A 144179-nucleotide genomic window follows, 5' to 3' on the forward strand; every position below is an offset into this window, starting at 1 on the left:
GTTTATGTTCTCGTGCCAGTGAAGATGTAGTTATGGAATGCTTTAGTAAGCTGTATTAACAAAAGGTAAGCAATCAAGAAAGAGAGATATTCCTAAGAGTAGGAAGGGTTCTCAAGAGGGAAAAAAAGTAAACCATCGAGCCTCTTTGTCTGTGGCTTTTTACAGGGTCATGTCAAAAGCTGCTCCAAGTTTGGAGTAATTGCTTTAGGATTGCTTAGTTTTCTTGGCTCTCCTGGGTCAGTCAGTGGAGGCTTACATGCCCTAAGCATGCCCCTCTGGCTGAACCCAGGGAAATTATCATGAGGTCTGTCTATAACACACCAATCCGGGGTGTCTCTGACTTCAGAGCTTTTGGCTTTTGACCTTTACCGGCAGCCGTTCATCACTAGTTGGTGTTGCTACCTCTGACCTTGAAGGTGTCTCAGTGCTACCTCTGACCTTGAAGGTGTCTCAAGTGCTGCTAATTATACACAAAACTCTTTTCTTCATAGTTACCAAGAAGCAGTGCCAGGTCTTCTTCATTATCTTCTTGTCTACAGAGTGGCCTGAAATAGGGCAGGACTTTCTTGCCACCTCTCTTCTGTTATCTGCTATACTTATCTGCATCTCGCCACAATATACAGAAGAACAGTAGTGTCTTATGTGTTCTTCAAAGGCTTGAGGGAAGGAGACAGCTGGCCTCTGTCGCTGGCCCAGAGCTCCGTCCTTCCTTTATCTATTCAGCTTGGTTATCTCATCCTCAGCTGTGCGGCCTCTGTGTTATCATCTTCATTGCTTCTGGCTTTGCCATTTTAATTATTAATCTGCCTTTTAATCCCAGAATGAATTCTACTACAACAATTTGCAGTTTTACCAAGGGCCATTTTCCCTTACTACCTACAGAGAGCTAGCTCCTGCCCTGGTTTGATGACTTCGGGTACACAGAAGACAATTCAGGTAGCCTTCCTGCAGGTGGGATGTCCCCGCTGGTCCTCTCTGGCTACGAGTAGCCCTTGACAAGAGTTTCCTCTGATGGGAGATGGGAGGGTGCTTAAAAAACACTGCATTGGGAGACAGCCTTGATGATGACCACCACCTCTCCCATTAATTAATTATTGTAAGTGTACCAAGGCAGCTAAATACAGTCTCCTTTTAAATAGGAGTCATACCAGTCAATGGCAGCCCAGACATTTGGTTGGTTTTCTTTCCTACCCATGCCTTTGTAGATGTGTGCCTTGCCTTGTCCAAAAAGTAAGGTGGATTTTAGATTTCTCTGTGTTGATTTCACAGTGTTACGTTTGGCTTATGACTCCATCCTTTTGGAATTCTGATTACTCAGGGACTTGCATGTGACCGTTCCGTGACTTTGCCATTATGCACCCAGTTCCACACAATGCACTAAGATTGGCAGGGCTGTCTGTGTACTGTAAGAATCAGTGCTATGCTCCCCATCTCCCTCCTTTGCTTTGAGAAACTACCCCTTCTTCATCCGTGGCCTCGGTACTCTACCATCTGGCTTCTTTAAATTGAACTTCAACCTTACAACTCTGCAAACATCTGTTTCCTATTGCTGTAACAGAATGCCAGAGGCTAGGCACTTTGAGACAAAAGACGTCATGCTCTGGAGGCTTCCAATTCCAAAGGCTTGACTCTGACTTGGTTGATGGGCCCTTGACTGTGTCACATGATGGGTGACATCATCATGGTGGTTGCACCTGTATGAGGGAGTGATCACAAGGGGGAGAAAGGAAGTCCGGGACGGGAGGGGCCAGATTTGCTCTTCCCTAATAACTCTCATTTGGGAACTAAAAACATCACTCCATTTTGAGGATGGTGACTCAACCACCTTGCATTAAATTCCACCTCTTAAAGATCCTGTCACTCCCTGCCCCCCACTTACTTCTTTAAATTGCTCCCTGGGGCAACCAGGCTTCTGATGCAGGTACCTTCAGAGACTAATTACATCAAACCATAGCACTTTGAGAAAAATGTCTCTTTTCACTTATTCTCTCTTTCTGTGTCCCTTGGCTCTGACAACTGAAGAGTGCCCTGAGCATGTATGTCCCGCTCAGCGGCTTCCTTCCTGGGAGGAGAGTGTCTGCCGTGCATGAGAGAGTCAGGAAGGGATCAATTGTAGAACTTGGAGTCTGTTGCTAGATCCCACTCTCCCAGGTGACCCATTTATGGACATCTTTTGTATCCAGCCCAACTAGCCACCTTGTATACAAGAAGCCTTCTTTCACTAACTCCTGTTTAGTTTAATCTCCGCCAGGAAAGTCTCACGGAGCAAAAGGTTGAATGAGCTTCGTTCTACTTGCTTAGTTCTTGGTCAATTCATCATTTCTCTCGGCAGCCTGTCTTCTGTAAGCACCAGAAGACAAGCCCAGTGATAATTTACTTGAAAATGTGCCTGCTCCTTCAAAGATCTGGGCTTCAAAAATCCCAGGAGCTCAGGAGAGAAAAAGTTATTAGCTGCAGGTATAGAGGATCAAGGATACACATTCTCCTGAGGGGTCTGGTAGATTGGCAGAGGCACAGGATGGTCTGACTTGTTTGGGCCGTTGCCTAGGACAAGAGTAAAGTCTGCAGGCAAACAGTTAAGCCTAACTCCCCCAGGCTGACCACAAAGGTTGCCAAGGGCTATTGGGCAAGGCACAGCAGCTGGCCCTGCGTAGGAGGACAAAGCTTAAACTAACCGAGTATGTCACTGGAAGGGTCTGTAAAGAGCAGCTGATTTCCAGACTCAGAGAAAGAGAAACCTATTGTTTTTTTCTAGATGACCCATAGAGCCAAGGTTAGACTCCTGGCAACAGAGTTGCACACGCATGTAAACATATGTTCATGCATCATCATACATATCACATTGTCCATGCTTCTTCAACCCCCTTTCTCATGGAGGAAACACATGGATTTTAGTTTCAATAAACATATTTATAAATGCACATTACTTCTGAGTTGCTCATTTTTCCAAGGAACTCTGGGAGTTATTTGTGACCTTTCGTGCACTAATATATGAATACAGGCAATTTAGAGTCCTTCCAAGGACACGTTTTCTGGTGACGCTATGTTATAACCACATTGCCTGACACCTTTAACACTAAATTCTTTAGAGCTGGCTCAGAGTGTCATGGACTCTAGCACTCAGAAAGAAACCCAGAGTCCGGGAAATTTTCCATTTGCTTCTGGTGTTGAATTTTTATTGGCATCTATTACTGTTTGTTTCCCCTGAACTCTGGGGGTGACTAGGAGTCAGCTGAGAGAGTCCAGACAGGAGTGTACGTATGGGTTTCCTATCTGCTAACTGACTGTCTATATTCCTAATATGTCCTTGCTCAGTGTGGGAGAAGAATCTGCAGTAAAAAAAAATGATGACCAGAAACTTCCTTCATATGGAACCTCTCCTCTTGGCTGCTCAATAAGATCAGACTGAACTGGCTAGAGGGAGAAGTGTGGGTAACAGTCTCTTACTTGGAAGAATGCTTAGTGGCTTGGGTGGGTTAGTGTCCTGCTATTGTCTTTCTTCTTTTCTCTTCTTCTTCTTCTTCTTCTTCTTATTCTTTAGGAGTCGGCTGAGGATAGGTTAGGAGGAGGAGGAGGAAGGGAAGAGAATGAGACAAGAGAAGAAGAAGACTGAGTAGATTCTTGCTCCTAGTCCTCCTCCTCCTCCTCCTTCTCATTCTCCTCTCTCTTCTTGCTCCTCCTTCTTCCTCTCCTCCTTTGTTCTTCCTCATCTCTTTCCCTCTTCTTCCTCTTTCTCCTCCTCCCCTCCTTCTATTCCTCCTCTTCCTCCTCCTTTTTTTCTCCCTTCTGTGCCCTTCTACACCCCACTCTCTGCTTTACCTACCCTATGAAGTCAGAAGCATCTCTGGAATGAAGCACTGCTCACCCTCTAAGTCAGTGGCTCCCAGAAGACACTGTGTTTCTGAATGTTTTAGCTTCACTGTAAGCGCATCAGCAGGCTGTAAGCCGCCGCCCCCCCCCCCCCCAGGAGGCAACTTCTCCTTTGTCTGATGGTTTCTGGTCCACTCAGAGCCTCCCTACCTATCTTGTATCTTCATACGAGGAAAACCAAAAGAGGGAGAAGAAAATAGGAAGAGAAACAGGAAGAGAGAGAAGGGTCAGGGCTGTGGAGGGCTGTGGCGAGGGACCAGGGGGGAAAATGAGAGAGGAGGAGGGAGCAGAAGTGAAAGAACATGGAAGATAAGGAAGAATATAGAGAAAGGACTGGAGGAGAGGAAGGGGCCTGGAGGAAGGGAGGAGAAGGAAGGGTGGAGGAGAGAGAAGCAGATGCCAGGGAGGAGCCAGTGACTGGAATGGGCAAGCTGTTTGTGCTGAGGAAAGGCAGGGAGGGCTCCTTCTCCACAGTCTACTCCCTCTTGCCCTTCCTCTATCACTGCTCTCTGCTGTGGTTGTCAGGACAGTCGGGGTTCAGATCACTGAAACCCTGGTTCACCTGCTACAGCTTAAAATGCCAGAAAGATGCACCAGCTCCATCTCTTAAAGTCCAGAGAAAGTCTGGGTCAGATTGGTGAAGGGTACTTCCTCTATTTTCCCTGGAAGGTTCTCCCTGAGTGTGTGGACTCCTCGAGATTAGATCCGTGCTTGTCTTAGGAAAGGCTTGACAAAGGAAGGAAAACTAGTAGCTGGGAGGTGGGTAGAGGATAGAGGAGAGTTGAGGTGAGGGAATGGGTGCTGAATTTTATCAGAATGCATAATAAGAATGCATGACATTCTAAAAAAAAAAAGGCACCAATAGTGACTGTCATCAGGATAAGCTTTCCATTATTGCCCAGAATTAGGCTTATCTCCCTTGGCTGGATTAGCCCCAAAGACATACCCCAGGCCAAGGATGATCTGCCCGTGAGTCTGTCCCTGGGCCTCCTTCCTTCAGACCTGTGGCTGAACCCAGTGTTGGAACAGGTCAGTACTTCCCAAACCAGCTCCACACTGGAGCCAGGGTGGAAAGACACCTTTCGCTGTCTTGCAAGGCTAGGTCTTAGTGTCCATGGATTCACCGTGTGGCCCCGACTTGTCTCCCCATTGTAGGGAGCCTTGAAATTGACACAAGAACACCCCAAGTTTACCTAGCCCTCCCATCCCATGGCAGTCACTCAGGGTTGCCGTCATTCCTGTCTGTGCCTAACTGGGTCTTTTGCTTTTGTTAATTACCAGCTCATCATAGCTGCCTGGTGGCTGCCTGGCACGAGGCCTTCCAGGAAAGGGCACCCAGAAGGGTGAGGTAGACTCTTAGGAAACCGCACAGTTCCTGACTGGACAAACCCTGTTCCCAAACCATTCGTCTGGATCACGGTTAAAACTCAAAGAGCTACAGCAGATGAGGCTCCACCGCTGCCCTGCTAAGGCATCTTGGGAAAGGAACTTAATATAGCAGGCTCATCTTTGAAACAGGTCGAAAACCGTTTCCCAGAAGAAAGCCCGACCCAGATCCCTGCAAGCTCTTCCAGAGAGAAGGCAAAGTCTAAAGAGGGGGCATCACCCCAGAATGCCCAAGGGGGCTGTTCTCCAGGGAAGAGTGGAAAATACCGGATGAAGAGATGGAAAAAGAAGAGGGGAGAGATTCTGTGTGGGGTCCCATGGAAGGAAAGCGACAGCAAAGGGGTTCAAGCACGCACGTCAATAACAAAGGTCAGCCACTGTCTTTCTGCAGTTAGTGTGACAGACATTCTGAGTTGCATAAAGACATCTAGGAAAGGGTAATGACAGTGACCAGGATGCCCATCACGGCCTGTTGACAGGGTTTTCAGTCCTAGAGTAGGCAGTTAGCAGACTCGCTTGCTGCGCTGGCAGAGTCAAGATCAACGCAGTTAGCAGACTCGCTTGCTGCGCTGGCAGAGTCAAGATCAGCGTGGTGACAGGCCAGGCTCTTGTGACATTGACAGCATTCTCTTGAGTGCAGGGCCCAGGAGGGCAGTACGTGAGAAAACCCTGCCCTATCCTCTCTCTCAGAATGCACTAGGCTGGCAGTTGTGATGCTCTGGGTCCCATCCCTCTGTCGAACTGAATGACGTCTTGTGATATTGCCTGGGGACTTGTCTCAGTGGACATTGCTCTGCAGTGTGTGTGTGTGTGTGTGTGTGTGTGTGTGTGTGTGTGTAGGTGTGTGTAGGGGGATGGGATGGGATGGGATGGGATGGGATCCCAGGCCAGGCTCTGCCTGTGAAGAACTCAGAGCAGGTCAGCAACTCTAGACCGGGTGTAGGTAGTGGCCTCATCTAGATTTAATGTGAGGTTAGACAAGGAGAGAAAGCCTGCCTTGTGAAACGTGGGAGACTTATGTGCAGTCACGGTACTAACATTTCATAAGGGCTTGGCACGTTTGCTGAATGCTTCTGGCTGACTGCCTAGCTCTGCGTTTCCTGTTCATAGTTCCCCAGATGTGTCACGGCAGGATTAAAGCCCCAAGAGGGTTCTGACACAGGCGTCATCAGGAACCCACTTTCTCTGGGTCGTCTGACAAGACGTGAGCTGTCACTCCTGTGCTGCCCCCCCTCCCCCAAGACCCGGCCCAGTGCTCTCTTAGAAGGAGAGAAACAAGTAACGCTGTCCAGGACTGACCGCAAAAGGGAGTTTTGTTTTGAATAGCCAGCATCAGGTCAGCAGACTTCATCCCGGGAAGAACCACTGCTGGAGGGTCGTCAGAGTTCCTGGTGCCCCGAACCATGAACCACACTGACGGTAAGATGGCTCGCTTCACTTTAGGGTTTTCTGTCTCAGTATTTTTCCTTCTTTTGGGGGTGTATAGAGAGGTTTACTTACACGCCGATGAGCTAGTTGGGAGGGACAAATGGAACCAGAGTTAAGATAACATTGTTCTGTTCACTGAAAGGAGACGTGGGGTTTCTTGATATTCTGCGTCTCTGTGGGCACACTTACCATAAAGATGCGTGTGTGAGCATGCTAAGATCGCCTGTGATTAGGTTTCATTATGTGGGAGGTTCACTATGAAATACACGGAAACTGTACGGTATAAGTGCATCTAGGGCTTATGCGCACACTTACCAGTTGACATCACTTACGCTATGCTACTTTTATGTTATCATAGTCTTGGCTTTGCGTCCGCGGCGATGGTTATAAGGGGAAGGGCATTTTGTGAGGTCGTTTGAAACGCCTTAGTGGCCACTGTTTAGAGAGTTTATTGAGCACCCTGCATTGTTATCCCCAGAGCTGCTGGTTCCCTATGAAGTCATTATGTACTCTATAGACAACACTTGCGCACACTTCCCTCAACGAGGTTTAAAACACAGCCTTAAAACCACGTGCACGCCTCTTCCTCTTTGTTTCGTTGTGGAGACAGAGTCTCACTATCTAGCTCCCTGTTGGGAAGTGGTGTATATGGCGACGGAGAAGACTGTGTATGTATTCTCAATGAGGAGTATCAGCTTTGCCCTGATTTCTTCCTGGACACCTTAACCTTGTACCTCACCAGTTATATCTCTGATCACGACAGCAACAACAAAAATGGGGCAGAGCCAGAAAAAATAAAGACAGGAAATAAGAAAACAAAGGGAGGGAGGGGAAACAAAATGAAGTGTACTGTCTTCAGTTTGATTGAGATCCACAGATCCCAAGTTATTTTGTGAACGATGCTAGTTTTGTGCTGTGTTGGTGAGCTTTTGGATTGCTAGCATGCGGGGAGGAATTCTCCCAAAAGTGAAGACAGTCAAGGACCAAAGTGTTTGGTACGTGCCAGCATTTACGAACTGGCCACCTGTGGTTTGTGTGTTCAGCGCCAATCCTCCACGTTCACTATAAACAAGATGTTCTGTTGGGAAGTGAGGAAACGAGAATTGTCCAGAAGGTTGGGGAATACTTTCTGAGATTAGCATGCTCCTTCTAGTAGCGTAAGTCATTTTTTGAAAGATTCATAAAGTCATTCTCAACCACACATGCACATAACAGTCTGGGCCCACAGACCTTATTGGCAGAAGCCTGACAGTCAAATTAGAAACCTTGACTGCCGTTATCAAGGAATGGTGAAGGTCTATTTCTAGAAGATGCCTTTCAAAAACCGGCAGACAGTACTTGTTCATTGTTACACAGGTAAGTATATACAGATAATAAAAGATAGGCAAGAACGATGCATGCTTGCAAGAGGAACATGTGAGTGAGCCGTTGTGCATCCTTTGTCTGAAAAGTCTGGTCTGAATGTTTCAGTCTGGAATCAGTGTTGTGGATCATGAAGACCCAATAATAGAAGACTATAAATATTTCCAAACCAAAAAATTTCTGACATTCAAACCATTCTGGTCCCAAACATTTCAGATATGGGAGATTTAACCTGTACTGCTAGTGAGTATCTTGCTTTCTGAATATGTCTGCATTTTTAAGAAATAAACTCATACTACTTATATTTTATTACCCTAATTTACCTTCCAGCAACATAGTGTGAGCAACTTTTTATAGTAATGGATTTCTTTATATTAGAGCTATAGGGGTTGGGGAGACGGCTCAGTGGGGAGAGAGAGAGCTCACGGTGCAAGGACAAGGAACTGCGTTTAGTTATCCAGCGAAAGCTGGTGTACCAGCGAGTGTCAATGACTCCAGCACCAGGGAGACAGACAGGCAGGGCCTGGGAGCTCACAGGTCAGCCGGTCTAGCCAACTGAAGAGTTCCAGGTTCGGTGAGAAACCCTGTCTCAGAATTGGAGGTGGAATAAAAAGGTAGCGAAATGGTTGAGGAAGACACCAGAGGACACCCTCTGGCCTCCGCACGTGCCCACGTGTGTCACTGCACACACGCTGTGCCTCACACTTTAAAACATGCTGCAAATCTTATTTGGTCTATTTGGTCGATGAGACATTGTTTTCTTCTCTATTATCAGCACTGTGATGAAGAACATCATTGCGGTTGAATCTTTTTGCATCTCCTCATGAATATCGCTTTGGGATAAGTCCCTAGAGGTAGAGCCCATTTATCCTAGGAGTGCTCCATGGAAGTCCCCTTCCATTATGTATGAATACAATCTGCCAACATTGTCACTAGCCCTGATTTTATCTATCTTCTGTCTATCTATCTATCTGTCTCTATCTATCTATCTATCTATCTATCTATCTATCTATCTATCTATCTATCTATCTGTCTGTCTATCTGAATTGTGCTAGCCTGAACAATTGGCAAAGGGCATTTTCATCGTGTTGATTGACTTTGGGAAAGAAAACCTTTCTGGAAACTGGCTTCTCTGTCCTTTGAATTCAGTTTATCTTTTTTTTCTTCTTCTTCTGGTTATTTAACATCAAAGTAGTGACCTTTTACGGTAACTTCTGCCAACCCAGTTTCGGAGGTCTGTGACCTCCTTTGAAAGTGTGCCGAGGGGGTGGGGCCTGCTTCTTTTGCTCTGACTTTTACCTATGGTGGTGGTGGTGGGGGGGACCACCTCATTTTTGTGGTTTTATCTCGTCTTTAAAGTTGACTTAGATTCAGCAGCAACCTTTGCTCTGCTCCAACCGCATGTGGAATGCTGGAGATGAACAGTCTCTAACTTGTCCTTTTGTTGTCCATGTGCATTTAGGACACTATGCCATCCCCCTTACAGGCATTGCCACTGTCTGCATGCTTTGTTTTTGTTTTTAAATCATCCCAGATAGGGCTTTTCTGGGGTGGCCAGATTGATTTTTTTTTTTATTGCTTGTGCCTGTGAAGTTCTTAACGGGTGTTTCTAAGCAAGGAAATGTGGACTTGACCAGAGCATGACTTGAGGGGGAGGAGAACAGAGAGGTTGACTCTCTCCCCAGCCCTCCTGTGCCGGTCAGGACCTAGCAGATGTTTGTCCTGGGGATGAGAGCTTCTGCTGGCCAAAGCACTTGCAGACCTGAGACCCAGCCTCCATCCCTTTTACAACCACACAGGGAGGCACCATTATTGCTAGCTTGTTTTGAAGATTAGGAAGCTGAGGCATAGAGAAATGACTTGGATGAAATCTCATCTGCAGTTGGCACCGAGGTAGGATTCTTGGTGCAGACAGCCTTACTCTGGAGCCCAGTGGACTCAGGAAAAATGTCATGTCATGTGGTCCTGGGCTACTGCAGTCCGTGTGGTTCACTTAGGTGTGTGTGCACATCATGGGTTTTTTCTTTTGTTCTTTTTTTTTTTTTTTAAAAAAATACATGTTATCCCATATTTCTCACATGAACTTAAGCATCACCAAAGATGAATCCCAAAGCTGAAACTTTATGAGCCACATTTGCACGATGCCACAAATGGAAAATTCCACTCAGGAAACTTTGCTTCCTACAAAAGATTACTCAAAACGTTCTGCCAGATAGTGTGCGGGAGATGCAGGTCAAACAAGTGGGTCTTGTGTCTATCCTTAGATCTTGCCTTCAAGGTGTCTCTTCATCTTCATGCACATAGTCCAAGGTGTAAAGAGAAAAAAAATCCCACATTCTCAGACACTTTTGTCCCAGGTCAGGTAAAGGATACTCGTTAGTTTCCTCCTCTTGAGCCAGATGAGCAAGCCAAGACCCAGAATGTCAGTAAGTAGAACCTCCATGCAACCCATCAACCTCTATCAGATGTGCTTAGCTTCAAACCCATGGACCACGGGTTCTGGACAGCTGAGCCCTGATGTTCGTGCTTCTTCCGTCAAAAGTCCTGAGATCATGGCTCTGCTGCCTTGGGAGGCGTTGAGGCAGCAATCTCAGGCAAGTCGGTCTTCCCGTGGAGGTGAGGGGGAGCTCATGCTTAATCTCTCGGAGTCGACAGGGGTTCGCTTTATCTCCTCAACATAAAAATGATAGGTGCTTAAAATAGGCGGGAACCTGTTTTCTGCTTCCATCCGCAGAGCCTCCACGCCATCACCAAGGAAGTTCAGAGACTCCCCGAGAAGGCTAGGATAAGGTGCAGGCTTAGGAGTGGAGCCAGTTATAGTTTCTCAGGAGCGATTTCTCTGTCTTCCCTCTGCTTAGCTGTTCTGGTTATGATATGGGCACGAACACAATTATAGTGGATTTCTGTTTACTTTTGGTTAAACGTTTCCATGAACTGCTGGAGTTTTGAATATAAATAACTTGCTAGCAGTGTTGTGGATTGGATGCATGGCCTTCTGCAGTCTAGGCAAGCAGCGGTAACCCTGAGTTACATCTCCAGCCCGAACGAAACCTTGTAATTTCAAAGTAGGATACATAAATACGAACAGCGGATGGTTTATTGGTCTTTATACATCTCCTTCATAAATGTAACTTCTGGGATCATCTAGATGGAAAGAATATCGTGTTGCTACTGATTTTTTTTTAAGTAGTAGGTGACACACAGTTTACCTACTTCTGCGGTTTAAGAGCCTGTTCGGCAAAGTGTCCCTCACCTCTCTCCTTTCTGCGGCCCCTTCTTTCTCTGGTCTTTTGTGGCAGCTGCTCTCCTGGGGGCTGTTTTATGGGTGCCCACTACTTCCTCGCGTACAGGGCACGCCATTCTGTACCTTGTCTCTGTGTCTAACAAGCTGTGTTTTAACTCCCTGGAGGTCACTGAAGTTGTTTGTAACCCTTTGCTGTCCTCATTAGGATTGCAATCAACAACAGCTTGCCCCTGTCACTTTGCACAAGTTCAAGCACACAGTCCTATAGGCCAAATGCAACTCAGATATGCGTGTTTCCCATCCACTCCTTGCCAGCTGATACCTATGAGCAGCCTTATTAGAAATATCTGAAAGTGATGCTCTATGTACATTATGCTTGCCTAGGAAGCATGTGTGCGTGTGTGCGCGCGTGTGCGTGTGCGTGTGTGTGCATGTGTGTGCGTGTGCTCACTCTTACGTGCATGTGTGGAGGCCAGATGTTGATGTCAGGTGACTTTTTCCATTGCTCTTCTTCTCATTTTTTTTTTTTTTTTGAGACAGGGTCTTCCCTTCTACCCGGAGTTTGCTGTTTTGGCTAGAGTGCCTTGCCAGAGGTCCCCAGGATCCACCTGTCTCTGCCCGACTCAGTTCTGGGGGTTACAGGTTCATGCTGCCCAACCTAGTTTTTATGCAGCCCTGGGACATTTGAACCCATGTCCTCATGCTTATGCAGCGAGTGCTTTTCTCACGGGGCCATCTCCTAGGTCCTTTAAACTAGATTTTGTTGAAGGGAAAAAAGGTGAATTCGATGTGTTTTATTAGTTTTTTCAAAAGTCCAGCGTGTTTTAAAACTGTCCCAGAATATGAATGAAGCTGAACATCCATTCTCTTGGCTGCAAAAAATTCTTCATCATGACTTCTAGTCACTTAGCAATTAGTTTTTGAGGACTTACTGTGTGTGTAGCCATAGGACGCCAAGGTAGGTGAAGGGGATCTGGCCACTGCTGGGCAGATGTGTGAGCTGGAGGACCATGTGGTAATTACCATGAAAGACTCAAGGGCTGTTTAGACAACTAATGGCTGAGAGCTGCCTTAGTCTAATAACTGAGACTTCTTGAGGGGAAAGGATGGGGCATCAGGCAAGAGATGGAACGTAGAGGGAGGGTGTAACATTGTAAAAGTTCTGGCTGAAGAATCAGGCACACACCCACATTCGAGTTCTCAGAAGTCCGCGGCAGAAAGATCCCAAACAAATTTGAGACCAATGTGTCCTACATAGTGAGAGGAGATCCTGTTTCAAATTCAACAATCAAGTAACGTCTATTTGAGGATCATCTCTGATCCTCAAATGGTAGTGAAGGGCCGGGGGTAGGGTACCAGATGAGCTGGGTACAGAGACCAAGGGAAGATCATGGTGGGCATTGGGACAGAGATAGGAGTCTGGATTTTATTGGGAACTTCAGGTGGATTTAGGTTGTAGGATAGGATGATGGAGTGGGAGCCTCCACACTTAAACCTTGGGGACTGCATTTGTTCCCTCGGGTGATACTGGGGACCAGTGGACCCTATGCACCAGTACCTGCTGTTTTTACCTCAAGAGGTCATGACTGGAGTGGCATTGGGTGAAGGAACTGTGCTTTACCAAGCCCTGACCTCGGCATGGGATAAATGATAAAAAGCTTTGTCTAAAATGGCCATAGAGGCGTTTTTATTAAAATAAATTTTATGTTTCCTAGAAGCAAAGCTTCTCTTAACAAACAGCGTTCTCATCTATTGCTAAACTGACTGACCATTTGACATATGGTCATTGTCAGCTTTGTCTTCTGGTCCAGGGACAGGGACAGGAGTTATTTCTGAGAAGTGACTCCCTGGGCGAATTGCCAGTTCTCGACTCCACTGTGCCAGGCTTCACAGGTGGGAGAGGAGTGGGAGCATAGAAAAAAAAAAACAGGAAATTGCGAGCAGTTGTCAATCTACCCTGAGCCTGAACTGGCTGCTGATTACCAACATGAATGCAGAGAGGAGGTAGTGAGGAGGGTCCTGCCACCTTGAGGGTACCAGATAAAAACTTAGACCTAGTGTTCTTGGCTGGTGATCTCACTGAGATTCTGCTTGGTGTTGTAGTATCCTCAGCATCTCAAGACCTGGAGACAGCTGTGTGTGTCGTCCTTTAGATCCTTGTCTATAGCTGGGGGGGGGGGTTATGATCACCTCTTTCTCAGCACCACTGCATGGACAAGTGGGGAGGCCAAGACTTCCCGACTTTGATAAACAATGAGCATGAACAATTATCCTTTAGAGCTGAACAAAATTTCTAGGAAGTCCTGCCGACCATAGAGAGAGTGAGCTGGAATTCTCTTACAAGTTATCCCTCCCGCTGGACCATTACTGTGGGCTGATTTACTTATGAGTCTACAGTGCCGGTTGGGTGTGAGCTGGACCAGGGCTTACATTCCTAGTGACTCTAAGCCCAGAGATGTTTCGTGTTATGAAAGAGACAGCATGGTTTTGATCAGACACCTAGACCCAGCTCTAAGGCGAAACTGTCCTAGGTGATCATTTGTGGCCAGGGAAGGGTATAGTTAATGTGTCTGTGTGTGGGAGTGGGGATGTTTGGGATACGGCTTTCAGTCAATGTGACCCTGGGGAAGCAGTGATGGGGCAGGTTTCTGTGGACCCAGGTGGACCTGGGCAGCATGTGGGTAGCTGTCAGGACAGCTAACATTGTAGCAGCTTTGTCTTCTGGTCCAAGGAGGAGGACCAGGGTTATTTCCGAGAAGTGACCTCGTAAGCGAATTCCAAACGTATGACCCAGAGAGAACTGCTCCAGGCAGACTCAACAGAGGCCTCAAGGTGTCATGGACAGCTCTGAGTGAAGAGGTGTAGGGGCATTTCAATGGTATTTTAATAAATAAAGACTGCCTGAAGATCTGAGAGTAAAACAGCCCCACTGGTCAGCCTTACAGACCAGGTTATGGTAACACACACCTTTAATCTCAGTAGCCACAATGACACACATCTTTAATCCCAGTGCTGCTTGCCTTTAATCCCAGCCCTAGAGAGGAATATAAGACGGGGGAAGACAGCTCTCAGACACAGTCTCATTCTGAGATTCCGGGAGGCAGGATCGCCCTTTCAGACTAGGTCGAGGTAAGAGCTAGTGACTGACGATTTTGCTTTTTCAGATCTTCAGACTGAACCCCAATTTCTGACCCTGGGTTTTTATTAATCGTGCATCAAAGAGGTAAGAGGAGTGTAGTCGCCTCTGGTTGTCTGCAGGGGACTGGTTCCTGAGGCACCAAAGTTCAAGAATGATCAGCCTATTATACAAACTATATCTCCAGATAGACAGTCCTCTGTATTCTCTACACTGTTTCTACATAGTCTAATATCTATACAGTGTAAATGCTACACATACGTTATTATGCTAGACTGTTTACAGAATAGTGACAAGATAAAACATCCATGCATGGTGAGCACAGACATATTTGTTTCAGATATTTCCTACCCGTGGTTGACTGAACACATGAAGGTAGAATATATGGCTATGAAAAGCCAATACTTTACAAAACGAGAGTCCAGAAAACTATAAAGCTTGGCATGTATCTGTAGAAACTGTAATCAAAACACATACTTTAGGATTTAGGGATTCTTGGTGTTTGGTTTCCCTCTATCCACCTATGATGTTTATTTAGCCTTTGATCCCCGTGTGTTGATATTCGAAGGCAGGGTCTCCTGGAGATACTTACGTTCTGAGCTTGAGGCCCTCATACATTCGATTAGCACAGAAGCTAATTAGAAGCTGCCTAGCTTTCATTTGGCCATGTGCATACACAACAAGAAGCCAGGCAGGCGCTGGTAAGCCTGGAGCCGAGCTGTCACTGGATAGAGGATCTGCAGGTAACTAGACCTTGTACTTCCAGCCTCCAGAACTGTGGGAAATATTCATTTGTTGTTTAAACCACTCTGTCCATGGTCACTTGTTACAGCAGTCACAACAAACTGAGACACCGTGCCTCATCAATTCACAACGATGATGTGAACAGATTTAAATAATAATAATAATAATAATAATAATAATAATAATAATAAAATCTCAGCAGGGATTTCTGCCGAGGTTTGTCTGAACACTACCAGAAGCAGCCAAAGAAAAAGCAATAACATTGTTCTAGTGCTATGGGACATTGTTCTAGTGCTATGGCAGCACGTTTACGTCCTTTGTGGGTGCCTGGCTCGTTTACCATTGGGGAAGAGGGTTGTTAGACTTGGACATGGCTTTTCTGTAGGGACACTGAACTTCTTGGCACTAGGTTGGTTACTCTTGTCTGAGGCTAGCAGTGGGGCTGCTCAGGCATTGCTATGCAGAGCATAGCCCAACGTAACCACAAAGCCAACACATTCCAGAGTCATAATTATGCCCCCAGAGGTTGATGTTGCCTCTATAATTGTAGAACTTGACTGGAAATCATGAGTCAACCACTCTTAAATTCTTTCTGGCCTACAGCTTTATTTGCTGGCCTGTTGACCTCGCTGGCTGCTCTGGAGATGGATGAGTGGCCATCTAGGCTTGGAAGCTGCATCTTCTGGCCTAGCCTCTTGGTCTAGGGACTGCTTCACCAGGAAGCCCCAGAACAAAGGGTTAGCAGACATCCAGTTTCTCCATGTGACATCTGGGAGCTCTTAAGGCATTGCTTACATTTCTCCCATGGGTTTTGTAATTTTCTGTTTCTTCCTAGGGAAACTGGGATTTGGGGATAGGAGTCATGTTTCTTGGGAAAATCAACAGAAGACTTTGGATTTGAAAACTGGTGTTTTGGATTCTCAAACTTTGCGGAAGTGACAAAGTGACCCAAGGAAAATAAACAGTAGTTTGTGAATGTATTTTTAAAATATTTTATATGTTTTTTATATATTTTGTTTTATGGGTCTGCATGTGTGTCTGATGAATATATGTGCTCCTGGAAGTGACTAGAAGGTGTGTTGACTCCTTTCATAATTACAGATAGCTGTGAGTCACCACCACATGGGTGCTGGGAACTGAATCGGGACTTCTGCAAGAGTAGCAGGTACTCTTAACCGCCAAGTCCCTATAAAGTTTATTTTTTTAAGAGAGGTATTGAAGCTTTTGAATTTGTGATGGGGTTACATCTTGAGAAACAGAACATAAATTGGAACTGTTACTAGACAGTGCACACAATCCGCTGGCCTTGCCAAACACCGCTGCTCAGAGCACAGCGAGTGTCTGTTGATTGACGACCTGGCTGATTGGGAATCTTGCTTCAGCTGCCCAACATTGGTTAAGTATGACATTGCAAACCAGCATCCCAGCAAGAAATCCAAATTCACAACACAAAGTACAATGCCTATTGAAAGAGCATCGGAAGGTGTAAATTGCCAGCTGAGACCCAGTGATTCTGAGTCAGTCTACAGGAGAACAGTGTCTGGGCCATAAGTTTTCCAGCTTGTTAACACCGAGCAGATTCAGGCTTCCTTCTACCAACCCTGGTGGATATTACTGGCACCTGTAAATAAGCTATCTCTTTAAAAAGGTATCACATAAAAGTCTTATTTTTCAGTCCCAGAAAGGATCAGCAGAAAGCCTCTGAGAAGTTTGACAACAGTTTATGCTCACACCAGTGTGCACTTTATTTAATAACAAGGTATACATCCAGGTATCATGGGAAACCCACTAGCAATTTCTGTGGAATACTTAAACAGATTCTACTGGGGGGAGGGTGGCAGAAATTGGGTCTCACCATTAGCATCCCCTTTGTCTTAGCTAGTTACGAAAGGACATTCATTTCTCAGGATTTCTTCCCCAGAGAGGGAAAAAAATATGATTCTACTCTGATTGCACTCAGCAGCGACAGGACGTATATCGAAACTTCTTTGACTTCAAATCTCATGTGAACCTGCGATAACTACCTGTTTGAATCAATTTCCCTCAAGGTTTAAGTGCTTTTCTATATGAGTTCCTGGGCTGACTCATACAGAAGAAGAAAGGCTACAGTTTTTGCTATTGTAGGCCTGAGGGGAATCACAGGCAGTGGGGATCATCAGCCTTGCATTGCACTGAGACTTCCCCCAAGGTGATACTTTTTAACAATTTGGCAGAGTCCTCTGTCCTAGATGCAGAAACTAGGTTGTGTGCCCTAGCATACAGAAACTAGGTTCACAGGACCGTATAACATGGCAGAAAGTCAGACAGAGGAGGCAGACGCTTCTTGTAGGGCGGGATTCACACCTAATTGTGCCAGCGAAACCTGAACTCTCTTCCCGATGTGGCCTTGGTTTGCAGCAATGGATAGGAAACAGTTGGGATCAGATCCAGGCAACATCACTCACTCTCACTTGGCCATTTGCAGCTAGTCCTGGCTGCGTGTGGAAATCAGCTGAAGAGCCTTGAAAACACTAAGGCCTGGATCTCACCCACCCCCAGGGGTTTGTGCACTACGGGCCGAGTGCGGCCAGGGCCTTCAGGACTCTGTGGTTATACTGTGCGGCCCTCACTGCACAATATGGTTTGGGAATCACTGACCCGGGAGTCGACAGCTATTAAGCCAGTCAATTACCCAAGTAAACAAGGAACAGGCTAAATCAAGCGTGTCTAGAGGGATTGCCAAATACTGCCTGCTGGGGGATATTTAAGTCCATTTCTCAGAAGACCTTGGCCCTGGAAGTTCTGGAAAGCTAGGGCCTGCTGAGTGTGCTCCTCACTTCCTCAGGAACTGCGAGCTTTAGGCATGTAAACAGGGTGGCTTGGGTTCATTTGGCAAACAAACATATGATTTCCTTAGCTGGATAGAAAATATCTTTAAGTGTCTTTAGCAAGCAGCAGGGAAGAGAAGACACACAGGCAGGGCAAAGCAGGGATGCAGAGGGCTGCAGGCAGGGTGGGGCTGGGGGTGGTGAGCTCTGCGTTGTTCCAGGGACAGAATTTGGGAGTGTCCTAAAATCTACTTTGGGAGTCTCAGGGGTGAGGAGATAGAGGAGACTTGGGAGGAAAGAGGAGGATGGGGGGGGGAGGAAGAAAAGGGGGAAGGAGGAGGAGGGGGAGGAGGGACAGGGGAAGGAAGAGGAGGAGGACAGTATTCTAAGAGGAAATTGCAAAGGCAGGCCAAACGCTGGATGCTGGGGGAGGTCACAAGGACACTTAATAACCATAGCCACCTCAAGGACAAACTAAGAGACTTGTTTGAAACAGAAGGCCCCAGGGCTGAGAGAAGGCTCAGTAGGTAACATGCTTGCCATACAAGGACATGAGTTTCCATCCTCAGAACTCACGTAAAGCCAGATGCAGTAGTGTACTTCCATAATCTCAGTGCCCTACAGCAAGATGGGAGACAGATGGGGAACTCCACAGAAGGCCTCTGGCCAGCTAGCGTGGACTGTGCATCCAGGATCAGCAAGAGACCCTTTTCACAAGTAAGCTGAAGAAAAGACTGGAATTTGAGGTTATTGTGGTGCCTCCATACGGAGAGAGGGGAGTGGCCTCAGCTTGGCATTGCCTAGGCAGGCAGGTAGTCTGGTTTCTCCTAGTACTAGGCAACCCCGTCATGCTTCCTCTCTCCTTCCCTCTAGCTTCTAACACCTCCTCTTCTCTTAACCCCACGCCTAAGAAGCAGAGGGCCCTTCTTCTGCCCCTGCATCATCTTGGTGCTGCTAGTAGTGGCAGCAAAGACCTGAGGATAGAAAGGAAAAGTGATATTGGAGGTTGGGTGGTGTGTGCCACAAGGATTGTACAGTGCTGGGCTATACTGACTCTTTGGGAAATATGTCCATGACTGTTTTATTTTCCAAATATAAGAAAAAAAGTGTGAGAATCAGCCAGATTTGAGTATGATCAGAAAATATTTTTTTTTGCTTTTGAATGTTTATCAATATATACTGTGATAATTTTAATTATAAGAAGGTGCTTGAGAGGTAAAGGGGAATGGGGGGGTAAGAAGTGGAGGGAGGGAGAGACTGATTTTTCTGTAGCTGAGATCTCTCTCTCTCTAGCTAGATCTGGTTATTTAGTGCCTGACATTGTGTTAGAAGTGTTGAAGGACACAAAGGAAGAAAAGGGTGGTTCTGGACTCCTCTCTCCTGCCTGGGTTTTCTGCTTTTCATTGGTGAAAGGGGTGAAATCATGTTAGCCGGTCTGACTTGACCCTCGGAATTATGACATTTTCCATGTCAAAATCTGCATGTTTGTAGTTTCTCGATGCCACTTCCCCATGCTCTGCTGTCGATACATAATCCCCCTTGGGATAAGCATTTGGCTGGATTTGAAAGACTCTTACATAAATAAGGAATAAAAAGAAATCACACATAGAAGGTGCTGTTTCACCACACAAAGAAGGGTAGAAACCCAATTGCGGAAGGGAGCAATGTAGTGAAAGGTCTTGGGTATCTCTCTTCTCTTGGAAGGCCTGGAAGTTTTCATGAGTTGGTTTCAAATAATGGGTAATACTGTTCCAAAACTCCTTGAGCTAGGCTAGTGGGCCAGTGAGCTTCTAGCTGGCTACTTTTTCCCAGGGCTGGGGATTCCCACCACTGTGCCCAGTTTTATTTGCATAGGGGCTAGGGTTGGAACTTAAGAGCTTGTGCTTGTACGGCAAACACTGCCCACTGAGCTGCCCCAGTCCCCATTAGCTGCTTTTTTCCCCCTCAAGCTCCATGCCCAGTTTTAAATAAACAATCACTTCTTTCCTATTTAGAGCGCACCTAAAATCGTGACACCTTCCCTGCCAGCCTGTGGGGTAAGCAAAAGATAACCACAGCAAAGTGTTTACTCTGTGACAGGTACCAGTAGGCACAGGAAGCACACTGGGCAGTGCTGGCCGCCTCCTTAGGCTGCTCCAACCCAACTTCCAGGCAGCTGAAGGGATCCTCCCCCAGGGGCATTTAGCACTTGGCTGCTTTGTGGACATCACAAAGTATAATAAAGGAAAACATCACTGTTTAGTTTCTTTGGATTTCCTGAATCACGAAACTGTTGCCACAATGGGTCTTCAGTTACTTATAATTCAAAGAGGCGCTTTGGGACTGTCTTCCTGGCCATTTTTTCTGCGTGTTCCCCGATCTTTAGTTGATGTAGATGAATGTAGGCAGATGTATTTCAGGCCTGGGAAGTCTCCTTAGGGAAAAGTTAAATGGATTTCTCCGAAAGGGTCTTTGAGTGTGGAAATTGCTGGGTAGAAAACATTTGCTCAGTCCCATGTTTCAAGCAAGTGCTTGTTTCCAGAGTCAATCTCTTTTATTAAGACCTTGGAAAAGTATCAGAGTGTTTACCTCCTGGAGTCAGACCTCTGGTGGGACAGAATGTGTGTGTCCTTTCCTGCAAAGAATCCCTTTATGTCTCTACATAGTCACCTATAGATACACAGTAACTCACTTTCTCCCTGGTCACAGAACCCAGTTGAAATTCCAGTGCCTTAAACTTTCCTGATTGGAAGAAGTACCTTTACATTAGGAGACACAAGCAGACATTCTCATTCTATTTAAGCGTGGTGGGCTGGGCACCAGGAAGATCAAACCAGGTTGAGAAGCTCAGAGCATTCTGCCTGCTCCCTAGCTTTAGCGAGGGGAGACTGATTGCTTGATCATCCCCAAGTGGTGAAGATTCTGCATGAACTGGGAGTTGAGAGAGTTTCTGGCTGTTGAACACGTCATGAGAAGCCTGCCTGGCATGGACTCGTGAGCCCCTTCCCACATACCTTGCCTTCTGTTTCTCATCATCTGGCTGCACATCTGTACTCTTTGTCATTGTCATAATTGTATGAGAAATACCTGAACTGGTTTCCTATGTTCTGAAGCTATCCCAGACTGCGAGGAGGTATAGGGACCTTGACTCAGGTCAGCCGAGGGTGGCAACCTAGCCCTGGCAATCGGTATTTGCAGCATCAGAGGTTGCCTTTTGTGACCAAGCTCTCTGCTTCTGGAGTCTTCATGAACAATTGTCAGTATCAGAATTGAACTGAATTGCAGAACACCCAACTGGTGCCAGAGAATTCCTTGCAGGGCGATGGACATCTCCATGCATCTGGTCACAGACCTGTGCTGACTATGAGTCCACATAAGCACAAGTGTTTCAAAAAACAAGAAGAAGACTTTATTTTACATATGCATTTAGCTTTATCAAAATAACACAGAGCCAGCTCTGCAAGTAGCAATTTAGGTATTTAAGGCATGGCCAGGATAAAATCTTCGTGCTAGCATTATTATAGATGATACCTTTCTTTGGCGAATTTAAACACAGTTTAAACGTAAGCTCCTACCGCACTTTCCAAACACGCCTTTGTCTGTGGAGGGTTTTACTTTTAAAACATTCTGTGCTGCCTGGGAAAGCCTGGCTGTTCACCATGGTAACGAAATCACACAGCTCTTTGTCCACCAAAAGTCAGAGAAGATGTGTAGTCTGTAGGTTATTGTTTTGAACTTAAGTACATGAGATTAATTTCTGGATCGAGACTCAGAGACAGTCTCAGAAAGATTTCAAACTCATCTGTTATATTGGGAAATATGTGGTGAGCCTGGTGCCAGGTGGCTTTCTCTACCCAACAGGGATTTCATTTGAAGGGACTTCACGGAAATTACATGATGAGCCCAGGCTCTTAGCAGTTGGTTGAACAGATAGATTTTATTTCTTTTAATTTCCTAGCTACATTGAGTTTGATTGGCAAACAAAAGCTGCAGCTTTTTAAGGTGCATATTATGGCGCCCCGACGAATTTATTTATTGTAAAATGAGCCCAGAAAACCAAGCCACTTGGCACATCATCTTATATGAGCAATCATTTTTTTCCTGTAAGCAGAACATTTATGACCAATAAATGCACAAGACAATGTCACTTATGACTTAAATCTCAACTGTCACCCACAGCTCAAGCTTTAAGACTTCACTTTGTGGGACTATTTTTCTAATTATCATTTTTTATTTATTTTTATTTTTGGTTTTTTTTTTGAGAAAGATCTTCTCTTTGTAACAGTCTGAGCTGTCCTAGAACTCTTGTAGACTAGGCTGGCCTCAAACTCACAGAGATCTTCCTGCCTCAGCCTCCCAAGTGCTGGAATTGAAGGTATGTGCCACTATACCTGGCTCTAATTATCATTTTTTAATATTTAGTGTGAGTATGTGTGTGTGTGTGTGTGGTGAATATGTGTGGTGCATACGTGTGCACGTGTGTGGGGGTGAATGTATGCACCCATGCATGCACAGTTAGAAGCCAGAGGTGGAAGCTGGGCATCTGCGCCTACCACTCTATGCTTTAGTCTCTGAGACATGGTTTTTCACTGAACTGAGAGCTTCCCATTTGGGGTAGACAAGTTGGCTAACACTTTGTTTTAGCCCTGTCTTCATACTCCTGCCCACAAACACTGCAGTTACAGACGTATGACTCCATACCTGGATTTCACTTGTGTGCTGGGGATTTGAACCCAGCTACTCGCTCATACATGTCCAACAAGTACCTTACCCACGGAGCCATCCCCTCGGCACTGGCAGTGCTAATCTGAAGATAGAGAAGCCTTTGCAGGGCCTGGCTGGCTGAAGTAGGTTATTAAAGGCTTGCCTTTGAAGTTTATGACTGCACAGACTGTATTCTCTCCGTTTGGGCAGTTCAAAGAAACAGCAGTTTGGTTTCCATGGCAAAAAGCTCAACTGAACAAGGAAACAGACAGACAGGTGTAACCCTTGCTTCTGGGCCTGTTCTCTCTCCTCGTCCACATGGCCCTGCATTTCCCATCATGATGAGCTGAACTCTCTCTGGAACCATCACCCACACAGAGTTCCTTAATTGGTTGCTATTGGGTATTTTGTCACAGCTGTGAGAAAAGTAATTCATCCAGTTGCTGAGTTTGTATCATCAGATCATCATCAGTGCGAGTTTGTACCCTTTGACCCACATGTCCCATTGCCTCCCCCTGCCCAGCCCTAATTCCCATTCTTCTTTCTATAAATCATCCCTGTGCTCATTACTCTGCATGGGAGTTCTGTGGCAGCCCGTGTGAACAGCTCAACCCCAAAGCCTCCCCCGACTATCATCAGGTCTTTCCTTTACTGCCCTGTGCATTTGACCAAATAATTTCAGCGTTCATCTGGCTACAGCAGCCCACACTCCTCCGTGGTGTTCAAAGTGAAAGTATTTTCATATACAGCCTTTGAGGGATGTGCTGTATGAATATGTGTGAGTGTGTGGGTGTTGCGGTTATGGTGTGTACTTTTTATGCATTGTGTTAATGTATAGGTGGTGTGTATATTTCTTGTGTGTGTTGCGGAAGTTGTCTATTGTATGCTGTTTTCAAAGCATGTGTTCTGTGTTTATTTCTTGTACTCAAATGAAAATATTGTGTATTCTGTATGTATGTCTGCTGTATGTCTTTTGAGTATATAAAATAAATGTTCTGTGTGTTTTATATATGTAATATGAGTCTGTTGTGTAAATGAGTATGTTGTGTACAGTGGTATGGTGTGTGCAGTAGATATTCTATATCTGATGAGTGTATGTAATCTAAAGTATGGGTTCTGTGAAGTCTGTAAGTTGCAAGTATAGTATATGTTTGGTGAGTGTATATAGTATATGTTTCGTGTATAGTGTGTTTTGTATGTTGTGTGTGGTATATGTTTTGTGAGTGTATAGTGTGTGATGCATGTGTTATGTATATAGTGCCTGGTAATGGACTATTTGACTAGATGTTTGATAGATACTTGGTGGATGGGAGAGAGGATGTCATCCTGCCTGTGGGAGGCCCATAGTGTACATTCCCAGTGAACTGTCAGTTTCTTGAAGACCTGCTTAGTGTTTATTTGTCCAGCCTTCAGCATCACACAGAGGGAGGCTGCAGTGGTGGGAAAGAGAGGTGGGATTAGATCCGTTACGACTAGATACCTGCCCTCAAGGTTGGAGTTCCCAGGCACACTCTTGCTTTCTGTTATTTGTCCGCACCTTGCACGAAGTGGGGATTTTGTCTGATTTGTTTCCAAATACAGTTCAAAGACAAGCACACTGCTTCATACGAACCATGGCCACAGGAAAATATTTAATGGCAAATATATCTTGTTTGAGGATAAGAATAAATGAGTTCCAGAGTGTCTAGCTCAAGCCAAGGGTTTTCGCCAAATGCAGGGGTTCTCAAATCTTGGTATGTCTTGCTCAACAGCTTCCCAGGGTTACCCCTCCTGGGGCTCTCTTGCTAAGTATCCATCTAGTTTCACAGGGATTGTGGAGTTGGCTTTAGTGAAATATTGCCTACATCCTACTTGGTCCATGGTGATTCAAAAGCCACATTTCTCTTCCATTAGGTATATGACCTGACACATCTGGTGTCTCTAGGAGTTTGGGTCTCCAGCTAACCATGGGCCTTCCTAAGCCCTGGCCTCAAGTCTCCTGACCTCTCTCCAGGCCTCTTGAGGTTCTCTTGGCAGTTTCAGGCCCTGCTGGTGGTCCAGAAGCATTGGCAGCATCTCTTCTTGCTGACAGCAGCTCTCGCAGTTGTGTGGCTGCTGTTGCAAGCCAGTGGTAGCAGGTCTCAGTGAGTCTGTCTTCTCTGAGGGGTGGATTCTCTCAGGCTCCTTTGGGAGAGGTGGAATCTGGAGGTGGGGATCTACTTTGAGATTTGAGCACTTGCCTTCCTTTTCTATCTCTCCCTCTGTGAGTCTTTCCTTAGACTTGGGAGGGACCTTCCTGGATAGCTCTGTGGTAGGCAGACCTCCTGGCCCACTTTGTGCTCTGTTAACCTAACCTTTTTCCATAGCTGTTGAGGTGTAAAGTCCAATTTGGGATGCTTAAAAGCATACTTGGGAGGGGGAGTTAGAGGCGTTAGTTAATCAATAAAGTGCCTGCCTTGCAGGCACAGGGACCTGAGTTCAGATCTCCAGAATCCACTTTAAAACTTTGGGCATGGCAGTCCATGACTGTAAGCCTAGCCTTGGTTGGGGGAGGGAGGTATCAACAGAAGGATCCCCAAATCTGATTGATGAGTCAGTCTAGTTGAATTGATAAGCTTCAGATTCAGTGAGAGACGCTGTCTCAACAGGTAAAGTTGGAGAGTGATCAAGGAGAGACTCAAAATCAACCTCAGACTCTGCACTCACGTGCAACAAGCATGCCGGCCCGAATGCAACACTCGTCTTTTAGCAAAGACCCACCTATTTTAGTGCCTCATATCAACCCATTTAGGACTTCCTTTTAATTGATACAATTTTAAAGTTAGGCTGCTTCTTAAAATAGATATGTTCTAGGCACGCAAGGGTGGTCTTAGTCCTCTTTTCCAACTGTTCGTGCTACAGCTGTTGACCTATTGTGGACTTGAACTCTGCCCTGGGCTTCAGAGTGGAAGAACATCTGTTCTATTCAGTTTCAAGTGCACGTGACGCTGTGTTTTTATTTGCTGTAAAAGTAGTATGACATATGAGTTATCTTATAAATGCTTCGCTTGTCAACATAAAATTCTCCTGGAGGTCCACGCTTAAGACATTTGGGTAAATCAAAATATTAGTAAGATATTAACATTAAGAACAGGCTTTATTACTAGATCTGTAGAAGAAAGGGCTAAGGAAAATAATTCTGAACAAGGTTAATATAATACTCTAAAAATGTAGAAAATGTAACATGGCCGTTTAAAAGGCTGCCTGTGAATGAAGTCTTGAGAACATATGGGAATCTCTCCCAATGGAGGTCTTTCTCCGTTGACAGAAAGCAAAGACTGAGTCTTGGAGGACTTTGTAGTAGTTGATGGAGCTATGAGAGAAAGGGAAGGAAGAGGAAGGAATTGAAAGGGGTAAGAGGGAAATAAGAAGGGCTCCACTGGGCGAGGTCATTCAAATAAATGCTCACGTGCCACTACACTGTTCCCCAAGCTGGGGAAAGTCTCCCTTGTGTCTCTCAATGCTGGCGACTGGGTGACACTCCTGGAGGCTCTTCTTAACTACCACACATCCATCTAGAACTCCCAGATTGTTTGCCATAGTGTTTCTTCTCCCTGGAACAATGTGTTAGTGGGAAAAGCACATCTTCCTTCATAATTTCTGCACTGGCAGGTACTCTTAGCAGGATTTGTTTTGGCACACACACACACACACACACACACACACACACACACACACACAAAATGTTCTCATGATAACCTTGGTGGTTCTGTGATTGTTTCTTGAGTTTCCAAGGGAGTAAAGAGAAAATTTTCTAGCATGGGTCATGGGCAGTATTGAAGATTTGTTCAGAGTGATGTCACACTCGTCAGTGGGAATACCCGTTGTGGCATGAACAGGGAAAGATAAGAAGGGGAATAGAGACAGGAGCACAAAATACCAGGTCTTCCCAACCCCACTGTGGCCCTTGCTGTTGATGTCAGGCGATGTGGTTGGGTTAATTCCTACTATGGTTTGGGAAGTAGTAATGAACAACAGCAGCACAAAAATAAGACCTCATGGGGGAAGTGCTACTTATCTGTTCTTCAAAAGAAAAATGAATGAAACTTAAGAGGGTCTGTGGTATGCTATCTCCCAAGGGCTCCACCTATGCTAAAATGCCCTTTTTCTAGAGTCTGAAGGACCATTCTCAGTGGACAGTACTCAGTGTACTCTTCCCAGGCCCTGGCAATACAGTGGCTCTCTTGCTAGGCTGCATGCAGCCATGCACTGATGTGATTGTTCCTAAAAGCTTTAGAAGCTGTATTTGCATTGATGTAATCATTCTTAGGAGCTGTGCCCACCTCAGGAGCTCTGTTCTAGTATTGGTCCTAGACTTTGATTGACAACCTAGACTTCAGGATATCTCTTTCTCGTCTGCACACTGTCATGCCCAGGGGCCCTCTTAGCCAGGCCTGAGAAGCACCTTGTTCCATTTTCCAAAACTCTGAAGAGCTCTTGGCTAAGTTTGCTCCCACCCACTTCAAAGGCAGGTGAGAAGCCTACTATTCACCCTTAAGTGTTCATGAACACAAAGGGAGAGGAAAAGACGGCGGAAGAACCGTAAGTGGTCAGAGGAAAGACCTGAGAGGGAGCAAAAGAAAACACTGGGGTTGAGAAACACTGAAGCCAGGCTTAGGGCCTTTTAATGGATAGAATTAAGCAGTCAATTCATCCAGTCAACCAGTGTGGAATATGCTTTCAGGTTTTATTTAATATAATGCTAATACAACAATGGATGAAAAGACCCGAAGTCTACCCTCGTGGGACTTATGGCCTAGTCGGGAAAGCTAGGTCACGTGAAGTGGTGACATGCGTTGGTAAGCATTCATAGGGACTTCAGTAATACAGTCTGTGTCTGTGTGCAAGCATGTTCATGCTCATTCATATGTGTAACTTTTAACAACAGCAGACATCTAATATTTTGGGATGTGAGTTTGGCAACAAGCAAGGGGGATTTCTTCAGCAGTAGTGATTTGGACATTTAACAATGTAGGAGGAACAAGAAAGACATATTGCTCTTGTTAAGACAGGAAGTGATTCAAGTTTGGCTAAAAACTTTTGAACAATGAAAAACTGGGGAATAAGAGAACCACTTTGGCCCAGCCATAACTAAATGTCTAAGTTTGCATAAAGAATGTTGTGAAATCTCTTGTTACAGGCTGCCCTTTGCTTTTTAATCTTGTATTAGTCTTGAAGAGAATTCAGGTTTCAGTTCCCATTGGCTTTCGCCTTCATATTATGGACCAAGATCACGGCCCTTATCTCCCAGAGGCGGAGTTATTCTCACCTATCAGATATGATTATTTCAGATGAGAGTGTTTATGGACAAGTGCCCTGCTTTTGAAATGTGGTTTGGGTTGATGTTTGGCGAATGAGGAATTTGTCAGTTGTAGTGACTGGCTTCTAGCCTTCCAGCTAGCAACACTGGCCACTTCTTTCCCCTACCAGAAAACTCCCTGTTCCAAAAAGACATCACACTCTGAGTTCATACCCAAGAAAGTCCCAGCAGTAGTGGCTTATTTGCATAGCCATTATTCGGGAAAACTCTTTCAGGAACACTAAGACCCTATAGTCATCTCAGTAAGTCTTTAGCATAAGTGGGTAGATAAGATTGTTTCTATTTGCTAAAGTCAAAAAGCCCGAGTCAGTACAACTTCTGTAAGGCCTATAAAAGCACTGTAAGGAAGATCAAGAGTGTCTCTGCTACCTGGTGACCACCTGACAATGCCAACTCTTTCACAAGTTAACTTTCTTAGTCCTTACAGCATTTGAGGAAGGCTGCTAATCTTGCCACCACGCTTGCTCGTTTCTTAGTGATGGAGATGCGTTCTGAGAAATATGTTCTTAGAAAGTTTTTGTCATTGGTGAACAACATAGACTTAAGCAACTGAGATGGCTATCATGCCGCTAGGTCCTATGATTTCATGGAACTATCTTTGTATGCATGGTCTGCCAGGAACTGAAATGCCATTAAGTACCACACGATTGCTACATGACTTTATCGCCTATCTCTGAGATACAAGAGACATTAAGTGACTTGATTCCTACCCACAGCTAGTCCTGGTAGAACTGGGATGTGAGTGGGGTACCATCTGAGGCTGTTGGGCTCCATTGTCTATGCCAGTAACCGCCATGCTATGCTTCCTCTGAATCTAGCAAGCAATCCCCCAGTCCCCCTCAAATCTTAACACATTTCTACTGTGCAGTGATCAACAGTGGGCCAGTAAAATACAGCAGTATGGAGGGGAGGCATCAACTTTAGACAGTCAGTTGAAACCTCATTCCTGGAGTCTATTCACCAGGTAATCCTTGGACAAGTTCCTGCTCCCATTTGGGACATTGGTTGCTGTTGATAAAGCCTTGGTCATAGTGCTGCTGTCCTATGACAGTGCCTCCCTTGTGGTTAGACACACGTGCTTTGTTCTTACACATCCTCTTCCTACATATGCAATTGATTACTGAGCATGGACCAGATGGATGTGTAAGAAAGCTGTTCCGGTTTGGACATGAACGTTTCCCCATAGGTGCATGAGTCTGGAGATCAGCTGATGGTGATGATGTATTAGAAGGTTGGGGGAACCTATCTTCCGAGAGAGAGTTATCTATCCTCAGGGTAGACCTTGAGGATGGCATCTGCTTCTGGTTGGGTCATGAGTGTTCTGCCTCCTACTCGGCACCATATTAGCAGTCCCCTTCTGCCACCATAAATCAAGCCACATCAGCCACCCTGCCTTTCCCGCCATGGTGGGCTATTTCCTCTGAAACTGCGATCCCAAATAGGTCTGTGCCCCCTCCACACACAGAAGTGCTTCTGTGTGGTGTTTGGTCCCAGCAGTGAGGAAAGTAACTCGCACAAAAGACATGTCAAGTAAAGTGCAGATGACAGAGTGACTCCGCGTACCTTTCAGGAGAGAATTGAGCAGGGGACGTTTTCTACCCAATGACATTAAAATCTCAGTAAAACGGTGACACCATGTCCCTATGGAAGAGGCTTGTTAAGGATGGTGTTCTTCAAGATATTATTCCAAAGCCAGGGGAACAAGTGGGGCAGTTGGTTCCCAGGGGGATTCCCTCTGCATTTCTTTGTCCTTTTCCTCAGACATTTCTTCCAGATCTCCCCAGTGACCTCTTTCCAGAGACGTTAGCAAATTTTTGTCTGAGGTTCTTTACACTCTTAAAATTATTGGCAATGTTAAAAGACTTCTGTCTGCGTGATTGATTCTACTTATGTTAACTGTATCAAACACCAAAACTATGCCATTTTAAAAGTAAATTTTGTGGACCATTAAAAATATCAATAAACTAACCGCCCGTTAATGTAAGTAATGTGGTATCTCCTACAAAGTAATTGTGAATTTAAAACAAATTGAAACTGACAATAGTAGCATTGCTTTACAATATATACCTTGTTCTGGGAAATTCTTGCATGCTTAGCTTAATACAAGAGAGCAAAAAATTTAAAAATATGCACCTGTATTTTATCTTTAAGCTATATGCCATATAGCTTGTGGGAAGTTCTACTGAATGCCATGAGAGAGCATGTATGTAAAAAGTCTTCTTTGAACTGCTAAGAAAGTACTTGTGATCTTTAGGAACCCTCTGAGTGGCTCTTGGGACCTTGTGAGAATCACTAAAATAGAAAATATCCTTTTCTCTTTGCTAATCTAAAATTGACTTTTAGTCAACATCTGACAATTGTCCTTACTTAGGGGTAAGAATGCAACGTGTCTCTCACCTCAGGCCTTCATCGTTTCTTCTGGAAATGTTCACAGTTCTCTTGGCTAGCTCTTTTGGGTTGTACAATTAGTTATCATTGATCATAGTGACCTCCACATGCTAGAGATTATTAGAGCCCATTCTTCTTACCTGTTTCCTTATACTCATTAAACAGCATTTCTACACCACCGTCCTCCCCACCCTTCCTTACGCATTCTGTTCTCTACTAATAGGAAATCAAGTATTCCTATCTAAGTGAGATCCTATGGTGTTTGTCTTTCTGTTCTTGCTGTTCTCACTTTACAGTGCCCTCTAGTTCCATCCACGCACGATGCGGTAATGGCAGGACTTCCTTCTTTTTAGGGCTGAATAGGATCTCATTGTGTATAAACATGCACACTCATTATGTTCTTTTTCTTTATCTGTTCATCTGTCACAGGACCCATGGATTGATTTCCTATCACGTTCTGACTTTTAGTGATTTAGCCATCACCTCAGAATCCCCTCTCAGCTTCTTCCTTTGTCATCTGCTTCCAAATGGCAATTGTTAATGATTGTCTTTCAAAAGTTTTAGATTTGCCAGATCAAAAGAGTAGATTGGAGTCTGTTCCCATCTTTTCTCTCCTTCTTCTTCTGATTGCTTCCTTACAGTCTTCCTTTCTTTTTCGATCTCCGCTGGCAATCTTGGGAGACTTTCCTCCCTGGCTGGGGCCTCACAACTTGTCTCTCTGCCTCTTGGATTCAAAATCAGCCAGGATGTTTGTCTGTGGCATGCACAGTTAACTTCTTTCCTCAAAAATCTTGGTCTTGGCCAGAATCAATCAATTCTGCATTATGATTTATGTTTTATGAAGAGTTCAAGTTCCCTTTTCAAATATTTTGCCAGGAGTGAAGAATCCAGTCAGTTTCACTGATGAACTTAGAAGTTGTTGGCATGTCTCTACTTCCAGTCTGGATTGAGTAAGAGAGCCAGAGAGCCTGGAGCAACTTCCTTACCAGAAACAACCAAGTAACAAGAGAGAGCACATGAAGCCAGGGTTCTAAGATAATAGATGTCAGTGGTGAAGGTCCATCATCCTAGGAGTCAAGAAACAACTGAGTGAGCCCTTGACTGTTTCTGCTTACCAACATGAGTCATAGTACAGGGAAAGAAACTTAGTCAGAGATCAGCAAACCTCTGGATTGATGAGATAGAGCTTAGGGAGGCCGTGATAGGAAACACAAAGGAACTAATACAGAGACTAGGCATCTTAGAGACCATCAGAGTCCTGTGTAGGAACTCAGCAGAGCACTGACCCATACCCACATGAGAAAGCTACCCCATCCAGGAAAAGAACATTTGATAAAACAGTACACAAGACCAGGAATGATCATTACTGCCGCAAGATGACAATAAAATGTCTGGATTCAAAGGCATTTTATAGAGGACTCAGAAGCAGCAAGAAATGGGGAAACTGTCTTAGACCAAATGATGCTTGTTATGTTCCCACCCAATTTCTTAAAAGCAAGACCCCAAAGAAACAATGTTCAAGAAATCAACTGTATCCTGAAGGCCAAAGAATTCAAAGTCCAGAATATTCATGAAGTTGGGTGTCTACCTAAAAATGTTCAGATATGCAAACCAGAGGGAACAATCAATAAGAGACAGTCAAAGATCAATACAAATGTTATAATTAGAGTGCATGAGCATTAAAGTTAACTATAACTGTATTACACATTCTCTAAGAGATAAGCAGAGAAATGCAAGGTTTGAAATGTATTTATACCAACCCATCCCACACAAAACCTTACCCGGTAAGCCACAGCCTTGTGGCGATACACAGATTAATAGAAATTGGTTCATTTAAGATATATGGGCTAGCTAGGAATATGCCTAAGCTATTGGCCAAACAGTGTTGTAATAATACAGTTTTTGTGTGATTATTTGGTCTGAACAGTTGGGAAACGAAAGAGCAGTCTCTGTCTACATATCCCTGATAAAAATGCCATGCAAATTAGAAGAGAGGCTCCCTCAGCCTAATAAAAATGTATGTAGAGAAGACCTACATCCAGCATCAGACTCAATGGAGACCAGCGAGACAAGAATGCTTGCTTCCTCACTTCTATTCAGTATTGTATTTAGGGTTTAGCTGGGGCATAATGAAAAATTAAAGGAAGTGAAATATAGAGATGTCTTAGAAAGAAAACTATCTACAGACAACATAGGTCTCTAGATAGGCATCCACACACACAAAAATTAATGTAACTAATCTAGTTAGTTTTGAGGGTTACAATGTACAAAAAAATTACTATGCATCAGCAGTGGAACATGCAGGAAGTAATATGTAAAATAATATTTTCTACAAGAATGTCAGCAATATGAAAAGTTAAATATAAATCTGACAAAATGTGTAAGTTCTATATGTAAGGTGGCAGCAATGGCAGACAGGCCTGTGCCCCTAAGCGCACAGGGTACCTGACAGTGTCCCTGTTGGCATTGTCTGCCCCATCACACCTGGTTTAGATCCTCTCTAGCAGTCTGTTTCAAGGTCATCCACAACTCACTGTCTTTTGCTGGGTCTTTCAGGTACCAGTCTTACGACTTCCATAGACAGGGAAGGAAGAAAAACATGATATACTCCTTTTTCCCTCTTTTCTTTTTTTCCTCTTTCCTTCCCCATCCTTCCTCCTCATTCCCTCTTATCCTTTCCCCTTCTTTCTCCTTCATTTCCCTTCTCTCTCTTTTCCTTCCCATTCTCCCTCTCCTCCTCTTCCTCTCCTTTCCCTCCAACACTCTTTCCTTCCCTCCTTCCCTTCCCTCCTTCCCTTCCCTCCATTTGGCTTTGCTGTGAAGTTCAAGAAGGCTGATGTGCAGCTTACTACATAGCCTCGGACTCCCGATCTTCCTGCCTCTGACTGCACAGGGGTACAGAGGGTACCCTGTGGTACAGAGGTTCGCCACTACTCCACGCCATACCTTCTCTAACACTAGTTAAATTACTTTATTTGATGGACCTCAGAAGTCATTTCCACTTCCTTCCTTTTATTGGCTGAGTAACTCACTAAAGCCAATCCAGATTCAAGGGAAGGTAAGTAAATATCACATTTACATGTTCAGTGGGGAGCAATTCAGTACGGCTCCTCAAGGTTAAAGAGTTGTCTTTAACTGACTGCAATGATCAAGTTAAAGAAAGACCACTTAGAGAAATCACATTTTAGTTGTGTTTAGACAATATCAGCAAGTTGAAAGACTCCAACATGGAAGTGTGGGCTTGACAGACGCCTATAGAGAAAAGGAACATAGATATAACTTAAAGACTGTTTATAGGAACAAAGATGGTGGGGCCTTTTAGAATCTCACTTTCACAGTAAGTTTGGAGTCCAAGGAGAGAGTCAGTCAGTGCGGTGTCTATCTGACAAGCACAAGGGCTAAGTTCGACCCTCAGAACCCAAGTGAAAAATGCCATACATGGGCACACTTGTAATATCCACTCTGGGGAGGCAGAGACTAAAAAGCAGAGCTTGAGAAATGACACTCGAGGTTGTCCTCTGACCCTAACATGCATGCACACACATGTACAGAAACCATCCCTCCCTGTATTTGCACACATGGATATATACACCTCCATTTGGTATAAACACATAAAAAGTAAATAAAAGGGGACTTAAGTGGGCGGGGGGGGGGGGACACGCTCTTGTTGTCTGGATGTGACTGAGTCCAACAGCTTCAATAGGTGTTTCCCGGGCAACAGGGAGAATCACGGGAAACAGCCTACTGGGCCACAAAATTTCAGTTATTGGTGCTGTGAGTTTCTCAGGTTTGAGCAATCATGGAACAGATGCATGTTGAACAGAGAAGCGGGGGTGGGGAGGAGAGGGTAAAGAAGAAAAGGGCAGGGAGAGGAGGGTGACAGGAAGCTGGGAGGAGAGCGCCCTCCGCCTATCTGGTTCTGCTAGGTGCATCAGTACGTGGACGTGCGTCTCCGTTAATATATGACACACGCCGGGCCCCAAAGCTCTTTCAGTTATTTGTCTTCATTGAGCAAGATCCAACTGCAATGAAGCAAATAATTGGCTTGTCACAGCTGTCCCTTTCCCCCTCTACTTATGAAGGAAGTTAAAAAGAAATGGCTCATTGCCCCGATGTCTGCTACGCAGTCACATCGGCTTTCACCTCCAGTTTGCCTGTGGCTTTCTGCTTGGTAAAGGGCTGAAAGAAAAAAAAAATCTCAGTGCGTTGACTAGAAAGGCAATCTCAGGAGTCTGTGAAAAACTGCTTAGAGAAAGGGGGGGGGCACTGAACTGCTTCAGACTGAGATGTTTCAGGGCTGAGACACGGGTTCAGACGTGCCTGTTTGGATGTTGGTCGATGGAAAATTTGTGACAGGAGCAGCAAGACCGGGCTGTTCAAGGACATGTGAGACAGCGGTTTCAGGTCTGTGTTGTGGATCTGTGAGAGGTTCCTGGAAGTTCCACAAGCAGCAAAAATAGGTGTAGCAAGTTCAGAGCCACAGAGGCCCTGCCTGTCAAAACACCATTGTCTATAAATGCATGTGCATTTCTCTATGTTTCTTATGAATTCTCATTCTTCATGGTGAGTGAAAAAAAAAATGACTGCTTCAGAGCTGTTTCGCGTTTACTGGTCCAAGACCCAGAGTCCTTGCCAGTAACAACACACTCTTCATAATTCTTCCCCTCATGGTGTTCTAACTGGAAGTGGTTGGGGGCAGTGAAGGAGATTAAGGGTTGCTTGATCTCCAGGGAGGGTTTCTGACCCACAAGTCAGCCTGTGTTTTCTACAGACTGTAGCCAAGCCCATGATTATCCTTCCAGCCTCATTTTCTATAGCTTTAAAAAACAAAGAAAAAAACCAACAACAACAGGTTTTGGCTCTTCAGGCCTGGCCCCTTAGGAAGGTCTGGAGACCCGTGGATGCTTTACTGAACACTGGGGTATAATAGAATGCACTATTTGACTCAGGCCATGTTGGACGCCAGACTTTGTTATGACGCTTGATGAACCCTAGGGCTGTCAATAGTGTGCAAAAGCAGAGCTAGTGGTGTGTCTTATGCTGACACACGTGAGCATGCTCAAGGACTGAGAGGGGTAAGGTGAAAGTGGCTGTCTGTGTTTACACAGATCCCAGTTGAAGGGTTGAGTAAAGTGGCCACACATAAGCTGTCTGGAGAAAGGGAGACAAAGGCGGCCAAAGGTCAGAGGGAAAGCATCCAACATGTCTGAGGGAGGAGGCGGCACCAAGGTCTTGGGAAAAACCTTTGAGACCATAAGGTGAAGAGTGGAGGTGTGTAAACCCGTCACTTGGAATGTGCATTGGAGAGCTGTGCCTTCATGGACGTGTGTGTCTCCAGGACATGTAGGGCACAGGTAGGGGGAACGGGTCGCTACGCAAAAAAAAGAAGAAATTTCTGTGGTACACGCCCTACTACTTGGGAGATTGAGGAGGATGGCTCTCAAGTCCACTCAGGATTTCAAGGTCACCCTAGATAACACAGTGAGACTGTCCCAGGTGCGAATGAAGTTTGAATTTCATCTCTACATTAGCACACAAATCAATTTTACTACTTGTAAGTTGCTGTAAGATCTTTCAGTATATTAATGCCTAAACATTAAGGCAAGTTTACGTTTAGCAACATAAAGCTTTTATATTGCTGGCTCATATATTTATTTGTTTTGTGTGTGATAGTCAGGATAAAACCCAGGGCCTGGCACGTGCTAGGCCAGTGCTCCACCACCAAGTGACATCCCAGCCTACCGTTTCAAGTTAGACACACCTATTTTTAGCATTCATTAAACTACCACTTATAATAGGACTACCATGTGATCCTCCTTAACTGCTCCTGGATCCGGCCCTTGAAGAGTCTAAGTCAGCATGCAGATACTGACATGAATACCCACTTTTGATGTTGCGCTATTCACCACAATCAAATCATGAATCGGCCTGGGACCTTTTTAATAGATAAATGGATAAAGAAAGTGCCTATACAGAAAATTAAGTATTATTCAGATATAAAGAATTAAATGGAGTCAGGATGAAATCAGACATTTTTAGGAAAATGCATGGAATTGTTGATCATCATGTTAAGCAATCTAAAGTAGACTAAACAAGATAAACATCATGTTTCCTCTCATAAATGAGATATGAAAGAGAAATAAAGGACATGGCCATAGAAGGGAGACTATAAGATACTGGGGATAGACATGATCAAACTGTTATGTATGTGTGAATTGTCACGTTTAACCTATAATTACCGTGCATTGTTAAAACGTAGTTTAAAAAAAAAAAAAGAAATGGGGTGGAGACTACCACAGGACACATCTGTTGAAACAGCCTTGAGGTAGAAAACTCGGTTTGTCTGCGTCATGATGGGGGCTGCGCAATGGAGTCAGTCACCTGGAAGTTGTAAAAAATACTGACACCGGTAGCCTTCAGTAATTGCGCCATGACATTTCTGACCACGGGAGGGGTCAAATCTGGTTACAGTTGTGAATGTAACCAAGGCTGTCAGAACCACCTCTGTGGAATACTGACCAGCGGGACAGTTACTGAGTTTACACAGTACCATGTCACTGGCAGACCGGAGCCCGCTTCTCTCAGAAAAGGGAACAGATCAAACCTCCGGAAACAGATAAATGAGAAACTCCGAGGCCACAGGGAGCGTCTATGATAAACTGTTGCTGCTTCATTCCTTTATGGTGTCTCCTGTTTCAGAACTGCCCCAGGTGACTTCAACCTTGAGTTTCGAAAGCTGCTTATGGGAGTACGGCAGGGAATCCAGGGCCTGTCCAGCCTGGAAGACCAGCAGAAAATGGCCCTGTGCTCTAGAAGGAGAAATCAATCAATCATTGTTTATTTGCTGTTGCATTGCAGCGTGGCCCATTATGACCAGGAAAGAAGCAATCAGTCGTACTACCTTGGCTATTATTGATTTTTTTTTTCTTCTGGGCATAATTTTCCTTTGCCTAGTTTAGTGCTAGAATTAACAGGGTTATGGTAAGACAAGTCAAAGTGTTGTTCAGCTTGGTGTATAGCGGTAATGCAGCAAAGTATAAAGTCTTTACAGTATCACATCTGTGCCGGCGCTCACTCAATCTCTACCCGTCCACAAAATAGCGCTGCACGCCTCTATAACCAAAGAGGAAATCGAGGTATCACAAACTTAGTGATTTGGCCAAGTTCTCAAAGCCAGATGGAGGCACCCAGCGCCAGGCTCCAGAATTTGTGCTGGGTACAGAACTGTTTGTTGTTTCTCTCAGGATCTCCTGCTCAGATCCTATTTAAGTGGTCCAAGCTGGTTGCTACATAGAGGTCAGTTGTTCCAGCTAATTTTGTTAAGAACACCGAGGCTGCTCAGAGGAGCCAAGAGGTTTGGGAACCGGAGTCATTCTTCCCCGGACCTGGAACACCTGGCAGGGACGCAAGGGTTTTAGGAAGCCCGGCAGGGATACAAAGACCCTTGATCGCTCGGCAGGGACGGGAGAACCTGGGGTGGAATGCCCCGGGTTGGAAGTGGGGGGAGATGTAGAGACTCTGGGATGCTTGGCTGGGGTGTTGAGACTTTGTGATGCCTGTCAGGGATATGAACGCCCAACCTCTCCGGCTCCCAGGGCGGGGCATGGGCACCGGGCCAGCTCGTTCGCGCCTGCGGCTTAACTGGGCCGGCCATCAGTCTCCGCCCGCAGCACGCCCCCGCGGGCCGGGCTAGGAGTGGGAGCAGCGTGCGGCTCAGGCGGACACAGCTGGTGCCCCTCGCCCGGGAGCAGCCTGGGAGCGCGCGGCTCTGATCAAGAGGGGCGGGAAACCAGCGGGTGCCCGCCTGCCCCCGAGAGTGGCAGGAATGTAACCCACGAGTGCCGGCGCCGGAGCACCCATCGCACGGCTCCCAGGGCTCCGGTTGCTCCGGGTCTGGGCGGATTTGGCTCGGAGCTGCTAGATTCCCTGCTCACCCACACAGGGGCACCCGGGCAAGCCCAGGTAGGAGAAAACTGGAGAGCTGGGGAGATGGGGTGGCCAGGCAAATGTCCTTCTTAAGTTACTCGGTCAGCGTTGTCTGTGGATGAAGGATAAAGGTGATGGCAGTTCAGTCTTCTTTGGGGGGAGAGGAAGAGAGGGAAGGGGGAGGAGGAGAAAAAGGAGGAGGAGTGAGGAGAGAGAGAGATGATAGCGAGAGAGAGAGTAGAGATATATAGCAGGAGATAGAGCGAGAGAGAGAGAGAGAGAGAGAGAGAGAGAGAGAGAGAGAGAGAGAGACAGAGACAGATCACATGCAGGAGTAAAGGTCATTTAAATCATTTAAATTGCCCAACTTCAGGTTTGTTCGCGGTACCCCTAGTCTCCCTGTGTAAATTGCTCCCAGGCATTGAGATCTGGCCAAGTGTAACTAACTTGTAACTAACTAACAAACCCTCTTAGAGGTGTGTGTTAAGTTGGGAGCGGAGGCCCCAGCCCCTGGCATCCATCCCAGCCTCCCTGGCCTGGGAGGTGCTTTGGTCTGGACTCCAAATCCCAGCTTGCCAGGTCCTGACCGCTCCCTGGGGGCGTCAGGACCACTCCCACAGGGTATTTAAGTGTGCTCCCAGAGGAGAAACACGTGGTTTGGTTTTCGGGTCTGCATGGGCTCCCTGCTGTCCTGTCTCCCCACCATGCGGCTCTGCCACCTGAGAGCATCATTCTTAATAAAACGATGGGCATTTTGATTTGGTTTGATTTGACCTAATTGGATTTCTTGCGCCGCAGGAGCTGCCCTTTTCTTATGATTTTTACTTAACATAGTGGGCTTAGAAAAGAAGTCTTAACTAGACAAGAGGTGAATTCCGAATCCACGTTGTGGGATGGATCCTCTCTCGAGACAGGTTGATCCTGGGGAATGTAGATCATTGTTTACAAACATGCCCAGAGCCTGACAGTTTATAGGGCCCCATCCCCTTACTGCCCTTTATCCTCCCAGCAGTTCTGTGGGTGAGCTGCCAGGATCACGTCGTTTTATAGCAGAAGCTTAGGTGGAGGCTGTTTTGTTTAAGAACTGGTGCCCTTGGGTCTTCAAACCCCTATGTCTAAAGTCTTGGGGTGGGAGGGGAGTGAGAGAGGATGCCCAGGAAGACAGTAGGGACTCCTCTTCCTACCAAGGCTAGCTCTTTGCACTGTTTGGGACGTTCACCAGATGGGCATATCCTGTAATTTTTGGCCCTGAGGAACAGAATCTAATCAGCTGGGCTACTCAAGCCACGATGAAGAGGAGCCGAAGTCCATCTGTCATTGGAATGGGTGCCTGAGTCACTCTGGCTTGGTGCCAGTCTTCCTGGGAGGTGGATATACCTTATGGAACCCCATGGCTGTGAGCTATAGGAATCAGCCTGGTGCTGGGGACAAGTGCTACCTCTTCTCCCACTTTGCAAGCAGCTGCTGCTCTTTCTCTCTCTCTCTTCTTTGATTCCTTCTAGTTTCTTAATCTTCTACACATTGTATTCTATTTAATATTATACATCCACATCCTCAACTAATTCCCAAGCTAGGTGGAAACATGATGTCCATTGAGATGGGGAAAGGTACCTGGAATCTGGCTTATTTTTAGTCTGAGCTGTCTGCCATTCTGGTGCACATAAGTACTTACTCGTAGGCTCACCGTTGGGTGGCCAGTGCGCAGTTCAATAAAGGACATTTGCTCTAAATTCTTGCACAGCCTTGGCAAGGAAGGAGCAGACTTCCCATTTCTCATAGGCTTTGCTGAACCCCTGTGGTAATGAGGCATGAAAGTACTCTTGATTCTCCCGAGGCTTGTCACATCTTCTGGCAAATCCTCTGTCCCAGGTGAGACACTGCTTAATATTACTTTTACTCATTTATCAAACAAATACTTATGGGAGGCTACTAATGTGCCAGGCACTGGGAGAAGTACCAGGGAAGATGAAGTAAATAAGATAAATGACGATCACTGTCTCCTCACGTACATGGGTTCACTTGGCAAGTTAGAAATTACTGGAAGGCTCCTTTTTTCCTCTTCTAAGACAGTGCTTTGAAATTCGCTACTTTGCAAAGAGTATGGGCCTGGATAGCCTGTAGGATAGTGAGCATCACCAATAGAGAGGGTACAGAGACAGCGGTCGTACATACAGCCCAGTGATCCTCCAAGGAATAGCAAGGGTGCTAAGATAAACTTGTGCGCCAGCCATGCAAGAGAACCCGAGTAGATGGTAAAACCTGCCAGTGGGAGGTGCGATCAGGGAGTGTCTGTTCACCTGCACAGAGATTGATTCTAGAGGGAACACCTTGTTAAGGAGCTGGCAAAGCCAGACCATTACAGTGAGACAGCCATGGCCTAGGGTCTGGCAGAGGGAAGAGCACAGGCCGTCAGAGTCTTGCTCTGTGTGATGGATCTGTAGTGAACCTGCCACTTCAAAGGAGAGAAGTTGTCGGGAGCCCTGACTCATTGGCCATGACCTGCCCCACAAAGCTACCCACGTGTCATTAAAAGCCAGCCTTTGGTTTGCGTTCGCCTCTCCGTGTGGTTGTGAAGTGGTTAGTGCTGGAGCAGAAGGATCTGCAGCGTTAGCAACTTCGCTTGCCTCTGCTTGCCTGCTGGGGCCTCCGGAAGTGCCAGATTCCTGGTCACACCTAGTACATGAGAGTGGGCAGAGGGGCCCTGCCAGAGAGAGTTGTCATCAGGTGTTGAAAGCCCCTGAGGATCTTCAAGTCCCTGGTCACTCACTACCTTTGCATTCTATGCTGTCTCCTTGTGTGTGTTCATTGAGACGTTTTTCTATCTCATCCGTTTGGGAAAGGGTTTATAAGATATCATTAATTAAAAGAGAATGAGAGGGCATCAGACATGGAACCTACTATGGCTAGAAATGTTTAAAATGACCCGGGAAGCCGCAGCTCTTAGTGTCTTCAAGATAAATGTGTAATATTTGGGGGAATAAAAGGATTCTTGGTGTAAAGTTGGGTTGAAACATTCATCTGGTTCTCACTAAAGGGATAGGAAGGCGAGGTTAAAGCCTCTGGAAGTTACCCATTCCACACGTGCGGGTTGGCAACCCCAGTGCAGCTTGGCGCTGAGCTGACAGGAAGGGTCTAGAGGGCCCAGCTCTCTGCTCATCTGGCCTCCTCATGGTCACCTGAAAGTACAGCCATGACTCCTAGCGGGAGAGAAGGGAAAATGTCCTGCTGTCACTTTCAGTCAGGGCTTCTTACCTCATCCATTACCCGGCACTTCTTCTATGCCCAATTACTTTTACTGTTTGCAATGCCAGATGATATAATAAAGTTTAGCTGACGACAGTTTTCAAAACAGTGATATAATGTCTAAATGGAAAGAAGAAATAAAAGCAGTTTGTAATAAACTTATACATTTCAGTATGCCGATGCTTGGGGTGTAGTTGGTTGTTTTTCTTCTCTTGGCTCTTTGGGGGCCTGCCCCCCAGCTCCTAAATAAATACACACGGAGATTTAGTATTACTTATAAACGCCTGGCCTTAGCTTGGCTTATTTCTAGCCAGCTTTTCTTAACTTAAATTATCCTGTCTACCTTTTGCCTCTGGGCTTTTATCTTTATCCTATATACCTTTCTTTACTTCTTACTCCGCAGCTAGCTGTGCAGCTGGGTGGCTGGCCCCTGGAGTCCTTCTCCTTCTCTTGCTCCTGGATCTCCTCTCTCAGATTCCTTCTTCTATTTATTCTCTCTGCCTGCCAGCCCTGCCCATCCTTTCTCCTGGCTCACTATTGGCTCTTAAGCTCTTTATTAGACCAATCAGGTGTTTTAAACAGGCAAAGTTAACACAGCTTTGTTAAGCTTTTGTTGTTAAGTGTATGTTAAGCAAATGTAACATAAAAGAATGCAACATATGCATTATTAAGCAAATATTCCACAGCATAAACAGATGTCACACATCTTAAAATAATATCCCAAAACGTTAGGGTAAAACTATGCAGCACTTTGTGAAAGCTGACCACAGAACAGCGTGGGGGCAAACTCAAGTCTTTAGAGGAACAGGTGAGCTGGTGGCCACATGAACCCTTTTAGCAAGTTCTCAACTCTTAGTCAAGGCCTTGGTGTAGTCAGAGGCGAGTCCTCTCAGTCATTACAGCAGTTATTAACATCCCCAAGCCTTTCAGTATGTATGGAAATTATGCCAACTCCGCATTTTCTCTAAGTGTGGGATGCAGTCAGGGTTAAGCCGAAAACATCAAGTACATTGTCTGTAGCTGTATCTGGGGGGCACCTGGTGGTCATGAAGGACCAGAGTCAAGTCTTCATGAACTGTCGCCTTGTACTGTTCCAGATTCTAGTATTCGATGGTCATCCAAAGTGTCCCCTGCCACACATCCTGCGTGTCTCCAGGGACTTGACCTGACTGGATGAGGTGCTGGAGAAAGGACAGACACATACAGAGAGAAAAAACTGGAACTGGGTGGACTGAGCTCTCTGATAATGGAGAAGCCCATTGCCTTGGAAGTGCAGAGTGTTTATTATATATGTAGTGGAACCAAGGGGTGGAGTTATTGGATACAGCTAGACATGGAGGCGGGTTTATTGTATATGAATAAACAAGGAAGTGGGGTTATTATCTATAACTGAGCAAGGAAGCAGGTTCCATTGATCTTGGTAAGATCGGTCTCTAAAGGGGAGCAGTCTTCAGGCTGTAAACACCCAGAGGGAGAAAGCTATGATGGGCATTTTCTGCACACACTGTCAACATTCACTCTTGGGCCCAGGAGGGAAGACTTTGCTTTCCCGTGGATCTCAGACATGGGGATGCTTGGCATACCTGTGCCAATGTGAACCACACATAGTCACTCAGGACTTCACTGGCTCCCCGAGTTTCCTTCAGTATAGCTTCTGGGATGCTCTCCCAGGGGTCCTGCTGTGTTGAGAACCACGGCCTTCTCTGTCTGACTGGGTCGTGTAGTCGTGACTAAGGCACCTGTGAGGGTGTGGAGCCTGGCATGGCCCGTGTACCAGCAGGGAAACTGTAGGAGTTGATGGTATAGAAGCTGACCATCTAGGATGCATTTAGCATAAACTGTCAGGATCACGTGTAAAGGTGGCCATGGACATCAGAATAATGGGCGTCGTGTACGTGGGGGTGACGGCTGAGGAGCACAAAGGACTTTGGGGATTAATGATGGTGGGAAATAAAGGATGTGTTCCTAGTCTCTACAGTTGTTCCAGCTTGTGGAATTGAGCACCTAAGGCATCCGTGTTAGCGCAGCAAAACCGTATATAAGAGAAAACACTGACAATTCTGAGGGAGAATGCTGCACCTTTGGGCTGTCTGTAGATCCTCAACTAAGAGCCAGAGTTAGTCTCACCCCCACTCCCCCAGTCTTGAGTGTTTTTTCTTGTGGCCGTATCCATGTCAATGCCTCACTTTCCCCTTTTGTCCTTAAACCCATGTGCCTTAGTTGAGATAGGCCATCTGGTGGCTTTGAGCCTTCCGCAGCTGAGTATTGGCGTTTTATCCCAGCACGTGAAACCTGTTTGGCCATTTTTACCTTGTCTTCATCTTTAAGCATCTCTGCTCTGTGATTAGAAAGATATTTCTTCTGTGATTAGAAAGAAGATATTCCCTCCCCCTCTTTGTGTGGGTAAAGAAGCCAAATCCATTTACTGTGATTGAAAACTGCAGGTCTTGATGTTCTTTGGTGTTTCCAAGAAGTCAATTTCTTTGGCCACTTCTTGTGTGGAAGGCTTTGCTTGTTTGTAGTTTTGTAAAGTTAATTTCTCCAGTGGTTCCAGTGGTTCCCACAGTTCGAGTGTCCGTCTGTGACTCCATGTTACTGATCTCTGAAGAATGAAACCGTCTAGAGCACACCACGGAGGTCCCCAGGTGCCTCTGAGATCACCCCCACCCTCTCCTTTCTCAGCCTGAGTCTGGGCACTCCTACATAGATGGACTTTTGAGAAGTTAGTGGGAGGTGCTCTATCTTGTCCTGAGGGTTTGAGCCTGTGGGCCTCAATGCTTCCATTTCTCACGAGTGGGAAAGACCAAGATGATAAGGGAATATTTACTTAAGATAGTGCTGCTTAGACTTTCAACACAAAGAAAGAACTGGAGAAATCAAAATTGAATGCCTACTCTGGCCCTACGGAGTGGCTTACCTTATGGAATGTTTCTCTGATGCCTCCTGATTTTTCCTTGGGAGATCTTGGAGGCTTCTTTTGTTTCCACTCAGTGCACACTCACCTCTGCTTCAGTTCAAAACTAACACACACCCCTAACCTAGATCTCCTTGGGTAAAAGGCTGACCCCAATAGGATAGACTCGGGTCCTTTGCATGGCTGTAGAGTTTGTTGGAAATGTACCCATTCTGGTTTCAGAATCAAGGGCTCCTGTGAGTACAGAATTGGAGTTTCTGTAGTTGTATAGTTTGTGGCTTTGTGCATTCCTTTTAGCCTTCTTTACCACACTGACCTTTTAGGTCTGGAGGTTGGCAGCTATTGAGAATCTGGTTGAATACTTATAACAAAATGTCATCCTGTGGACTTAGTTCAATACTAAAACCCACTGTTAACCAGTTTTTTAGTAGATACAGAGGTATTGACACTTCAGAAACTGGGAAGCATGCATAAACTCTTGCTTTTCCTCAATTATGACCAAGTTAAGGAGAGCTGAGTTGTCTAAATATGTCTCTGTATATTAAATCTACAGATACATTCACATGTCAGGTGCAAGAGGTCACAAATGTGTTACAACTGCTGTCACTCTATGAGGCATTGCTTGGAATAGTAGGCATGTAGGGAGGAAGGCAGAAATGTGGAATGCGTGTGTGTGCTGTGGTTTGAGTGTGGTCATCGAAGCTCACAGGTGAGAAATATACTCGCCAGTGCAACCAGGTGAGGCAAGACTCATTAGGAAACAATTAGTTCTCGAAGGCCCTGTGCTCATAAATGGACTGGTGCCAGTGCCAGGGAAGTGAGTTCATTATGGCAGGACTGAGGTTGTCATAAAAGTGAGTGTAGCCCTCCCTTGCTTGCTCACTCTCGCCCTTTCTTGCCCTTCCCCTGTTCTGCCTTCTGCCATGGGTGACGTAGCACAAATTCTGGCTCCATGTTCCCAGACTCCAGAACTATGAGCCAAATAGTTCTTCCGTTTGTTTTAAGTTGCTTGGGGCTAGGCATCTTGTCACAGTAGCCAAACAAACAAAACAGAAAACATACAAACAACAGAGAGAGACTCAAATGGTTAAGATTTCCTTCATAAATTTCAGATTTGGAGGTTGGCTCCGTCAGGTCCCTAGGAGAAGCCAAGAACTTATTCTTGCTTTATACTCGTGCTCCTGGCTTTCTATTGAGGTTTGACTTCCTTAGAATTTCCTCTAGAATTCCCCCAAAGTCCAGTGATTTGTACAGAACTTCTCTGCAACTCACCAGCCACGTCCCTTGTCATAGTGAAGAGTCTAGAAGGCCAAAAGGGTAGGCCCACTAGAGACCTGACCATCACACTTGCCTCTCCGTCACGCTTCAGGTTCTAGAGAACCCTGGAATTCTTTCCCCAACTGTCTAGAGTCCAATTCCGTGGCTGCCATAGGCTGTCCTGAGTGGTCTTGGGAGACTCCACTGTCAATATGCCTGCCTTGGGGGCCCGGGCAGGGTTGTATAGAAGGGAATATACCCACATGTATAGAGTAGGGGGTCAAATTGTGCATATGTTCAGAGCCCCTCATAATGTGGAAAGAGCCGGCTGGAGAGAGGGCTTGGGAGTAACTAAATACAGTAGGGACCATTGTTAGGCCTGCTTTGGGAAGATCCCACTATAAATACAGCCTGTTTTTGCACACTGAGTCCCAGGACACACTTCCTCCGGCAGCAGTTAGGAGTTTCCTCTGCGGTGGACCCACACAATGTGTGGCCTCAATACATCTGATGGAACCTGTGCCTAGCTAGCTTCTGTCCTGGAAGGCGAGATTCACAGGGTGGGGGAATTCCTCAGGAAGAGGAGGAGAATTCAAGTTCGTGGGAAATTTCTCATTCATAAGAAAGTATCTAATAGATTCGGTATGGCCACTTACAGGAAAAATGCCCTCTTCAGGCCTGCACTTGCCTTGCGGAACATGCCAGGGCCCACAGCTGCCACTTTTCTTGTGTCTGCTTTGGACAAAGGAGATCTTGTAGAATGAAAGTCCCTTTCCCTTCTGACCCCTGGGATGAGGGACGGCACACTCCCACGTGCTGCTAGCACATCTGTCCTTCACCGCTCTTGTCCTGGCCGCTCGCCTTCTTGGAAAGGGATCTTTTGCTGGGAATCAGCATTGGTCATACTGATTCTTGTACTTATTTTCTATTTTTCATAATTTAGTTCACATTTATGCTCAGAGTCTGAGTCCGGCACTGACTGTGTTTTAAGGCCGCATCTGTGGCTGTCACAGACTACTGGACCCGGGATCATCTGTAGACAATAGTTTATGTAGGTTGAAGGGCCAGGTGGCGGCGTCTGCTGGGGGCCCTGTGACGACTCCTAGCCTGGCAGATACGGGCAAAGACAAGTGAGTGCTTGTGGAGGAGACCGAGTAAGAAACGGACTGCTTCTGTCACAGCCTGCTCATGGAGACATCAAAGATGGCGGGTCGGGGATTCCTTCCTCCGTCCTCTCTTCTACTAATAGCTACCATACACCTGGCATATGGAAGTTATGAAGGATGGGGCCCTACTCACAGGAATATGAGGGAATGGTTTGTCCTGTCCTGCTTTCTCCCATCTCAAGTAGAGAAGTCTCATTGCTGGGGCGCTAGCTGGGCTGCCTCAGCTCTCTGAGGCCCCTGTGTGTTGCACCATGAAGAGGCTGTGTGACTGGTCCCTAACTGTGGAGAAGGGGGTTATCTTTGAGGGCTCAAGGTCAGTTTCTGATGAGAATCAGTTCAAAACTGTTTAAGTCCCTTAGCTGCTGCTGAGGAGAACTAAAAAGAAGCATGGGGGGAGGGAGGGGACAGAATGGTACACGTTCTTAGGGCCAGCGCCAAGATAGCAGCTGTGAAGGAAGAGCAGGTTGACATCATCCCCGGAGTCAAGATAGACGGGGTGACCTGAGCTAGAGATGGAAGGGTCCCTTGCCTGGAGAAATAAGGAGAGCCTTCGGCTTGGGCAGTGTCTCCCAGCAGTAGGGCTATCTTGATTGCGGTGCTGGCGTTTCAGTCATGGGGAGGAAGTGGGGAGAGTGTGTGTGTGTGTGTGAAGAAGGCACAGGCGTACAGAGGAAGGTGAGGAGTGGAACAGGTCGGAGTGAATGGTTAAGCATCTTTGCACAAGGTCCCTAGATTTACCCAATTGTCCGTCTTTCCCTGCCCCCTTCTTCCGCTTTGACGAGCCTCCCGGTGATACTTTCTCCATGGTTCCCATCAGCTATAGTCATTTTTGAGGCTCCTAGGGATTAGGGCGCAGAGGCCTCTGGCTGGAACAGGAAGACCTTGAGTGTGCTCTTTGATTTCATGCTGTAACAGGACCCACAATGAGGTGCCACTGTGCCTCTGACAGCTGAACGTGGTGCCGTGTTCTGTCACCTCCCAAGGCGTGACTAATAGTTTGGGATTTCGTGTATTTAGTCTGTGCAAATGTTTAGCATCAATCTGGTCGGTCTGTGCCAGTGGAGGACTTTAAAAGGTCCCACTAGCTTTTTATAGGCATAAGGAAATGACTCAGAGGTTGAAAAAAAAAATAAGACTCCAAAATACTAGAGGAAACTGCAGAGTTGAATAATGAGCGGCGAGATACTAGAAAGGCAATGGCAAACAGCTTTGGAGGAATTATTTTAAATTCTGTAATATGGTGGGTGGATAGGCATATGATGTGATTGGTTTAAGGGAAAAATACATATTTTTTGTTTTTAAAGCTATTGTGCCTGCTCTTAAAAGGGACTTTTCCACATTTTTTTTTCCTCCAGGCATGTGGCAAGTCTTTTAGCCCTGCTTTCCATCAGTACTGAGGGATTTCTTTCTTTATCAATTTGAGTCTTTCTGACTAATAGAATGCATGGTGCATACCCTTAACCCTTCGTGTGTCTAGCTCTGTATTCCTGACTCCTTTGACTTATTTTCCTAAAAGCATTCTGTCCTAGAGGGCCTCTGGACACAGACTCTTTGACTTTTTCATGAGGATGTAATACCTTTAGACTTATCTTGGTTTGTGGGTGGCTCTGGGGCTCTTGCCACCTACCTGTCTATTCAATATACCTATGTTCCTCTTCTCTAGGTAGACACGCCCCTTAAAGATGCTCACTTTCTCCTGAGAAGCAGGACCACTCATATAGGAAGCAGCCTTCTTCAAGGTAACAGGCTGGGTCACCTCAAGATCCGTTTGTCTTTTCTTCTAAGCAATGGAAGCCTTCTTTCCTCAGCTGTAGGCAGCCTTGGGACAGCTCCCCCTGTATGCAAAAAATGTTTGCTGGCACGTTTTTCTTGGGGGACAGTGTGTGTCTTTATCAGATACATTCTTATTTTTGTCTTTTTTTTTTTTTTTTGGTTTTTCGAGACAGGGTTTCTCTGCAGCTTTTTTAGAGCCTGTCCTGGACCTAGCTCTTGTAGACCAGGCTGGCCTCGAACTCACAGAGATCCGCCTGCCTCTGCCTCCCGAGTGCTGGGATTAAAGGCTTGCGCTACCACCGCCCGGCTTATTTTTGTCTTTATATGGATGCACAGCATTTGTTATGCATACAATGTGCTGCTGGCATGTATGCCTACAGGCCAGAAGAGGGCACCAGATCTCGTTATAAATCATTGTGAGCCACCATGTGGTTGCTGGGAATTGAACTAAGGTCCTCTGGAAGAGCAACCAGTGCTTTTAACCACTGAAAAGCCATCTCTTTAGGCCTGATGCACAGCATTTGGACACAGGGAGGTGACAAGGAAGGTACTGGAGGACATGGTGTTTGGCAGAATAAGACAAGGACATGTCTTATTCTGTGTGTGTGGAAGGAAGTTCAAACAGTTGAAGGCAGAGAAGACAAGACAGGGCAGTGGATGCTGGAGGCTGGGGAGGGGAGAAGGGAAGGCTAGACAGAGGTGCTATCAGGTTTTTGAGGGAGTCTGTGGCCCTAGGTCCTGCTGCCCTCCAGCCATGTGGTCATTGCTGACTTCCTTCCTCAGCCATCTGATTGAAGTGAGTTCCCAGGGCAGGTGGGTGGTCCGGGAGCAGAGCCCTCTCAGAATGTTCAGGGCCTCTTTCATCCCACCCTCAAATCTCAAATCTCAGTTGGAAAGAACACGCCAGGCCTCCTCCCCAGGGGCCCAGGGCTGGTTGGTGCAGGAAGCCTATTCCAGTCAAGTCAGAGCAGTCCCTACCTGTGATGTCATCCTCCTCGTCCCCCTCTTCAGGGAATCTGGCCACCAGCTACCCTCAGTCTATCTTCCCTGCCCACTCCCCTGCTGCTCATTTGGGCCTCCAAGAAGTCTGTTCTCCACATTGTTCTTCTCGTCTCCAAATTATTTTACACACCGTGGTTAAAGCATCTGTAGAAAAATCAAAATCTAGCCAAACCCCACTCCTTTGTGTAAAAATTTTAAGAGCCTTTCCGCCATCTGCAAATGAAAGGCCAGCCCCTCAGTGTGCCCCTTGTTGGAGCCACTGGCAGCCCCACCTTTCCTGATGTACTTCTTGGCACCTGTCTTCAGAGTATGTTCCAGAATGGAGACATTTCTTAATATCCTCCTTCCCGCCCACAGGCAAGTTAGGGCCCCATCCTCGTTCAGCTTGTGTGGGGGGCGGGTCTCATCCTGCAGGTACACACATGATCTGCAGGGATGAATAGGGATGCACTCACTTCCCCTGTAGCCCAGGAACTCCACCAGCCCATCTGTGGGCCGTTATTCCCGTTTCTTTGTCCAGAACCAAGTGTGGACATGGGCTTTTATAAACAATTGTTCAGCAGGGCAGTGGGTAGAAAAGACGTCAGTGGACACTGAAGATCTATCAGAACTTGTCATCACAGTGTGGGTGCTCGTGAGAATGGCAGAGGGGACCTTGCCTACCCATGGTTTCCATGTGGCAGCTCCTTTCATCCTCATCAAGGCCCTCAGTGACAGATACTGTTATCAGCTCTGAAGGTCACATGGGGCGCTGAGCACAGAAGTTGAGCTTATCCAACTCTGTGGGGAAGCTTGACTTGGACAGGCTTTCAACTGCTGGCCGTGGAGTGTCTAGTCTAGTCATCTCCGCCTTAGGGCTTACATCATTGTTGGTGGACATCAGGGGTCAGTGCTGATTTGGGGAGGCGTCTGTTTGCTTGTTTGGTGTTTTGTTTTGCCCATTTGTTTTAGAGGGACAGTTGCTCTGTGTCATTCAGCTTGACCGCAGACTCAGACTCATGACTCTCCTGCTTAGCTTGCCTAGGGGTGGGATTATAGGTAGGGATCAACATCCAGGTTTTGTTGGTTTTTCTTGGGAGCACAGTTGGTACCATCTCAGGTGCTGGTTTATAGTCCTCCCTTCGTTGGTGCCCAATCCAGTTTGGTGTGGAACCCTCCACCCCTAGGTCCTGCTGATAGATAAGGACTCAGACAAGTTGCTGCTGGGGGCAAAGGGTTTTCCTACATCCGGCTTTGGTTTTTATTTTTCCCTAGAGCAGGGTAGGGGTAGATGGAAAACTTTTCCCTCTGTCCCTCTGCCACTTAGTAAATAAATCACTGGGGAAGAAACTGGTCTTAGGTCATTGGCCCTGGACTTGAAATAGTTAAGGATCGTTCATCTGAAGGTAACCTAGAATTCCAACTTGCCAGCCACACACTATAAAAAGGCAGCCTGGCATATTTTTCTTCTTCTGCCTAATAATCAAACAAGCCCGAACTCGTACCTGAGCGAACTGGCAGCCAACAGCGTCCACGTGATTTATTTATAAATATGCTTGTTGATCCTAAGATCCTAGCCAGAACTTGGTACCAGGGAGCCCGTCAACCTTTTCTTTTCTAAGACTTGACACACACTTCCATATGCTCCAAGAAGGAGGGAAGAAGCCGGGCCGCAAGCTTCAAGGCCTCCTGTCTTATGTCATCATCTGAGCCTAGTGTCAAGTAGATACAGCAGTAGCACTGTTAACTGATATTGCGGTAGATGACCAGTATTCATGGTGAAGGATCAGAGTTACAGGATATGTCAGGAATGTTGTCTTACTGCTCCAGGGTAGATCTCAAAGCTTAAGCCGGGCCCAAGAATCAACATCCTCATGCTGGGGTTACAGTACCAAGAACTGAATGGGTGTGTCTCCTAGGTTCAGATAAAACCTGCCCCCCCCATCATTGTTAAACACTTTGTTTAACAAGTATGTCATAACGTTTGTATACTTTCTAATGCAATTCCTCACGTAGAACATTTTCCAGTCAATCTTTAAGTCAGATGGCTAGTCTCCAGGAGTGTCATCTCAGTTAAAGGACTTTGTGTTTCACCCTTGCTTACAGTTACAGGTAAGGGTATAGACATTTAGTGTCTCGTATAATTAAGGGCAGGTTTTTGTTGCTGTTGTTGTTGTTTTGTTTTGTTTTCCCACCCAAGAGTTCCATAGTGTGCTCTGTACACTGCTCAGTGTGCATTGAGGAATCAGTTGTTTATTTTGCTCATTTTTTCTCATTTATTCCTTGAGACTTTAAGGACTTCTGGGTTTCAAGTACAGTGTTGTTCTATGCTTTGGGGACAGAGATGAGCCATGTTCCTGCCTTCAGGGGGCTCCCCACCCTAGGTTAAGTGGAAGATTATATTCAGGGCATAGCAGGCATGCAGGTTGCTGGGAAGGCCCAGAGAAGCCAAGCTGGAGCTCTGGGAGGCCCCTCACCCTAGGGTGCGGAGATCTGATGGAGTAGGAGTGAGCGAGTTAAAGGGTAGAGGAAGCAGTTAAGAAGCCTAAGAGGCTGGGGCACATGGGGAAGGCTGCTGTGAGGTGATCTGGGGGAGGGATGGAGGTTTGGTGGAGCTAAAAGAGCCAGGAACAGAGTAGCCCTGTGCTTGGGATTCTTCTCCATGCACTGGGAGCCTAAGGAGAGTTATTGAATAGTTGATAGGATTCAAAAATATAAATCCACAGGCAGAGAGACAAATAAGGAGACTGGTATTATAATAAAACCAGGCAGGGGCTTGAGTATATGACAGGAGTTATGGGTAAACTGGGGTGTTGTGATGAAGAACACCGATTGTCACGTCTTGGGGAGAGGGTGTCCTGGGGGCAGCTGCTTCAGGATCACAGGCCTCAGGTCCCTTTTAAGGGCATGCTCAGTAGGTTGGGATCCCTGTATGGCTGTCAGCTAAGCGGGAGTTCCAGGGGAGGGTAAATTGGTGGGGCATGAACACTTGCTGTATTGTTGGGATTGGGGTTCTCAGGGGCCCCTGAGTGAATTTGTAGAAAAGCTCGATGGAGTCACGAGGCTGGAGCTTAACTGAATCTCATCCTGAGGCACCTGTTGAGGAGAACAAAATGAGCAGAGCAGAGGGACTATGGTGTGCGTGTTTACTTCCTTTGGGACTTGAGAGGTAGCAGGCAAAACTGCGAGTCTGGTGTTTTTCTTTTTATTAATTTGATATTTGTTTTAGGGACTTTGTTTTGTCTATGAGGTGCTGGGCATGCCCCGAAGGAGGCTAAGCAAATACTTGCTCTGGTTACACTTCCTGCCATACAGATGGACAAAGGGCCACACAATTAAAATAGCCAAGGTATGAAATCAGCCTAGGTGTCACATGCCACATGTGGTACATCCACACAATTGGAACATCATTCAGTCATGAGAAAGAAGCAAGTTACATAATTCGCAGAAAGATGGATGGAACCGGAGAATGTCGTACTATCAGAAAGAAAGGCAAATGTTTTTTTATTTCATATGGAAAACCTAGCAAAAACCCATATATGACTTGGCAGGAGAAGGTGAGGTTTGAGGGGTAGATGGCATGGGAGGGAGACAGGTGAGCGTAATAAAGGCTGCAAGGACCAACGTACATCATACGCTTGATGAAAATATCTTGAAACTCAACACTTCATAAAGTCAATACATAATGATAAGAATTTTAAAAGGGGAGTCAGTCCTCAGGACCTCGGTTTAATATGGATCCTATCCCCAATGCTAACCGCTTTTGATGGTCCTGCCAGTGAGGCCTTCGGAGCCACTTACAGAAACAGTGGTGCTTTTTTTTCTCTGTGAAAAAATTCACACACGTTCCTCATAGACCTTCTGGAAAGTATAAAAATCCCCAGCGAAGGGGAAATCCACCTAAACCACAAGAATAAATGCAGCTCTAATGTGTTGATATGATTTATTTTAGTCATTTTTAGATACAACCCAATGTATTGTGTTATTCAGGTAATTGATATGGGGTTTTTCAATGAAGGCATGTCTTGGGTGTGGGAAATACCTTCTGGATGGAGACAACTGTACAAAGGTAGAGGGGGCTACTTTGGGTTTAGTGAGTCCACTTACCTCTGTCCCCACGGGAGACTGGTTCCACAAGAGCTGTGGATACTGAAGGGAGTAGGTGCTAAAATCCGTTCTACATCTACCCGTGCACTTGGGGTAGTTATGGTATCTCATGAGAGGTCAGTATCATTCCACAGTTGTTCTCCTGTATTCTAGAGACTGACAGCCTCCTAAAAGCCATGCATCTTCAGCACAGAAGCACAGCCTTTCGAGTTATGTAACATGGCAGTTGTCTGGATCTGTAGACGTAGGTCCCATAGGTGTAGAGATCTGGCCATAGTCTATGTTGATTGTAAGATGTATTCTGAGGGGATTCAAGTGGAATAGAAGACGAGAATCGAGAATGTATTTTAGAAATGTGTTTGGGGAAAGATGCTGGAAATGCTTTCAAGCTGAATTTGTCCCCAATTCTGACACACACACATACACACACACACACACACACACACACACACACACACAAACACACACCCTGACTTTCTAATTAGAAGTCTATCATAACTTGGAATGGTGAAGAAGGCTCTTCCATGGGACCTAGGGGTAATGGGTGAGGGCAGGTGGGGGTCAGGAAACCGAGAGCTTTTCCAGGTTACTAACATCCTGCCCTCCTGCCCTTCTGTTTCCCCAGGAGAATATGAGAGTGCTACTTGGGCTCCTTTGTTTCATCGCCCTACAGCTGTCGCTGGAGACCGGTGAGTCTGCTGTTTCCTCTACGCTCGTCATCTCCAGGCCGGGACGAGGGAGAATGCATGGCCGTGTTTGTCTATCAGAGACATTTTCTTTCCCATTTTCAGTTACACCTAGGATTCTCCTGGCCCGAGAACTGTCTATCTGAAAGTCCCTTTCCGTATCTTCGTCTCTCATTCTATGCCTGGTATTTTGGGAAACTGAGGCTGGTGAGATTAAGAACCTGGGGTCGTGTCTCTAGATCTGCAATAGGAGCTCCTGTCTGGGACTCTGGGTCTAGTCCAGGCCTCCCATCACCTCAGGGCTCATGGGACTGTGTAAGGGATGCTTACCCTGGAGTAGGTGTCGAACACCAATCATGGACCCATGGCTTCTCCATCTGTACTCCCTTCCAGTTTCTTCATAGTCTCCTTTCCTTCTTCATTTCCACAAATGCATTGAGCCTTTACAATGCATCAGCTGGAAGGTGCTGAGATCTCTGCAGGGAATAATCTGTATGGAAGCAGCTGCTTACAGGAGACCTTCCTTCTGGGGGAGACAGGACACATCGCATACGACATGCAGTGTTGTAGATAAGTTAGGCAGAAACACTAGGAAAACAAGCAATATTGGTGCGGGGTGTGTGTGTCCAGGACTAAATAAAAGGTTCAGTTTTCCATACTGTATCTGGCCACAAAAATATTTCAACTGGAAGGTTGATTGTGAGTACACCCTGAAGTAGAGAAAAAAAGCAGTTATGTAGTGTTTCTGGGTTTCCGTTCTGCCTGGTTTCTGTCCTCCCACCAGGTCCCACAGCCATTTAGACACAAAGAAATCACACAGAGGTCTATATTAATGATAAACTGATTGACCCATTAGCTCAGGCTTCTTATTAACTCTTATAACTTATATTAGCCCATTGTTCTTATCTGTGTTAGCCACATGGCTCAGTACCTTTTACAGTGGTGTAGTCACATCTTGCTTTTTCCGTGTCTGGACAGGACTGTGGAGGAATGGACTTCCTCCTTCCCAGAATTCTCCTGTTCTCATTGACCCGCCCCTACTTCCTTTCTGGCTTTCCCACCTATACTTTCTGCCTGGCTACTGGCCAATCAGCATTTATTTAAATTTATTTATTATTTATTAAATATTAATTTATTTAAAACATAATTGACAGAATATAGACAATTGTCCGTCACCAATGTAGATTCCAGGCTAAGGGGAGAAATGTTCTTGGCAGCAAGTGCAAAGGCCAAGAGGTTAAAAGCAGCTTGTGTGAGAGCTGAGAGACAGAATGAGGTCACTGAGTGTGGTAAGGAAAGATTGTATCAACAACCTGGCTTCCTCCAGGGTGACCAACTGTCAAGCTTTTGGAGCCGAGTAGAGAAAGCATCTCAGGGTAAGAGAATATAATAGGAACATGTCCAGTGCAGATGTGCTGAGTGAGATGCCCTCTGTGAATTACTGAATTTTGCAGTTTAAAAGTTTGTGCATATATTGTTTCAGGGATGAGCACTCTGTATTGGAGAACCAATAATGGGGTTCAGCCTTAGGTGAAGCAAAGTCCCCCCACTTCCAGCAGGCATTGATTACTGTCATTCTTTGTCTAGGGATAGAACCCCATGAAAATTTCCACTTCCAAGTTAATATGCCCACTGATGTTACTATTGTTCCAGTCTAATGTATGCAGCCATTTCCAGGAGAGACTGTTTCATAGCTGACTTTCTGGTATTCTGGCTCTTAAAATCTTTCTGCCCCCTCTCCCTTGATGTTCCCTGAGCCATAGACACATGAACTGTGATGTAGATGGGTCCTTGGCGGCTGAGCCTCTTACCACAATCTGCTGGTCTCTACATTGTCCAATTGTGATTTTCTTTAATGGTCTCCATTTGCTGTGCAGAGAAGCTTCTTTGATTAGGGGTGTGGTCGATACACTTGTCTATCAGTATAAGCATATGACTTAGAATATGGTTAGGAATTATGCTCCCTAGCAAAGTGATTATAGACTCATTGTTTCATGCAATTTTGAAACATGATAAAAAGAGAATTTATAAGTCAGAAACTATTTATGTCCTTAAAAACTACTTAAATGGCCTATTTGCACAATTATGAAACCCGGGTTTTGTTTTCAGATTTGTTTCCTTTCCTGACATCCCTTGCTGCTTTGTGTGGTTAGGAGTTGCTGTCTAGGTTGGACTGCCTCAGCCTGAACGACCCTCTCTGAGGTGGTCTCTTTGGTTTATAGGAGAGTCACGTTTTTGATGGATTGTTCTAGTCTAGATTCTGAGGTACTAGGTAGATGTGTCTTTTAGTTCATTCTTGTCATTTTATTAAGCTCCTTAGATATGTAGATTAATATGTTGTGCGGGAGACATTATTTCTTTGTGTATTTGTACTGACACTTTTCCTCCTGGAGTTCCCATTATATACATGTCAGTTTGCTCTCAGAACCACCAAAGATGCTCAGTTGATTTATTGTCATTTACAAGTTTCTTCTGTGGCACCACACATGTGCTGTTCAGTCTTTTAAGTGAAATGATCTTCATCTTTCTTACGGGATTTCTGCACCCCAGACTCCAGTTAGTTCTCATCATGGTTTCTCCTCCTCCTCCTTTTTCTCCTTCTCTTCTTCTTCCTCCTCCTCTTCTTCCTCCTCCCCCTTCTCCTCCTCCTCCCCCTTCTCCTCCTCTTCCTCCTCATCCTCTTCTTCCTCCTCCTCTTCTCTTCTTCCTCCTCCTCTCCTCCTTCTCCTCTTCCTCCTTCTCCTCTTCTTCCTCCTCCTCCTCCTCTCCTCCTCTTCTTCTTCTTCCTCTTCATCTTCTTCCTTCTCTTCTTAATCTTCCTTCTGATATCCTCCTTGGGAAGACATTGCTGTCTTATAGTTCTTTTATATTTTAGATAGTTTTTCAGCAGTGTTGTATATATTATAAAAGGTATTGTGAATCTTTGTCGAGCAGAGCACTGTAACCCCCCTACTCACCTGAAACATTTTCCACTGAAGCTTTGTTCGCCCTGTGAATGGTCCCCACTTTCCCATTTCTTCTCCAGCGTTTTGCTGATAATTAGACATTTTTCAAAGCATAATGTATAATTTTGGATATCAGATGTCTCCCTATGTAATCATAGTTTGTTGTATGCACATGTGTGTGTGTGCACGCAGATGCCCACGGACTCTAGAAAGGAGTGTTGGATCCCTTGGAGCTGGAGTCACAGGCCTTTATGCTGTCTGATGTTGGTGCCGGGATCTGAACTCCGGCTCTCTGACAGGGCAGTAAGCACCTCACCGCTGTGCTATCATTCCAGTCCATTGTTACCGGTTTTTACATTTTTTAAAATTGTTGTTATTCTCTCTGTTCATTTGTTTGATGGATTTTCTAACCCAGCCTCATAAGGTCTGTGCTGTAGGGTCCCTGAAGTCACTGGTAAATTCTGTGATTGGCTAATGATTAGGTGATTTATGGCCTGTGTCCCTTGTGGAGGGACAGCATATGGGCTGATGACAGCTCACCTCAGCCTTCACTTCCTGCCCATATGTGATCTCAGAGTTATTCAGATGTGAGTCTGAAACCTTTTCTGGACCCGTTGAGCAGCTGTATCTATATCTATCTATCTATCTATCTATCTATCTATCTATCTATCTATCTATCTACACACACACACACACACACACACACACACACACACATATGTATGTTTTTCATTCCTCAGGAATATGCCAGAACCTTCAGATCTCCCTTTAGGTTATGGCTCTCGTGTTCTAGCCTTTGTTGTAGCTTTTATTAAATAGTTGCTGCCTTATTAAATAGTTGACACTGAGTTTTTTCAATAACACACCAGGAATAGGACTCTTGCTAAGGATCTCTGAGTCAGGTCAGTAACCTGGGACATTTGAGAAACTCCAGACCTGCTTGGCTCTTGCAAGGTTGCTGGTGTTCAGGGCCGCTATGTACACACAGGTCCTGGTTATCACCATATTCGGGCTCTGAGGGAGGTGGATGGTAGCTGATTCACGAAGCAATAAAGCATGCTGTTCCATTTTTATCAGAAACTTTCTATTTCTTCCTCCTTCTCCTCCTGTTCCTTCCCCTCTCTTTCCTCCTCCTCTTTCTAATGAACGCTTCTCTGAATGTTAGAAGCCTTTGATTGAGAAAACAAATCTAGTCCCTTTTCTGATTTTATGGATGAACCGTTTACAGAAACTTTTGGGTTATTATTTTGGGGTACAGATCTAAACAGAGAACTCACAACAGATGAATCTCAATGACTGAAAGATACTTAAGGAAATGCTCAACATCCTTAGCCATCAGAGAAATGCAAATCAAAACAACTCTGAGATTCCTTCTTACACCTATAATAATGGCCAAGATCAAAAACACCAATGACAGCTTATGTTAGAGTTGTGGGGTAAAGGGAACACTCCTCCATTGTTGGTGGGAGTGCAAATTGGTACAGCTGCTGTGGATAACAGTATGTCAAATTTCTCAGAAGATTAGGAAGCAACCTATCTCAAGACCCAGCAATACCACTTTTGGGTATATATCCAAAGGATGCTCAATTATACCACAAGGACATGTGCTCAACTATGTTCATAGCAGCATTGTTTGTCATAGCCAGAACCTGGAAACAACCTAGATGCCCCTCTTCCGAAGAATGGATAATGAAAATGTGGTACATTTACATATAGCAGAAAAAAGTAACGATATCTTGAAATTTGCAGGCAAATGGATGGATCTAGAAAACATCATATTGAGTGAGGTAACCCAGACCCAGAAAGATAAATATCATATGTACTTACTCATAAGTGATTTTTAGAATAAAACAAAGAAAAGCTAGCTTACAATTCACAATCCCAGAGAACCTAGACAACAATGAGGACCCTAAGAGAGATATACATGGATCTAATCTACATGGGGAATAGAAAAAGACAAGACCTCCTGAGTAAATTGGGAGCATGGGGACCATGGGAGAGGGTAGAAGAGGAGGGGAGCAGAGAAAAATGCGTCCATGATTGTTGAAGAGGACCCTGACTCTTCAGTGAGATGATAGGAAAGGTGCCCGGGTGGCAAGACCCATCCTATCCAAAGGACTCTAATTGGTGACAACGCAAATCCACCTGAAAGGAAAAAGTCGGAACTAAGAAAACATCACAGAGGTGTCCCCTGCTCTCACACAGTTGCCTGGGAAGCTGCTGTTCCAGATTTGTCACAAAGGCAGATGAAAGTGTCACAGCTGTGGTCTAAGGGTACCAGGTTCCCCAATTTAAAAAAAAAATGGAGTAGAGTCCTAAGCAGAGAACTCTCAACAAGGTCTCCTGAGTAAATTGGGAGCTGGGGATCATGGGAGCGGGTAGAAGGGGAGGGGAGAGGAAGGAAGGGGAGCAAAGAAAAATGTATAGCTCAATAAAATCAATAAAAAAGCTTTTTTAAAAGGCTCTCTGGCTACATAAGACTTTTTTTGTCACTGGTGTTAATCTGATTAGTAGGCAGTTGGTATAATTTTTTTATCTTTTCTTTTTTGTTGTTTGTTTGTTTAGAGGCAGGGTTCCTCTGTGTAACAGCTCTGGCTGTCCTTGAACTCACTATGGAGAACAGGCTGGCCTTTAACTCAGAGACCCACCTGCCTCTTCCTGCTGGGATTAAAGGCACCACCATTCCCGGGCTCAAAGATTTATTTATTTATGTATTTTGTGTATATGAATGCTCTAATTGCATGTACATCTGCTTGCCAGAAGAGAGCATCAGACCCCATTGTAGATGGCTGTGAGCCACCCTGAGGTTGCCAGAAATTGAACTCAGAACCTCTGGCAGAGCAGTCAGTGCTCTTAACCTCTGGCCATCCTTCCAGCCATCTTGCCTTTTCTTAGAGTTCACTGTGTCTTGGGACCCAAGCTTATTTATCACATCTTGAGCAATTTCAGCCTGTATTTACAATATGTTTCTGTGTTCCCCACTCTTGCAGTAGCAATTCATATTAGATGTTTTCTAGCTGCCCTAAGCTATCTGATGCCCTGCTTGCTCACCTCCATGACCCTTGCTTAATTTTGAATGTTTTCTAATGTTATGCCTTCAGGTTTTCTTAATTTTTTTCTCAGAATATTTTCAACTTGACAATGCATTTTTTATTACTAGAAGATTTTTCCTGAATTGTTTTATGTCTCTGTTAACTATGTCTTATGTCTCTTTCAGCATCTTGAGTAATAGGAGATAGAGTTAGGCCGGGCGGTGGTGGCGCACGCCTTTAATCCCAGCACTCGGGAGGCAGAGGCAGGCGGATCTCTGAGTTCGAGGCCAGCCTGGTCTACAAGAGCTAGCTCCAGGACAGGCTCTAGAAACTACAGGGAAACCCTGTCTCGAAAAACAAAAAAAAAAAAAAATAGGAGATAGAGTTAGATCATGTCTTGAACAGTGTTGTTTCCTATGCTTGCCCATTTGTTAGCTGTTCACATGGGAGGCTATATTTAGTCTTTGCAATTCTCCACTGTACAGAGTGAATGTCTCTCCTCCATTATTCCTCCCTTTAGATGAATAAGCAGAAAGTAAGTGGGGGTAAATCATTTGCCCAAGGTACAGCCCACAGGGACCACGTGGCAGAGCCGAACATAAATGGTCTCCACCCTAAAGACTGCTCTTAACCACACAGCCGTGAACTGTAGATCTGGCAGGAGGTGGTATCTTTATTAACCAATGCGCTCAAATGTTGATATTGCATGAAGAAACACCGAGACTTTTTCTTATAGATATTGCTTCCCTTTTTTTTCTCTTTTAAAGATGACTGTAAAGAATATTCAAATGAGATCATTTTATTTTCATATGTAAATGAAATTGATATTCGTGATTGTCCTCTTATCCCGAATGAAAAGCGTGGCACCATAATCTGGTATAAAAATGACAGCAAGACACCCATATCAGTAGAACAGAGCTTCAGGATTCATCAGCAAAACGAACGGCTTTGGTTTGCTCCTGCCAAGATGGAGGACTCTGGACATTACTACTGTATAGTGAGGTAAGGAGGGATGGATACATTACAGACCCATGTCCTAAGCCTCGATGATAGTTAAGGACAGAAAAATCACTTTAGTAATGATGAATTGTCATATTTTACTCTATTTTAGAAACTCAACTCACTGTCTCAAAACTAAAATAACCATGAAGGTTTTAGAGACCGACCCTGGCTTGTGTTACAACACACAAGCCACCTTCAAACAGCGCCTCTACATTGCAGGGGATGGAAGTCTTGTATGCCCTTATTTGGATTTTTTTAAGGATGAAAAGAACCAGTTACCCAAAGTTCAGTGGTATAAGGTAATTTCATTTTCAGTAGGATGGTTTATTTTTACACCGCTTTCTGCTTTGAACAGTGAAATGTATCTACAAAAATCTTTGACATGTTCATATACTGTTTGCTGTGTGGTGGTGCAACCTCACGGAGAATCAAACAAAAACATAAGCCTGTGTCTGTTGGCTTTTACAACTTATCTAAAATCTTATGGTTGCTTCCTTCTATCTGACTGAGTAAGACACAGTTTCAAGAAAGTAATGGAACTCAACACGTTTGAGAAGATGGATTAGATGTTTAGGCCATTTAAGAGATGGTGGTTTTTTTGGAGCCGATATTATTTTGTGTTTAATTAAAAGCGCTTCTGTGCTGGGACTGCAGAGATGCTCAGTGGTTAAGAACTCCAACGGCTCTTTTGTAGGACTGGAATTTGTTTTCCAGCATCCACACAGAAGGCGGCTCGCAATTACCTGTAACTGCAGTCCCAGGGGATCTAGCACCCCCTTCTGGCCTGCACAGGCACCTGCACTCATATGCACAAACCCATCATTGCACACAGGCCTACTCATTATTAAAGACAACACAAAATTAAATCCTAAAAGACTAATAAAAAGTTAAATGTGCTGCACATAGCCTGGTAGTGTCTGTAGACATGTAAACATGAGGGTGGGCACAGCATACTTTGGTGGCTTTAATTTAGTAGCCTAATGGAACTTTTACAGGAAAGTCATCTTTTAGAGACTAATGAATACAGAATAAATAATATTAGTTCAGGAATGGGCCATGCTGTTGACAGATGTTAACATTATTGCTTCCTTGGTGTCGTCTGTGAAATAAATTTGTCTTCACTTGTCTTCATGGCTTAGGTCTCTGGGCTTGAAATTTTGAAGTGTAATTATTTTATTTGATTTATTTTTTTGCCCCAAATCAAGCATATCACTTTTTCAGGTAGGAACTTGCCAAGGTGAAAAACTAGAGTTTCTGTTCCGGTTACATAGGGGAGTCCCTGACGTTTCCAAGGCTCCTATTTCTCTCTTCTTGTCTAGGATTGTAAACCACTGCCTCTTGACAGCGAAAACTTCTTTGGGGCCAAGAATAAACTGATGGTGAGGAACGTGGCTGAAGAGCATGGGGGGAACTACATTTGCCGCGTGTCCTACACGTACCTGGGGAAGGAGTATCCAGTCACCCGAGCGATAGAGTTCATCACGATAGGTGAGTCGTAGCTCCGAACCCACAGGGGTTTGCATGCGGGACAGCTGGAAGACCATCAGGTTGCCATTACTTCATTGTTTACAAAGGAACTGAATATAGGAATTGGCTGGTGACTCACAAGACTGGTTAGTCACAAGAACCAAGAGAGGGAAGAAAGGGTTTGTTTTCAGCTTACAGTTCGAGAGAATCCAGCTGGTCATGGTGAAGAAGGCATGGCAGCTGGAGTGTGAGGCTGGGAGAGAGAGAGAGAGAGAGAGAGAGAGAGAGAGAGAGAGAGAGAGAGAGAGAGAGAGAGAGAGAGAGAGAGAGAGAGAGGAGAACCATAAGTGGAGGATCAGGCTATAAAACCTTAAGACCCACCCCCGGTGACATCCTTTCTCCAGCTTTGCCTCATCTTCTAGAATCTTCCCGAATATTGGTACAGTTGGGGACCAAGTATTCAAATGAATGAGCCCACAGGGGACATTTCATCTTCAAACCACAACACAATGTCTTATGGTTTTAATTCCATTTTTGTTAGTAAATATTGCATGAATATTTTCCATTCCTGCTTCAGATGCAATGCTACTTAGACCATCACGTTATGATTTATGCCTTCCAAGGCGTTCTGTAAAATTCTTAGATGTCACAGAAGGTCTTCCAGAGAGCTCAGGACTCCCTTTAGTGGGTTTATGGCACCATTTGTGAGCCTGCCCTAGGGGAATCTAATTCAACAAAAGTCACTGACATCAGGGAACAAGCTCTGTGGTGAGGCATTTTCCTCACGTGCATGAAGCCGTGGATTAAAATCCCAGTACAGCATAAGACAAACCCAAAGTCCAGCAGAATAGTCACTGGCATGGATGGGGTAGATCCTCCTAAGTCTGGAGATATTCCGTATCCAGAATGCATGTTTTTGCTAGCTCAATCACTGCTTCTCAAAGTATGTGTCTTAAGTATCTGTAAGAAGATGGTGTGGCCTGTAAGGTTTTGGGAGGATTAGAGATGAGGCAGGTTCAGCCTGTGGTCATGTGCCTGCTGCACAGCAAGCCTTGCTACAATGGGTGGGCAGTTAGCAGGTGCAGAATGACTGCTCTTATTTAATGTTTCCAGGGTGCCTAATCTTGTCATACCCATATAGCATATTAAAAACTATTTCATAGTAAACACGAACCAAATTGCACTTTTACAAGTTACTTGGGAATGGGCAGAATATTGAACCTTTCTGTAAATGGTAGCTTCCAGTAATAGGAAGCTAACCTAACCAGGATGTTTTTGTAGGAGGGGAAGAGATCATCTTTAAGTATGGTGGGAAACAGTTGTGGCTTTCCCGGGCAAATCCAGAATAGGATCAACATACATATATCTGTATCTTCCCAGTATTATAGGCATCTCTTTTTCAAAGACTGATTCGTTGAATACAAATGTATCCCTCACGTGGCCCTACAAGCTTCAGCTGGATCTAACTTTTAGTGATCATTTATTGAGCACTTGCTGCCCTATCTATAGGAAAAATGAAAGCCAGCCTCCTGTCCTGTGCTTTTCGTTTCTCTGCCTGTGGAGGACTTTTCTGGCATTCTAGTCTGTTTCTAATTCTTCCTTCTCAGCCACGGACCAGCCCAAGGAACTGATCTTGTAAAGAGGCAGGAGATTAATTTTCAGTCTTCTGTCTTATTTAAATCAAATCTGCCAAGTGGTTTGTCGCTCGCCAGTGGCTGCTTGGTTGGTACCACAGTAACCCAGCATTTCAGGTCCAGCACTGGCCACTTCTGCTCAAGGTGGTGCTTTTGTCCTAGCTACTGCCTTTCCTGCTTTTCAGGGAGAGGAGAACCCTCCAACTCCAGGTTGTCCACATAGGTGCTGTATATAGAATGAATTCTTATTCGTACTTGTGCTCTCTCAGTAGAGATATGTGTTATTATGCTCATTCGTCTTTCTCTTTTCATGTGTGTGTGGATTTACATACATGTAAGAGTGCAGGTGTGTGGAGGCTTGGTTCATGTGTGTGGAGTACCATGGGAGTATATGGTCCAGCCAAGCTTGGGGTGCTCTGTTTGCTCATTTCTGGTGGTTTCTGGTCTTCTCTCACCTGCCTCCTGCTGCCCTTGATCTGTCTGGCCAGATCCAGCTCAGTGCTGGCTGAGTGCTGGGGCCACTTGGGATTCTGTCTGGTGAAAAGCTGAGGGGCTCTGTGACCTTTCTCCTTGCAGGTGAGAGCAAGAGCGACAGGCCTGTGATCCTGAGCCCGCGGAACGAGACGATGGAAGTAGAGCCAGGTAAGCAGGCTCCAGGCAGGGTGTAGTGAAATCATCATTCCAAACTCAAGGCGAAGATAACGTGACCTTCACAACACACACAGCATAAGCCAGTTACCAGATACACCTATGGAGGGACAGTGGCACAAATCATATATTTAAATGGCTTTAAAATGTTTTGAACTTATTTCTTAAATTTATTTTTTTTTAAGTTTTTGCCTCTTACGGCAAAAATCTAGCCATATCCAATTTCCCCACCTTTGCTTTGCAATAGAGCCTTTCTGACTATGCAAACAGCAGCCACATGCTAAAGTTAAAATGCCTAAGAATATAATTTATAATTTATCTAATTGACACAGAATATTTTGTCATTAGAGCCAATCTTTTAGGTAGAAGGCTAAGTTTATATATGCCCAAAACAATGAAAGTTATTCTAAAAAAAATGCTTTTCCAAGTTAGTCAGTTTTTTAAAATATCACAAAGAAAGACCCATCTTGAGCAGTACAGCAATGAATTCCCCTTCCTGTCATACATGGAGCCAATCTTTCACTCCTCCTGGGGAGAGAGCCATGTTTAGCTAGGTGCGGTGGTGTGCACTGAAGGATAGTGAGCCTGAGGTTAGCCTCGACGGCAAATGGGTTTCGTCTTCAAAACAAGAGAAACAGAAAGAGGAGGGGATGACTCCATGCTTGTGAGGGCCTGAGCTTGAGATGCAGCATTCGTGTAAAGACCTGGGGGTGGTGATGCACACCTCTAACCCCAGTGCTGGGGCAGCAGACACGGGTACAGACCTGTCGCTGGGTGGCCATCTCTAACCCCAGTGCTGGGGCAGCAGACACAGGTATAGACCTGTCGCTGGGTGGCCATCTCTAACCCCAGTGCTGGGGCAGCAGAGATGGGTACAGACCTGTCACTGGGTGGCCACCTATAATTCCAGTGCTGGGGAAGCAGACACGGGTACAGACCTGTCGCTGGGTGGTCACTTGTAACCCCAATGCTGGGGCAGCAGACATGGGTACAGACCTGTTGCTGGGTAGCCACTTGTAACCCCAATGCTGGGGCAGAAGACATGGGTACAGACCTGTCTCTGGGTGGCCATCTCTAACCCCAGTGCTGGGGAAGCAGAGACGGGCACAGACCTGTCGCTGGGTGGCCATCTCTAACCCCAGTGCTGGGGAAGCAAAGACGGGCACAGACATGTCACTGGGTGGCCAGCCAGTCTAGAATTAATAGGTGTGCTCTACCAAGTGAGAAACCCATCTGAAACAGTACATGAGTACTGTTCCTGAGGATGTCCAAAATTGCTGTTCAGCATCCACACACGTGTGTATACACGTGTGCCTGTACCCTTACACACATAAACACACACACACATCTATACATAGATATATCTGCACTCTTACATGCACATACACACACACACACGCACACACACACACACAGGAAGGAGGTTGTGTATAAGTATACATACTTATTTTTACTGAAGTAAAAAGCAAGAACTTAGACTATCATAGAGGCAACATAAATTAGAGAAGAAACTTTCTATCAACCAGTGGTCTAAAATTAAATTCAACTACCTGGCTTAAAACTTTTTGTTCAAGATAGCCTAGAAGATCGAGCACTACATCCTAGACAGCTTCCAAGAACAAAGGGCAATGAAATTCTCAAACACCCTGAATATGTACCTCAACACTGTACGCACATTCTACCTCCAGATTTTCATTCCAAGTAATACTTGCAGATAGGAGAAAACAGTGATATAGGCAGGGTGTTCCTTAAATATGAATCAGAATAATGATACTTCAGAAATTCTGTCCAGCAGTAACTATATTGTTAGTGTATAGTTATATTATGAAATGCTAGGTTATCTCGTACCAACAGGAGGACTAATCATGGAGGCTGAAGTTTCCAGGCTACAGTAATTACAGAGTGATAGACAATAAGATGCCGTTCATGGTCTTGCCGAGGTGTGAGGAGAAAGACCAAGATGGAGATATATAAAGTAACAAACAGTGGCATTCTCTGGGTGATGAGGATTTGGGAAGTTTTCCTCCTTCATTTTGCTCTTCTACACTTCAAATGTTTATCCAGCAGCCCTTCATAAAAAGACATAGAGTGTAATAAAGGCCAATTAGTCTTTGGACTCAAAATACATTGCTTTTCAGAATCCAGGATACAGCTGATCTGCAATGTCACAGGCCAGGAATCGGATCTTGTCTACTGGAAGTGGAACGGATCAGCAATTGAAGAGGGCGATCCTCTCCTAGTGGAAGATTACCAAGTGTGAGTTTACCGCCAGTGTCAATACCGAGAGCTAGCTGGTGCTCGACTATTCCTAGCCTTCTGCTGCCCGCTTTGGGCTTTACTAAGTCGTCTAGATAACATTTGTGAGAATCTGTATTGTGCGGTTGCTGTTAAAAACACGGGCCACTGTACAAATTGCACACCAGCTCGAAGCTCTTTCCTTACATTCCGTTTTGTGCTGCATTGCAGTAAGGTTCTCTTCATGTGTATTAAATCCTTTGGAAAGACTATGGAAGGAATCAGGAATCAGTCTCTCTGCTTCAGTCTCCATGGGCTGGATAAAGATCTATTAACTCCTCCTTCCGGTCTCTTCATATGCAGTGCCCTTGGTCATCTGCCCCAGTCCCGAACACCCATGGAGGCCAGAATGTTTAAGGCCCCCTCACCCCCGTGTGTGTGTGTGTGTGTGTGTGTGTTTTCCTTTGCAAGCTGGCAATTTTAACTTGATTTCGTTGCTCCTGGGTGTTCCTGACCTTGAGGTTATACAATTTCAGATTCGTCTTACCAATAGACTATTTGCGCATGATGGGAAGAGGGGGGATGTGATTATTTGAGCTGTAATTTATGTTACAAATAAAGCAGTTACCTGGACCCATAGGTCTTATTCCCTATTGATGGAGCTTACCTACTCTAATTACTCCCCTTCTTTGTCTCTCTCTTTTTGAACAGTGTGCAACATCCTTCATCCAAAAGAAAATATACACTCATTACAGTACTTAACATTTCAGCAGTCCGGAGCCACTTTTATAATCGTCCATTTACGTGTGTCGTCAGGAACACAAACATTATGGAGTCGGCATATGTCACATTAATATATCCAGGTAAGTAACAAGTGCTTACTTAACCTCACAGACTGCACAGCCCAGTGGTTTCCTTTGCCTGGAACGTTTCTCACCCCTTCTTCAGCTGCAACTTCTCATCGTTTGTGCTTCTTGGCCTGAATTCCCTGTTCTGTTAGGAAACTTCCCACCCCCTTGCCTGGTCTGAGCCTGCCTCCCTGCCTCTGTTTGGGCGCCAGTGGGGAGGCATTATGCATCCCGGTCACATGTGGAGGCATCATGCATCCTGATCACACATGGAGGCATCATGCATCCTAGTCACATGTGGAGGCATCATGCATCGCGGTCACACGTGGAGGCATCATGCATCGTGGTCACATGTGGAGGCATCATGCATCCTGGTTACACGTGGAGGCATCATGCATCCCTGTCACACGTGGAGGCATCATGCATCCTGATCACACATGGAGGCATCATGCATCACAATCACACATGGAGGCACATGCATCCCGATCACAGCAACTCTTCTTCATTTCTCTTAACAAATTATTCTTTTCCCAGGACCAGTAACTACCTATATTGGCTTCATATTTGTTACCCTATGAATATTTTAAAGCACAGGACCAAACAAGATGGTTATGCAGGGAAAGCCTAACTATCCTGTTTGTAACAAGGATGTCTGAGGCCATTGGTTTTCAAGAATTGGAATAGTCCATGCTGAAAATAGTGTTTAAATAGTCCACAGTATTTAAACCAGGGCTTAAAAGCCAGGGTGTGCACATAAACATAATTTAAATACACAAACAAATAAAGCAGAACGGTAAAGCCTTTGAGGATTTAGATATTTCTGGATGCTACTCCTGCCCTGACAGTCAAGAGGCACTTCCTTTGTCTTTCCTCTTCCCGATTGTTCTCTACCCTCCTTCCTCTTAACTTACATCTTCCCTCGCCTGTCTCATGCCCACTCGTTTTCTTTGGGTGAATTATGAGGAGAGACCACACGAATGCGGGAATGTGAAAGGCCGCTTCCTTTTTGTCCCCCATCTTTAGGATCTTCCTGTCAGATTCTCCTCCCTCAGTGAGTCATGCAGGCTTTGTTATGATTTTGACCTAGCCTGTTGTGCTGTAGTGAACTCTGTCTCTATGGTCCCCAAAAGGTTTTCTCTTACTGTGCATTATGCTTTAGGTGGAAACTTAAAAGACTGTACCTTCATCTTCTATGGACGTAAGCATCACTGCCCAGCTCGTTAGTGTCCATTGATACAGTGACAGTGGATGAACGGCCACGGCTCTGGGTGTAAAAGTGGTTCGCGAATGCATGCTCTTTGCAGTAAACCTATTCAAATTGCCGTGACCAAAGTTTTCATTCCTTTTGGTTCTAATGATTTCCTCCTCTTTTTTTTTGTTTTGTTGTAGCCCCTGATTTCAAGAATTACATCATTGGGACCTTTGTCATCTTAACAGCTATAATTATATCGTGTGTTTTCATCTATAAAATCTTCAAAGTTGACATTGTCCTTTGGTACAGGGATTCTTTCTCCCATTTTCTCCCCCCAAAAGGTATAATTTTATATCCCATGAAATGTTTCCTCTGAAGAGTTAAAGATAACTCCTACCATTTTTTACTGAAGGCTTTTAATGATGGTGTTGGCTTAGATAAGAACATTGATTCTTATTTAGTTTCATAACTGATAAACCTCGATGCCATTCATTTATAAGTTACCACCCTAGCTTCCCTATTGGCAGGATACACAGGTGTTTAGAGCATCTGTCTGTAAGTTAAGTTACCCAGAATCCATCATTAGGGTGTGCTCTGTGCTGCGTGTGCCCTGTGGATTAATGGTCCACAGTCAAATGAGAGTTCTACACCTTTTTCTTTAATATTCCAGCATCATATCAAACTAATATAGAAAGAATAAATAGAAAGAATAATGTAGGCTTGAGACATTTGGAGAATTGAGTAAGAAAAGCGTGATAAAAGAACGGTTACCTTGAAAGTATATAGGGGAGCATTAACTGCTATGTGAGTACCATTTTGTCGTAAAATATGATAAGAAGAAACATGTAAGACATGAGAATTTAAAAAGGTGTTATGGGGGAGGGGAGGAAAGAAAGGGTCCTGAGGGTGAGTGTGGTCTGGGTACTTTATACACATCTATGGAAATGTCGTAATGAAACTCAAATTTTTAGAGTGAGTGTATGTTAATGAAAACAGATGTTGATGCTAAAAAGGTCTCAACATGTAATTTTTGTTGCAGAAGAGTAAAAAGCTTTCAAGTGTAGCAAACACTGTTCCGTAGGTAAAGTCAAATGTGTAAGTTCAAAGGACACAGGAGCAATTTGCAAATGGCTAATGTTAGAGCAGAAGCCGTTTGCACAAGATCCAGACAGTGAACATCCCACCATGGAGGATGAGAAGTTCACGAAGCCCCACCCCTAGCTGAGGAGCCATTTGTAGCTGCTGGCTCCCTGGGACAGTCAGTTTTCTTTGATGTTATGGACTCTGGTTGGCTGTTCATGTTCCAGAAGTTGGCTCTAGGCTGACGCCAGTACAGAGAGCAGTAGCTGGGCACAGTAGGGCATAAGAAAGGGACAAGAAGTTAAGAGGGGGGATGCTCAGGGGAGGGGCTGGGGAGGAGCTGGAGAGGATCGGTGGGAGGTAGATATGATCAAAATATACTCTGCACATGTGTAAATCTCATAAAGATGGAATGAAATGTATTTTTGAAAGAGAAAAAGGTTGTTCATATGTTTTTAAAGTATTAATGTTAGTGTATATAAAGCATGCCGTTATTTAGATTATATTTTATCCATTCCAAAGAGTGTTATGACAGGTTTCTGTTAGTAGTCAAAGATCACAGTCTGATTACAGGCTTCGTGACTATTGGTCTTGTTAGGGTTTCTGTTACCGTGAGAAAATACTACGACCAAAATCAACTTGGCGAGGAAAGGGTATGTTTTACCTTATAGCTTGTAGTCGGGGTGTCAGGATAGGAACTCAAGCAGGAACCTGGAGGCAGGAACTGAAGCAGAGACCAGGGAGGAGTGCTGCTTAATGGCTTGCTCTCCATGGTTTGCCCAACCTGACTTCTTATACCATTCAGGATCACCTGCCTAGGGGTGGTTCTACTTACAGTGGGCTGGGCCCTCCCACATCAATCATCAATCAAGAAAATGCCCTACTGGCCTGCCCACAAACTAGCCTAGTGAGCACTTTCTTAGCCCAAGTCCTGTCTTCTCGAATGGCGGCTAGCTTGTGTCAACAACAACTGACCTGGATACCACTTAAATATCTAAGGGAAAAAAATCAAATGCACACATAAACATGTGTGAGAAGGCCTATCATTGCTTAAGATGTTAAGGGGTAATTATAACAACAAAAATTACACATTGCTGCCCTATTGAATTTAAAGTGGCATCAGACGTGTGGTATTGCTCTTTTCTGTCAGGCGACTGTACCAAGCTGAAACGAACATTTGTGGTGTTGATTTTGTATCGAGTCTTCTATTTTCCCCCATGGTTCTAAATACATTTCATTTCCCCCTTAGCTTCAGATGGAAAGATCTATGATGCATATATTCTCTATCCCAAGACCGTTGGAGGGGGACCCTCCTCAAACTTAGACACTTTTGTGTTCAAGCTGTTGCCTGAGGTCTTAGAGGGTCAGTTTGGATACAAGCTGTTCATCTGTGGAAGAGACGACTATGCTGGGGAAGGTATGGAGATCCTTCTTGTGCACTTAGCTGCCGAGTTCCAGTTCTTAGGCTTGGCTTTGTTGGACATATCTGAAGACTTTAGGGAATTTCTTTAAATTTTCCCTTAGTTTGTTGACTCAACATTTAATTGATTTTTATTCTTTTGGAAAATTTAATAACTAGTTAGATCTGATAACTACTTTGCTAAGCCAGGAGTAGTATAGTAATCAGAGTAATTTAGTAAGCCATTTTCAAATTTTTGACTGAGGGTTTTCTGAGTTCCAAGAGCAGAGTCCGCCTTTTGTGGGCTAGTTCTTAAGCCGGTCTGCAAAATGAAACTGTTTCTGGATCTCAAGTAAGGCAAGGCAAAAGCAACGGGAGTCGTAGAGCAGAGTTACCAAGAACTTCCTGAGGGCTGGGTTCAGGAAAGAACGTCTAGACGGAAGCTAGACTAACCCCAATGTGCTCTGTGTCTTGCAGATATTTTCGAGGTTACTAATGAAAACGTAAAGAAAAGCAGGAGGCTGATTATCATTTTAGTGAGAGATATGGGCGGCTTCAGCTGGCTGGGCCACTCGTCTGAAGAGCAAATCGCCATTTATAATGCTCTCACCCGGGAAGGAATTAAAGTTGTCCTGCTCGAGCTGGAGAGCATCCAAGACTATGAGAAAATGCCTGAATCTATTCAGTTCATTAAGCGGAAACACGGAGCCATTTGCTGGTCAGGGGACTTTAAAGAGGGACCACAGTCCGCAAAGACCATGTTCTGGAAAAACGTCCGATACCACATGCCAGCCCAACGGCAATCATCGCTGTCCAGACATCATTTACTAACCCCGGATCCTGTGCTGGACACTAAGGGGAAACAGCAGGCAGAGACTCACTTGCCTCTCGGCTAATGTGGCATAAGTGGACCAAAAACGTTGGGTTCCCTCTTGTCATATGGTGCTGCATCTAGGCTGTGCCTCCCAGGAATGTGTGCTGTCATAAAACACACCTATGTAGTCCCTTATCCCCAGGTCACCTGGAATCACACCGTTCAGGGAATAGGACTTGGCGACAATAGTGGGCTAGGACAGTTGGGAGCGAGCACTGGGGAAGCTCCGGAGCAATGGCTGCTCAGGGATGCTTCTCTGGGATACTTGCTAACTGTGGAGGCAGTGAACTGGGAGGAGTAAGCTTCAGGAGATGGCCACATCTGTGGGTAACTTAAGTAAATTCCGTGCAACCTTGCAGTTGGGACTGTGGTTATCTGAGAATACTCTGGGGATCATTGGCAAAGAAGTAGCTCCCGTAGCCTCAATACAGGTGAGGTTTACTGACACCCTCCCCCCCCAAGTAGAAGGCATAACTTCCTTGCCTTTTCCAGACATCTTGACCCCCAAACTTAGTTCTTGAAGACTAAACTTTATTTTATAGGCCTTAAATACTATCATTTCAATGAAGAAGGGTTCCCTGGGTTCCCTCCATGGCAGTCACCTCAGCTTTCCACGGAAGAAGGTGAATTTTAAGTTGACCGTAGAAGGGAGCCACTCCCGAGGTTCTTCTGTTCACAGGTCCACTCTGGAATGACTGTTGCATGATCCTTATTCTCTGTACTTTGCTTGTTGCTTCTCTGGAGATGCAGGCTCTGCAGTGCTTCTTCCCCTCACTCGGCGGAAAGCACAGCCCGAGGAGTCAGCCTCATGTAGGAGACTCAGCTCCTACCTCACCTGCTGGGGCTGCAGACGCTGAAGTCTGCATAGCCTTCCCACCCATCTTGTTCCCAGTCCCAGGCCTCTCCTGTCAAGCCTGCTGGCCACCATCCTGCCCTGGGACCACAGCACTGCCTCTGGAGCCCTCGCCTCTGCCGTCGGCACACCCCGTCTGTGCTGTGCCTCCCACTTCCGGTGACTAGAATTCACTCTTTCCTTTTCTTCACCTGACCAGGAATTTGCTAAAGTTCTAAGTTTGTTTCAGTGCTAAAATCCTCAAGTGCCTGATCTAAGTCTTAGCCGCCAGCCCTTCTGTCACACCAACAGTGTTACAGTGTTGCCTGCTGGCAGTCGCTTCAAAAGGTGGTTTCTTTGCTAGCAGGAATCAGACCTCTCTGAGAACGAGGTCTGCCGTGAGAGTGTTTCTGCCCTTCTCTTTCTGCAACGTGAACATATGGCATAGATTGCCCAAGACCTTTATTTTAAAATGTTTTTGGATAATCGCATTTAAATTTTGCAGTTATTCTAATTTTATATATAGGTCAGGGAAACTGACCTATTCAACAAAATTGCTCTTTTAACTCTCTTGGAACTGGGCCTTGAAGTTGAACTTTCTGGTTTCTGTCGCTGTGCTCCAACTCTTTGATTTCAGATCCATCACTGTCTGCTTCCCCTTCCTCAGTCCTCATGGGAGAAGACGTGAGTGTTTTATAGGAAGCAACCAAGTCCGGGAATGTTTTTACAGAAGGAGCAAACACACTCCTTCTCAGTGTAGGGATTTACTAAAACTAGCTTTAGAATTTTCAGCATGATGTTTTTCTTTCCTAGTACTGGTTCCCTAAAGGTCAACATTTCTTCTGTAACTAAAAATGAAAAAAAAAAATTGGTTTTTGTGGTACAGAAGCTGTTTGTTTGTTTTTAACTCAATGACTGTCTTCAGAATAATTTGAATAGTTCTGAAAGATTGCAAAGCCAGGTTCACACGCCAAGAAGAAACCCACAGTTTTAAGGATGGTATGAATGTGGTACCCTTCTGTCTTTCATGTTTTTGAACATCTGCTATGGGCGAGCACAAACATTATTTAAAAGGCGACTTCTCACTTACATAGAGGTAGGCAAAATCAGATGGCTTGGGATTTTAACTCCCCACTTTTGACCTCTTTTCTCCTGGATCCAACTTGTGAGCACTGGATGGATGAATCACTGGGTTGCTGGGTCAGAGAAAGAACGGTTGTCCCAGATGGCAGCCAGAAGTCTGATCCTTACCCATGATGCTTTAAAAGTTTAATTTTGCTGATAATTTTTTGTCTGTCATCCAAAAAATGTATTGGCATACATGTATATTATGAGTGAATTAGAGCCAATGGGAAACTGGGCCAGAAAGTATAAGGAGAGAGCAATAGCAGAGAACCACAGATAGTGTGGAACCAAGAACTGGGGGTGGGGTGGGGGGCGGAGACAAGGGATAAGCCTGGGCCAAGAAAGACCCTGAATAGGAGGGTAGTGTCATTTCTGATCCACGGGGGAGAATGAAGAAGATGTAACTTCACATCCAGCCAGTGGGGACCTCCTTTGACTTATCCCCCTCTTCCCCAGAAGTACCTGGCTTCAGCCATCTTTCATGCTTTCTCCATTACTCAGAGTTCACTGATGTTGTTTTTAAAAGGCCAACTAAGTGTTGCAGAAGTTTGCACATGCAACGATGTATTAATTACCAGTGTTTAAAACTGGTTTAGCAGAATGTATGGTTTTCTCTCTCCTGCCTTTTGAATTTCACTTATAATGAAAGAAAAAGTATTGAGCCATTTTAATGACATTTTTTATCAATTATATTTATACTGATCAATAATGAAGGTTGTTTTTTTTTATTAAAGAAACTCAGTTTTATAATTCAGCAGATGCCAAGTATGTATCACAAACCACCAAATCTATGTACAGTGTGTATTATGGAACAATAGACTCAACTTGTTTCCCAATAAATTGTCAAACCCTCCATTGAATACCATTGGAAATTCTGTTTCTCTGTGTGTCCTTTCTTCAGCATGCACGTCCCAAGGCCCGATACTAAGAACTCTGCCTTCTGCAGGATGTTCTTCTGGGGTAGAGGAGTAGAGGTCTGTGCTGGTTAGTTTCATATCAACCTGCCACAAGCAAGAGTCATGGGCAGGGAGGAGCCTCAGTTGAGAAAATGCATTCATAACATCATAACATCAAGCTGTAGGCAAGCCCGTGGAACCTTTTCTTAATTAGCAATGGATGGGGGAAGGCCCATCCCATTGTGGGTGGTGCCATCCCTGGGCTGGAGGTCCTGGGTGCTGTAAGAAAGCCGACTGAGCAACCCTGAGGATCAAGCCAGTAAGCAACAGCTCTCCATGGCCTCTGCATCAGCTCTTCCCTCCAGGTTCTCTCCCCGTTTGAGTTCCTGTCCTGATTTCTTTAACGATGAAGAGTGCTGTGGAAGGATGAACCAAATAAACCCCGTCCTTTCAAGGTGGCTTGGCTCATGGTGTTTATCACGACATTGATAGCTCTATGACAGGATCTAAGGTCACTGGTCAAAGAGTCCCATAAGCCCTGATTTCCCTCATGTAGCCCCATCTGTTCCTTTGTTTATGGGGTGGATTAAGGGCTAGGTTGTTGCTCAGTGGTAGACCAGTTGCCTAGCATGCGGGAGCTTGATTCCCAACACAGCACTAAATTATCAGTAAACAAGTGTAACCCATATATTCTGTTACTGTTATCGTTATTGCTATTATTATTGCCCCTTTACACCTCATGCTTCGTGCAAACATCCATGTGTTTTTTCTCTCAGACAAGGGCAAGGCATCTAAAATGGATGCAGTACAGCTGCTTGACTTCAATGGTCAGAGAGTGTTTGTAGTTTCATTGAGTAAACGACTCAATAAAAAAAATTAAAATGTAGGAAAATGAAAATTTGCAGTCTGGTATCTAGAGAACTTACTTTTCCTAAATTTCCCATCAAAAGAAACCGATGTCCCAGAGTGCTTCTGTCCTTTTGACCAATTAATACTTGCTTTAGCAATGTGTTAGGTCAACTCTAACACTGCTAACAAGCCATATGGAACCCCTTTCCGTCAAATGGCACTCCCTGCTTACTTTGAACTGGCTTCTCTTGGAGTAGAGGTCTCTGGGATTACTTCTCCATAAGAGTGCCGCCTACGTAAAAAGACCTGAGTTATGAACTCCTGACCATTTATAATTGTGAATGAGAGCAGAGCACCCGGCTGCTTTGAACCTCCGTTTTGCTCTCTATGGTAAGACTTCATACGCATCTAGGTCACATGTGGAGCACCTCCATCCAGTATCTGGGACGGGATCTCCAAATATACCTTCCTAATTTTAGCAGCAAGTGAATGGTACATTGAAAAGGTTTCTCATGTGCACTAAAATAAAGCATAGAAAGGAATGATTACATAACAAGAACACATGGCAGAGGAAACCATACACAAAGAAACGGCATGCAAGATGGGTGGGGGGAGGCACTTGGCAGTGTAATGATATTTATTTTATAAACAGAATCAAGGCCTCCCTGTGTGTAGGGAGGAGGTGGGTGTGTGTTTGTGTGCCCAAATAAGGTTTAGAGGAGTTTTCTAACTCCAGGAAATGGGTGGAACTTTAAAATGAGCACTAATCTTTCAAACAAAGGCTTGCTCCTCTTACCCAGGCTGCGCAGGAGGTCTGCTGAGGAAGGCTTGGCAGCCTCAAGGGTCTGATTCTTGTACATTCATTCATCTTAAAGCTGGAGGTGAAACTCTCTGAGCTCTGGAGCTGTTAGACCAGTTGGGCCTGTATGACTAGACTCCCGGCTGGAAGGATCCTGTTGACTCTTGCTGGAAGCCATGTTTACTCAACTTTTTAAAGAACCTTTTACTTAGAGTGATTGTTGAGAGTCCTTTGGGCTTTGTTTCCTGGTCTAGGAAGTGTCTGGGGGCTTACTGGTTTTCTGTCACTCAGTAGGTCTTGATAACACCCCTCAGACTTACCTGATGACAGGGATTGTTTCCAGCTCATTTGGGACTCTGCCTCTGTTTTTCTGCCTGGCTCTTGCTCCTCCTCTTCCTCCTCCTCCTCTGCCTCCTCCCTCTCTCTCTCTCTCTCTCTCTCTCTCTCTCTCTCTCTCTCTCTCTCTCTCTCTCTCTCTCTCCTCTCTCTCTCTTAACTCAGCCATCTTACTTGCTGGCTGAACCTGAGTAAAACACAGCACCCTGTTTACCTTGAGGGCTGGGGACAGTGGCTGTCTCTCTTGAATACTTTTAATAGTTAAACAGAGTTCCCCATTCTGCTTGATTGCTTCTGAAGTCCTGTGTTTCCCTTACAATAAGACTCATGGGCTAATCTCCAGACTTTCAAATGAGTTGCCAAAAGTAAACGCCAAGGAAGCAAAATGGCCAATCAACATATGATTAATAATCGAATAGCTAGATTTCAAAAAAGGAAACACAAATGGCCAATAAATATGTTTTAAAGTGCTCAACATCCCTAGTCACCAGAGAAATGCAAATTAAAACTGCTTTGAGATAGGATCTCACCTCAGTCAGAATGGCTTACATCAACAAATCTGACGACTAAGGTTGGAAAGAACTTGAGAGGAATCTTATTCTCCACTGCTGGGAACAGAAGTTAATAGAGTCATGACGGGAATCAGTTTGAAGGTTCCTAATATTTAAAATATAGAACCCTTCTATGACCCAGCTATTTCATTCCAGGGCACTGGTCCAGAGAACTTTGTAGCTTTCTATAGAGGTATTTGCACCCCAGTGTTCATCTCTGCTCTGTTCACTATAGCAAGGAAACAGAGCCAACCTGGTTGTCCATCAACAGGTGGATGGAAAATAAATACGTAGTTCGTATTTTAAGAAAGGAATCCTACTCAGTTCTAAGGAAAAATGAAGTCACGGGAAAATGGATGAATTTAGATACTTATGTGTGGTGTGTGTGTATGTGTGTGTGTGTGTGTGTGTGTGTGTGTGAGAGAGAGAGAGAGAGAGAGAGAGAGAGAGAGAGAGAGAGAGAGAGAGGAGACAGCACCCACGTTCATGTGCCTAAACAAGTTTTAGGGAAGGGGAAAATTACAGGAAAAGTCATCTCTCTCCTCCTCTCCAGCAGCTTGGCAGCCAAGCCCCTCTCCACTTCTGCGGCTGGTCCTGTCACTAGCTCCTCTCCCTGCGGGCAGCCAGCTGCCAGGCTGTTTCAGTGCCTAGCCTGATTACTGCTCAGCTGTCTCTGCTGCTCTCTGATTCATGTAACCGGCTCAGCAGGTTCTTAAGTTGGCAGGGTGAGATCATGCAGGAGAACCCTTCCATTGACGTGTTGCAACTGAAGGGCAGCAGGACGGCGTCCCCTCCTAGATACAAAGAGAGTCTGTCTGGTCAGAATGCTTAGCTAGAGAGAAAAGTGTTTTTGTAGCAATCACAGCACATACAGGCAAATGGGGGTTCTTCAGATGCTGATCACAGCGATATCACCTGTACACATGTCATGGCAATCCCTCTACGAGACCACCAGGGCACATGTTCCCTCTATGGGTAGAAGAAGAAGATGCGTTGTTCTTTAGAGTTCAATGAGGCCCAAAGTAACGATAAATCAAGTACAATGGTTTGGAATTATCTGGCTGAGGCCAGCACATTCAGTAGAGATCTTAGGGCGCTTCCTGAAAGCATCCAAGGAGAGTTCAAAATGGTCTGTGTTGTCCTATGTCTGGCTATGTGACTGACAGTCCATTTCCTGAAGGCAGCCAGAGCAAAAAGATTAACAGTAGCAAATTAGGTGTCAGATTGCCTCTTCCTAAATAGCTTTGCTCATCTGCAAGCAGCTCATCAGGAGTGTTTACAATGCTTACAACAAGATCTTAAAGAGTCCAGCATAAACACCAATAGTCGTTTTTAACAGATTTCAATGACGCTTTAATAATGTTTAACACCTGCCCAGTGCCAAAGTGAGCACTGGGCTCCCCTTAACCATCTCAGCGTGATAAAATGTCTTGTATTCTCTACTGATGTATTCTGACCATTCTGACCGTAACCTCTGGAGCATGTCTGGTCAGAAGTCATTGGTTAAGTGTTCATGATAGGCATAGAGAAATCAGCTGGATTATTGTGACTGGAAGGAGAAGGTTCCACCTTGGAACACTTGTCTAGTATGCTCAGACTCTCTTCCCTCGCCCAGGACAACAAAAACTGAGAGAAAAAAGTCATTAGGCAGTGGCCATGGTAATTCATTTTTTAAATGTATTTTTTTCTCTCATATATTCCATCCTGACCACAGTTTCCCCTTCCTCCTCTCCTCTCAGCCCCTCCCCAACAATCTCCCTTCTCTCCCCATATCCACTTCTCTTCCTTTTCGCTTCAGAGATGAGTCAGCCTCCCAGGGATATCAATCAACCATGGCACGCAAGTTACGTAAGATTAGGCACATACTTCATATCAAGGCTGAATGAGGCAGCCTAGCAGGAGGAAAAGGATCCCAAAAGCCAGCAAAAGAGACAGAGACAGCCCCCCCCCCCACTCCCACTGTTAGGAGTCCCACAGGTACTTGAAACAACACAACTATAACATATATACAGAGGACCTAGGTCAAATCCATATTGGCTCCCTGGTTGTTGCTTTAGTTTCTGTGAGACCCTATGAGTCCTGGTTAGTCTGTGGGCCATGTTCTCCTGGTGTCCTTGACCCCTCTGACTCCTACAGTTCTTCCACAGGTTTCCCGGAGTTCACCCTAATGTTTGGCTGTGAGTCTCTATATCTCCTCCCATCTGGTGACAATTATGCTAGGCACCAGTCTACAAGTATAGCAGAGTATCATTAGGAATCATTTCATTGACTTTTTTTTCTGTCAGTCATGTTTGGTTCTATCCTAGGTCTCTGGTCTCTGGAACATCCAGCCTCTGGCTACTGGCCATCCAGGCGTGTCAGACATCGGCTCCCTCTTGTGGCATGGGTCTCATGTTAGATCATCGGTGGGCCACTCCCACAAGATCTGCGCCACCTGCTACCTTTATTCCAGCACATCTTGCAGGCAGGACAAACTGTGGGTAGAAGGCTTTGTGACTGGGTTGGTATCCCAGTCCCTCAGTGGAAGTCTTGCCTTGTTCCAGAAGATGGCCGGTTCAGGCTCCTTACCCCCCATCACTAGACATCTTCTCTAGGGTCACCCTCGTAGATTCCAGGGAGTTTTCATTGCATTAGGTTTCTACCTCATCTCCCAAATGCCCCCCAATTCCAGTAGTCTCTCCCAGTTCTCACTTCCTCCATCCCTCCCCCCAGCCTGATCCCTTCTTTTCCCATCCCTACCAGTCCCCAGTCCATCCAAGATGACAAAGATAATGATATTAATAGCTAAGTAACTAACTAAATAAATGAAATAAAGTTAAAAATGAAAGGTTGATAGTTAAGGACTGACTCCCCAAAGTTATCCTCTAACTTCTACATGTGAACCATGCCATGTGCACACCTGTGCGTGCTCGCACACACACACACACACACACACACATACACACACACCTATACATACACACATATCCACATCCATATACACACAAAAACTTAGTCCAAATATTTGTTCGTGCTATTATATTTGAAGAATGCTCAATAAATTGTTATTAAGCTGCCAAATGGATGGCTTTTCTGTTTCTGTCAGCTATCTAGATCCTCCCTCCCCAGGTTTTAAATATACACAGCCTAACTGGGAAACCGCCCTCTCTAAAAATAACCATGTTCCCCTTCCTGAGAATTTACGTGCTGCGGTTGCAGAAGGACAAGGGTTCTTCAGGTTCTTGACTAACGACATTCCACAGGGACTTTGCACGACGCTCTCAAATGCAGGGCAGCAGTGGGAATGAGCATTCGTCTGGAAATCATTGCAAATTTGGTGGTCAATAACAATATCCTTTTAAAAGAACTTTTTTTTTTCAGTTGAGTATTAATGTGTCTAAAAACTTGACTTGGAAGTATGTGGCCTTTGGGACAGCCTTCGCTCCCAGTTCATTCCAGCCCACATTAGCAATGCTGAGACAGGATGCAGGGACTCTAACTCCAGGATAGCCAGCTGCTCTTCCTAATCAGCCACTTTCTCCAGATAATATCGAGGAGGGATAAATGTGAACCCTTTATTTTGATAAGGCAATATGCCAGAGATGGTTTGAAAACATGGCCCAGGAGCAGCAAGAGCAGGAAAGAATTTGGGCTGTCAATGGCAGGGCTGGGTGGAACCAGCTCATGGGCTCCGTGACGATGAGTGTAACCTACAGAGAGCCAGGACAGATGCTTCCCTGCTGTCCAGGCTCGAAGAGCCAGGAGACATTACTAAAGCGAGGGTCCTGAAGACTATGCCGCTCCTCTAACTCTGGTTTCTTGTTCCAGAAAGGAGGGTTGTTGAGGAATGGTAGCAACATTAGATGCACAGCCCTCTGACAAACTAGGTTCCTCTTTCTACAGGCCTAGAGGATGGAACAAGAGTCCCTAACTGAAGTCACGCAGCAAGGCTTCCTTTTTCTCTAAGGGAAGTGATTTACTAATAGGACTTGGCGGTGTTGAATTCCTTCTAGCACAAGCTGAAGAACTTCTGAAGGTGGGCATTCATGGGCGTGAATGTAAACAAGGAATCCGTTAAGTTCTGTATTAGTGGATTTTACAATGCTGGTTGTTATACCAGGCAGTGCCTTGTCTAAAATCAGGATTTGCCATTCCACCCAATAGAGGTCCAGACTTTAGGTACTACTCCAATGTGTGGTTTGTGGCTCTCTAAATTTCATATAAGTTAGACTGAAATTGAGAAAGAGCCGGAACATCGGTACAGACCCGAAATATGTCTCCAGATGTTAATATTCTTTATCACTGGCCAACCCGGTCACTTCACCTATTTCTTAGACTGTTCAGGAGTCCCCTGACTGGGGCCCTATAACCTCACCTCTTATTAAGGGTTTTTCACAAGGGATCTTCATGATTTATTGGGGTGCGTCTTTGGAAAACACGGGCTGTAAGTGATCAAACTAATGTCACAAGCATATATTTCCCAAAAAGGCCCCAGCAAGGGAACATCTTCCTTGGGTATTTGTTGATAGTCTGATTGACTGATCAATCGAGACTTGCCCTGAGTCCTGATGCATGGAGAAGGAACAAAACTCCTTTTCTAAACCAGGAGTATACTTGGCTGAGCCAGTAGTGGCTTAAGGCCAGGGCCCTGGGGGAGTTGTGGTTTTAGATCCAGAGAACCCAATTCCTCCCACAGTGTGGACCTACTTGTTATCAGTTCTAAGGCCACTGTGTGCTTGGTCTATACGGTTCTTGAGATACCCTGTGTTCTTCTTGTGCAACATGTTTGATTAGCTTCCTGCTGGCTTTGCCCCACTTTGGGATAGCTCCTTCTGACAACCCATTTCTCCCCTGGAAAAGTGTATATGATGCTGTGCTTTTTAATAAGCTTGCATGACATAAGATGTAGCTTGTACAAGACCTTCTGATCCCAGGCTTTCTTATTTTCTCTCTCTAGCCTCTTGGGACCGGAATTACAGGTGGTAGTGAGCTACCTGCTGCAGTCTCTGGGAACCAAACTCTGATCCTCTGCAACAGCTGTGTAGACTCTTCATTTCTGAGCTGGCCCTCCAGCATGGGGGAAGCACTCCTGGGATCTGATGCCCTCTTCCAGACCCATGGCCACTGGCACTCACATGCATAATTAAAAATAAACCTTAAAAAGTATAAGGAGAGCTCTTTCCCCAGTCATCTATCTACCTGCTGGGCTGCAGGTTGCTGCTTAGGAGCAAGGCTGTGACCATGACACCTTTCTATCTTTTCATTGGATTTGGTATCATATGTGTTTCTTGATAGTTGAATATCCTTTAAAGATAATGACTGCAAACTGAAGAAGGGCCTGTCTCTCAGAGCTGTGTTTCCAGTTCTCAGTGTGTCATTGGGCACGTCAGAAATGTGTTTCATGTTTGTCAAGAACACAAGGCAATGAAATCCTTTTCTAGAGAATGCTATCATGGAAACAATTAGAGGCTTGTCAATGCAGATGAAGACACATTCATTTAATAATCCAGAACTGCTCTCAGACACGCAGAAGACATCGTCGGAATTGACACAGCGACATTTCTTGTGACAAAGAGCAAAATGTAAAGTCGGAACAACAAAATGGCCAAAGGAGAGGGACGTGTAAGTTGTGCATTCTCATACAACGGGATGCTATACAACAAGCTTGCGTTAAGAAGGAAAACACCCCAAATGTTTACATCTCACAACTATGCTTCTATGAAAACGTAAGTAGTATCAGTATGCAATGTAGTAAATTTTATAGTGGCTAAGAAAACCTACATAAGAAAACTTTATATTACTTAAGAAACTCTCTCTCTCTCTCTCTCTCTCTCTCTCTCTCTCTCTCTCGCTCTCTCGCTTTCTCGCTCTCACACACACACACACACACACACACACACACACACACACACACACTAACTGGGGAGGAGGAGAGAATAAGCATCCAATTTAAGAAGACAGTTTAGTCATGGTCGATAGGCACAGGAAACCGGAAGGAGATTCCTTCCTTGTCTGTTGCTTACATGACATGACTTGTTTGGAATTATGTCACTCATAACAACTGTGGGGCGCACACTTAAACGGAAAGCCATGACAGTGAAAAGCAGAGAGGACAAGAGAAGAAACTGAATTTGGCCAGTTTCTACTAAAGCAGGGTTTCTTCTGGCTGTCACAAACAAAGCCAAAGTTGTCCTCTGGACCTCACCAAGCACACGTTCACTTCCTTCCTGTTTCTCTGGGAGATTCCGCAAGCAAACATGTTATAGTTTCACACGTTCATTTTTAAAATTTTCGTCAGTTCTGTGTTAATTGTTTACATTACTGGGATTCGGTTCACACTGATGAGATCCAGCCTCCTCTTCCTGGCTCCTTCCATCTACCCAGAAGTCACTTTCTTTTTGTGTAACTTCCATATTGGCTGAAGTTGTAGCGCTTATTCCTTCCGTTTCTTATTTTGCTTAACACCATGTTGTTTATGGAAAAGCACGCAATCCTCACATCTATTCCGTATTCCAAGTCCAGACGCTGATTCTTAAAACAAAAACAACAAAAACAAAAAAACAAAAGCAAACTTATTAGACATGGAGATCATCCTGGAAATGTAAGTCTCGGGTGGTGCTTTTGGCAAAGCACAGGACTTGGCACCTGTTCACCTTAACTCTATGAGCTTGAGACAGCTCACAGAAAACACTGACTTTGTGATTTTTTTTTTTGAGTGTCCCACTGTCCCTAACTTCACAAAGACCACTTAAGAATGCCTGACTAAGAAGCTGGTGGGCTGACTGCATTTGCTGTCTTTTTCCTCTTATCAGTGCCCAGTGTGTGTGTGTGTGTGTGTGTGTGTGTGGGTGTGTGTGTGTGTGTGTGTGTGTGTGTGTTGGGGGTGTCCCCAGTGCTTTGGGACAACAGGTGCTGGTGAGCAGCGCTTTAAGGCGAGTTTAGGCAGGAGCGGTGCTCGACCTGTAGGAAGTCTGCTTTACAGAACTTCTAGCACGACGTCAGAGGGTTCATGCCATTCCACAGAAGCCATGTGGAACGGCTTCCACTTCTGGGATAGTCCTTATTAGGGCAGTCCTGCGCATGTGAGAACCACTCAAATGGGGTTGGAAAGAAAAGCTTTTCTTTTTTTTCTTTTTTCTTTTTAGCGACCATCTGGAGCAGATTTAAGCCGACATTCCTGATAGATGAACGTATTAGCTTGGAATCAGGCAATAAAACGACTGAACATTTCTCTAGGGCTGGGTTCTTTCTGTACTGCTCCACTTCGGAAAGGTGAGTCTGCTCCGCCCGAGGCAGAGAGGTGATGTCCCGGCTGCGGAATATGGCGACAGACCACGATCGGGTCCCCGGAGAGGTTCCCGCTCTGCTCCAAGAGGCCCAGCGCTCTGCGACCCCATAGGCAGGTGGAGTGCCCTTCCCTCCCCCTCACCCCCTCCCGCACGCCTCTTGGGGCAGAGCCCTCGATCCTATTGGGGCGATTTGGCGACTGTCCCCGCCCAGGGGACTGAATGTAGAATGGGGTCTTCAGGCTTGGGTCATTCTCTCGGCTTCCTACCCGCCCTGCCCAGATGGACCTGAGACCACTGCTTGGCCAGTGGGAGTCTGGGGTTTCCGGGAAGCTCCGCGGACACAGGCGGATCTCGGGCTTACGCTGGGCGGGTCCACAGCTTGCTCTCCCTGCCGTGGAATGACTCTAAGTGGCAGAACGACGCCACTAAATCTCCCACCAGTTGCCGCCACAAGCCAGTCTGAGTTTCCTGAATTCTGAAAGCTGGCACAGAAAAGTGCTATGGAATGAGGGTGGGGACAGGCCCGCCTGAAGGGCTGGGTTCTCAGAAATCTGAGCTTTGATGTTTGCAGGAAGGTGCTCCCAGCATAGCTGCACCCCTTATTTCTCCCATCATCTTCTTTCCCTCCTTGTAGCCCAAAATGGGAATGCTGTCCTTGATGCTCTGTGGGGTGTCTTTCGCGCTTCCCCTTTTTGTGAAAGCAGGTATGTTCTGTGAGTCCTTGGGTCCCAGAGGCCTGTCAACTTGTGGGCAACGTTCTTTGTCACTGTCTCAAGGCCTCTGACCTACCTTCTGGGCATCAACTAAGCCCCAGCCTTTCTAATCACTCCTTCCTCCAGATAATCTGGTAGGGAGAGTCCAAAAAATCGGGTAGAAAAAGTTCATTTCCAAATTCCTGGAGGCTCAATCTCAAATGTCACCTTGGAACCTTGGATTAACTTAGGTGATATGGAGAAGTCTGCCAATACTTGTGGACCCAATTCCAATGCTTACGAGGGTGGATTACTAGTGGCGTCTATTTCGTATAGAGGGTTATTTTATAGTAAAAAAGCTACCGGAGACAGAACAAATACCTAAGAAAAACTAACTTGGTAGAAAGGGGCTTTAAAAGAAAGGTGTCTTTAAAAACCATCCTCTGTGGGATGAGGATGGCTCTTATTCGAGTCAGTAACAGACTGAAAGAAAGTACAGGAAGAAAAATGACGGGGGGGGGGGGGTCCAGTGCTGTAGGGAGGAGGATGGATAACCATGGTATTTTCTCTGCATCCCTTTCTTTCCCTAGGCACGTGTAAGGATGCGGATATGCACCCTGAGATCATTTCCGAGGGGCGGCCTTTTGCTTTCAATTGTACATACCCTTCAGTCACAAACGGGGCAGTCAATGTGACGTGGCACAAAATACCCAGCCAAAGCCCAGTATCCAAAAACAGACAGCTTAGGAATCACCAGGACCGGACCTGGATCTTGTTCCTTCCCTTGGAAGAGGGGGACTCGGGCATCTACCAGTGTGTTATACGGTGAGTCCCTCATCGAAAGGAGAACCAATTCACAAGCTTCTCTCTCCATTTCCATCTACATCCGTTAAGAAAGTGGGTATTATTAACCTTCGTTTCTGAGGCATGTTAGATAGCCTAGAGCAGCTTCCAACTTACCTAAGCCCCTAAAGAACTAACATGACAGAAGCGAGCCACCACAACCCCCAAGAATGCGTATCCAGGCAAAGTGCATTGAGGCAAAGATGCAGGATGACTTCCAACTGCCATGAGGTGACTCCCAGCCAGCACATTTGAAAGCAGAACAGATTTATGGATCAGTTTTGGAGCACAAGTTCCATCAGTTCATTGAAATGATGTTTCGGGCCAGGCCCGTTTACAAAGTGCGCTTGTATCAGTACAGCCGCTGCATTGCCTCAGAGCTGCTGCAAGTTTTAGGACAACTGGCAGATCCAGATCAAAACTAGCCCCCTTCAAAAACTTTTTTGTAAGGAACCTGCTTAAAGCTGGCATTCAAAAGGCAGAAAGCCTGGGAGATGACGGTGAAACCCACCTGTAAACCACATTTGGCCAGAGTGGTCTAATTGTGTGACTCCCATGATAGCTTGCTTGACCACAACAAACTAAGCCATCTCTCCAAACCTTGGGTTTCCCGCCTGTAGACTGGGCACGCTCCATACGCCTTTAATCTCCATTAATCTGATTTCCACACCATTGTCATTTTTAAGGACCACAGACGGTCATTTTATATCTCACCATTCCTCTGATTTATCAGATGCTTCTTCATGAGTAAGTGTAGGTGACTTTGGGGGCTTCAGTGAGTGCATGCAGTGAAAACATTGTCTAGTCTTTTCAAAGAAACGGTGCCAGAGACCCACGATGTTCACCGGCCCCTCCTGGGCCTCGCTGAATGTGATGTCACTGTCGGTACTGCACAAACACCATTTATCCTTGGGTAACGCATGGCTTGTGGGCTATTGTTATTTCATACAATGTCTAGAAAATTATTAGAAAAAAAATGACTTATTGAATACTGAGATTGCCTAAGAATTCTTTGGTTCAACTTGCTATTTTCTTATAGGGATGGCCACAGATGTTACCGAATAGCTGTAAACCTAACCGTTTTTAGAAAACATTGGTGCGATTCTTCTACGGAGAGTCCGATAAGTCCACCGAATGAATATCAACAATCATTACCCATGGGAAAATCAGGCAGTCTGACGTGCTATCTCGACTTCCCAGACAGTTGTGTTTTGGATTCAATAAAGTGGTATAAGGTAAAAACAAACAAACCAAAAAGCAACAATAGCAAAAAAAACCTCTGTTGGTGCTATTTTCTCCTCTTCTATAAAACCCACTTTCTTTTCGAGGGAAAATTGAATCCTTCCGGACGTACTTGGTATTTTATATGTCTAAGTCAACAAGTGGTAGTGGCTCTGATAATTATTTTAAAGTTATGGTTGTTATTGTTTTGTAATACTGTTCTATCTTCTCGGTATCCCCAATTATCCCTTTTTTCAGGCTCTCCTTGCTATCTTTTTTTCACTCACCTTGGTTTGTTTGAATGACTCTGATGCCTTGGTGCTTTGAAAATTATGAATTATATGAAATCACGCCTAAGAAACACTCCCGCCATCCCTGCTTCGTGTTACTGACAGCACAGGGCCCCGGAAGCTGGCTGCCACTATCAGTTCCTGTCATAGCCTCGTGAATGCTGTATTTGGAAGTTGGCATTTATATCTTAGCCGTTCCCCCATTGAAATGTGACGTTTCTCACGCTCATCTTCATCTTGCTTTCACTGCAACCTTGACCTTGACTTGACAGATGAGCCACAGTTTGACACTGGAGCTCGGGTCCTTTGCTGCTTCTTAGTCCCCAGTCCAGCCACTTGGGTCCTGAGCTTCCTTTATGGGTTTTCATCTGTTGATCCTTTCCTCTCGCTTGTTCTGTGGTGACAAGATTATTCAAACATCTTATTTTTCTCTTTTCTGGATTTTGGTAGGATTTTGTTTCTTAGGGAATGGCACATTTCGTTGAAGGTTTCATCAATACTGGCAAATTAGTTATCTCTTTTCTCTGTTGTCTGCTTCAGCGGTGGAGATATTTTAGTTCTCACTCCAGGGTCTAGTCTCACTCTTATCCTTTCTCTCCCCAACCAGGTACAACCACCTTTACACGTGAGGTTTGTCTTTCAGAACAGAGCCGTCTGTCCTTTCAGAAAGCCTCCTTGGCCTTTTGTGTGTCTTCTCTATCATGCTTTAAATTCACCTAGGCTCTTTACCTCCTCGTGTGGAACGTGGAAATGAATGTCCTCACCCCTGTCTTATGCACCTTTGACAGTGTGCCATTCTCTGGGGCGCTGGATCACTGCCCCTCCAGCTGCTTTGTCACTGAGCACCCTGCTCTTTGGAGCGTTTGCTTTTCAGAATGTGACAGGCTGCCCTCTTCTGTCTTTACTACATTTCCTGATGAATGATAGTGTCTGTTCCTCTTGAGTTTTCTTGCTGTAATTGAATATGCGTGTGGCGTAGCATGGTGGTGGTAGGAGCGATGGCGGCGGTGGTGGTGGTGATGGTGTGTGTGTGTGTGTGTGTGTGTGTGTACCCGCTATGACATGGATGTTAAGTCAAGACTGCTGGTGGGACTCAGTTCTCACCCTTCACCATGTGGGTCCTGAGGATTGAGCTCATGTCCGTAGGCTTGGATGCAAGCAGCTTTACTGATAAGTCAGGTCATCAGTCCTTCATTGAGTTTTTCCTTCAAGTGCGTAGTGTTAGCTGGGTCCATCCCCCATGACACACCTCCTGCAACAAGGAAGGCCACACCTCCCAATCTTTCCCAACTAATTCCATCACTGGGGACCATGCATTCAAGCATATGAGCTTATAGAGGCTATTTTGATTTAAGCCACCACAAATGACAAGATCACTTTGGGGATCTTACCGTAATCTTCCATTCTGGGAATCCCTCAGCATGGCGTGTAAACACCATCACATTTAACTTGCTAGATTTTTTTTCTAGAGTTTTGCTTTTGTAACACGCATGCTGCTGTCCTAGGCGCTTGTTGCCTGTGTTATATCTATGTCAGATTTTAATACACGGACAGATTAGATTTGTAAAGTCAACAGAGTGAAATTTCAGTTTTCTTTACTCTAGAAATGCTTCAGATTTCTAGAAGAGTCTAGACAGTAATAAACCCATTAGCTCTTCTATTACACACATGTGGACATTAGTAGTGGCATCACCCAGAACTTGGACTTTCTCAGAGGACAAGTTTGGAGTGTCACATTCAGCTTTCTTTAATAGCTAAAGAACTGTTCATCCTATAATGTTATGCTCATTTATAAATTTTGATTTTGATACGTTAAGATGATATTACTAAAATATACTTCTATGTTCTTTTTAATGTTCATAGACTATAATTTCCAGTGTCTGGTAGTCCTGTTTTCTTCTTTTGCGTCTTGGTTCATTATTCTTGCCAGGAGTTCATCAGTTTTATAGATGTTTTCAAATCCTAACTGCAGACCTTATAAATCTTTTCTTATTAGTTTGTTCTTGGTTGACGTCATCAAATTCTGTTCTTGTCTAGTTCTCCCCATGACTTTATTTGATTTTTGGTTTTAATTTGCTATTATGTTATGAACACTGTGAGATAGACTCATCTATCATTAAGCACGGTTTCTAACACACAGATTTAAGGGGTGCCTTCCTTTGAAACCGCATCTCGGTCGACTTCTGCAGATTTTCATCTCTCGCTCTCAGACCACCCCGCTCAGACCATTCCATTTTCCCTGTGATTTCTTCTTTGGTTCGAGATGTTTTGAAGGGTTGCTTAATTCACAAATGTCACAGTTTGGGTATTTTTCAAGGTAATATTTCTGATTTGGGGGTAGAGTAGTACAAGAGAGGGTACGTTCTATATAATTTCAGAACTTTGAAATTAAAGGCTGGCTTTTGGGGCCAGCATATGTTCAGCTTCTGTCCATGTGGTTCTTATGTATTGAAGAGAACACAAAGACTGACACTGGAGCTTGTGGGATTGAGTCATGCAAGTCAGTGTGCTTATTCTTCCCCCATTCTCCTGTAGTTTAACTTAGACTTGTTAACACAACTTAGTGGGATTATTGATTTTGCTATACTTTCGACTTTATTAATGTTTGTGCTAAACTTTTGCGATAGTATTCACAGAAATATGTTGCCCTGCTTGGCTTCCTGCTGCAGCGAGATTCTGCAGTGTGCCCGTTTTTTTTTTGAGATTTGCCTCCCTTTGGTGCTAATATAACAGCAGCAGGTTTTGTGTGGTAGCTGGTGGGATGCTGGCTCTCTTGTGTACTTTTAACCTTCTGTATTCGTTTACTGTTAGGGCATGTTTATTTTAAATAGCAGGTGTCTGGGCCTCTAAAAGCTCTAGCCTGGATTTTTACTTCTCATGTTTTCTGTGATTCTTCACGTGCTACCTTTGAACCCCTGATTTTTGGTGGTTTTCATTTACCATTCTGGTTTAAAAATTATTCCCTTTCTTCTTCTTACTTTTTTAAACCCAAGCATTTGTTATTCATCTGTATTTTTACGGATTTCCTAGTGGACACCTTCAATAATTATTGGCTGGTTACTTCATCCACAGTCAGCCTTGAATTATTGCTTGATATGAAATAGTATTTTTATCACCTTCTGAGGAAATGAATGACTGCCATGTTTTAACCCCTCTCTAGAAGAGTTTTGGCTTATATGCTACCGTAGCTGCTGCTTTTAATTTCCTGGTCATTTAAACAGCAATACTATACCTAATCAATATTCTTCTAGAATTTCTCCACACATTGAATTTTCTCTTCATGTTTAGTCTAATCAGTATCTCTGAGCTCGTGTGATCTCTGGAATCATTTCCCAAAGATTTCTTTATTTTCCATTTCTGTGTGTCAGGATTTTGACTGTCTGTATGTATACCACATGCAGTGACCATAGAGACAGAAGAGGACATCAGTTCCCCTGGAACTGGGGCTACAAATGATGTGTGTATTCACCTGCAGGAGCTGGGAACTGAACCAGGTCCCCCAAAATAGCAACAGGTGCTCTTAACCCTTACACAGAGCTGTGTCTCCAACCCCTAGAATAATTATTTATAATATATAAGTATCCAACTAACATCTCATGAATTTTCTTAGCGTGAGCTATCTCATTTTCTGAAAATGTTCTTTTATTATTATTTATTAATATTATTATTATTAATTATTATTATTATACTGTTCTTCATGGATTGGCATTTATTTTCACTCTGCAGTTTTGAACATATTATTCAATGGCTTATGAATATAGTATTTTTCACACTCCATGGACAGGGTCACCTTTCTTATTCTTGTCTTTCGGCTCTTTTTGAAGTGATAGGCCTCAATCTCTGAATTCCTTGGAAATATTCTCCTTGATTTTGGAGTTTAGTAGTGCGACTCTGGGGAGCTGAGACAGAGATTGCTCATCTCTTCGGCACATGCCTTTTGAAATTATAGCTATTATGCATTTCCTCCATCATTTCTTAGTTACTAGTTCCTTCAGTAGTTTCTTAACTTACTTTCTGTCTGCCTCCTTTGGGACTCTAACTAGATGTATATTTAACCCTTTTGATTTTAATGTGCTTTTCTACATCTCATGTGCATTTTCCTGTTCTCAGTTGCTTTGTGTGAACGTGCCTCCGTGGGCAATTCTCCCTGGTGTGCTTCCTAGGATGCTCCATTTATTCTCAGCTGTGTGAAACCTTCCATTGACCTCACCAGCTCACTTCAGTGTAGCTATTGTCACCTTCAATTCCCTATGCAATGCTTTTCTTTTTCCATTTTGCATGTGAGTGGGTGCACATGGGCAGGTGTGCAATTGTGTGCAGGGTGTTGGTGTCAAGATGCATCCTCCACCGCTCTTCTACGGTAGTCAATGAGGGAGGGACTTTTAATCAAAATCGGCATTTACCTTTGTGGCTAACCTTGCTAGTGAGCTGCCTGGGAAAGATTCCCTGTCTCTGCCTTCTGAAGCTGGAATGACAGACCGCGGTGGCCACACCCACCTGGCATGTAGATGGTTTTCTGTAGATCCAAATTCTGGCTCTGAAGCTGACATAGCAAGCACTTTAACTGCTGATCCAGCTACTCAGCCCCAACTCTGTGATTTGTATTTGTCCTTTTTCATAACTTAGCTATATATGGTTGAGCTTCTTAGCACTGCTGTTAAATCAGTCAAATTAAACACCTCTCCTCTGAAGTCTCTGTCTGGTAATTTTATTACTGGTTTTCCTCGTCTCTTTATTCAGGTCAAGTGCAGGCCATGGAACTTCCCTGTTTCAAATTTAAACTGCATTACTGGCTTTTGCTTTCTTCTTGCTATCATGTATTTCTGTCTTGCTTTGGCAACAGTATTCTAATCTGCTTCCTGGTCTTGAGGAATGGCTCATTGGACCGTCTTCTTCTCTTGCCAGTAACACTTCAGCTAGTTTTTCTTTTGCCATCATCACTTTTGGTGACCAGATTCCTGCCCGTCTCACTGATTTTGTCTTCAGCAGACTTTTATATCCAGGGCATATGAGTTAGACTATTATGGGATATTTGGCATCTGTGAAATATTGCCCTTGCTGAGCCAGAAGTAGGAGAAGTGCACTTTGCATGCACGTTGGGGAATTTTGTATTCTCATAGTTAACATTATCCTATAAAGTATGACTAGATAGGACTTCTACATTTACATGACCCCTAGAGTTTAGATTATCTACAACCTGCATTAGTTAAAGGCATTAAAGATGTCCTCAGAAGGGCTAAGATGTGTTGGTTAAGGGAAGGAAAATTCAGCACCTTACCATTGGGTTAATGTGACCAAGAGCAAATACAAGTTTGAATTCTCTTCTCTCCCTGTGACTTCTGTCTTAGTTTGTGGTTTTGGTGTTGTCATTTAGTCTGTTTGTTGTTGAGTCTGAATCTGTCCTCTTGTCTGTGTCTGTCTATGCCTGTTTGATGTTTTTCTGTCTCTTGCTGTTTGTCTCCAACAAAGGCCTTTACTCTGCATTGATTGAACATCGTAGCGTCACGTGGGAAAGGAGGGAGGGATACTTAACAAGAATCCTTAACAGTTTCACAAGGGATTAGGTCACTGGCTCCAGCTCACCCCAGAGGACTCAGCACCTGCTGGCATTCCATTATCAACTTGTGCCTGCATGCTGCGTCCAGTGTTTATGCTACGCATTTATTGTATAAGATCTCTTTATACATGTTTGATGTTTCCAGCATTTGCTACATGACATGCATACGCGCATGCATTCCTCTCTGGGCCACGGGTGTGGAAGAGCACATAATTTGAAGTTACAACTATGCATTAGCTTATGTTGTAAAAGCTGATACATGGGAAAACCAAGGCAAGTAAAGTTGGTTGTTACGTTGTTCTAAAGGTAGGTTAAGCAAACAGGCTGAATACACAGCAAGGCATCAAGTCTTAAGATCTTAAGAGATGTGAAGGTGCATCAGTAATTTGGCTCTAGGCTTCAAAAAAGTTCCGGCCTCTTAGAATATAAGATACATTTTTATAATAATGTCTCTCCATAACAGTCTAACTGGAAAACAATAGATGTCTGTTCTTGTTATTTATACTTTAAATCTTAATAGTGAGTTATCCCCTTGAAATTAAAAAAAAAAAATCAAACAAGCAGAAGGTCTTCATACTCCAGGAAATGGGGTAACGGCACTGTTAGTCGCTGTAAGGGGGTAAGGGGACCCTCACACAGCAAGGTTAAGGGTTAATGTGACTGATGGAAGAAAGAATGACTCAGAAGGCAGAGTGCTCAACCGTGAAGCCCAGCACAGATTGTGCCTACTCAGGGACTCTCCAGCTAAGTCTACACAGGAAAGAAAATTTTGAAGTCCCAGCATTGAAAATTTGTGACTCTGCACCCTGAAAAAGTAGACCACAAAATTCACGTAACAGCAAAGACAAGCCCCAAACCACAAACTACAGACAGAAGAGACAGGGAGAGAAGAGGAGAATTCAAACTTGAGTTTGCTCTTGGTCAAATTGATCCAAGGGTAAACGTTGAATTTTTTTCATTAGCATAACACTGACACATTTCAGTGCTTCTGAGATTAGCTTTAATGTGTCTAATAGATGTAGGTTATCAATAATCTAAGCTCTATGGATCATTTAAATGTGGGTGTCTTATTCCCTGGCCCCGTTTTATAGGATATTACTAACTATGAAAACACCCAGCATCCCCTAACACTCATTTGAATGCCTTTTGTATTCAAGATACCAATTTTATATTATGAGGGGCCTAATGCTTTCATTTATCCAGCCCCTAATAGTTGCTCCCATCCTATCAGTGAACAAATTGTCAAATCACAACTGGAATTTCCTTATGGAGTATCTATTGGAGCAATGTAAGAAATCTAGGGAGAAATGTTGCACATTGTAAATAAGCATATGCTTATTCTGACATTATTTATTGAATTTTAGATGCAAAGTAGATTCATTTTCCTTGTTGGGTGGAGAATAAGGATGGACTCATCTGTGCCTGGTTAAGTCTGGAGAGAATGTAACACCAAGTTGGATACATTTTTATTGAACTAGGATTTTATCTATTTTGTCTGTTAGACTGTGAGCTTCGTGAGGCCGGTAGCTGTGTCTAATTCTCCCATGGCTGAAATCTCTCACAATGCTGGCAGAGATAGAAACTCAAATATTTGAATAAAAGAATGGACTCAATTAGTCTCTCTGTGGAGTGGGGCTTCTCAAAGGAAGGGGAACAGGCCTGGGCAAGAGTTTGGAAGTAGGTTCATGAGGTGAAGGTGATTAACTTGATGAAGTCAGGTTTTGGGAGCAGGGAAGGCAGCTGCCTTGGTAAGATGTTTATCTTAAAAACATGAGGCTCTTGGTTTGATCCCCATAAACACATGTAGAAAAGCTGGGGTTGGTGCTGCACCAGAGACTGGCAGATTCCTGGGGTTTGTTGGCTAGCCAGTTAAGTCGGTGATTGTCTCCAAAAACAAGGTGGACAGCAGCCCAAGGAAGAGCTCCCTCCCTCTCTCTCTCTCTCTCTCTCTCCCTTTCTCTCTCTCTCTCCCCCTCTCTCCCTCTCTCTCTCTCTCTCTCTGTCTGTCTCTTTCACACACACACGTGAGAGAGAGACAGAGAGAGAGAGACAGAGAGAGAGGGAGGGAGAGAGGGAGAGAAGGAGGGAGGTACGGAGGGAGGGAGGGAGGGAGGGAGGAAAAGACGGAGAGAGGAAGGGAAAGAGGCTAAGTGATGAGTGTCCACCCCTTTCTTTCTCTATGTTGACTGTCAACTTGATTTGATTGAGGAGTGCTTAAGAATTTGAAGAACACCCCTGGGTGTGTCTGTCAGGGCATTTCCAGCGAAGATTAATTAAGAGGAAAATACCTGCCCTGGATGTGGGTGGTACCATCCCATAGGCTGTGTTCCAGATGAAATAAACAGGAAAAGAGAAAGCAGACATCCTGGCTACTTTCTGAACTCCACAGTATGTTCTTCAGGGCTCCCCCACACACTTCTCAACATGAAGGAGTAAAACTACAAGAACATTAAATGTCTTAAGTTGTTTATGTCAAGTGTTTTTGGCAAAGTGATTGACATCTGTTTGTTCACTAATTCCACTTATCTATTCGTCTGTCTGTCTATCCATCCTTCCTCCATCCATCCACCTACCCATCCATCTAGCATCTATCTGGCATGTATTATGCATTGTCTTCTGGTTAGATCGTTAATACCTATGGTTTAGATTGTAGGTGCCCATGTGAATATGGAAGTTATGTCTACCTGTAGCTCCTAAGATAATGCTAACTAACGAGGTGACTAGCATTTCCCAGTACTCATTCAATTCTTGTGGGTGTGTCTTTAGGGTTGTGAAGAGCTTAAAGCAGGGAAGCAGTATATTCTTTCAGGAAGAAAGCTTTTTGTGAACAGTGTCGCAGCAGAGGACGGCGGGAGCTATGCGTGCACAGCCAGACTCACTCACTTGGGGAGAGAGTTCACGGTTCGAAATTACATCTCTGTGAGCATCAGTAAGTTTACTCAAGTACTGTTGTCTGGTTCTCAGCTTCATGGGTGCTGGATGGCTTCAGGCTTTAGGCTTTGGAGCCTGGATCTTGGTTTTGTTGAAGGGTACTAGACCCTCAAACATGTCCCCATTGGATCAAAGAGACAGAGAGCGAGACAAGGGGGCAAGCAGATTAGTTCTCCCAACTTTAAAGACAGAATGTTCAGAACTCTTGGAGAGCACTGAAAGAGATTGTGTAATGGGGGAGTTCCCTGGGTGCTTAGCAAAGTGTAGGCGTCCACGGCAGACAGTGTTACTATTACCCACGTCTCCCTGCCGTCCTTACTCTTGTGTGATTGGAGGATGACCTTTCCAGGCTTGGTACTACCTCCTGGTTTCAGCTTCACAGAAGCTTCAGGGTCTCTGGATGTGTTTCTGGGATAACCAACTGCTTGCGTGGTGTCAGGTCTCAAGCTAGAGTAGTCAGTTCTTCTGGAAGCAGCCATGCTAGGTGCTATTTCACTGGCACCCAGTTTCCTGGGATGTATGATGGTCTGCAGATTGTAAGGCAGCCTCTTAGATTAGACAAAAAAAAAAAAAGCCTCAAATATTCAGCTCCAGCATATCCTTGTAGAGCTCCAGGAAGGCAGTAACTTCTCAACATTCCCAGGGATGACTAGAGCCATAATTAGGGTCAGAATTGTGACCTTAAATGTCCAGGTAAATACTTTTCCTTCCTTACACACTGAATGAAGTATTTTTCCCTTTTGGGTGTTTCTTCCTTTAGGGCTATCTTATTTGCTACTGTATCTAAGGAGATATAGCTTTCTTGGTTTTTCAGGTTTAGTTTAATTTTCTATGTAAGAGGATTTGCCTGTATACATGTCTGAGCACCATTTGTGTGCCTTGTGACCAAGGAGGCCAGAAGGGGTGTCAGAGCCCATGGAACTAGAGTTACAGATAGTCGTGAGCCATCATGTGGGTGCTAGGAACTAAACCCAGGGTCTATCAGTAAATGTCTGAACTTCTTACCATCTTACGAGCTACCCTGCCACAATATAGCTTATTCTTTTTCTTTTTCTTTAATGGAGTTATGCCCTTGGGCTATCTGCTCTCATGATGGCTTCCTGCTGCCCACCTGCGCCTGCTCCAGGGCGACTCAGGCTGGACCCTTTACTACGGAGATCCCGTCATTCTCTGGATCTTAGCCTGATTTTTTCCAACATGGCTCTTCCTGTCTTACCTTGCACTGTTCTTTGCTGAAATTTCTTATGAGACTGAAATATTTTGGGATGGTCTTCAATTTTAATTTATTACCTCTTCATTAAGGAAACAAATTGCAGTCTAGTTTGTGATTGTCTTGCTCTTGGGTTTCCCTGCTGATGGCATCTTCGGGAAAGAGCTCCTCATCTTGTTCATATCTGGATCCCCACTCTCTGCTAGGAGTAGATCTATTCATTGACTGAATGCATTAGCCTTACATGAGTAGCCGAGGAAATTTCTTAAAAGGCCAAATTTCTAAGAAGTTGCTGGGTCTAAGAGTCCTCATGCCACATCAGTAGAATTGATATTTATATACAGTCTGTTACATGCTTAGAACCTAATAATTAAAAATTAAATATACAATTCTTCTATTGGAAAGCCTCAGATCCATGAGTAGTGAGCTTAGAACTAAAAATGGATTGTTTGGGTATCCTGTACTAAAATTATAATTATAACTATTGTTCCAAAGACCAAAAATAATCAGAAGGAGCTAGAAAAGTGGGCAGACTTCCAAAAGGAAATGAGTTCTCTGTGGAATTTTTGAAAGATGAATGGCTCTTTAAATTATAAAGGAAAATGAGAAGGGCTTTCTAGCCCCAGATAGGGCAAGTGCAGCAGTATTAGGTATCCTGGTTCTTGTTGGATCGATAGTGGATTTAAATACAAAATAAGTGTGTCAGGGAAGAGGAGGGCTGGGAGATGAGGTCAAGTTGGGAATGAGTTCAAGCGGCTACCTCTCTGCAGCCTTTATCACACACATACTGAAGGGTCCTGGAGGGTGTAAGCGCAGAGTTACGAGGCTGTTTTGTAATGGGAGAAACCAGCCATGGGATGGGTTGAAGCAGGAGAGGTTGAAGCAAGCTTTGAGTCCTGGAGCCCGCCTACGACACCACAGTAACATTCAGAAGAGTGTTGACAGTCTCAGCTTGGGTGCCATGATCATTCGGCGACTCTTCACTGCAGGCACAGGAGAGTCCAGGTCCTATGCTAGGCAGAGAGAAAACAATGACGAGCGAAAGTAACAGCTGTGTACTGCCACGATGAAGCTTGCGATGAAGCCTGCACTCAGAGAGGCACTGGGGGCAGAGACAGACGATAGTCCGCTATGAGCTGCGTCATTACGGGGGAGGTGCTTGCATGATGATAGGCAGAAAAGAGTTCAAAGACGGATAGAATGACCAGCGTGTTTACAGATAGAAGACTAAGAAGCTGTGGGGGCCCAAGAACAAGAGGAGCCATGTTGTGAATGAGGGATGGAAAACAGGCAAGTTGGCCTGGGTTGATAAGATCATGGCAGGTGATGAAGTTAGAGAAGCAGTCAGGGGTGAGGGGTGGCTGGAACTTGAGTTCCAAACAGGGCAGTGTGGATTTTTTTTTTCTTCTTCTCAGAACAGGCAGCGGGGCTGACTCCATGAGAACAGCTTAGGGTGCTTTACATTTCTGAAATGAAATGGCCACCGTGTCGATGCTCCCTCTGGGAACAGCACAGTGGTCATGAGGCAGGTGCCAAAGTACAGGTGGGATGCCACACAGGCACCATGGTAACATGGATGATTGGGAGATGCGCACACATCCACAGCATCTCCGAAGGGGGGAAATATACCTCTCGGAGTTAACTGAGCAGGGAGGAAGGAAGGAGTCGTGGATTCTAGGCCTCTGGGCATGTGCTGCTGGGTGGAAGGTGGCATTAATCATGAAACAAGACAGCTCAAGGAGAAAACGGGTATAGGAGAGATTTGGTCTTTAGCAAGTTGAGCATGAAGCGTGCAAGAGGAGAAATGGAATAGGCCATAACCTCTGTGGCTCTGGAACTCAGAGGGATGTCCTGGAGTTAAGACTTCCTGGGCATTGGACTTTAGATGTTGATTCAAGATGCGAGTGGGTAAGCTGGTCTAACAAGGATAGAGAATAGACAGGAAACAGGTGGTTCTGAAGTGAAGACGGAGGCCCAGCCTTCGGAAGGTTAGGAGGGAGCAGGTGTTGGGCTGTGTGGTGAGGAATTTGAAGGGGAGCATGGGAAAACTGTGGACTAGAATGACCTCCAGATTTGACACACGTGTGATCTAGTAGGTGGCATCATTGGTTGGTGACGACCGCTACTCATGAGTAACAAAGTGAAGAGCATTGCAGAATGCAACCACACTGTGGTCATCCCAAATGTCACACTCCTGGGTTTTAACTCTTCTTGACCCATGTTTATGAGGTCTTCTCTTGGAGCACTACTGCCATTACATTAGGTTTCTGGGGGAGTGTATCTTTTTTTTTTCTTCTAATGCATAGTTCTTGTGGGTGTGATTTCTTCTCAGAGGAACCTGTGTCTGGATTAAGGATACCTCATATCTCATATCCAAAAAACAACACCATTGAAGTTCAACCTGGTAAGTAAAGCTGTTGGAACCCTCCTGTTACCATGGGTAGAGGTCGCTGCTCTCACTTGTTTCAGTGGATGCATTAAATGTCCAAGGTGGAGACAACCCTGGTACATGTCTCATTTCCAAGTCTGGGTGTGCCGGGGCTCCACGGGAGGTGCACCAAAGTGAACACCAAGAGCTTCATCATGGGATAGTATGGTGTTGACATACTGGCACCGAGGGCTGTGAGTCTCAACGACTTCTGTGAATTTGTTTATGCACAGGCAATGAAACCATAAACACAATTACAGACATGTGAAACTGTGGCTATTGAATAATGTGGATCAGGGATTCCGGGTCATTTTATCTCCTCCTGGAATATATTTTCAAGGAGTAAAAAAAAATGACTATGGTAAATCCATCATCCATACAGCTAAAGACTAAAAATCACTGTCTCGGCATGGGGCTCATTTTTTTAATGTAGAGATGTCACTAATAAAATAAACAGAGCGAGCACTTTCCTTGTGGGGGGGAGGGGAGCAATTAAACCAATTCTTTGTTAAAAAGAAGCTTCTCAGATTCGGTCAATGTGATAATCCAGCTAGGATTTTATCAGTCCTGTAGTATACTTTTTCAGCAGAGACATGTGAAAGTGCATGATCCGAAAGATTAAAAACAACTGTGCTACCAACGTATCATTTACAAAAACTATCATAAAAATCAGGTCGGGTGCTTCAATCTAATAATAATCTTTCAAGACCCAAAATGTTAAATAACAAATTGAGTCATTTTATTCTAATTAAAACTGCAAAGCCTTTCAAAATACTAATTTTGTTGTTGATACTAGTGATTGAACCTAGGACTTCATACACACTGGACAAGTAATCTCCCACTGGGTTACATTCCCAAGTCTTTTTATTTATTTATTTGGGTACAGGGTCTCACTAAATTTAACTCACCCTCTATTTCAAGCGGGCCTTGAATTTCTAATGTTCCTGCTTCAGATTCAATATGGCTCTATCAGGGCTAGGGAAATACCATTTTTCTGTCACCAGGCATCAAATATATAAAGTTAAAAATCTTCTTAATTTTTTTTCACTTTTTAAGACAGGATTTCTCTGTGTAACAGTCATGGTTGTCCTGGAACTTTCTCTGTAGACCAGGCTGGCCTCAAACTCACAGAGATCCGCTTGCCTCTGCCTCCTGAGTGCTGGGATTAAGGGCATGTGCTACCATGGCCCAGCAAGGCTAAAGGTCTTAAAAATACAAGAATAATACAATAAGACAGAACAGTTGCTCCCATGTAATGGGAAATTTTAATATACTGACTCTTTGATAGATGTATTAGACAAATCAGAACCCAAAAGATTGAGGCAATGTACTTACTTACTCAACATCACTATCTGTGGAAGATGCTATAGACTCTTGTATATAGAGAGGAGATTGTATAGACTCTAGTCACAGTGCGGTGTCTGGGAACCTGTAACTACAACCAAAGCAATTAAAAGCCTCCTCATTAGATATGTAAGACAGTCTGCATGTTACCTAGCTTGTGTCTTAGTTAGGGTTACTGTTGCTGGGATGAAACACCATGACCAAAGCAACTTGGGAAGGAAAGAGTTTATTTGGCTTACACTCCCGTGTTCATCATTGAAGGATATCAGGGAAGGAATTCAAACAGGGCAGAAACCTGGAGGCAGGAGCTGATGCAGAGGCCATGGAGGGATGCTGCTTACTGGCTTGCTCCTCCTGACTTGCTCAGCCTGCTTTTTTAAAGAACCCAAGGGATGGTACTATCCACAATGGGCTGGATCCTCCCCCATCATCACTAACTAATAAAATGCCTTACAGCCAACTCTAATGGAGGGATTTTTTTTTCAAGGTCCCTTCCTTTTAGATAACCATAGCGGTGTCAACTTGACATAAAACCAACCAGCACAGCATGATTCAGTTATTCCACAATGTAAACACGTAGAAACATCATATTATATTGCATAAAAACGTGCCATTCCTATTTTTCAACTAGAAGATTAAAAACTTAGAAGAAAGAAAAATGAAATGAACACATGCTTATTTTCTAATTATTAGCATTCTTAATTAGGAATTAAGTCAGAAAACAGTGACAGTGAGATATTCCTAATCAATTATGTCATGACAGGTAGCCAGTGCTGTTCTCAAAAGACAGTTAATTGCAATTATAATGAAGTATAGAAACAGTCAAAGCACATAAATAGTCACTCATGTCTCCTTTTAAACAGAGGCTGTGGTGGTTTGAATGAAAATGGTCCCCATAGGCTCATAGGGAATGGCACTGCTAGGACATATGGCCTTGTTGGAGGAAGTGTGTCATTGGAGGATGGGCTTGGAGGTTTCAGAAGCTCAAGCCAGACACAGCGCTGTCACTCTGTCTTCCTGCTGCCTGCTTGTCTCCATGTGAAACCCTCAGCTCCTTTCCCAGTACCCAGTCTGCTTCCATGCTTCCCACCGTGACCATAACGGACTAAAATCTCAGAACTTGTAAGCCAGTCCCAATTAAATGCTTTCCTTTGTAAGAGTCGCCACAGTCATGGTGTCTCTTCACAGCGATAGAATACTGATTAAGACAGCAACTACGCAACAAAAGATGAAAGTAGAAACAATGGGTTTACTGCGCTACTTCTGCTAATAACGACAGGAAGTAGAGTGGGGTCCTGGAGCTTGTTCAGGAGGAAGGGCTGTGGCTGTGGAGAGAAAGATTTGAACTCCCAGGGAATCTAAGCCCCCAAAAGGAGACTTAGAAATGTGAACGACTGCGAAACAGACAATGTTAAAGAGATAGAAATCTGCTTGAAAGACGGGAGCCTGATTGTTTCAGGCGCTCCTTTCAATGTTTGGAGGGGTTCGAGCCGTCCTAGCACCGACACTAGTGTGCTCATTCCTCACCATGGGGACATGCATAGATTTTACAAACATCTACAAAGACTAGCTAGTTCTAATCTAATTGACTTTGTTTCCCTTGCTTGTGTTTAGAAATTGCAGCCAATATATTTAATCAATTAAGACAACTTGGAGGGGCTCAAGCAGTGATTCTCAACCTGTGGGCCACAACCTGTGGGATGTTTACATCACAGTAGCAAAATTACAGTTATGAAGTAGCAATGAGATAAGAAATAGTTTTATGGTTGGGGGTTACCACAGCATGAGGAATAGTATCAAAGGGTCGCAGCATGGAGAAAGTTGAGAACCACTGGGCTAGAGAGATAGCTCAGCAGGTAAAGTGTTGAATAAGCATGGAGACCAGAATTTGACTCCCCAAACCCATGTGAAAAGAGCAGGCTATAGTGCACATGCTTACAGGAAAGGCATAAACATGAACTTGCCTGGGACTTACTGGTCAACCCCCTGAGCTTATTTGGTTAAGTTCAAGGCTAAAGATTCTGACTCAATAAACAAACAAACAAACAAACAAACAAATAAATAAATAAAGGACAGTTTCTGAGGAATGATACTTGAGGTTCACACCTGACCTTCACATGCAAACACACACACACACACACACACACACACACACACACAAACTTACCTGAATGCATACCACCTGTACATAAACGTGTACACAAATGCACATGAGAGATGCAGGGGAATTGGGGTTTCTAAGAAGGAGAGTAAACATAATTATGCTGAGGGATCTTTGGATATATACTTAGCTATTAGAAAATTAAATGCTACAATCACTTGTACTTCTTCTTTAAGACTATTCTAATACAACAAAAGCTTTCTAGTTTCACATGTTTGAAACACTAGTGTAGTATCTTGATATTAACATGTTCTGTTAATGATTCCACCAGGCTCTTTTCCTCTGTAATCCAGGGGGTATAGAAAATTACATGTCAGCAACTACCCTGTCCTACTGGGTGCTCTGAGCATCACCCATTTCTGAGGTACCAAGAATATTTTTTTAAGAATATTTGTATAACTAAATTGATATCAAGATAGATGTTAAGGCAAAAGCATTATTAGAGGCCATTAGAAATGTAGTGATTAATTTCAATTTTGAATCTGTAAATACATAATATGATAATATGGCCTTTAAAACTTTAATGTTCAGAGGAACGGTGTTCAGTAGTCAAGTACTGAACTTTTTATAGGTGTTTCAATGGATTTTTAAAACATCAGATTAATTTGTCCTCTTCTTTAGCTTTTTAACAGTTTCTTTGTTATTTTTTTAAGAGTCAATGAATTTTAAATGAGGAAGAACTAGATTGGAAAACTAATAATACCTAATTAGGAGGCTAACAAATTTATACACTATAGCTGATACAAGGAAAGACTATAGAAGTGGAAAATCAGAAATAGACTCTTACATACCATTCTTTTGGATTTTGATAAAGACACTACAGGAAAGTAGATAAATTATAGTCTTAAGGGAGAGAGAGAGAGAGAGAAAGAGAGAGAGAGAGAGAGAGAGAAAGAGAGAGAGAGAGAGAAAGAGAGAGAGAGAGAGAGAGAATGTATCCCAGAATGGCTTTGAACTCCTGATCTTCTTGTCTTCATCCCCCTAAGTAGTGCTGGGATTATAGGTTGGATAAATAGTACCTATTTATTAGATGTAATATAGAATAAAAGGAAATTTGCCCTCTCCTTCACATCATATAAAAATAATCCTGGGTGAATTATAGACCTGAATATGATAGTCAAAATATAGGAAAACAACTTCATGATTCTGAAGTAATAAAGGATGTTTTAAAAATTGGGACAAACAAAACCTTAGTTCTAAAGGGAAAATGTATAATAAGAGGCTATTAAAAATAAATTTCCATTTATTAAAAGACAATATTAAAAATATAAAAAACTTTGGAGTAGAACAAAATGCCTCTAATAGGTGATCACAGACTCTCCACACTTGTAAGGAAGACAAGACCCAGCAGAGGAGGGAAATGTTCAATCAAACCATGTTCAACCAGTACCATGCATGTGACCAGTAAAATACAAGGCAGCTGTTTGCTCATGTGTTTGCTCAATGCAGAGGAATACAAATGAAATTCAGAGCATGAGCATCTATAATGAAATGGTCTGACCATTAATACTATTGAGTGTGTGAAGCAACAGGAAGCTTACACAGTGTTGGTAGAGGTGCAGCTTGAATCAACCCTCTAGGAAACAGTCCATGGCAACCTCATGAAGTTGAGTATTGTATGCAGCCAATACTAATGTTGGAGAAGGTATGTGTTCTTATCATGTATTTGGATCATATGCATGTATATGCACATATGCATATATTCATATATATATGAAAAGGGTTCAACATACACAGGAGAGTTCCCAGAAGATACGCCAAGCAAATATCAGAAACACATACAATGCATGTGAGCAGTAGTGATTTTAGAAAAAATAAATAGGCAGAGTATGTTCCACTACATAACACATGCAGCAGAAATGATGAGATGCGAAAGTAAATGCTAAGCAATGGAAGCCAGAATCCAGCTACAAACATGCAATCTATGTGATACAGATGAAGGAAAGAGACTGTGGGAAACTCTGCAGTTCTGAAACTACCCTGCTTTCTTCATGGGAGGAAGATGATATGAACGTTAACACCCTGTTTAGCTCTACTCCGCCCATGCGTTTTTTTTTTAATGGTATGTGTTATACATCAATTTATATGATAAAATGCAAAATACCACATAGAATGAAGAACGCCTCTTGAAAGGTGAAGAAGGCCTTATTAGACTGAAGGATAAGATAAGCTGAAAATATAGACTTACTAAATATGATTTGCGATGCGTGGGGATATAGGATAAGGGAAAGAAGAGCATGGATATAGGGCCACATCTGTTAAAGTAGGGGATCACTGGATGAGAGACTAGGAAAGTAGAGTCATGTCTCACGTCTTTCTTCAAGGCATGTGTCACCTAGAGCAAGTCACACCATCTGTCTGAACGTTAAGGCTGTCATCTGTCACAAGGGAGTACCTTCCACTTTCTTTACTGCTCCATTTCACAGATGCACCGTCTTGGGGGTGGGGGATGAGTAGGAAACACCCTGTAGACTTTAAAGTGTTTTGCTAACATCACTAGGGGTAAATGAAGTAGTACTTATGTCTCTGAGATGCCCCTCAGAGGTGTCGCTGTCGGGGAGTGTGTGCGGCTCTCATCATAGCGCAGCCCAGAAGCCTTCTCCTCCATCCTGCCTTTTCCGCAGAGAGAGAATCAGGCACAATGATGTCAACTTGGGGGATGTTTCTGGCAATACTCCAGGCTCAAAAGCAAGGTCTATGTGTTACCTAGATTATCAGCCAGGTTGACAACTTGAGAATCCTAGCACTTTTCACTTAGCGTTTGTGAATCTGATTGCTTCAGGCTCCACCCTTATTGTGGACTGCAATATAACAGACACGAAAGAGAACACAAACCTGCGATGCTGGAGAATCAACGGCACCCTGGTGGATGATTACTACAATGACTCGGGACGCATCCGGGAAGGAATTGAGTAGGTACTGGTTTGGGGGCTTCTCTAAAAGCTAGCAAGGGTTACTCCATCCGCATGAATGTGCTGCTATCGCTGCTTTTGATGGACAGTTCCACCGGCCTTTTCATTTCTCCATTTTGTGTTGTGTGCAGTCAGGCGTCTAGCTCTGACAAATGCAGGGTGCTTATGTTTTCAGCTGAATCAGCGTCGGCGACACACAAGCTCTACCTAAGAGAGACAGCATCCGTGTGTCAACTGCCACTCAAATTCGGCCCGTCCCATTCAGTTCCATTATGAGCTGCTGGCCATGGTGATACTTTGTGTGTACTTTAACAAATAAAGCTTGCCTGGAGATCAGAGTGCTGAGCTAACCACGAGTTAGCCATGGAGGCCAGGCAGTGGTGAGGCATACCTTTAATCCCAGCACTCGGGAGGCAGAGGCAGGTAGATCTTTGTGAGTTCAAGACTACCCCGGGCTACACGAGATTGATCCAGTTGAAAACATAAACAGAGCCAGGTGGTGGTGGCTCACGCCTGATATGGCCGGGCAGAGAGAATATACGACACACACCTTAAGATGTAATCTGGGGAAAAAGAAGATGCCCATTGGGGCTGCACATGGGACGGCAGTCAGCGGCCCTGTACCTTTTTATGACTGTCCAGATAAAAATAAAAATTTACAATTATAGACTCTGTATATATTGTGTCACTCCAGTAAGTATCTTAGAGTCAAATAGGGCCTTGAGGGTTCTCTAGGAAAAACAAAACAAAAAACCCCACGTACTCTTTCTAGAAGATAAACTCCACCTTATGTTGGGTAAACTTGGCTCCCCTTTTAATGGCTGACTCTTTCTTTCCAGAACCAATGTTTCTTTGAAGGATCACATTTTTTACACAGTGAACATCACATTCTTAGAAGTGAAAATGGAAGACTACGGCCTTCTTTTCATGTGCCACGCTGGAGTGTCCACAGCCTACATCATGTTGAAGCTCCCAGGTAATGTCCCTCGAATCACATGCCGCCCATAGCATTGAAAATGACAGCTGGGGACGGCTTACTAAAGAGTACTGATGCCATCCATTCGGTAGGCGGCAACTGGAGGCACTAAACGGGGAGCCCAGGGTACCACTTAGAGAAAGATGGTGCTGTCTCTTATGGCTGTCTTGAGATAAAGCTGGGATTCTATCAGAGTGATTTTGGCTGGACTGTCTTCATAGACACTGAGATTTTATGCATCAAAATGACAGAAAATGGGATTTTCCTTTTAAAACCAAATTGCTCAAGGTTTATAATCAGTTATTTGTGATTTTCAAGTTTCATTTTATCATAATTTATTATACAAATAAAATGTTTTTATTTATTTTTTTATCATGTGACTTCATGACCTTGTCTATAAATCTGATATTTGAACAAGAGGGCTTCCAGTCGCACAGGGCTTTTTTTCTCTTGATCATTTTCAAGGACTGAAAATCTCTTTTAAATCTTTTGCTTTTGTCATCTTTATACACAGACAGGATGTGCTGTGAGCACATGACCCTCTCTTGTCTGCCTCTTGCTCCTGCTGACTCCCTGATGCCTAACTGGTCCGCCTCCTGCTTTTCTGCCATTTGGATGATTATTGGAGAGAGTAAAGCCAGATGGCAGAGTGCAGGGTAAAACAGACCTTGAGAGTAATTGAAAGAGTGTACAAGAGACATTGTAAAATGCTGTGTGTGTGTGTGTGTGTGTGTGTGTGTGTGTGTGTAGCTATAGGCATAAGGGAGGACTTGAGTTCATTAGAATATAGTGCTATTCAATTAATTACAAGCCGGGTGATAGTGGCACACGTCTTTAATCCCAGCACTCGGGAGGCAGATGCAGGCGGATCTCTGAGTTCGAGGTCAGCCTGGTCTACAGACTGAGTTCCAGGACACTCAGTGATACTCAGAGAAACCCTGTCTCTATAAATAAACAAACAAAATATCAATTAATTACATGTATCAAGGTAAAGCCCATCAGACAAGTTTCTGTAGAGGTTGACCAATGTGGCTTTGTTACTACTGACTTCTGATCTTGAGGGGTGGCCATCCCTTCCCTTAGAGTAGCTCCACGTAGGAACATGTCTAAGGCAGTGTACAGTTCTGAGTGGACATGCTTTCTCTCTTGCTTGCATGACCGGGGGCTAGGCTCACTCTGTCCCTAGTTATGCTGTGACTGGATTTGCAGCACCTGCTTCCTTGTCTTGGTCTCTTGGCCTCACGGCTGCATTGGATGGGAGGAACATTGGGTCCATCTGGGTCCACTAGCTGCTTGCCCTTCGCTGGCTTTTCAGTTTTGATCACCTTCCTGCCAGTTAGTCTTCTGCACCTGTCGTTCTCTCTAGAGGTTCTGGAAGCCCTATGGGTGCGCCTTTTAGTTCTGTATCTCCATCTCAGGCAACCTTCCGGTTTCCATGGTTTCAATGATTGCCCTAAGACAGATGCAAACACATTCCATGTATTCAGCTGTGTTCTCTCTTTCTTCATGGCAGCCTTGCCTTTCCTCCCATGTCCTAGTCTGTAGAAACAAAGTTAAAACTATATTTAATCTCTTAAACCTTGTTTTCTTACCTTTGCTGAACACACCCCCGTATTTTTCATATACTTTGTACTCAAATTCTGACGTCATTCTTGAGCCTTTCATTTCCTTATTTCATGACAGTGACGGACACACTTGCCTAATTTTGTCGTCTCCCTCAGGTCTGCCTGCAACTTCTGCCCCACCTATCCATTCTACTAGCTAGCTAGATGGTGGAGTGCTTTGCACCCAGGACTTAATCATACGTTTCTGTGTTTAAGTCCTGGCTTTAGCCTTGGGCATCTGCATGACCACCTAGTGTCTGAGTTTGCCTGCCTGTAAGTGGAGAATAATGATAGCACCTTCAACACTATTATGGGGAAAAAGTCTTGAGAACAAACTGGGATTTTCATCTTTATTGTCAAGCATACTATACACAGAAAATGTATGTACCACATAACGGTTGAACTGCATATTAAATGCAAGCGAAGCCACCATCTCTGCCTTAGGGACAACAGATGAGCAGCGCAGGGTGGAAAGGCCCCCACGCCCTTCCTGGCCAAGCTTCTCTTCCCTTCTTTGACCAATATCTCTCCTGCTTTTAGGAAAGTCACTCTTTTGCTTCGTGATATTTGTTGATCTTTCTAAAAATAATCTATTATTTTTGTCTGCTTAGGGGCTTTATATTATATTAGATGATATTTCTTCTGGGACGTGATTCTTTTCTTAGGTGCCTGGGATATGCTGGTTCATCGAAAATGTAGCAAGTAGCTGTGTTTTCACCTGAGTTCTACTCAACAGTCAAGGTCACCTTTCATCGATTATGTGATAAGTACGTGGTTATTTGGACTGTTTCCAGATTGGGACAATGAACAAGTAGTGACACTCTGGGAGTTCCTGAGTGTGTACTCTGATCCCCATGTGGAAGCATGACTTACGGTATATTTTTGAGAGTAGAATTGCTAAATGGCCCTCTGTCATTAGCTTTACTATATAATGCCCCATCATCCCACATGGTGACCACGCCAGTTCATACTCACTCCCCACAGAGTACTGTATGAGGATCAGATGAGATCATTTTACAAAGCAAATTACGGAGCCCTACATTCAGTGAGGTCTAAGACATTGGGTTACTGTCATTGGTACTATTAAGGTCTGGGCTATTATTATGTGCTATTTGCATGATTGTATCAGTTTTCCAACCGATACCCTTGCCTGGCGAACTTTCTCTGGTCTAATACAAGTTACTTCTCCAAGGATGACTGAAAACTCACCATCCTCTGACTGGATATCAGTGAGAGTTGTTTCCCCCTGAGATAGAACAGATACTTTGGCTTGGCATTCATGGCCTTGGTGATCCACCTTCTTCCATGCACTTCTTGTCCATATCCATGGCCTGGCCTGCAGCGCACAGTCAGACCAGAGCAAAGATCCACTTGCAACAGCCCCCTATTTTGACGAAGGAGCCTATTTTAATAATCCAATGTGAATATGGTTTCTCAGCCAAGGAACAGAGAAGAACCTGAAGACATTCCAGTAGTTTCTGGCAGAAAAAGAGCCTGGTTTAGTTAGGCCAGAGAGTGTGACCCCAGAGAAAAGCCCACCTTAGGGAATCCACAGCACCCACCATGGTTTCAGTTTCAATTTAACTTAACATGTAAGTTTGACAGCACCGTTTGGTTCCTTAGCCCCAAGACGGTCAATACAGACTCTATTCGTACTGACTAACTGGAAGGAAGCACTTATGCTTGGAAGGGTTTTGAGGCCCAGTCCAGGCTCAGAGGGACCAACGTTGTTACCAGCTAACACCTGTTAGTCGTGTGGGAGTAGGAGGGATTATTTGTTATGTTAGTTTGGACCACTACTTAGGAAACTCTTGCTAAACTTCTCTTGGTTTCTCCAAGCGCTCACTCCACGGCCCACACGCAGAGCCATTTGGGTTGGACGTGTATCCCTTCTTCTGCCTGCCTTGAGTTTTTAGGAACCTCACCCTCTTGAATCTAAACTCCTTGGTTTATTTGGTGGCAGCTTCTTCATTTGACTTCCTCATTTTTTAAAAAATTTTTTTCTGAAGACACTTCCAGATTTGGATCTTACTTGGTTCCTCTGAAGCAAGATCACTAGAAAGTTGTCTTTCTTTGTCCTTTCCTTCCGCGTCTTAATCATTTATCCTGCAACTCTCATCTTATCAGAAGGCTGATGATGGCAGTTAACATGAACTCAAATAGCAAATCATTCTTGCTTTTCAGGTTTTATTTGTATCTATGTTTTGATTGTATGTATGTATATATGTGCACTGCATATATACTCTAGTGCTTATGGGAGTTAAAAGAGGGAATCAGATCTCCCAGAAACGTGAGTTACAGGGAGTTGTGAGCTACCATGTGGGTGCTGGGAATTGAACCCAGGTCCTTTGAAAGAGCATCCAGTGCACTTAACCCCTGAGCTATCTCTCCAGACAAACCACATTCTTAGTAAGGGCACGGGTGTATCAGCAGTGGGTTTTCTATTTGTTTCTACTTCAGAGCCCCTACACATTTGAGCTTCTTCACTAAGAAGACAATTCCAACACCATCTTTGAGTATATTCACAGGGCACACATGGTCACGATACTGAGCACCAGGAATGGTGAGCTGGAGAGTCTCAGGCCACACTCTCTTTGCCAAGGGTTCTTTGACTCTCCCGAGTCCTGTGGGCTTAGTCACCGGATAGTCATATCATGAATTGCGATTGCAAGATCTCCGTCATCGACTTTGACTCTCCCAGACTAGATCCTCCCAAAGGGGAGATGGCGTTACTCACTGAACTGCGATAAGAGCTGGCAAAGATATGAGAAGATGGGCAGGAGGGAAGACTCCATCTCAGAGTTAGCAGGTGGATGACAAGGTTCTAACGAGGGGGTGGGACCAGAATGGGCAACAGCCTGGGTGCAGAGCAGTCTTTACTGCAGCACCATGGCTTACTCGGTGGACTGTTTTGGGGAGAGGGTGGTACCCCGTGTGTTTTTTTAATCGTTGCACTTGAGTGTGCTGTTAGATCTACAGACATGTGAAAACATGAGGGAAGTCTTGGGCCTTGAGATGTTTACTCTGTGTGTGTTTCCTGGGAGAGGATTTGACAAGCTCCTTTGTGAAGATTTTGTCAACTGAAAGTGCTTGCTCTGGGAGAGTCAAAGAAAGCTGTCTCCTCCTCACACATCCCCCTACCTCACTCCAGCCCCATCAACCCCCTGCTGGGGTGTGTGGACCATCCGAATGTCCGAATGCAGGAAGTGGTTGGAGAGGTGGCTTCCCTTACTTTATTCCCTCATTCCAAGGCAGCCCTGTTGGGGTTGTGGCAAGGTGGGGTGCTGCATGGTTCCTCTTCTTGGTGTTCCGGAGCTGTTCTGGAAGTAACCTGGACTTCCCTTTTGGAGTGACTGGTTCTTCCCCAACTGTCTGCCGCTTGCCTGTTGTTGGAAATGCTCTGTAGCATGCTCCCGCGGCAGAACGGGCAATGGGTACCACGTCAGGGTCTCTCGACAGACACCAACACTGATTTCAGGAGCCCTGGGAGGGGCAGTGTGAGGCCTGTCTCATCCCTGGTCTTGTAGAGCCAGAAAGTTGGTTTCTGGGTAAAGGGTCAATGGTTATTTATTTATTTATTCATTCATTCATTCATTCATTTGTTTGTTTGTTTATTTTACCATTTTCACCGGGAGTCCCTCTGCTTAACGCTGAGGGTCTGGAGAAGCAGAATGGTAGAACTGTAATCCAGAATCTCCGCAGGGGAAACCCTGGGGTACATTCCAGATATGGTCAGAGTGTACCCTGCGAAGGCATCTGGGCCCATGTGCTCTGAGACAGTTCCCGTGTGTCTAGAGTCCTGTTGCTCCTGTGTCCATACCTAAGGCTTCCTGGTTTTCAGAGAGTTCATTTGTTCCCAGACTCCACAGTCCACACTGAAATTACCCAACGCCCATACTCACAAGGAAACTCGGAGACGCGTGCATCCAGTGTTCTCATGTTTCCCACATGCCTTTGGCGTAGAGGATAGCACTAACCTCCTGCAACTGGCTTTTCCCTGTCATGTTTGCAGCTCCAGACTTCCGGGCTTACCTCATAGGAGGGCTCATGGCATTCCTGCTTTTGGTTGTGTCTCTCCTGTGTGTCTACAACAGTTTTAAGATTGACATCGTGCTTTGGTATAGAAGCGCCTTCTACGCTGCCCAGCCCCCAGAGGGTGAGTATGTGTGGTCTTTGAGAAAATAAAATGCCCCCAAATCGCTGCCCGCTCCTCTGTGTTGCCACCCCCTTAAACGCTCTTCTCACGTTGTTTGAAGTGAGTCTGTCTTCGGGCTGAAGAGTTTAGCGTGCAGTGTCTCACGAGAACGTAGTGCACTTCAGAGAAATGGTTTTGTGCGTGATGATCAGCCGCCTTTGCCGAATAAGCGAGGAGGCGGTAGGGCCTGGGAAACAGCAGCTAGGAAGCAGCAACAAGTGGCAGTGGGCCATGCTGGTCCTTGATGTTCAGGTGTGAGAAAGGGTCCCATTTTCTGGGCCTGTGAAGTAAGGAGATGTTTGCAAGGAACAAAGGCTGTCTGACATGATGTGTGTTGTACCCTCAAAGCTCAGGAGGAGATAGGGTAAGATGGTGTGTGGGGGGGGATCTCTCTCTAAACCCTGTACCTGAAGTAATTTACATCTCTGGGTGAGATTAGAAAGGTATTTTCTTCTTTCTTTCAGCCACTGAAGGAGGGTCACAGAGAGAAAGAAAGGGAGGGAGGGAGGGAGGGAGGGAGGGAGGGAAGGAAGGAGGAAGGGAGGAAGGAGAGGGAGAAGAGAATAAAGGTAAAGAAAACACCTGTCTGTAGCCTTGCTGAAGGAATCACCAGCCTGAGGCTGAAAACAGCTCTTAGCAGGAGCCTGAGGCACAGGCCCTTCATTGTTCCTTCCTGGGGCTAAATACTGTTTTTCCTTGTTCTGTCCTGCCAGGAGTGGTGTCTGTGTCTTGCCACCATTTTTGTTTTTGACACAGAAATGTCTTCCTGGGTTCCAGAGCTGACATTTCTCTCCATTCTATTTGTAAGAAAATGTACTGATTGTTATAATTTTTGTCTCAGAATGAATGTGATCTACTTAGGACCCTGTAAAATACAAACAAATCTGCGTTGATGTCTGCTATTTGCCTATACACATGAATAAAAAATGAAAAAGAAATCTTCAGATGCATGGAGATGAATAAATATAGACCTTTCTAGGCTAGGCATTCTTGAACAGGAGCAAGGGTTGGGGAACTCAGAATCTAAACACATTCATGAGTGGAGACTCTATGAAAAATACCATTTATTCTCAGCAGCTGCTCATGCATAAAAACTGCCCCACAAATTATGGTCTACATGTCTGATAAAACACAGATGCCGTAATTCAAGCTGTATTTGACTAAATGTCAGGATTCAAAATTGGTAACGCAGAGCCTGGTGGTGATGATGAGAAGCGACCATGGCCATTGCCGGGCCAGCCCAATCCAACTTGAGGCGCTCGAGGCCCTGTGGAGCTTCAGGCTAAGCATGGTTAGCAAAGAAACCCTCTTGACTCTGCCCTGGCCTCTGTCCCTCTGCCCTGTGTGGAGAGGGCTCAGCACCATGCCGCCTTCTTCTTCCGACACAGATAGGAGTGACTTGCCTTCTGGGTTTACTCAGAGATTCTGACATTATTCCATGTGGTCTTTCTGGAACCTCCGGCCCCTCTGGCCCCTTGGCATTTGTGCCTCTGACTCACGGCAACTCCCAGGAGTGTGACTACTGCCTTGACTTATAGTGTGCAGATAGCATGGCAAAGCTGCCTGCTAGAGACGTCGAGTTTGTCAGAGGGTAGAATGACTCACCCCAGCAGAGCAGGGGAGCCCAGCAGATGACACATCAGGACCTCACCCTCCCCGAGATCAGCACAGCCCAGACTGCACAGCCAGGGGGTGGTGGCTTTGGATACTGGAGCTGAAAGCCAGGTTTTCTTTGCTGTTATTTTTAAATTCTGAAGTGTGTGCTTCGATATCCCCATATCTCCATTTGTTTAAACTACCGAGTATTAGAACTTTGAACAAGGGGGTCTAAAAGGAGACAACGTTGAGCATCTGAGGCTGATCCTGAATCCTGCTCAGAGCTTTGACTCTCTTGAGAGAATTTTCTGGAACATGTACAGTATAGGAAATATGGATGTAGAAGAGGGAGAAATTGTCCTTCTTGGCAAAGTTTACTGGAACCAGTTAGTCAGGCTTTGCCGTGAGTAGGTAAAGGTAATTGACCTACGATTTACACTATGACAGCTGTCCACAGACCTGACAGAAGACAGGGAGGTCTGCCTTTCTATGCTGTCATGGGCACTTTCAGAACTGGCCTGTTAGGTGTGCCGGTATCTGCAAGACCAGCAAGGTCAGTGACAGGTTGTTTGAGAATGATATCTGCTTTTGTTCCGTCCAGACCGATGGGCAGTGTTTGCATGGAGCGGAGTACTTAGAACCAACCCAGCAGGAAAGCCAAGGGCAGAAAGACAAGTGAAACAAGCTGAAGAGTTGAGGAGAGGTCTTGGGCTCTAAAGATGAATCTGCTTTTGTACCTAAAGCCAAGTCAATTAATTCTGGCTTTCCCCACAAATGTTTCTGTGGTCCATGAAATAACATAGATCATTCTGGGACTCGTTTCCAAAGATGGCTTCCTGCAGAGAGTCCCCATTTATAGTCGCTAGCATCATGTAAGGAATCTGGCTTTCCGTATTCCCAAAGTAAATATGATTGCATGTGTTACATGGCTTTTCTTCTAGTGTCCTCTATACATGCCGGGGGTAGACACACCAGTCAGTCCTCAGGCTACTCGGTAGAGAACCTTATGTAGAGTATCTTTTAAAATTCGAGTTTCATCCATCAACCCTGCTCGATTTTATCACTGCTCTGAGTTTGTCAGGCATAAAATTTGGCAGTGTTGAACTGAGAGATAAGAACCAAAGAAACATTAGGTAATTTTTAAACAGTGATCAGCCTATAAAGATGATCTTGTTTGGGCTTTACAAGCAGCCAGTAGAGGCGTGTACAAATGTTTCTACCTGAAGGAATGATTAAATAGCCTCAGAAAATACAAGAGCTTGGCCAGGACAGAAATACATTGCCACCCCCGCTTTTGAGAGAGGTGGGTATTGGGGACAGCAACCAGTACAATAGAGTCTCCCCAAAACAGCCACCTGAAATTTTAGAAATTCTGGGAGGTAACCAGCAGGCCATCCGCTGCTCTCTGTCTTTTGTTTCCTCCTGTCCTTGTTTGCTCCCGTGACTACGGTTGGGAGACAAGTCACCTTGGAACTTCGCTGTGCACAGCAGCCATCCCTCGTGCTTGCGTGTGTTGTGGGCTGTGCAGATGTTCACAGGGGGTTCTGAGGCCTCAGCTGGATGACTGGCAGCCACCCTTTCCTCAGTGCCTTCCCACAAGGGCATCTCTTGTCAGTGTCTCACAGAGGTGGGCTTCCTTGAAGTACAATGTTGGCTTTCTGGAGACAGGCCAAAGCCTTGTGTTTTCTGGAGCTGAGGGGGTTTTGGCTTTTGTTTTTGGTGTCAGGTCCATTGTACACAGCTTCGGAAAACCACCCAGTTTTAAAGGAGTGGAATTACACATTACTTCTTTGTGAGAGATGGCTTACTTCTGGGGGAAAAAAAAACAACCAGAAGTATTTCTGTCTTTGGAGAATACATTTGCGATGGGGCTGGATAGGCCGAGGCATGAAGAAATCTGTCCTCAGTTTTCTGATTCAGAGTCTTGTTTGGCTACATCAGGGGAAACGAGCAGCTTGGGCCTAGAAAATTCTGTGCACCTTTGAGAAATCATGCAGCCCTGTTGATCCCAGCTTCCTGCTCAGAATTGTAGGATTCAAGTGTATCTCTCACAGCTAGCCAGGAAGTGCCTGGTGTTATATCTGATCCTGTCTTTTAAACATCAGAGGATGTTTGTAGAGGGGCACATAGGGGCTGTAGAGATGGCTCAGTGATTAACAGTAGTGACGTCTCTTCCAGAAGGCCCTGGTTTGATTCCCTGAACCCACACTCAAGGGGACAACTGTCTATTATTTTCAGTTTCAGGGGTCTGATGCCCTCTTCTGGCTTCCTTGGGCACTGCATACATGTGTCAAACAGGTCAACTGCCCCCACGCACACGAAATAAAATAATAGTTATTAGAAATCGGAGGGTTGTAACAAAACAACCCAGATGTGGATTACAGGTGGGTCTCTGAAGGCGGTGAAAGCCCAACACACGTGGAGAACAAGTCTGTAAATCTTACCTTTGCTCCAGATCTTGGTCTGAGGGTTAACGATGCAGCTAGCTCACGGGTTAAGCACATTCACCACCCTGGGTTTGGTCTCCAGCATGCTTAGGAAAAAAGACATGATAACTGGGGGCTTGCTTTGTTTCGGGTTTTCAAAACTCACGAGACTTTGTGCCACCAGATCCCTCTCCATCTGCTCCCAGTATGGCGAGCTGGAGACCAAGGAGAATTTATGTCCTCGGATGCCTTGTTTCCAAAGAGGACAGGATTCTGCCACAAGAGAAAACATCTGGCCAACACAGTTCCTTTTGTTTGCCATTTAAGGGAAGCAGTAGAGGGAGAATGAGAAACTATGAGGAGATGCCAGGGGCTGTGTCAGGGCTGGGGGTGATAAATTTGGGTACCAACCTGGGAACTGCATTGTCCAAGGAAGATGCCCCCTGCTGTACCTGGAGCATCAAGAGTCAACAGCTCCCAAGGGATGCAAGTCTGAACACGTCTAAATCCTTACACGGGAAGGTTCAGTTCCTTCTTAAACAGACAAGAAATAAGATCTTATGAGAGCCCTGTTTTTCTCTTTGTTCTTTTTCTCACTCTCAAACAAACAACACCCAAACTTTGGCAAGTCATATACTTAACATTAAATTTTATACAGAAATAGTTATCTGTTCCCTGCAGTTGTATCTGCTGACCTTGAAGATGTCACAGGAGCCTTGGCTGCGTTGGGTTTGATTGTCTCCAAACTCATATCAGTCCCCTAGCACCTGCCTATGATCCCAAAGCTGAATCTGCTTGTGACCTAGACCCTCCTTAGCCCCGACTTTGGTTTCCATTGTCGAGTTCCCTGAAGATGTTTGGTTAGTACTGATGGAGGTCCCCGCTGTAGAAGACCCCACTTAGCTCTCTCTACAGCAGCCTTCTTCCATGGCAGTGCTCAGGGAAGTGGAAACATGGTGCTGCCTTGCTTCTCTCTCACACATCTGTGCTGGATTCTCGCTAATCTTCTGCTCTTAGATCCTCATTCCCCACCCCGCCCCCATCTCTCCCCCGCTGTTTCACCCCCAGCAGCTGTTATATACCCTCTATGAATATTGTCTATCAAGAATTCCCGTCAATGAGAATTTTTTTTTTTGTTCGTGTGTTCCTTTGGCTGTTGTCGTCTTAAATGTCATATACCATTTTATCTTGTTTGTGAGGGGTGCGCACAGTCAAGTGGCGCGTCTTGTTCACAGTTACCCTGGTGAGCACAGTGATGGGTCTTGTAGCTGCCCAAGAAACCCTTGTCCACAATGGACATGTTGGCCACGAGTGCTGTAGGGATGGACTCCTCGGCGATACAGGGCACATTTGGAGTCCCCTGAGGCTTCTTCTGTCTATGATGAACCTTCTGGTGTGCTCAGTTAGGAGGGACTCAACCCATTTGGCTTGGGATCATCAGTACCGGTCTCCATTGCCCATATCTGCAATGAATGAGTCCCCGACTCCGAGGTCTCATTTTCAGGCCCGCCACAGGCAGTGGGAGACTTAGGATGCAATTAGTAATTGCAGAAATGCTACCACCTGTTTGGTCTAGATTTTATTCCCCTATAGAGAGGATGAGACGGGTCTCTCATGGGTCAGTTGTAAGAGTGCAGTATGGTAGCGTGGAATGCCAAGTCATGGGCCACACAGAGGTCATTGAACCCAGGCTGAAGTATATCACAGTAGTGACCTGGCGTTCACTTTGCTTACTTGAGAGATCTGCCACAGTCATTCCGTGAGTTCGCGTTCTTCTTCCTTTCAGATGAGAAGCTGTATGACGCCTACGTCTTATACCCCAAGTGCCCAACAGAGAGCCAGGGCCGTGATGTGGACACGATGGTGTTGAGGCTCCTGCCTGAGGTGCTGGAGAAGCAGTGTGGATATAAGCTATTTATATTCGGCCGGGATGAACTCCCTGGCCAAGGTACGTTTTCACGGAGGCATTAGACAACAAATGACACAAATAAGAGACCACGCTTGTGATCCCAGCACTGGGGAGGCTGAGTCAGGATGAATGCGGATACAGGGCCAGTTGGGGTTGTATGTAGGGACCCTATCTCAAACAAGAACAAAAAGAGGAAACTTCTTTCCTTTCCCATTCCTTCCTCTCCCTACCTCTCTTTCATGGTACAAATGTCCCTTGCACACATGGGGCTTTCAAAAGTCTATTTACAGAGCCTCCTAGTCCCACTACCCCTTCCATTCAGAAGTCAGGCCTTTGCTTTATTAGGTATAGTGCTACAACAGAATGTTAGGGAATCCCGGTTTCAGTAATATGAGTCTCTTTGGCACAGAGATACAGTTCATCCAGTCACGGGAACAAGCGGCAGTCTTGGTCAAAATCTGGAAAAACTCACATGGTCATTCACTTTGCTGTCACTGAGAATAACTGTGGTCTAGTTTCTCATTAGTCCAAATATGCAAATACTGTGATGTTTAAAGTTGTTTTTTTTTGTACCAGGCCTTTTCTTTTGGGCCTCCAACCAGCTCCCAAATCATGACACGGAGACTTCTTATTAGTTATGCATGCTCGGCTTTATCTTATGCTTATCCCACTGGCTCTTATAACTTAACCTGTTTCTCTTCATCTACGTTTGCCTCAGGGCTTTTTACCTTCCTTCCTTTCCTTCTGTATGTCTTACTTTCCGGCTGTTTCCTTACCGTTGGTCCTGCTGTCTCCATGTCTCCCGATGGCTGCCTGGCTTCTGACCTCAGGCTTGTCCCTCTCTTTCTCCCTTTCTCTTCTTCTCTTTGCTCCTCCTATTTACTCTCTTTGCCTGCCAGTCCCTTCTATTCCCCCTTTGCCTAGCTATTGGCTGTTCAGGTTTTTATTTAGCCAATCAGGTGCTTTAGGCTGGCAAGGTAAAACACAACACATCTATACATTGTTAAACAAATGAAACATAAACAAATGTAACACATCTTTACATTGTTAAACAAATGCAGCATAAACAAATGTAACACATCTTTATATAGTTAAAGTAGTATTCTGTAGCATAAACGATGTAACACATTTTCAGCTAGTTAAAATATCATTCCACAGTAGATTTTATACACCATAAGTTATACCATCTTTTCCCCTGTATAAGATACCTTCCTATTGCTGCAATAAAACACCTCGCTAGATAGTCTTGGGGCAAGAGACATACCAATAGATAACAGAACAGAATGTAACCACCAAATGAAATCCTGCCCAGAACAGTTGGTAATAAAAGTTAATCCACCTGTACCTCAGTCTTGCCTACTTGAAAGTCTCCTTTCCCTGTGCCCATTTCTCCTATTTCCGTAGCGTTACAGCCTTGCTGTTTTCTTGCATGGTCTTCTGAATCTTTCTTCTCCATTCCAGCTGTGGCCAATGTCATTGATGAAAACATTAAACTGTGTAGGAGACTGATTGTGCTTGTGGCCCCAGAATCTTCCAGCTTCGGCTTTCTAAAGGGCATGTCAGAAGAGCAAATCGCCGTCTACAACGCCCTCATCCAGGATGGCATGAAAGTCATTCTGATCGAACTGGAGAAGATCAAAGACTACAGCACCATGCCTGAGTCCATTCAGTACATCCGACAGAAGCATGGGGCCATCCGGTGGCATGGGGACTTTACAGAGCGGTCACAGTGTGCCAAGACCAAGTTCTGGAAGAAAGTAAGATACCATATGCCATGCAGAAGGTATCCACCATCTTCCTCAGTCCAGCTGCTGAGGCACACGCCTTGCAACTGCACAGCAGGCAAATGGGATGCTGCCACAGGGCTCATAAGTTCCTGACTGAGAGTAGTTGGTGTGCGTTGGATCACAGTGACAGCCTCTTTGGGTTGTCTACCCATGCAGCTTGCTCTTTTGTGTTGTGAGCGACCTTGTTCTTGTTGTTGTTGTTGTTTGATGTTTTTAAGTAGACCAGTTTCTTTAGTACTCTTGTTTGCACCACAGCTCCTGAACACCCATATAAGCTCCTGAGAATGGGGTACCTATGGAACTCGGCCTCCATGCCAGTGGGATACAGTGAATGGTCAGGATGACAAAGCAGGTGGCAAGGATGCTTGGTCCATGTTTGGGATGGTGGACTGAGAAGTCTGAGGATGCCAAGTGGGAAGCCTTGGGGAAGGCCAGCAAGGACGGTAGCACAATATCTATGCTTGTCCAGTATCTAGTAGGCTTTGGGCCCCCGGCAGTGTAGATTGCGTCTGAATTTCCTTCTATCTCCCACTACGGTTAGATAACGATGCAGTTAGTACGATACCCCCAGGAACCACTTAAATGTCACCCGGACCCAAGGGCTCCAAGCTCTGAAAGATAATCTCTCGAAATGAATTAAGAAAAAAAACCCTTCCACTTTTTAAAGATGCTTTGCCTGCCAGAAATCTGCGGAATATTTGAGAGATATGAATTACAGCTCCGAGGTGATGCAGTTCTAACCCCAGTAAGTCTATGTGAGCTTTGGGTTAGTGAGTGCGCCCTTTATCACGGGGCAGTTGATGATTGCACAGTTCACCCAGTGTTTTAATGCTAAACAGAGCTGCCATCCACGGTTACTATTTCCCAAGGCCCAGCTGGGAAAAATCAACTCCAGTTCAGCTCTACCAAGCTGTGGTTAACACGCATGCTACTGCTTGGGGAAGCATGAAGCCTATTTAACTCAGATAGGTAGGGCGCTGGACACAAATCATGAAAACAGTTCCACAGAAGTCTAGATTAAGGGACCAGTCATTTTCTTGGGATTTCTTGAAGGACTGAGGGTGAGGAGTGAGCTCCAAGAGCATAGGCGACTCGAAGACAACTACATCTTGGAAAAGCCCACCAAGCGTGAAGCGTGGTGAGAACCTAAGACAGCTGAATCCCCAGAGCTCTCTGAAACATTCATACCAGCCACCGTTTCTCTCCTGGCAGCTCTTTCTGCTTCTGTAGCCACAGAGCACAGACTTGTGACTCTTTCTGGGATTCCTGAGGACTGAGGAAGCTACCCAGAAGGGAAGTTGCAGAGGTTTGGAGGAGATAACTGCATAATGGAAACACTGGGGATTAATAAGTGAGCCTCAAGGAGGACGGAGTGGGAGGGGCCTCCAGGCCACAGGCAGGATGGAAGGGCCTGGGAGGAGAGGGGGCAGGAGAGAGAGCTGGGAGAGTGGAAGGCTTCATGGGAAGTCCATCTTTGTGCTTGAGAATTCACCAAGGCAGGCTGGCATTGTGGCAACCATATCCTTGAGACTTGAAACTGGACCTCACTTTAATACTTTTTATTAAAAAAATTACCTATGGTAAGATATGTGAACATCCCATTTGCCACTAGTCATTTTTAAGCCGAGTTGTTACACAAGGCCATTCATGTTGACGCGACCATCATCACCGTCCTCGGAAACCTTTTCATCCCAGCAAACGGAAACTCTGTTCTCAATGAATAACTTCTCTCTACTCCCGTCTTCCTTGGCCCCTGGAAATGGCCATTCTACCTCCCATCCCTGTGAATCTGACTATTCTAGGAACTTCAATAAGAGACCTCATGTGGTATTTCTCATTTTGTGGCTGACTTCTTCCATGTACCACAATATCCTCAGGTGCCCTCAAGGCTCATCCATGAGATCCACTTTTTAATTCACCATCACCGTTAGTCTGTCTGTCTGTCTCTTCTTTCTCTTCCTCTCTACACTGTTTTTCCCTTCCTCAAAGGAGCACGGAGAGGAGCAAAGTTGCTTCTGAATGCCCCCGGAGTGAGGAGCTCATCAAGGCTCTCTCAAATCAGCTACCTGTAGAGGAATCACCGGTTCAAGTACAGTCAGGTATTTGTTGCTTCAAAGAGATGTCCCTGACTGGTTCTACATTCTGTCTTCCTCATCCTCCATGGGTCTTTGCTTCTGGTTGGTTCCTGGAAATTACCAGCAATACTGGTGGAACCCAGGGATGGGGCTGATTAAAGGGGCAGCCTTTTCTTGTGTGGAGCCCAGGACACAGTGCCCACCTAGTGGGTTCTAGGCACAAAAGGTGGTGACATCTGCCAGTCTGATTCCCAGGCAGCATGATCTGGATTTTTAGGTGAATGATCAACCACTGGTCCTTTGGTGAGGACACGTGGGACGTCTAGATTTGAACTCTTACCTCCTTGATTATCTCCCTCTGAAAGACACAGGGAGACAGTGGCTGAGGCCGTGTCAGGATCAGGCCAACATTGCCCTCTGTCTTCTATATGACACACCCTTCCTTGCCCACAAATTTTAGGAAATGTGTTTTCTAGAGGCCATTTGTTTATTTCATTATTCTGGCTATGTTTATGGGACATTAGTTAAGGTTGTCAGTAAAACAAAACAAACAAACAAACAGACAAACCCAACCACCTCATCGGAAGAAAATGTTTTCTGAAAATCCCTGACTTCTGTGAGGCCAACTGTGCTGAAATTTTTAACCTGAATTTTCTTTTCTTCAGTCGGGAAGCTTTCCTCTTGCCTACATGTCCTAATTTTCCTTTTGCTTAAACTTAAAAAGATGTATTATGAATGCTAAAATGTGAACTATTATATCAGCACACTGATATTTTTATTAAAGAATGTTTTAATAAAACACAAGGCTCCTTTGCTCGAAGGAATTACCACCTTATATGTTTGAACACCTGACACATGCTCTGGAGTTGAATACATTCTTGTTTGTAGGCCATTGCTCTGATGTGGGATTTGTGAAAGCACAGACCCATATTTTAAAGATGGACGAGGTTCATTCTACAGCAGGAAGCCGCGCTCTCTTTGACAATGACTCCCTTTTGATAATTTGATAAATGCCATCTTGACTCTACTTACAGAAAGGTGTTGGCTTCTTACAGACTTTCAGTGAAATTTACATCAGGCTCATGGGATCCACACCTTAAACTGTCTATTGTTACTGTATTTATAAAACAGGTAATGGCACAGTTTTTACAGTATTCTGGGTAATAGGCCAGTGTTCAGGAAGTGAGTCATTTGGAGTCTTCTTAAGAATTAATTGGGAAAGAGCGGCCTTGAAGGTCAGTCATGTTTAATGAGTCATCTAGCCTAAAGATGTCCAACTAGCGTGTCACAAATGAGTTTCAAGACTACTGGGATACAGCATTCCCCATTATCTGCAGAGGAGCTGGTCCAAAAACCCCAGTGGGTGCTCCAAACTCGATAGTGCTGAACTCAGTATGTGATACATTTAATGTGTTTAATATATAAATATATGTTTAAGGTATACTTTAGAAACATAATAGTGAGAACAAAACAAACATTTTTAGCAACATAGCCAGTCATAAAATATATGTGGGCGAAGGCCGGGCGGTGGTGGCGCACGCCTTTAATCCCAGCACTCGGGAGGCAGAGGCAGGCGGATCTCTGAGTTCGAGGCCAGCCTGGTCTACAAGAGCTAGTTCCAGGACAGGCTCTAGAAACTACAGGGAAACCCTGTCTCGAAAAAAAAAATGTTAGCGAGGGAGCATAACGCTCACAGGGAATGTTTGCCATTTTCTATGCTCAGGAATTCCCATGCAGTTTTCCATTTCATGGCAGAACATTCCTGTGTGACATTTCTGCTAATTTCCAACAGCACGGTAGGATGACGATGCAGCAGAAAGAAAATACTTGGATTCATTTAACTTTGCCACTAGAATGCAGTTTGACCCGTGTCGTGACTCAGCATATCCCTTTACCAGAAGTTGGTTTCAATGTCCAAAAAAAAGAAGGGCCATGCGTTCAGCAGTTAATACAGAAATGCAGGTTGTGTGAAGGGGAGAATGCGCATTCCTGCATACGAGGCCAGTGGGACCTGGTGCAGAGCTACAGGGCATCAGAGGAAACACCCGTGACAGGGGAGTCTGTGCTGCTCTGTGTCCAGAGCTGACCTGGAGGCGGGGCCAAGAGAGGTGAGCATGTCAGAGAGAAGGTGAAGCACAGGTGCTGAGCCCCTGGGTCACCCTGTAGTGACTAAGTCAGTCACAAACCCCACTTTCCTGTGGTCTGTTCACCATGGTTTGTCGATGAAAAGGGCCTGAGAAGGGACTGAGGCACTTCCTATAGTGAGTCCGGGCAGGTACGATCTTTACCCAGAAGACCAATTGGATTAAAAAATATATATTTATATATGCAAGCTGAGTGTGACGGTGCGGAGTGTAATTCCAATGCTAGAGATCCTGAGGCAGGGGGATTGTGAGCTCAAGGTGGCTTCCTAGGGAGGCTCTGTCTTGAGAAGGCAAACGATAGACAAACAGAAGCTACTTACTGGAGAGCTCTTGGCTGACCCCATGCCACCCTGGGGGAGATCTATAGGTGGAGACTGCATCTGAGTTTCTGCTCCCCATGTGCTGGGTCCTGCGGTGACTCAGATGGTTTCCTGCAGTGTCACAGCTGACCTTTCCCCAGGTCCTGGCCCCGCTTTCCATTTGTAAACTTTTCTCCAACACATGCTTGTCTGGTGAGAGAACGCAGGAAGTGTTTGGAGATGGAGAAAGTGGAAAATTCCTTTCTGTTCTTTGGATGACAAATACACAAAGTCTGCTCCATATCCCGGCGCTGAGTGCTGCCAAGTGTTGGGGCTCGATTAGTTTTCCTGGACCATTGAAGGTTGGAACGACGAGTGTCCACTCCGAGCCTCACAGACCCAGAATGCATCTGGGGAGCCCGCTAACTGCCTTAGTGTAAGGACTTCAACAGCCCGCTAGTTTCCTGCATCTGATTCCTAATTTGGGAAAAAAAAAACCCAAAGCCCCGGGTTTCTCCCCCTCATTGGTCTCTCACTTTAGCTTCGCATGGTTACCTAACCACTTCATAAGAAGGGAGCCCAGGGGGTGCTCTGTTGGGGGTTTAGACTAGGAAACAGAATTTCCTGCTCTCACCCTGAGTCACGTGTGCAGCTCTGCCTCCAAGCATCCCAGAAAAGGACCCTGCATCTCGTTCTCTAGGTCAGGCTCAGATGTGCAGTCGCCCACACCTTGTGTTACTGTCTCCCCTTCCTTTTCTAAGCTAGTCCCTTGTGGTGCACCACGCCCATCTGCGCTCTATGTGCTACCATACAGTTCATGAACCAGGCAAGGGGCTGGAGATTGAAACACACAAAGACACAGAGACAGAGACATCAAGATTCCTTGATGCCAGAATGCCCCAAGAATGCCCCCTTTATTGTGTACCAGAGCCGCTTATATAGGGATCCTTAACTGATAGCCACATCCCAGCCAAACCCACCGGAAACCACTCTCCTGCCATCAGGAACTCCTGAGGGTCTCGTGCTCAGAGCAGCTGCAGGCTGTCTCAGAGCAGAGGAAAACAAGTTGTTTACAAGAAATTCGGGATCTGGGGGTTCACTGCTCCCAACAGTCCCTGCTGTATGGAGAAGGTTGGGTTTGAACTATGGACACCTAGTTCATCTTGTTCCCTACCATGAACCTTGTAGCCCAAATCTCCGGCTGGACAGCCTGGGAGGTGGAGGCATCTCGTGGGCCATAGCCCGAAATTCTGCTGGGGACCCAGGACTGAGTGGCGCTACTTCTTTCCTATCTTTCCTCAATGAAAAATTAAACTGTAACTGAGAAATGACAGATATCCCTGAAATAAGATTCTATCCTCACATTTTGTAGCAAAAGTTATGGTGCTATGTGATTGGCACCCGCATGAAAAATCGCAAAACGACATTTTTTTGCCAACCTAGCAAGTGAGAACCATTTTCCACTCCAAGCAAGTAGGAAATTTGTGGACATTCAGATCCTTTCCCACCAGGTCTTCGCTGTCCTAGAGGTGGTGTCACCTCAAACGTTTTGCAAGACTCAAAAGGTGACTGTAGTTAGGGGAAGACGTGAGGCCAACACCCGATAGAGACCTGCAGGGATCTAGGCCAGAGGGGCAGCAGGTGACCGGGAAGGCATCAGGCATCCCTCACCAGAACGGTTGCAGAACGTGTGCCATGCACTAAACAGTTTCAAGGGGCCACGGAGAAGAACTGAACCATGGTGCTTTCAGGTAATGGATGGGACAGGAGATCATGGTGCTCGGGAAGCAGCTAGACACAGAAAGACAGATGTCATGGAATTTTTCTCATATGGGCCCTTGAGCTTACAGAAGGATACGAAGCAGAAAGGTGACGGTGTGGGAAGAGGAAGCTGAGGGAAACAATGACTCTCGCTTCATAATAGGAATCCTGGAGGTCCAGAGTAGCAGCCCTGGAGCAGTGCATCTCCCCAGCCTCGCAGAGTCGGGCATCAGCTTAGACAAAAGGCAAAATGGTGGCCCGCCGGTTTGGTGCAGAACTGTAATGTTTACAGCTTTGAATTCTTCAGGGAGATGCAGCCTTCGCAGTGTGTAGCATTGCGCCCTTCCAGTCCTATCGGTTCAGGAAGGCAAGCCTTATCTAACTAACGGCCTGGTGCTTGACTTTCGCTCCTGTTCTGGTGTGAGGGTTAATTCCCTGTGACTTCTCAACCCTAGGATGAACCCCTCCCCCATCCCAGTGCCTAGCTAAACAGGTCCCAGCTGTCAGCTAGGCAAGACAAGGTCCTAGTGGCACCCGCTTCTGGGGGATTCTCTGAGGGGCTCTGAGGGAACCTCACTCTGAAAACGCACTCTGAGGATTCATTGCTTCCAAAGGGAGACCAGTGGGGTCGCAGGAGAGTCGGGCAGAGCTAATGAGGTCAATGAATGTAACATATACACGTATGAAGGTGTTCGAGAACTCCACTGCTTTGCACGGTTAATTCAGACTAATATGGAAGAAAACAGGGAGGGTGATAGCAGTGGATGCTTTTCTACGCTGTGAGTGGATTGCTTTTCAGCTGACATCCATGACTGGATTTATTCGTGTTGCTGTTTCCTGGGGAGTACTCCAGCCTCAAACTCCTACCTTCTGGTGGATCGGAGCCCCTCATTTCTCTTTAGTGCCACCATTCAGATTTAACCCCCTCCTCAGCAAGATATTGTCATTCTGGGGGAAAAAAATGAAGCTATTTAAGACGAGGAAGAGTTGGGTAACTGTTCAAAAATCATACACGGGGAGGCCACAGACCGTATTTTGGTCTCTCTTAATTAATCCCACAAGCAAGACAGTGTGGAGGTGCAGAAGCCAGTTTTGAGCTAACAGACTGGCATCAACCATTCATGAAAGCCCTCACAATGTTTAAACTGTGAAGAAGTGCTTGGGAAAAATACACATTTTATTTCACACTCAGTGTATCCGTGCAAACACGAGGCATTAAAAAAGAAGTTGGCTCTGTGCTCTCTGTTCTATTTTGTTTTAGTAACTTCAACAACTCTTGCTTTTCCAGTGTTATTTGTAACCTTTTCGTTATCTGACTGGGTGCCAGTCAGCGCTGTTTCCAATGAACACAATTTTCTGCCGCTGTAAAAAGATGACATCAAGAGGGAAAAAAAGGCAGTCCCGTGGGCGAGGAACCTTGAGAAAGAAAAGCCAAGAGACCAGGGGGGGAAATCATGCCTGAATTTGCCAGAGCAAAGATTCCCCTTGGCATCACCCCCATGGCTCGGTGGCGCCCTCTCGTGGCGATTATGGAAATGCTTTTGCTACCTTCACCGACTGAGTCCTTCACCCATCAGAATGGGCTCTCTGGATAGGTGAACAGGCAGGACACACCCGCTTCTAGAAGGTTCTCGGACCCTTATGAGTCACTTTCTCTAAGCTAAATTGGGTTTCTGCTCAGACAAGCCACACTGCTTCTGTTAAATCATACCACGTTTAAGACATCTTTTGTGAAAATGTTCTCAATGAACCCCAACTTGTTGTAAACACAGGTATGGTAGATCCTTGGGACCATACCTACTTAAGCTTTCTGATCTTTGGGACTGGGCCTTGAAATATTTAAATATGCATAATAAGATACCTTGGGGCTGGAACCCAAGTCTGATAATGAATTTTATTTATGTTCTATATATGTCACATGCCCACAACCTCCAGCTGATTTTGTTCATATGTTCAGTTCATTTTGATTTTTTTTTTTTTGGTTTTTCAAGACAGGGTTTCTCTGCAGCTTTTTTAGAGCCTGTCCTGGACCTAGCTCTTGTAGACCAGGCTGGCCTCGAACTCACAGAGATCTGCCTGCCTCTGCCTCCCGAGTGCTGGGATTAAAGGCGTGCGCCACCACCGCCCGGCTCATTTTGATTTTTTTATCTCATGAGGAATGGCGGGCTTTTCTGACAGGTAATGCCGTGTCAATGAGAAAAAATTTTTCAGATTTGAGAGCATTTCAGATTCTTAATTTTTCAGGCTAGTGACCTCAGCCTGTATACTGTAACAATTCCTATTGCACTAATACCATTTTTATTGATGCATTGACATTAACCACGATAGTAGCTGATGTTCACAGGGCAGGCATTCTGAAAATACCTTGCCAGGTCTACGAGTCAGGAACCCCAAGGATTCTACTTGCACGTGAGGAAGAGGAAGCCCAGTGCTGTGCCAGAGGCAGCTTTGGAATCAAAGTACTTTGACTCAAGGTACCCAGCCCGGTAGGCCTCAGTGTTCTGTTGCTGCAGCCTTGAGAGAGCACTTGCGAGGAGCGGCTGGAGCCAGGGCAGAGTCCTTAAGGCACGACAGCCAGATGAGCCCAACCTTCCCTGCTGTGTCATGATATCATCTACCATGTTCATGCTGAAAACCATGCAGACAAATTACAGAAACCAAGCACCCCTAAGTCTCATAACATTGGAAGGTAATTTATGGTTCCGTATTGAGCATATACGTAGGTATCATTAGTCACACACAAGAGTGACTGGTTATTGTCATGGAGTCTATGTGAGCTCGGGAAGTCCTAAGCTGCCGTATGGAACTGAGTTAATGAGTGAAATAACCCCACCTAAAAAAAACCCAGAAAAATATATATACATATATGTGTAGATAGATAGATAGATAGATAGATAGATAGATAGATAGATAGATAGATAGATAGATAGAGTTTAAGTTTTATAAACATCACTATGCTCGGAAACACATTAGCTGTCAAAATGCCCACTGAGTTTCTTCCACCCCCTTAAATGACAGGAGGCTTCCTATTTGACTCTGTGAGCAATTAGAGTCCACTATCTTGCTGTTTTTACAATGATTGGCACACTCAACAAAAGGCGCAGTCAGGGTTTTTTTCTGGAGTGGAGGACTCCAGCATGAACCGGGCAGTGATCGATGATGGAATAAACCATGGGAACATGCCTGGATGAGCAAATAAGAGGTTAGTCCCACCTCTTCTCTACCCATCCTGCATCTGGGAGCCACGACTTCTGAGCAGGCAAAGACACCCAGGCCCCATGTCGTTTGTGTCTGTAAAGTGAGGGGACATCAGAAGGCACAATATCAAATAGATGGCAGAACTCACATTTAAGTTAAATTTCGTATGTGACGCCCCCTTGCCCAAGCTAATACAGAAGGAGTCACAACATGGCAAGCATACGCACAGGCGCTGAAGCAGAGAGGTGTTCATATCTGACCGAAGGACAAGACAGTGTTCACCACTTAGTTTTCATTCTTGGCAATGTGGGAGGAGCCTCAGCCTGAGGAAAGTCACCAAAAATCTGTCCCACAGGTGACCTGGAACTTCCAGACATGCTCCCTGTGCTCACTCTAGACCCATTTTACCAGGAGACAGTTTTCTCAGTACTGGGCGCGGGGAGGAGGGAGGGAATAACCCTAAATGATTTATTCAGCATCCTTAGGAATAAATGCTTTGGTGGATTGGGTGTTGGGTATAAGAGAAGCCAACAGCTTACCTGAAAACAAAATATGACCTGTGGCGGCAGGTCTTTCCCACGCTCTTGCTTTGTGGGTTGGGGAGCCAGACCACCACTGAGCCCCTCTATCAAAACCACAGAGGTGCTGCTGGCCCTGACACAGGGAGGCCACATCTGTGGGTACAGTGTGTCTCATCTTTTAGAAGAGGAGAGGCAGAGACATTGAATTGTTTTTCTCCCATGGTTATTTCCGGTCCCCCCTCTTCCTCCTCTCTGTCCACTTGACTGGGTCTTCTGTCCCCTCTCTTGTGACATCCTCAAGGTTGCTTTGACTGGTGCACACTGTCAGTGCAGCTTCCACAGCGCCTCTTCCGTCCAGGAAGGAGGGACATCTGGTCGATGAGTGTTGGAAGATGACAGCACCACTCAGAAGAGCCAGTCTGGGGCATTTGCCCAAACATACGAACTGGCCATATGGAGATGTCTCCTCACCTTCTGAAGAGTATGCTCTTTGGTTTCTTACACAGTGGGCAGAGGGACAGAAAATGGAGGTCAGAAAATGTGGCATCAGTTAAAGTGTCTGAAGGCGGGAGGAGCGAATCTCAGCCTCTGTTCTGAGCCCTCAGCAGGTACGCTCTGTGCTCTGCATGTCACGTCCACTCACAAGGGAAACACACACTGCCCTGAATGGACACCTCGGCTCGGACTGCAATATTTATAAAGTCCACATACAGTTTCTGCTCTCACGGGAGCAAAATGGGTCCAATCACAGGAAGCCCAGCTTGGCTTTGGGAGCGCAGCCCCATTGTGAGGTGCCTATTCTGGCTCTCAAGGTTGCTGCTTCAGATGGAGACTCCAAATGGTACCTTCTGCTTGGCTCTCCAGAAATTCTGTCTCTGTAGAGAGACAGTTGGGGATTGTGAAAGCTGAATCCTATATTTTCTCCTTCCAAACTGGTGATTAGTGTCATGTACTGTAGACAAAGTTTCTTTAACTGTCTCTACTTTGACCTCTGTGGGTTTGAGAAAATCTTACCTGATCCTAAGTATTTAGGTACATAAAAGGGTTACATGATTCAAGAATTTACTACAAATAAACCATAAAGAAAGTCATATTCATCTCATTCGCGTGCAACTTTGCTTTCATCATGAATAAATGGTGAAATTATATGCATGTCGATGAATTGTCTTATAGACACCTCCCAACGGGGATGCGCTCCCAAAGTCAAGCTGGGCTTCGTGTGACTGGGTCATTTTGCTCCTGTGAGAGCAAAATGTGTGTGGACATTATAAATACTACAGTCTGAGCCGAGGTGTCCTTTCTGGGCAGTGTCTATTGCCCTTGTGAGTGGACGCGACATGCACAGCACAAAGCGTGCTTGCTGAGGGCTCAGAACAGAGGCTGATCTGCTCCTCATGCATTCAGACACTTTGATGCTGTGAGGTTTTCTGACCTCCGCATTCAGTCACTCCACCCACAATGTAAGAAGCCAAAGTGCGTACACTCTGGACGTGAGGCTACATCCTTGTGTGATCAGTCTGGTGGTGATTTGAATGCGAATGGTCCCCATAGACTCATGTCTTTGAATGGTCCCCATAGACTCATGTCTTTGAATGGTCCCCATAGACTCATGTCTTTGAATGGCCCCCATAGACTCATGTCTTTGAATGGTCCCCATAGACTCATGTCTTTGAATGGTCCCCATAGACTCATGTCTTTGAATGGTCCCCATAGACTCATGTCTTTGAATGGTCCCCATAGACTCATGTCTTTGAATGGCCCCCATAGACTCATGTCTTTGAATGGCCTATAGGTAGTGGCACTATTAGGAGGTATGGCCTTGTTGGAGTTAACAACAGAGCAATAGTCACTGTGGGGGTGGGGTTTGAAGTCTTATATGCTAAAGCTATGCCGAGTGCGGTAGATAGTCTCTTTCTGGTGCCTGCCAATCAGGGTGTAGAGCTCTCAAATCCTTCTCCAGCATCATGTCTATCCGCACACTGCCATGTTTCCCACCATGATGATGATGGACTAAACCTCTGAGACTGTAAGTCAACCCCAGTTAAATGTTTTCCTTTATAAGAGATGACATGGCTATATGTCCCTTTACAGGAATAGAAACCCTAACTAAGGCACTGGGACATTGCTGTCATAAGTCGGACCATACTTTTGTTTGGAGGGATTTGGACTTTGAGAATATGGATTAGAAAAGCCATTGAAGGCCTTAAGTAGGGCTTAATGGGCCACCCTAGTAGGAGCATGGAAGACATGCTGAGGCTGATTTGAACTCTGGGGACCTGGCTCATGAATTTTCAGAGGAGAAGAATTTTGGTAAGTGATCTAGAGACTGTTCTTGTGACATTTTGGTGAGGAATGTGGCTGCTCTTTGCCCTTGTCCAAAGAGTCTGCTGAGGCTAAAGTGAAGAGTTTTAGATTACTTAATTCCATTGGCAGAGGAAATCTCCAAACAGCCTGATATTGGCTCTACTGTGTGGTTATTATTATTCACTTTTATGAAGATCTATAACGTAAAGGAGCAAGATGAGCTAATAGAAATACAAAATGTCAAACAATGCTGCTAGGAACATAGTTGAGCACATGTTCTTGTGGCACAATTGAGCATCCTTTGGATATATACCCAAAAGTGGTATTACTGGGTCTTGAGGAAGGTTGTTTTCTAATTTTCTGAGAAATCACCACACTGACATCCAAAGCGGCTGTACCAGTTTGCATTCCCACCAGCAATGCAGAAGTGTTCTTTTTACCCCACAACCTCTCCGGCATAAGTTGTCATCAGTGTTTTTGATCTTGGCCATTCTTACAGGTGTAAGATGGACTCTCAGAGTTGTTTTGATTTGCATTTCTCTGATGACTAAGGATATTGAACATTTCCTTAAGTGACTTCCAGCCATTTTAGATTCCTCTGTTGAGAGTTCTTTGTTTAGGTCTGTACTCCAATTATTTGTTCTTTTGATGATTAAATTCAAATTCTTTGTATATTTTAGAGAACCATCCTCTTTATGATGTGGGGTTGGTGAAGATCTTTTCCTATTCTGTAGGCTGCTGTTTTGTCTTGTTGACCATGTCCTTTGCTTTACATAATCATTTCAGTTTCAGGAGGTCCCATTTATTATTTTTCTCAGTGTCTGTGCTTCTGGGGTTATATTTAGGAAGTGGTCTTCTGTGCCAATGTGCATAGCAGCATTGTTTGTCATAGCCAGATCCTTGAAACAACCTAAATGCCCCTCTACCGAAGAATGGATAAGAAAAATGTGGTCCATTTGCACAATGGAGTACTACAGAGCAGAAAAAAATATGATGTCTTGAAATTTGCAGGCAAATGGATGGATCTAGAAAACATCATATTAAGTAAGGTAACCCAGACTCCAAAAAACAATTATCATATGTACTCACTCCTAAGTGGCTTTTAAACATAAGCAAAGAAAACCAGCCTACAAATCACAATCCCAGAGAACCTAGACAACAATGAAGACCCTAAGAGGGACTTACATAGATCTAATCTACATGGGAAGCAGAAAAAGACAAGATCTCCTGCGTCAATTGGGAGCATGGAGACCATGGGAGAGGATTGAAGGGGAAGGGAGAGGAAAGGAGGGGAACAGAGAAAAATATATAGTTCAATAAAATTAATTAAGAAAAAGATGCTCCGTCCTACCACACACACACACACACACACACAAATAAATACAAAATGTAGATTGAGTTGAAAGAGTTACTAGGAAGTGGAATGGAGCTAAATCCTGTGTTCAAGGAGATACACAGATTGAGAAAGTGAATAAAGGAGTGGTAGCCTCGGGGCAAGCTGCCACTCAGCTAAGCTTCCAATTTGTGAAAAGGAATTAAAGAGCAGTTTAGGTCCAGGCCTGGGGGTGCACACCTTTAATCCCAACACAGAGGCAAGCAGATCTCTAAATTCAAGGCTAGCCTGGTCTACAGAGCAAGTTCCAGGCCAGTCAAGCTTAGGCAGTGAAGGAAACCATAAAAAACAAAACAAAACAAAGCAAAACAAAAAAAACCCCAACATGGTGAAGATGTAACTGAACAAGGGGTCCGTGTTCCAGAACCAGTGAGCAGCAGAATATGGCAGCTTTAGCTGTGTGGTTCTGGCTTTAGATTCAAGGATAGAAGGAAGGCGTTATGGAATCTCCTTCTATGACTGAGGAAAGCTGCTGAGGCCAGACGTGAGGCAGGTATGTCCCTGAATGGAGGCCTAGAGAGTTGAGTCCGTTGTGTGAATTTAGGAAGAAGAACCTCTGAACCGTAAGCCAGCCTCAGTGAAATGTTTTCCTTTATAAGAGGTTGCTGGTCATGGTGTCTCTTCACACCAATAGAAACCCTAACAAAGACATCAATTAGTTTAGTTTCAGCAAATACAGAATGGCTCTTCTGAGGGCTGCTGTCATCTTCTAAGACTCATTGACCAGATGTCCCTCCTACCTGGACGGAAGAGGCGCTTTGGAAGCTGCACTGACGGTGTGCACCAGTCAAAGCAACCTTGAGGATGTCACAAGAGAGGGGACAGAAGACCCAGTCAAGTGGACAGAGAGGAGGAGGGGGGGGGGACCGGAGATAACCATGGGAGAAAAACAATTCAATGTCTCTGCCTCTCCTCTTCTAAAAAATGAGACACACTGTACCCACAGATGTGGCTGACTCAAGTGTGGCCTCCCTGTGTCAGGGCCAGCAGCACCTCTGTGGTTTTGATAGAGGGGCTCAGTGGTGGTCTGGCTCCCCAACCCACAAAGCAAGAGCGTGGGAAAGACCTGCCACCACAGGTCATATTTTGTTTTCAGGTAAGCTGTTGGCTTCTCTTATACCCAACACCCAATCCACCAAAGCATTTATTTCAAAGCAAGCTGAGTAAGTTACTTAGAATCATTTCCCCCTTGGTGCTGGAAAAACTGTCTCCTGGTGAAATGGGACTAGAGTAGGCAAAGGGAGCATGTCTGGAGGTTCCAGGTCACCTGTGGGACAGATTTTTGGTGACTTTCCTCAGGCTGAGGCTCCTCCCACATTGCCAAGAATGAATACTAAGTGGTGAACACTGCCCTGTCCTTTGGTCAGTTGTGACCACCTCTCCGCTTCAGCGCTTGTGTGTATGCTTGTCATGTTGTGAACCCTTCTGTATTAGCTTGGGGGTTGTGTACAAGTTAATTTTAATGTTAAGTCTGAGACTTAAAAACCCCAACAGAAATGTGGTTGGTAGGTTCCAAACCCATCCTTTTCCCAGGTCCACAGGATTGGTTTTTTTTTTTGTCCTGCAGGGGGCACCCTGGTGCTTTGCCTTCTCTCTGAATAGAATCTGTTTAGACCTAGGCGAGCTTACATAGGTGCAAAGCACATTACTGTGGGAGAAAACTCTTCAATAGTCTTACCCAGCTGTGAACCCGTGGGCTACAGTAATGACCGGTTCAGCAAGATGGTCCCTGGGGCAATAGTAATGGGAATATTACAGGATAGCCAACCACTTTCTGGAGGGATTTAAGGCCCACTCCACAAGGCATAACTCGAGCTTAATACACTCAGCTGGGCCAATAGCTCGTGGCAGGGTAGGCCATGGCCCCTAGAGGGGAACATACCCACTGTTATTCTTCCAAATGATCCTGATATTAAACTGCCCTCTAAGCACTTTAATCCCCACAGATTAAGGCATTGGTCAACCCTCAGCTTTTTGCAATAGATGATGATAACTTCAGAAACTTATAGCTGATTGATATACAAAGTATAAGAGATTGTGGAATGTTCGGCCTTAAAAGAGACATCAACATCACCCCTCCTCCCCCAAGGCTCAATGGATCATAGTGGAAGAGGGGCCGGGATGATTACAGAGCTGGAGGGAGTGGATACTTGTAGAGAAACGGTATTTTCCGGACATGGCAGGGCCGCTGACCAAGAGTGACTATGAGAGAAGGAGGCAAACCCACTCAAGACCAAGCCAAACAAAATCCCAGCATCGATGGGGAGGAGCTTGGGCAGGCTCCACCCCCAGCTGTCAACCATTGATGGCTGCCGGGAGAGAGGGAGTCTGTTTTCTTCCAGGAAGCATCCCTCGCAGGACCGCTGTTCTAGCCATGTTGTAGCAGACGGACGGTCCTATCCCGCGCACACGCAGGAAGCACCAAGGTGGCCTAGTGGGTTTTAAAAGAAAAGATCCTAGGAATTTGGGAGGGAAATATAGTTGTGGGGCCTGGGGGACGATTTGGAGGTGATAGCATTGGGCCAGATTTGATCAAAATGCATCATACGCATGTATAAAAGTCTTAATAGGTAAGAGTTTGGCTTGGCAGGAAGCAGGGCGCACACACACCGAAGCTCTGACCTTACGTGTCTCTTTGGCTTGCACAGACCCCATTAACACAGCACATAGCTTTAAACTCCAATGATGGTATGGGTGAATCCTTCTGTAGACTTTTCTAGGTACAGGCCAGCAAGGTTAAAAACAAAAGTCTACGATAAAACAACTATGTAGCTGAGGGATTGACCTGGATGCAGCCAGTTACAATCAAGCTTCTAATCCTGGTACCAAACCTCCTTCCCAATGTGCAGAATTTCCACTGGTGAGATTTTATCTTTTTTTTTTTTAAATTAAAGCCACTTTTGAACTAGGAAGAGTCATTTGTGTTCAAAGTTTACAACATGGTTCACATTCAGACTTCAGTGGTTTGATTCAGGTTGTCCAGGGTGGGTGGATGGGAGCTGAGATACTGTAATTGAGGATGGGTGGTGTGTTTCACACACTTGAATATTTTCCTCCTCTTCTTCCCCCAGTAGAGCCATGGGAGAGCAGAAAGAAGTAGGAGTTGTCAACTACACATGGTGTCAGCCCTGTTTCTTGGGTACTCTTAGCTGCTGCCCCAGTTCACTGCCAAGGATGCCAGGTGGATTTTGGTGACACCTTCATGTCCTTTGACGAATTGGCATCTGCGCAGAACCTAAGTGAGGTGGTTCTTGAAGAGATATGTCTACAATTAGGCTGACATGCTGTGGGTGGCCCCAGGGTTGCAGAGGAGGAGACACCTCCAGTCCTAACTGGGACAGTCATCTTGGTTCTTGTGCTCCCCAAAGAGAAGAACCCACGGAGGGCGCAGGCAGAGTGAGCAAGCAGTCAAGGGTTATTTTGAGCAGGCAAGAAGGCAGAAGTGGAAAGCGCACCATCCGGAATGGTGAGCAGGCAGAGCTGTGGCAATAGCAACCGGCTACTTCTAGGATCTGGATTCAGAATTCTTACTCAGCCATCTCTCTCCCCTTTTCCCACCTCTGAGGTAGTCTGAGCTCATATCCTTTCTGGAACAGGCAGAGGCTTTCCCAGAAACTGTCTTTACCCACCATTCAATCTGTTACAATTAGGTTCATTAGATAAAAACCAGTGTGTAGAGGTGTAACAGCTCGCAGAGCTGAGAAGTTAACTAGAGCAAAGGGCTTTCTAGTGGGCAGCTGGAGCCTGCTGAGACTGGCTTTGCTGTTTTCTCAGAACCCAGCCCTTTCTCTTAGCTAGTTAGCTGGGTAGGCTCATCCACCGCAGTGAAAACTCTTTACTTTCCCCAGTGTTTCTGGCCTTGCTGTTTTAACGCTAACTTTTTTTTTTTTTTAATGGTAACAGTGCTCCATACATTTCCCCCACCTCCGGGCCCTGCTGACCCCCATGGTACTGTGTACCCGAAGTTCCTGACCAAGCTTCCCCGCTCTCAGATACACAAGTACACCCAGAATCCTTTTCCTTCCTTTTCAGAAACCAAAAATGCTTATGCCCAAGTGTGAGCAGCTGGCTATGTCCAGGTCCCATCCCAAAGGCAGTGCCCCAGCACCCCCTTCTTTTGAAGTTCACTGTTCTCTATTTTGGAGGTACAAGGCCTGTCCAGCAAACCCACTAGCTGAGCTGACATAAAGCCGGAGTTACCCAGTTCCTCTTTCTTCTTGGTGCTCAGTTCTAGGAAAATTTCTTTTAGGGATGCCTATTCTTTGTTTGGCCTGGTTAGGCAAGGAAACAATGGGTTCTGTCGTGATTTAAACACTGGTGAAAGATCTGAGGACAGCCCCTCGAGTTCCCCAGGGGAGTAGTGAAGGCCATTGGGCTGGGCTGGTGATCATTGTTGGGTTGGCTCAGTTCTTATGGAATGTCGAGTCTGTCATTACCCTGAGCTGGAGCTTGGGGACAACAGGAAACACACGCAGTATCATCTTTTGTCATCTGTCTTCACATGAGGAAGGTTTGAAGGTTTGAGGTGGTACATTAGGTGCCAGTATCTTCTGCATCTTCCAGGATCACCTCAGGAGTTGCAGTGCTGGAAATGGCTCCCTCCCCTATAGTTTATTTTATTCTGACTTAACACATTTAGGAAGAGATTTTGCTGCAATGTGCTTTTTCTTCTAAAAAAAATCAATGTATGAGTTTTTTTTCCACCTGAAAAGAGATTTTTAAAAATGGGGAGCCACACTAAGATTGGATTGTTACTATATGTCCAATTGATTTAAATCATGAAATAGCTCAGAAGAAACTTTATATATGCGTATTTATGTGTGTCTGCTTATTTAGGTACCTAACCTGTGTGCAGTGCCTGTGTTGGCCACGAGAGGGAGTCAGATCCCCTGAAATTAGAGCTACAAGAGTTGCAGGTGGTTGTGAGACTTCTAATGTGGCTGCTGAGAACCAGAAAACCTGGGTCCTCTCTGAGAGCACCAAACACTTTTAACCCCTTCAGCCCCTGAAGCAACTTTTAATTCATCTACTGGTTGTAGCTAACAAGTGCTGTCTGTTGTCAGGAAAGCTGACGTTTAAGATATGATGAGCTGCTTTCCTCTTCTTCTCTACTGACATCTTCCACATACCCAGAAACATAAGCCTTAGCCATAAATGGTGACGCTATACTTTCTTCTCTGAGAACCTCCACACGTTCAGAATGACCAGCCTTGGGGAGACACGATGATCCTTTTTCTGAATGCAGTTGAGTAAAGAGCAGGTCTTTCCTGTGGATTGGAAAAGGTCAAAAAGAGAGAGGGAGCAAGGAAGAGAGAGGGAGCGAGGGAGAGAGAGAGAGAGAGAGAGAGAGAGAGAGAGAGAGAGAGAGAGAGAGAGAGAGAGAGAGAGAGAGAGAGAGAGAAAGCGAGCTCATAGGGAAGAGATACAGGCCAGCACACTGGTGATTCACATAGTCCTTCATGACACAGTAACTTCTCCCAGAGTAAGCCAGGCAGCCCTGAGAATGCAAACCAACCACAGCTACGGGTTGAGTGGAGAGAAGTTTGACAGTGCAAGGTCCTTCATCTTCACCCATCCGGGCGATAAGCATCTAGCTCCTGATCGCAGATCATCCTGACACCAGTCAGGTGTGCTTCTCATTCAAGCAAAGCAGCAAGATCATTTCCCAGTGTGTTGTGGTTTGGGTTCCCACGTCCCTCATGTGTGGGATCTGAGTCCCTTCTCGGCAGTGAGAGATGGTGGTGGAGCCTGTAGGGGATGGAAACTGGATGAAGTCCTCAGGTCACTGAAGGATCTGTTTAGGAAGGGATTAATGCCATTCTCAGAGAGCCCTGGGATTTGTGAATGTGAGCGATTACATGAGTAACACCCGCCATGGAGTCTCTCATCGTCCTCTCTGGTGGTTTGGTCTTTCCATCACCGTGGCTCATCCGTCATCCCGTTGTCACCAGAGCAGAGCTGATGCTGGCCTCGTGCCCCCTGGAAGCTCTTGAGCTGTGAGAAATCACCCCATTTCCTTTATAAAGTTGTCTACTCTCAAGCATTTCTTCGTAGTAATGAAAAACAGATGGTTTCACAAGCCCAGGGAACGTAAGTTATTGTGTGACCTTGGCTATAAGGATAAAGTTGTGGTTTGGTGCTGGGTTGGTTTGTTGGAGGGCTGTAGTTGCTGGAAAGAAGAGAAGTTGTGGAAGTGTTTTTTTTTTTTTTTCTGGGACGCAAGAAAAAAAAATTTCTTTTAACTGGAACTATGTGCTGTAACTGCCAGAGCATGGTGAGTCTACCCCTTTCTATTTCCCGTCCTCCTCCTTCTCCCTTTTCCCATTCTTTCTCTGTCTCTGTCTCTGTCTCTCTCTCCACCCATTTCCCTTTCCCCATCTCTCCTCTTCCCCCCTCTTCCTCCACCACCCCTTCCTGATCTCATTCTCACTTATCTGTTTATTTATGTGTTTCTTTAATTTGCTTTTTACTGTTTGAGAGTGTATTGCTGCATTTAATGTGCTTCTGTTAAATCCACCCCCTCTCCATCACTCCCAATTTCCTCCTTGTACCCCTACCACTTATCCTCCCAACTTCATGTGCGTTTGAAAAACAAACAAGGAAGCAAAACAACCATTGAGTCTACTTAGTGCTGCCTGCATGTGTGCGGGTGTAAGACATCTATCTACCCAAGTGCCTTCATCCTTGGAGAAAACCCATTCTCCCTCCCCAACAGCCATCCATTTTAACTTGCCCCTTAGCTAGGGGTGGGACTCCATGTGCCATACTGGGTGCCTGTCTAGATTGATATTGCGTGGGTTTAGGGTATCAGTCCCAGCAGCTGTGAGTTCGTTATGTGTGCCTTTGTACTGTCAGGTCCCAGCCAACGCTGCTTCACTGCAGACATTGACTTCCTCTGGCTCCTACAGTCTTTTGTCCCCCTTCTGTGATGACCCCGGAGCTTAGGGCAGCAGATGTGATACAGATACTTCCTTTAGAGCATAGCACTCCACAGCCTCACTGTGTAGCCCAGCCTAGATGCAAACTCTTTAGCCTTCTGTCTCAAGCTTGGCAAATCACTGGGTTATAGGATTACATAAGGCTGGGAGACAGCAGAGAAGGGGATTCCAGAGGGGAGCACATCAGGGGTGCATCCCTGGGAAGACTGGCCACCCTTAGTCTACCTGGGCTTCGTTCAATCGAGGGGGCATGATGAGAGCCCGGTATAGACAAAGTCAGGGGAGGCAGGCAACACACTAATGGCCATAAAAGGTCACTAGGACCTCCTCAATTTGTCCCTTTGGTTCCCTCTGTGCCATCTTGGAGTCAGGTGAGATGTGGCATGTTCCGTATTCCTCTGTGTTTTTTTTTTTTTTTTTTTTTTTTTTTTTTTTTTGGTGAAGGATCTATCGCCTTTCTAATTCCTAGCCACATGTCTCCTCTCCACACAAGTCCTCATAAAGAGTCACTAAGAACCTTGTAACTCAGGCCCAACCCTCCTGATGAAGATCTGAAATTATCACAATATGCGCTGTCTTGCCTGATGTCCAGTTCTGCCCTGTTGAGGTTGTGATACTTTTGTTTATGTTGCATTTGTTTAACTCTGTGAAGCTGTGATTCTTTACCTGTCTAGAACACCTATGGGCTAATAAAGACCTGAAGGGCCAATAGCGAGGCAGGGGAAAGGATCGGCGGGACTGGCAGGAATATATAGGAGAAATCTGGGAGAAGATGTGGCCACAGAAGGAGCCACCCGTCCAGCTGCACAGCAACCCACGGAGTAAGAGTAAGATGTACAGAAGTAAGAGGAAGGGAAAAGCCCAGAGACAAAGGTAGATGGGACAAGTTAAGAAAATCTAGCAAGGGGCTGGAGAGATGGCTCAGCAGTTAAGAGCACTGACTGCTCTTCCAGAGGACCCGGGTTCAATTCCCAGCACCCACATGACAGCTCACAACTGTCTGAAAATGCAGTTCCATGAGATCTGACACCTTCACACCAATGTACATAAAGTTAAATAAATCATTAAGAAAAAAAAAGAAAATCTAGCAAGAAACAAGCGAAGCCAAGGCTGAGCATTCCGAACTAGGAATAAACCTCCACGTGATTCATTTGCGATCTGGATGGCGGGCCCCCAAGAAAGCCAAGAGAGTAAAAAGCATCACACTACACTGCCCCCTTGTTCCTTCTTCTAGCCAGGAAGCCCTGACCTGACCACACCAGCATGTGTGAATTCACACACCACAAACGTGAGTTTGCTTTCTCATGGTTTCTAAACAAAGGGTTGATCTTTTTTTTTTTTCTCGCTTCCTTGGTTTTGTGGCTCGCAATAAGGTATTTTCCTTTGCCAAACAAGCAAATAAAATAAAACCGACAAAAAGATATTGTGGAAGAGAAAGAAACACACACACACACCACAAGATACCATTAGAAGAGTTCAGAGGAAACTCTTGAAGACCTGAGAGCTGGGAGGGTTTGGGGCGGCAGGGCCCATACAGGAAATTTTCTAGAAGAGGTTCTGAACATTAAATCATGCTTAGCAAAGGCCACTGTTGGCGCCAGATCTCTTCTGGGCATGCCAACAGAGGCCCTTCTTAGGAACACTTCACAAAACACATGTTTTAAATGTGTTACCACCTTGGTCCGTGAGGCAGGTGGCTAAGGTTAGTTAGCATGTTTCTTCAGGCAAAGGGTAGGGGAAAGGGACTCATAGAAAGATTAAGCCAGCCCTTACTGATTTGAAAGCTCAATGGCACACCTTGCAGGGGAAAGCCTGAGACCCCAGAGAAGCTGTCACCCAGAGCCTAGAGCTCACTGGAGCGTCTGTGGACGACGAGGGTGACTCAGGATGATATGAACTTTTGGGTGCACATTCCCCCTTGGTGCCTTGCAGTTTGGGGAGCCTCAGCTTGTGTGGACCTGTAGGCACAAGGTCCACATAGGCTTTACTTTACCAATACAGGGTTGGCAATGC

The 144179-nt window shown here is 45.1% G+C and overlaps 2 protein-coding genes across 10 annotated transcripts; both read left to right on the forward strand.

Annotated features, from left to right (window-relative positions):
- Positions 1–6329: 6329 nt before the first annotated feature.
- Il1r1 (interleukin 1 receptor type 1) lies at positions 6330–75624 on the forward strand. Of its 9 annotated transcripts, none has more exons than XM_038341292.1 (13): positions 38214–38348; positions 48556–48631; positions 52876–52995; positions 54379–54442; positions 61184–61418; positions 61528–61717; positions 62738–62906; positions 65096–65161; positions 67306–67423; positions 68114–68265; positions 69640–69783; positions 71772–71939; positions 72399–75624. In XM_038341292.1, the coding sequence occupies exons 3-13, from the start codon at positions 52906–52908 to the stop codon at positions 72815–72817; spliced, it is 1815 nt and encodes a 604-aa protein (XP_038197220.1). In that variant the 5' UTR covers positions 38214–38348; positions 48556–48631; positions 52876–52905; the 3' UTR covers positions 72818–75624. The 9 variants fall into 9 exon arrangements, with proteins under 9 accessions (XP_038197225.1, XP_038197222.1, XP_038197228.1 ...); XM_038341296.1 differs by lacking the exon at positions 52876–52995 and adding an exon at positions 40092–40181 and having other exon boundaries at positions 38239–38348; XM_038341294.1 differs by lacking the exons at positions 38214–38348; positions 52876–52995 and adding an exon at positions 6332–6675.
- Positions 75625–86091: 10467 nt separating this feature from the next.
- Positions 86092–121626, forward strand: Il1rl2 (interleukin 1 receptor like 2). The gene is made up of 10 exons (XM_038343828.1): positions 86092–86155; positions 86734–86968; positions 88026–88221; positions 96821–96983; positions 100528–100599; positions 106911–107040; positions 107880–108016; positions 113633–113776; positions 119624–119785; positions 121208–121626. The coding sequence occupies exons 1-10, from the start codon at positions 86092–86094 to the stop codon at positions 121624–121626; spliced, it is 1722 nt and encodes a 573-aa protein (XP_038199756.1).
- Positions 121627–144179: the final 22553 nt, after the last annotated feature.

Source organism: Arvicola amphibius, chromosome 9 (genome assembly GCF_903992535.2).
Source record: "Arvicola amphibius chromosome 9, mArvAmp1.2, whole genome shotgun sequence".
Classification (NCBI taxonomy): Eukaryota; Metazoa; Chordata; class Mammalia; order Rodentia; family Cricetidae; genus Arvicola; species Arvicola amphibius.

Bases quoted from the DNA above. Each gene is read 5' to 3' on its own strand.
- Il1r1 (XM_038341292.1), top strand. From the start codon at position 52,906: ATGCCCCGAAGGAGGCTAAGCAAATACTTGCTCTGGTTACACTTCCTG. The intron at 65,162-67,305 runs GTAAGCAGGCTC...ATTGCTTTTCAG, and splicing joins GACGATGGAAGTAGAGCCAG to AATCCAGGATACAGCTGATC. The intron at 68,266-69,639 runs GTAAGTAACAAG...GTTTTGTTGTAG, and splicing joins TGTCACATTAATATATCCAG to CCCCTGATTTCAAGAATTAC.
- Il1rl2 (XM_038343828.1), top strand. From the start codon at position 86,092: ATGGGAATGCTGTCCTTGATGCTCTGTGGGGTGTCTTTCGCGCTTCCC. The intron at 86,156-86,733 runs GTATGTTCTGTG...TTCTTTCCCTAG, and splicing joins TCCCCTTTTTGTGAAAGCAG to GCACGTGTAAGGATGCGGAT. The intron at 119,786-121,207 runs GTACGTTTTCAC...TCTCCATTCCAG, and splicing joins GGATGAACTCCCTGGCCAAG to CTGTGGCCAATGTCATTGAT.